Source organism: Scardinius erythrophthalmus, assembly GCF_964197995.2.
Source record: "Scardinius erythrophthalmus genome assembly, chromosome: 20".
Taxonomy (NCBI): domain Eukaryota; kingdom Metazoa; phylum Chordata; class Actinopteri; order Cypriniformes; family Leuciscidae; genus Scardinius; species Scardinius erythrophthalmus.
Genome location: NC_138240.1, coordinates 26,919,046 through 27,063,224, shown reverse-complemented (window position 1 = coordinate 27,063,224; position 144,179 = coordinate 26,919,046). Strand labels below are relative to the sequence as shown.

The 144,179-nt window shown below is 37.6% G+C and overlaps 7 protein-coding genes across 9 annotated transcripts; 5 read left to right on the top strand and 2 right to left on the bottom strand.

Annotated features, from left to right (window-relative positions):
- Positions 1 to 13,642: 13,642 nt before the first annotated feature.
- On the top strand, positions 13,643 to 14,590 carry foxb2 (forkhead box B2; the record flags this gene model as incomplete). Its single annotated transcript, XM_081348774.1, has 1 exon — positions 13,643 to 14,590. The coding sequence occupies one exon, from the start codon at positions 13,643 to 13,645 to the stop codon at positions 14,588 to 14,590; it is 948 nt and encodes a 315-aa protein (XP_081204900.1).
- Positions 14,591 to 27,209: 12,619 nt separating this feature from the next.
- On the bottom strand, positions 27,210 to 38,729 carry LOC308681049 (C2 calcium-dependent domain-containing protein 4C; the record flags this gene model as incomplete). 2 transcript variants are annotated; one of them, XM_081349570.1, is made up of 2 exons in its annotated part: positions 27,210 to 28,393; positions 38,630 to 38,729. In XM_081349570.1, the coding sequence occupies 2 exons, from the start codon at positions 38,727 to 38,729 to the stop codon at positions 27,210 to 27,212; spliced, it is 1,284 nt and encodes a 427-aa protein (XP_081205696.1). The 2 variants fall into 2 exon arrangements, with proteins under 2 accessions (XP_081205696.1, XP_081205695.1); XM_081349569.1 differs by lacking the exon at positions 38,630 to 38,729 and adding an exon at positions 32,177 to 32,818.
- LOC308681050 (glycerol-3-phosphate acyltransferase 4-like) lies at positions 37,849 to 81,858 on the top strand. 2 transcript variants are annotated; one of them, XM_081349572.1, is made up of 13 exons: positions 37,849 to 37,937; positions 42,293 to 42,794; positions 50,545 to 50,617; positions 52,056 to 52,389; positions 55,200 to 55,274; positions 55,453 to 55,542; positions 57,741 to 57,834; positions 57,919 to 58,034; positions 62,009 to 62,064; positions 68,833 to 68,918; positions 72,459 to 72,587; positions 73,991 to 74,070; positions 75,592 to 81,858. In XM_081349572.1, exons 2-13 carry the CDS (start codon positions 42,627 to 42,629, stop codon positions 75,698 to 75,700), a joined length of 1,410 nt encoding a protein of 469 aa, XP_081205698.1. In that variant the 5' UTR covers positions 37,849 to 37,937; positions 42,293 to 42,626; the 3' UTR covers positions 75,701 to 81,858. The 2 variants fall into 2 exon arrangements, with proteins under 2 accessions (XP_081205698.1, XP_081205697.1); XM_081349571.1 differs by having other exon boundaries at positions 37,885 to 39,107.
- A 2,986-nt stretch (positions 81,859 to 84,844) lies between these two features.
- inpp5l (inositol polyphosphate-5-phosphatase L) lies at positions 84,845 to 115,927 on the top strand. The gene is made up of 16 exons (XM_081349568.1): positions 84,845 to 85,284; positions 98,566 to 98,607; positions 99,425 to 99,525; positions 99,834 to 99,921; positions 102,930 to 102,993; positions 104,177 to 104,280; positions 104,860 to 104,912; positions 105,222 to 105,341; positions 107,302 to 107,386; positions 107,480 to 107,575; positions 108,732 to 108,806; positions 108,891 to 108,964; positions 110,476 to 110,587; positions 110,792 to 110,860; positions 110,969 to 111,028; positions 113,776 to 115,927. The coding sequence occupies exons 1-15, from the start codon at positions 85,225 to 85,227 to the stop codon at positions 111,008 to 111,010; spliced, it is 1,185 nt and encodes a 394-aa protein (XP_081205694.1). The 5' UTR covers positions 84,845 to 85,224; the 3' UTR covers positions 111,011 to 111,028; positions 113,776 to 115,927.
- Positions 115,928 to 120,583: 4,656 nt separating this feature from the next.
- Positions 120,584 to 123,128, bottom strand: nkx6.3 (NK6 homeobox 3; the record flags this gene model as incomplete). The annotated part of the gene is made up of 3 exons (XM_081348360.1): positions 120,584 to 120,814; positions 121,571 to 121,740; positions 122,711 to 123,128. 3 exons carry the CDS (start codon positions 123,126 to 123,128, stop codon positions 120,584 to 120,586), a joined length of 819 nt encoding a protein of 272 aa, XP_081204486.1.
- An 8,942-nt stretch (positions 123,129 to 132,070) lies between these two features.
- Positions 132,071 to 136,559, top strand: LOC308681020 (uncharacterized protein; the record flags this gene model as incomplete). Its single annotated transcript, XM_081349541.1, has 10 exons — positions 132,071 to 132,530; positions 132,613 to 132,732; positions 132,831 to 132,953; positions 133,349 to 133,599; positions 133,783 to 133,926; positions 134,028 to 134,242; positions 134,392 to 134,659; positions 134,735 to 134,895; positions 135,642 to 135,880; positions 135,990 to 136,559. 10 exons carry the CDS (start codon positions 132,071 to 132,073, stop codon positions 136,247 to 136,249), a joined length of 2,241 nt encoding a protein of 746 aa, XP_081205667.1. The 3' UTR covers positions 136,250 to 136,559.
- Positions 136,560 to 142,173: 5,614 nt separating this feature from the next.
- On the top strand, positions 142,174 to 144,025 carry LOC308681203 (putative E3 ubiquitin-protein ligase MGRN1). The gene is made up of 3 exons (XM_081349869.1): positions 142,174 to 142,813; positions 143,299 to 143,454; positions 143,541 to 144,025. Exons 1-3 carry the CDS (start codon positions 142,771 to 142,773, stop codon positions 143,714 to 143,716), a joined length of 375 nt encoding a protein of 124 aa, XP_081205995.1. The 5' UTR covers positions 142,174 to 142,770; the 3' UTR covers positions 143,717 to 144,025.
- The last annotated feature ends 154 nt before the right edge of the window (positions 144,026 to 144,179 follow it).

The window sequence follows — 144,179 nt, the reverse complement described above, 5'->3', positions numbered from 1 at the left end:
GGCAGGGAGTGAGGAAGAGAGTAAGGGGGGAAAAGTAAAGCTGACAGGAAAACTGTGTGCAGCCATTGCATTATTACCATCTCTAGGACAGGATCGTTTTTCACCACAGATACCCTGATGAGAGCTCTGACAATATCTGGTCTTGATACCCGTCTTAGTAACACTCTTCCAAACACGCACACACATTTATGTTATGTAGCCTAAATCTCGCTGCCAGTTCTAGTAATGGCGATACCTAAACACAGGGCCTTTGTCAAGGACAGTCAGTAATGTTAGAACCCTGTGGTATCACCTATATATCTGGCCTGAGGGTCAAGACGACCACCCATTAAACAATATGAGTGATAAATCTTTATTATCCGACAAAAAATGATTTTTGCCAGGAACAACATTTTTATTCTGCCTTATAACCTTTCTAAATATGTAATGTTTTGTTTTGTTGCGGTTGTACATTCTCTCTCTGCGGGCCCTCCACAGGTAACGGCTGTTAAACAGTGAATTTCGGCTTCTCCGACCTGCCATCATTATGTAGAATCGCCTAAGGTCCAAACTCCTGCTCGATAACTCATGCCCCGTGCAAATTCCCATGCAAACACAGTCAATGCAAAACACATTTCCTGCTGTCAACAACATCGCTGGCGAGAATCAATCAACCGTTCATCCATTTACACTCTTTGCATACCCTTATGTCAAAGAAAAAAGCGCTCCGAGACTCCGCAGCTCTTCTGAGGCGATCGTTCCATCGTTCTGAAGAATCCATCAAGCCGCGTTTGATTGATAAGTCTGTCTGCGCGCACAGCAGTACAGCTACAGCAAATGGGGTGGCAAAGCGCGAGCTGACATAATGCAAGTCTGCGCAAGTTTGGGAGACAGACTGAGCACGTCCGTGGGGGGTAAAAGTTTGATGCGACATGCTACAAGACACACAGCACTCGTGATGGCACACACACAAGCTTGCCCCCCTGTCCAACCCCTCCGCGAACACGGAGTTCAGCGTGTCTCTGGAAAAGTATTTTAGCGCTTGGCACCATTGTGGATTTTACGTCGGGATTTATTTTCAGATTTTACACAGTATGTTTTTGTGGCGCAGTTGTTTTTGGAATAAACTTTTGATGCATCCAGCTGTCAAATACTTAAAACGTGGGCAACTGTAAAAAAAAAAAAAAAAAAAAAAAAAAAAGTGGTTACTGCAGTGAAAAACAAACCAGTAGAAAGGTCTGTTTTACAGTATAGACTACGCCAAGGACGACTGACATTTTAATAATCGTTCTAATTCTATGAGTGCATAAAACGGAACTAAATGTGCTTTTCATTACTCCAGTGTGATTGATTGCAGAAAAAAATGTATTGAAGATTGAGGGAGCTATAGATTTAAAAAATCTTATAAATGTATGAAGTGGCAAGGTGGGCACACATTATTTATACAAATACTTTAGGTAAAATAATATTTAAATATATTTTTTAAAATGTCTAAGTTAATATTTGTTCAAAACAATCACTTTAGCAAAGTTTGTACAATTTTCTGTTTATTTTGATAAATAAAATAATTAATTGTTGTTCAATAAATATACTGTCATTAAAATATAGTAATATAAAAAATATATTTTAAAAATACAGAAACAAAATTATTTAAAAAAAAGATTCTGAAAGCATTGGAGATCTCATAATAGTTTAATAGGCTATAGATTTACAGTAGCAGGCTAACAATAAATTATATTTTATTATATGATATGATTAATATATATGGTTTCATTATAAATATGGTGATTATCTCTAAGGTGCATCTTGAAAAGCGGATATTTTGGAAAGGTTTTGTGCAATCTTGTGGTTTAGAGGAAAATAAAATCAAAGGCGTCTTTGGTGTCCTTTTAGCCCCCTTGTAATAAGCTTGTTTTCGCCACTGAATAAAATATAAAAAAGGTAATTGCGACTTTATATCTCACAATTCTGACTTGTTTTCTCACGATTGCGAGTCACATCTTATGTTATAAAGTTGAATTGCGAGACATAAACTCGTAATTGCGAGTTATAAAGTCAGAGTTGCAAGATATAAATTGTGAGTTTATATCACAGTTGTGAGATAAAAAGTCGCAATGACCTTTATTATTTTTTATTCAGTGGCAGAAACAAGCTTACATAGAATAATGATATCGTTGAACTCACTTTCAGAATTTTTTTCAGAACAACTTATGAATGATTACGACATTGACAGCCAATCAGAGTTGAGCTTGAGCATTAAAAGTGGCAAGCGACAGAACTGTACGCACAAACAAACAAACATCCCATCATTCACATTTTAACCATTTTAATCAAAATGTCATAACTGGATATGATGACATATGCAGGACTTCTCCAATCATTCAGACGTTAAACTCCGCCCTTAAAGCGCACATTCTTGACAGACACAGATAAATGGAGAGGTTCGCTTAGTTGGGGACACACAATATTCAACAATATTATTGATTTGACTGCACTGACTCTTTTTGATGAGAACTGAACTGAGCTGAACGATGACATCACTGTTTTTCTGCAGAACTGCTTTATAGATGAAATTAACTAATTTGATAATTGATGATCTTTAAAACGGAACAACGGAATCAACACTAACTGACTTCAGCTGAACAATGAAAGTTTTCTTTTAGAGCTGTTAGACCTAAATGAACTCTGTTTGCATCATTGAATCATTTTCCTGTTGTCACTGTAAAGCTGCTTTGAAACAATCTTTAAATAAAGGTGACTTGACTAGACATTGATCTGCCTCCATTTTTTAATGGAACACTCATTTCTCATAGGCGAGAATTCATCAACTCCAAAGGCGACCTTTGCAATTTGGAAGCACGTTTCAAAGAAACAATGTTAAGTCATATTTCACTCTTAACAGTATATTTATATACCACTATCCACACATCACAATGTGTAATTTCGATTTTGACGTTTAGAACTTGCAAAAGCTCTGACAAGTTTATCATTATTTTCCAGAGATCTCATAACATCGTGTTCAATTGACGTCTGGGCAAGTGCGGCCAGTCTTTCTTGCAACATGGTGGACCGCAGGTATGATTTTATTAGCCACAGGCATGAGATAGAAATATAGAAAAATGAAATTATGGGATAAAAATTCTAATGAAACTTAAACTGCCAGTGGCCCAGCAAGCAAAAGTCGTAATTTCACCGTCTACAGACCCGATATAGTCCGGCTATGAGTAACCCACTTCTGGTTACATGTCGTTTTTGCCAAAATCACTTGCAAGATGTATGATATTCCATCATGTAGGCAAAGTAAACAGTGATTACAAGGTGTTTGGTTTAATTTCTTCACTCATTTCATTTCTTTATCTAATGACTAGTCTATTCTTGGGCTATGGTTTAGACGTCTATTCAATTTTCACTGACAGCCCAAATTTTGCCTTGTTTTAGCCTTGACGTCTGGGCTGTGTTGGACGGCTATCAGACGCCTTTTAAACACAAAATTGCTTGCTGGGTGGGTGCTGGCAAATTATTGTCTTTAAATTAATTTAATTTGTTTAAAACGGCTGATTCTTTCAGGGACAAAGCAACTAACTGTCTTTATAAATGAGTGGTTGAGTCATTCATTCACAAAACCGATTGATTCAGTAACGAAACAGCACTCTATATCTCTATATTTATAAATAATAAAAACAAGAACTCATACAGAATTTTTTTTGCCCTATATATCTTAAATTTTGGGGGCATTTTTATGAATTTTGTTGCCGTTTTTGCCCTGAGCCCCCGTTCATTTTCTGACCCTGGTGTGTGAGGCGGGGCTCTTTACTGTCAAAATCCAATCAACAGTTGATAGCCTACATAAAACCAAGTTCCCACCACCCTACTTTTATTTCTGTTGCTACTTCTGGTTCATCACGACTTTAATTGGAAGACTTCTTGGTGGGAATGGGCCAAACCTGATTACGGAAAATAAAATGACTCATAAAGTTGGCATTAAACGGAAGTTGCGATAGTCCTTTCTTTCCCTATTGTAATGTATGACTAAGTAAAATTGCTTCTCGAACAAGAAGAAATGTAGGGTAGGACTTGATTTAATCCATTGGCAATTGATTAGATCATTGTCGTTTGCTATTGCTGCGATCTCATGTGAGAAACAGGTTTTCCCGCCCTCGCACCAGTAAACAGAAGAAAAGAGATGTCACTGCAAATCGAAGGGGAAGTTATTTTAATTAAAGATTATGAGGGCACATGATTTTTTTTAGATAATGATGTGCACAGATAAAGCACAGTATAATAAATACTACAATATTCCTTAAAAAATGGTAAATTTTGATTTTACTGTGACTGAAGAGCCTGTTATATGTTTAATTTACAGCATTAGCAGAGAGAGAATTCATTTCTGTAAGCAGAATGGTAATTTTAAGTGAAGCACACCCAAATGAATCATAATCTGAATCTAACCAGTCTGAATTACATTGGAATCAAATTTAATCAAATCTATTCACCCTCCACAGAAGTTACTATTAAAATGTCAAATAATAAAAAATCATACAAAATTAATAATAAAACAATAACTGGCTGTCAGGTTCAGTTGCATGATTCCCCTGATTATCACCACAAGAACTTTGGATTAGATGACATTTTTCCAGTGAATTTCACCACTTCATTTTGATTTCTATCAGCAAGACACATCTTAATGACAAAGGTCCTTAAAAACAAGGCGATCTTAAGGCCAGCGTAATGGATCTCACACTAGGGGCAAGCTGCACACAATGTTACGCCCCCTGTGTGGAGAACCGCCCCCCTGCGTAAAACACATTATTCTTCGGGGGGTATGTGGAAGCGACACGACCCATTCGCCTGTGGGACCCGAGGGAGGAATATGGGCCCCCTCTTCAATCTGAGTCCCTAGGAGGGCCACCCAGCACCTGCTAACCCAGGGCAGTACTCATCAGAAAAGCATTTAGCGCTTGCTAACTCCAGGCCATAATTAGGGTGGGTAATTATTTACAGGCAGCACTGGGCAGAACTGGCCTAGCATAAACAAACAGGCGGCTTGGAGACACATGACAAACATCGTTAGCTCTTCGCTCATTTTCGCCCAAACGGCAAAAACACTAGCAGCATGTAGACTCACTCCCGGGGAAAAGAATACCCAAAAACTTCTGGTCTGAAAAGCAATCGTTTCCCAAATAGCTAGCACATTTGAGACACACAAGTAGGCTTATTGTAACATCTGTAATGTGCTACGCACACACACAAACACACAGATACACACTCAGACTCACACGCTCATGAATATGATAACGTGTGAAATGACAGATTTATTTGTGTGTGGCTCCAGGGTTTTATCTCTAGCACAGTTCATCAACTCCTCAGCACGAGGACTGCTAACCAACGCAGCGCCTGCACATGCTAATTACTGGACCATGGTTAGCTTCAAACCTCAGATCTGCTCCCATCATAATATGTGCCCTGCTTTTTTGCTTTTATGAGATTTTTATCTATCTGTAAGAATGTGGGAAAAAGAGTAAAGGTTTAAAAGTTTCAATTACTGAGAGTTTCTGTAGCCTGGAGTTTATGCTAAAATGCTAATGAGCTAATCACATTGCCACCAATCTGAATTTGCTCTTTTTACACACAAACTTGTACTATTGTTCATGTTTAATTGCAATTACCAGATGAAAATGAGCTTGAATTTTCATAAAGGTAAATGTTTATTTCATTATAATCATTAATAATTAATCTAGTGATTCAGGCTAAGGCCAATATGTTGTGAACATTTTCCTCAGACAGGAAGGATGACTGTATACAGGAAAAAAAAACAAATCGTTGGTTAATCAGCCCCGTTACACACTGACGCAATAATCGTTTCAAGGACTGTATAGTTATCAATTACACAGTGTGTGCTGTGTACATAGTGATAGTTTGACTGTAACTAATCAAAGGGTTTCATTGAGTGTTTTAGTAGGCCTGGTTGTTTCAAAATCGCTGGTTAATTCTATTTGAAAGTGCAACACTATTCACTAAGCTGTTTCTCTTGTGCATATTTAATTTCACATAAGATGGAGAGAAACGAGAGGGGCTGCGAGAGCTCCAGATGGCTCCAAAGCTCCGCAGAGAACTAGGCCTCATTGTTTGATTTTTTTTCTTAAGTTTTAATTAGCTGCAAGAACAAGAAAGGAAAAACTTGTATGTTTTCTATAAAGAGTGGGATGACTGACTGTTGTCAAGTAGAATTTGTGTTCTCATTACCAAGTAAAAAAGTTAATAGACGGTGAAGATTTGTCTTATGGATGCGCAATATTGGTTATGGGCGTTCAGTTTTGGTTGATTGATACTGGATATTGTTTATGCTTATTTATCCTTTTTTACTTTTAGATTGCTTTTATATTCATGTAATGCTAACTTAAATTTAAAGGGATAGTTCACCACAAAAAAAAAAAAAAAGTCCTCTATTACTCACCCTCATATACCCTTAAAACATTTGGGTAACACTTTATTTGGTGACGTGACGTAGTTACACGTTACTACATATACTTACTATAGTAATAACTGTAAATTATGCATAATTACAAGTAACTAACCCTTAAACCAAACCCTAACCGTAACTCTAAAGGGATTTGTATTTAAAGGGATAGTTCACCCAAAAATGAACATTTTGTTCTTATTTACTCACCCTAAACTTGTCCCAAACCTGTTTCTTTTTTCTGTTGAACAAAAAAGAAGATATTTTGAAGAATGTTGACCAGACAGTTGATGGTATAGCATTGACTTCCATAGTAGAAAAAAATACTATGGAAGTCAATGAGATCAACTGCCTGGTTACCAACATTCTTCAAAGTATCTTCTTTTGTGTTCAGCTGAAGAAAGAAACTCATACAGGTTTCGAACAACTTGAGGGTGATTAAATTCGTTTTTGGGTGAACAATCCCTTTAATTAATATTACTCAGTACTTATTTGAGTAAGTACAATGTAACTATGTCACCTTAAAATGACGTGTAACCTTTTGTTCATCTTCAAAACACAAATGAAGATATTTTTATTATTCTCTCATCATTTTATGTATTCATTCCATTGAAAATCAACAGACATCACATGCACTTTTGAGCTTCCATTTACCATATCTGATGTGCGTTAAATCCGTTCATCATATAAAGCGATTGGTTCTTCATATAGATTACTTTTACAATATCTTTATGAATTTTATGATTGCATGAATAGATTCAATGGATAGAGAAAAAAGATGAGCGAATATCAAAAAGATCCTCATTTGTGTTCCAAAGATTAACAAAAGTTGAATGGGTTTGGAACGACATGAGGGTGACTAAATGATGACAGATTTATTTGTTTAATTTTTTGCATGAACTAACCCTTTAATCTTTACAAACACTAATAATTTCACACTGTTAAAGCGTCTTTAGCAGATCTCAATTTGATTTTCCATTTGCATACAGATATTTCAATGTTGTGGTGCCTAAATGTACTTGTTAAGAAATATTTATTTTATATTTGAGTTTATTTTTTTATGTATTTAGACAAAATACTATCATCAATTTGCCAGTTATCAACATGAAAATATATATCAGCTTACCGGTATCAGTGAATCCTACTAAGAAACAAAATACTGTCTCAGCTTAGCGTGTTTTATGGCCTTCTAAAGTACTGCGATCTTGAGTCAGACTTCCATGGTTATTGTCACACTTGACTGAGCAAGTATCATTCTGCACAAACACACATGGACACACACATGGACACACACACACACACACACATTCATGCACTAATCAAAGCAAGCTTATTTAGTCCTTTGTAAAGCATTTACGGCCTGATCCTAAATGCTGCGCTCGTGGCTTTGTTCTCTTCTCAAACACAATTAGAAGATAATATATAAATATATACATACTGCAAATGACATGCATATGACGGCTTCATTTGAAGCCCGCTCAGGTCATTAGTAACCCAACAGGGCGCTACAGAGCCGCCGGTCCCTTTCTGCCAGTCGACCAGTGGAGATTTATTTGATATTAACTCCCTAATGGCCTAGCTCCTTTTCTGGTAAAATATGCACAAAAAGTCCAACACGAACACTGCCATTCAGTTGAATGCTTATTTATTCACTAAACGAGGATCTAATGTTCAATGTTCCCTGGACGCTAAGGTAGTTCTGGGGGAGGAAGGCTTCCCCCTACAGCTATATACATCATTTATTTTACACATATCCCGGTATCACACACTGGGCAGCTTAGAGGAGAAGAACGACTTTATGAAAATCAGAACAGTGAGTGTTACGGGGGACATTAGGAGTTGGAGGGGGAGAGCTGTGAATGGAAGCGGAAGAGGGGCGAGCGAGAACATCGTCGCTGGAGAGAGACGATGTCTCTCGCCCGCCACCCACAAGCATAGCGGGGCCGTGCTCGACACCCCTCGGATAGGAAGCGGGCTTTCGCTTACCGTCTCTCTTGAACTCTGAGGCCCTCGCAGCCCCGACAAATGGTCGTTATCGCACAGTTCTGTTTCCACATGAACTTCTTTCACGCATTAAGAAGGACGTCTATCTTTCGCGTTGTTAAACACATTGTTAATTTAGTTGTGGCGCTCATGGCCGTGAGGCTGGGGGGAGATTGTGTTAAGTTGTTTTCTTGTGTTTACCCAAGTCTTGTTGGATTCAACATGTATGATAAGATACTGACCTAGTAAGGTGGTCACTGAAATTAAAAACTCTCATCGGCTCTCGTTTGTTTCTCACAACCTGCTAATGCAACCCTTTCCATCAATGAATTGGATAAAATTCATATCAAATATAGCCTCTACAAAAATATATAGCCATTTTTTTTTCTCAAACAATAACCATATCGCCTATTGAAGCTCCACAAGCTTTGAATACTATAGTATTACTACTGATATTAATTTTGATTATATTATCCCAGACAGCAACATAGTGTCAGCCCAGATCCGGCCCACACATGTGTACCAGATGTGGGCCGGATCTGGGCCAGCACTGTGTTGCTCTCTGGGATATTTAGTGTCCTTGCTACACGTTACATGTAGTTGCTACAATTACTATAAATTGTGCATAATCACATTGCAACTAACCTTAACCACAGCCTACTCCTAACCCTACAGTAAGTACATTGTTAATTATTATTAATCAGTAGTTTAATGTATAATTGCACTGTAACATGACACCGGATAAAGTGTAACCTAATATAATATTAAATAATGCATTATTATTATTATTAAAAAAGTTTTATTTTTATTAAGGGGTTACACATAATTTTAAGGTGCCATTGTTAATTATACATTTAAGTACAGAGTAACATTAAGTAACTACATGTACTTACCATAGGGTTAGGTTACTTACATAGGATTTGGTTGAGGGTTAGTTGCATGTGCATAATTTACTGTTATTACAATGGTAAGTACATGTAACATAAGTAACAAGGACACTGTAAAATAAAATGTGACATATTAATATATTATTACTATTATTATTATCATTATTAAATATATATATATATATATATATATATATATATATATATATATATATATATATATATATATATATATATATATATTTTTTTTTTTTTTTTTAACAAGGTTTGATTCACTACATCACATGCAACTTATACATATAACAACCAACATTTTTTGATGCAAATCCTGCCAAAGACATTTTGAGCTGGAGAAGGGTCTGACAGATTTTACTTTGGGTCTGGACGCCAAAGTTTCACTACGGTGTGTTTAGCTCATAAAGAATCAACTAGATTTTTGAAGGTCTGTTGGGAATGAATTACAGCAAGTATGAAAATAGCAGGATTATGTTGATGCAGGTACGAAATAAGCATAGTTAATGAATTGTGGAAGGTAAGGAATGGATTGCTAAAGGGAAAGGGTTGTGGTAGGTAAGGGCCACTGACTGTGGGCCCCTGTGTCTCTGTGTGTGCGTGCGTGTGTGTGTGTGTGTCTGTGTGTGTGGCGGGTGAGACAGACTCTGCCAACTGCACGATTCACTAAGCTCTCACCAGGGGAGAGAGATAGATAGTTTTAATGTGTATGTGTGAGTGAGAGAGAAGCGAGCGAAAGAGAGAAAAAAATACAAATACAGAAAACCAAAATGTATATTCCATATTAAGTATGTGAATGGGTTTTATACTCAATTGTGTATGTCGGCCTGATCTGCAGGTAGGAAGATGAATGAGTTTGTCTGTTATAAATATATAGACCAGAGGCGATGGAAAGGAAGGACAATTATCTAAATCTACTTCAAGTGCGGGAAGATATCGTGAGTTTATGGACAGATAAGGCATATTAAAACTTTGCTTTAGGGTTGATTCTTGAAATATCTCTTATAGCATTTCACATGTAACTTTTACTTTGAGAACTCGGCATATGCCCTGATGCAACTGATCTAGAATCTATCAAGTTTAAAATGCAGCACCATCTTAAAATGAAGACATTAAACAGATCACCTTAACTTATGGGAGGACTTCCTCGTCACACTTAAAGCGATCATATGTTAATCGGCATCAGTAAATCATTTGGTGGCCATGAAGTCCTCTTGCTGGTGCCAAAGTCTCATTTCCCAATAGGACCACTCTAATTGATTTAAATGCTTCGTCCTTGCGGCAACGCTATACGCTCACTTAGTAAGGGGTCTTTAACATTATTATTATTACTACCGTGATTGCGGGTTTCTCCATTTCCTATTGTACGACGAGAGTCAGAGTCTCTCGCCCAAAGCTGAAAAAATAATTATTAGCATCTTGGAACAAACAGACGAAACACCCCCCTCGACCCCCCACCCTCGCCTCGCGGCCCTTAGCCGACCCCCTCCTCGCGCGCTCATCTCCCCGTCTCCGTTTTTGCCACGTTCAGCCCTTAATTTATGCAAAATTAATTGATATATCTTTTATAATTGATGTGCTGTAAAATTAATGAGTAATTTATGTAATTAGTCAATTAAGGCTAATTCCAGCATATGTTCAACATGCCCAGAAGGTGCACTTTACAAGTTGTTATTTGTCCAGGAGTTGAATGCAGCGAAAACCCGTCTAATTAATTTCTTATGCATATCAGCGTGTTGTCTACTTAACACCGCGCTTTGTGGGAGCAGGTTTAATATTGATCTAAACAACACGGTGAGGAGGAACGCGCGCGCTCCCGCTGCAGCCTCGCGCAGGGGCCTTCCGGTGCCAAGCGCTCCGCATGATTCGCGTCGTGTCAAAGGCGCGTATAAACACACGTTATTCGTCAGCGGTCCGGAGCTCAAGTTGCATTTCAAAAGACATTAAGCCTGGGGGATAATGGCGCCGGGTGTGAAATATGCATGCGCCTCGCTCGCCGGTGACCCTTTAAACTAGAGAAACACCGGAGCTCTTCAGGAACAAAATGAGAAAGATCTGTTGGCTAATTAATTGACACGGTTTTGAATATTCATCGCTAATATAACCACTACGCCTTTAATTATATTGTTGGACATCTCTCTCAGGAAGGTAAATCACTGAAGGCTTAATTAATGTAATGTATTCGCGACCCGCCGGGAACCCGAGGAAGAAGGCGCCTGGTGGGATCGTGCCGTGACACCTGGCCGCACAAGAGCGCCGGAGCTTTTGTTATTCTGTTTACCGGAGTACCTGTTCTCGGGGGTTGTGGGGAAGTGTTTATCCTAGTGAAATACGAGCAAAGAGCAAACAGCTTGACAGGTTGATTCTGACTCCGCTCAGCTCGGTGAAAAACTGGCGCGCGCCTTCAGCTTTTGAACGATTTGTCAGAAATGTTTTACCTGAAATTACTCAAGAGAAAGGAGTTAAATAGTATATAATTATGTTAGCAACGTTTTTGTGCTGGTGTCAAGTTATGACAAGGTTACAGATAATGCAGCTTATGATGGATCATATTCAGGGAAGCAAAATTATGGATTTTTTTTTTTATATATATAGCCTTTATTATTTTTTGGGTAGGCCTATGTGGTTGTCTTGTTGTTTCCCCTTTCTCTCTCTGCCATCTCTCTCCACATTTCACAGTACTGGACTAATCTTGATTGATCCTGGTTGAATTATGTTATGACAAATATTTTAATTTTTATTTTTAAAACCGTTTATTTGTAGCTTCAGGGGTGAGAAAAGGCCAGCAAAAAAAAAAAAAAAAAAAAAAGGAAAATAGCTTTATTTGATAAGCTATGTGTAGCAGTCAAGAGCTATAGATATACAGAACTGTGTCAGTTGAAAGACTTTAAAAGTTGCCTGTAATATTAACAAATTACCATTTAATGAACAAAAATGCTCATCTCTTTCTGAAGCTACTCATCTGTATTAATATTATGAATTTCATAAGAATAATGTTATTTCAACTTACAATTAATATTAGGTTGCATGAACGAATTAAAATAGATTAAACTTAACAAACTGAAGTTTGTGCAATCGTAAGATATGCTGGAAAAAGTGTGTGAGGAAAAATGTAAAAAAAAAAAATAATCTAAATGAGCATAATTCTTCTTGCCTGGTTCATTTTTATGTTAAAACATCTTTAGAACAAATAATAATGAGAAACCCTCACTGTAAATGTTTGTCTTATCTATTACAGAAAAAAAATATTAAATGGAATTTATGTGACTTTACATTTCATAATCCTACTGTAATAACACAGGTGGTATAATAAAAGTTTATCAGCATCTCTTCTGCAACTGTGTTACAATGAAACAGAGCACAGTGTTACTCACAAAAACACAGATCCCCATCAGGGTTCAAATACATTCAAATAATGCTGTACAATAACCAAACAGTGTTATATGCAAAATAAAACACTTCAATGTACGATAAAGAAGAAACGATTTAAAAAAAAAATGGTATAAATAATGTGGTTTGCACTGGAAATAGAATGTCCCTTTGTTCATAATATTTGTACTTTACACACTTTTTTACTTGTTTTTTGTACGTTGGAATTAGCTCAATATTTTAAGGTGAATTGAAAACAGTTTGACATTGCATTGACAGCGAACAACACACGATAAATATTAAAGGCTATTCTTAAGTAAACTTCCAAAAAGTTCCGGGACGTTTAAAACAATTCTAATAACTCTCCATAAACAGTATATGGATATTTCACATTCACATCATTAGTCTTGCAGTGTGTGTTATCATTATCAGACTCATTAGTGCGCGCGCTGCTCTTTGCCTCTGATTGGTACAGATGAATAGGACTAAACGCATATGAAGTCAGACCCTCCCCCTATTTACCCCTTATTCGTCCTAAAGTCAGTGTCATCATAATAAAACGCAACTAGCGGGGGGTCTGGACCTCTGCCATTCTTACAAAAGCGCCGCGGATCTTCTGCGCGTCAAAGCCGAGTGCGCGCATCCTCCGGGAGAACTTCTCGCGCTCTGAGAGGACGCAGGTGTCGCGCGCGCGTGTGCGGAGTATCATTTAGAGAGGTAACTTTCAAAACGGTCCCGTTTTCTTTGACATACTTTGGCTTTGCCTTAATCCTGTGGATTTTGACTTTTAAGCTGTTTCCACGACTTTCGTGTTATAAAGCAGATGTAAACGTTCAAAACAAACAGATGAAGTAAATCAAAGCAATAGCACGTTGAATGATTTTCTTTTTTAATTGAAATGGACGATACGCTGGCTTGCTTCTGAGTGTTATAGCACATCATTTTTTAAAAAGCCATGCCTCGGCCAGGCAAAAACTCCTACAGTGACCAGAAACCTCCGTACTCGTACATCTCTCTGACTGCCATGGCCATCCAGAGCTCCTCGGAGAAGATGCTCCCCCTCAGCGACATCTACAAATTCATCATGGACCGCTTCCCGTATTACCGTGAGAACACTCAACGCTGGCAGAACTCACTCCGGCACAACCTTTCCTTCAACGACTGCTTCATCAAGATCCCCCGGCGCCCCGACCAACCGGGCAAGGGCAGCTTCTGGGCCTTGCACCCAGACTGCGGAGACATGTTCGAGAACGGCAGCTTCCTCCGCCGCCGCAAGCGGTTCAAGCTCCTGCGGGTGGAGCATTCGGCTTGCAAGAGTGGCCCCGTGCTGCACTCCTACCACTCTCACCATTCCCAGCACCCCTTGCATCAATCCCACCACCATTCCAGCAAGCTGGGCGTGGGACATCCGGAGTACCTGGGCACCATGGGCCGCCTCTCTCACTTCCAGAGCTACACGCTTGGCGGCGGGCAGAGCGGCGGCTTCAAGCACCCGTTCGCCATCGAGAGCCTGATTGGCAGAGACTATAAAGGAGTGATGGCCAGTGGTTTGCCCATTGCGTCGGTCATGCATCACCTCGGCTATCCCGTGCCCGTGGGCGGCATGGTCAACTCCGTGTGGCCGCACGTTGGCATGCTGTCCGAGCCGGTGTCGTCAGACTACCCGCCGTTCAGTGTGGCGGTGAAGGGGCTGTACCATCACCACCCGGGAACCCAGAGCATGCCCGCCGTGCCAGTGCCCATCAAACCCACGCCGACCCTGGGCTCGGTCCCCTCCTTGACTGGCATGACGCCGGGAGTAACGCAGCTGTGCCCGAGAAGCGCATCACTGATGGAGAGAGACGCAACAACTCTCGTTGAGGAAAAAAGCGGGTCTCTCCATCATGCTCTCCTGCAGTCCTGAGCCAAAAAAAAAGGAGCGGTGGGTACGCAGAGCATGCTTTTGGGGACGGCTGTGGACTGATTCGAGATGCCGAGCCTTTTCCAGAAGATCTGCCACTGTCCTTTTAAAAAGTGTTAAATAAGCTTTTACGGCTGTGTATTTCAGACTCTAGTTTATGTTATGCAGAATGCAGAATTCGGCTCTGCGCTTTTCTGCTTTGATGAATGATGAGGTATGTGTACATGTTTGAACTTCTTTTAAAAACTGTGTGCTGTACAAAGGACTGTATAAACTGGTATAAGGAAAAACATGTAAAAATGAAGCTTTATACGACATTAAAGATACACAGACTGTAAAAATTTTTCAAAATGAAAAAAGACTATGGCTTGCATGCTTGAATGACACTGGTAAAACAGTGAAGAGTATTTCTGTCTGAGAGAGAGTCGTGAAAAAACCCAAAGTGAATTTTCCTAAATTATTGTATTTGTGTAAAAGAGAAAATACATTTATGTTCAAATGTTCTTATATATTACCATAAATGTTATACATGTAAATATGTGTAGAATATAATCAATTTCAGCTTTTGAATTGCACTCGTGGTATTTACTAACACAACATCTAAATATTTTATGAAAATGAAACAATCAAATGGACAATTATAGTGACCAAAAGCAGGCCTGGTTTAAGTGTGCTGTTGTGAGTTTCGAAAAAGATTTGTAAATGAAGTATTTTTAGAGTAAAATCACACTTCAATCCAGTTTCTGTGCAGTGGAATGTCTTTTTTTCTATGTGACTTTTTCTCATTTGTCAGTTCTCCAAGCTGTGTTTACTCTTATATACTGTATACAGTATATTTATATGTACTCTTATATATGTAAAATTACATGCGACGCATATTTGTAAGGTAGTAGCTAATAGATAACATTCTTTAAAATATTCTTAAATTAATGTATCTGTAAATTCATTTTGTTTAATACAAAATAGATTTTTTTATGAATAGGAAATATTTTTTAGATTATTTAGTTCAATATGCGCTTTCACAGAATATTTACACTATTGTGTTCCACTTTGTGAATTCTTTCACCAAATCCACATTTTGAACGGTGAATCCTGACAGACCACAAGCATAAAGAGCTTAATAGTAATGGATTCGCCTCCTCACCATTTTGGAACATTAAGACAATTGTTGCTCCAAGGCACAGAGACGAAAGAGTCTGTTTGCCAAACTACAGAAAACATGGTGCCGTCCAGCAGAGGAGCATTTTCCTCATAATCCAATCTGATGTTGAGTGTTGCTTTATACGTTTAGTCCTGTGTCTGATCTTCTTTTAGAGTCAATTCATTCTCTGAGATCAGTTTTTTTTTAATGCAACTTTCTAATTTGGCCAAGTATATATTTTAGGAGCTCCACTGTAAAAAATGATATGATCAATAAGTTATGACAACATGTGTTTTAACATTGCTTTAACTCATCAAAATAATTCAAGCAATTTTCAACTTTTTTTATAAGTTATACAGTCAATTTAATATAATTTAAGTTGAAATGACTTAAACATCCAAGTTGATTGTACTTAAAAATTGAAGGCAGCAATTTTTGTACAGTAAAGAAGACCTAATCTGATATTAAAAAGTAAAGCATATGCAGAATTTTTTTTTCCTGCATAAAAACGTTCAGCGCAATATTTCCTGCATTTAAAGTATTAAACATTTATCTAAAATGAATATGTGCTGGAGATTTTTAGAGAACAAAAAGTTAAATTAAGTCAAATTATATGAACTTTAAAGAAGCAAACATTGGTTTTGTGCACAAGCAAAATTCAATTTAGGTTTGTTCATGTAACCGTGGCTTGTTTTTTGATTGCCTGATAGAAGTGACACTTCCTTAATATTTTGATAATGTTATATTTCATGAAAATAACACTGACCACGAATTGGGATGACCATAGATTTCTTTACCGAAAGGTTATTCTATGTGTGTGTGTGTGTGTGTCTGTGCTTCACATAAAGCGCCGGAGGAGACGGCCGCACGACTTCAAAAGCAGCCGTTTGATAAAGTTGTTTTTGTCCTGCTCGTCTTGACATAAATTTCACCTTTGAAGTTGAGAAGCTGGTCCTCTTCACAACACAAAAGCTGCCAGTTGGGAGGCCATTTAGAGTGTCACTGTTTAGCATGGCAAAGGCTCTTTTATACGTCTTCATACGCGCGCTGCAGCACACACTCGCACCAGGAGTGAGCTGAACCTGCCCTCTGAACAAATAAGATGCACAAGTGGCAGCCTGATGTGAAAACTACACCCACATCATATCTAGTCAATGAAAATGATCCGTCTCTCTTTCTTGCACTTGCTTTCCTCTCTCTTCATTACTCTCAGGATTCATTACAGTCTGACGGTTGACATCTGAATTTCTTGGCATCTTAAAAGACATCAGATTCATCTTTTACCATAAGCAGCAGTGTAAATTTCAAACAAAATGGGACATTTGGCATATCAAAAATCTAACACGCCAAGTGATTCAGTGCACAAGAAAATCCTCCCGTTTAAAGCAAATATGTGACCATTTCTTATCGCGATTATGACTGTGCCATGACTTTTCGATGAGAAAGATATGCAGATTTTTTTCCAACTCTTGAGTCTTTAATATGGATTATGTGGAAAGTATGATGAATAGGAATGAGGTCATCGTGAAGTTGCTGGTCTGCGGCTTGTTGAGGAGCAGAATTTGATATGAGGTATTATTGTTAATTACTCTGACTTCGACAGGGGTGGAGGTGACACATTCATGCCCATCTTAATGACTGCAAAGACCTAGCCTTCATAATGAACCGTTTAATTCATGAAGCTACTCGCCACCATGAGCCCCGGCAACCGCACAGCAACTTAGCACAACTGTATAATTCTTTATAAATGATAGAATTCTGGCCACAAATCAAGTGTGGATTGATAATATTATAATTGATATATTTTCTTAATTCTTCATTCATTCAGTGTTTAATCTGTCTGTCTCTAGAAATCTCTGTATCAGGGGATTTCTTTTTTTTTTACTGTTAAGTTGCTTTAGTGTGAAGGCTGTTTTAGACATAGTGATGCTCAACAACAGATAACACACACCATTAAATTTACACTGTTAGGAAGATTAAAAATAAATCAGCAAAAAAAATATCAAAAGGGACAGTAAGGACCAGTGTTGAGGGTAATGTATTACAAGTTACGTAATCAGATTACGTTTTTGAAGTAACAAGTAAAAGTAACATGTTACTTTTATGTTTTCAACAAAATATCTGAGTCACTTTTTCATATAAGTTACGCAAGATTTTTTTCTCCTAGTTTTTATTGACTGACAGCTCTCCTGTCTTCTTGTTGAGAGAAATTGTGCAGAGGCGTTGTGTGTAAACATGATGGTTATTGTAGTTCTGCTAATGTGAACATTACTCTTCTCACTTGCACAAACACTGATTCAGTATTCCTCAAAATGAATAAAAGCAGTGAAATGCAAACTCAGAATATTACGCGAAGCTGCAATTTATAAATATGTTCAATACACAAATATACTTTATGTATTTAATCTCACTTTATTAATAATTGTCTTTGCCGCTGACCTTCGATAATCCAATTCAACCATACTAACAAGCAAAATTATTTTTTATCCTTTTTATTGCTGAAGTCCAGCCCAGGTGAGAAAAGGTTACTCAAAAGTAACTTAATTACTTTCCATGAAAAGTAACTAAGTATTGCAATTAGTTACTTTTTCAGGGAGTAACCCAATATTGTAACGCATTACTTTTAAAAGTAACTTTCCTCAACATTGGTAAAGACGTTTATAATGTTACAAAATATCTGAACTTTATTCATCAAAGAATCTTGCATCTTTCATATAAAAATATATCATGGTTTCCACAAAAATATTAAGCGGCACAACTGTTTTCAATGCATAATAAGAAATGTATCTTGCACCAAATCAGCATAAGGATCCTGTGACACTGAAGACTGGAGTGACAGGAAACGTTCTCAGAACTTTGGCTAATAAAACATTATTACGCATGCATACAAGGTTCTCTCAAAGTTATGAAAATATGTTCTTCTAGTGAAATTAATAGAATGTTTGTACACAGTCTTTAATAACATTATCAAAATGATATTTATACATAGTTCACGACAAGTTTTGTGGCACGTTTGTCCAACGTTTTTTACTTACTACTCGTTTTAAAAATGTTCAGCATTAAAAAAGCTACGATCCCACAATGTTTGTAAAAAGTTAAAATGGAACGTTCCCTTATATTTTGTTGACCTTCGCATAAAAACGGAAAAATATTTTTAAATGTAAAAAAAAAAAAAATGAAATTTTTTACATTCTGAGAACATTTAAAAATAATGTTTTAATGGAAATGTTATCATAGAACATATTTGTCATGGCTGCTAAAAATTCAATTTGACATCACATGAATACTCAGACAGTAACATAGTGTGGCCCAGATCCGGCCCACATCTGGTACACGTGGATTGCACACATACCACATGTGGACCGGATCTGGGCCGACACTATGTTGCTGTCAGGGTAAATTACTTTTTAAAATATATTTTTTCAAATTGTTTTTACTGTTTTTTTTTTTTTTTTCATCAAATAAATGCAGCCTTGTTGAGCATAAGTGACCTTTCAAAAACATAATAAATTCTTACCAATCCCACACTTTTGAATAGTACTTGTTTTAACATTTTTATGCATTTTCCAAGGGGGTAATTTTTGCTAAATCTTACAAATTTCAACATGTTTACTTTTATTATGTTGACCGTCTTTTTACTATGCCTTCATCCTTTATTTTTGGTAATTTTCAGATACCTTTATGTATAGATTTACTTGCTTAAAAAAAAAAAATATTTTCATTTTTAGAATTATTATTTTTAATTTTTAAACTAAAAAACAGTGAGCGTAATAAATGATTAAAAAGTATTTCTAAAAAAGATTTTAAACGAGCCGTTCATTCATAAATACACAAGATCACTGTGAAAATACAGACTGGAAGACAAAAGACAACGAGCGCAGCGCTGAAAAGGGGAGGGGCATAAGATCTATAGCGTACATCAATTACCCGTAGCAGATCTATACAGGTGGAGCTGGGGAAGGGGGAGGGTTTCTGAATGCGCGCTGCACTGCTAAGGCAAATGCTACTGATGTATTTGAAGGTTGAGCACGCAAGTTCATTGGCTACTGATACAGCAGGAACCAATCAGCTGTGCCCTATAGATAATGATGTGATTATGAGCATAAAGGTTGAGGACCTATTACCTGCGCCATCTAGAGTTTCATGACAGAACTTTGTATTTATTGTGTTTTTTCCCCTCAAATTTCAACCATCCCATAGTTTGAGACATCATTATACTGCAATCAACAATATTACTACTAATTCAGCTTTAAAGGGGTCATTGGATGCAAAATGCACTTTTATATGGTGTTTGCATATAAATGTGTCTTTGCAGTGTGTGGACACAACCACCATACAATAAAAAAAATCCATGTCTTGTGTGACATGTCCCATGGAAGAGTCTCAAATTTATTTATTAGGATAAACCCCTTGAGATGCATCATCTCGTTTTCAAGGGGGTCCTAAAATACATCACGACCATCACAAAAGAACAATAATAAAATAAACAAAAGTACAATTATACATATTGGACAAACAAATACATACAGAACCACAAACACAAAAAAATAAATAAAAAATAATAATAATAATATTAACCGAAATATACCGAACTTTACAACCATTAAATCAAATTGGCAGAAATACATTTGAAATTGAATAATAAAGTATATATATATGTATTTGGATCACAAAATAATAATACAATTAATTTAAATAATAATAAAAAAAAAATTCACATTGTGTCAGCATCATACATTACAAGAGCAGTCAATCACAAAGTAAGAAGACAAGGTATGCTTAAACATCCCAAATGAAGTGATAGATCTATCGGAAGGTAAGTTATTCCAATCTAAAGTGGCTTTGAACATAAAAGCTCTTTTGCCAACTGTCTTCTTGGCTCGGGGGAGAGGGGTGGGGTGAGCAGCTCATTATCATTTAAGGAGACGGGTCGCTGTGAAAAGAGCTGTTTTTGAGGAGGTAAAAAGGGTGATGTTTTACACAACCATTGAGGAATTTTAACCAAAGTATGTTACAAACTTTACATGAATACCCTAAAGACTCATACCAACTTGTGGAAAATGGGCATCCGATGACCCCTGTAACACAAGAGCTTGTATGCAAACATCAAACTGACACGCTGACTACGATGAAATAGTAAAAATGACAGGTATTCAGATTTAGAAACTATATTGGTAGAGTTCTTCAAGTATCTGGAAGTGATCTTAAAGACATTATACAGTAGTTTCTTGTTCTGTAGCCTTTAATTCATGGCAGCTCTCAGGTGCTGGAGCTCAGTGAAATCACATTGATTTGTTCTTTCGGGGCTGAGCTTCATTACTTGGCATGTGCCTTCTGCCTTTCCCCTTCAACACACCTCGAGCCATAAGTCACCGACTCATAATAAAAAGCTCATCTGCCAAGCATTAACAAAAGATGAGTAGAGGTCACCAGAGCTGTAGTGCTGATCACTAAATCTCTCTCGTTCTTAGTGATTCACGAATAAAAGACAGCCACGTTCGGACTGCCCTCTGGGCTAATTGAAATGGTTGGAGGTTGTCCTTTTAACAAGGATTGTTAGATGCAGCCAAGTCCCGTGTTAATGGTGCTCAATAAAGCAGATTGTCTGGTGCTTGACTACTTCCTCTGATTACTTCCATGAATTCTGAAGCCATAGTGTCAGTGTTTTTAAAGGGTTAGTTCACCCAAAAATGAAAATTCTGTCAGTAATTACTCACCCTCATGTTGTTCCAACCCCGTAAGACTTTCGTTCATCTTCGGAACACAAATTAAGATATTTTTGATGAAATCTGAGTGCTGGATCACTCCTCCTGCAGGCTTATGGACACTATAACTTGCTGGCCCAGAAAATAAAGACATTGTTAATATAGTCCAAGTGACTCCAGTAGCTCAATCTTAAGTTTATAAAGCGACGAGAATACTTTTTGTGCGCAAAAACAAACAAAAATAATGACTTTATTCCACTTTTCATTTCCTTCTCTCTGGACCTCGAGTCTTTTTACGTAGTGTTTAAGCGCAGCGCGTCTGTGTTGCACGTCACCACGTAGGCTCACTATTGGGCGACTCTGGTCATGTGTGATACGTGGTGACGTGAAACACAGACGCGCTACGCTATTACACTACGTAAAAAAACCTCGTGTTTACCATTTGTAATAAGTAAGTTAAACCTGAAAAAACTCCTTTTGGGAAGACAACAAAGTAAATATTTTTCCTTTATTTGTGAAAGGACAATTTATTTGTTGCAGTACTTAAATATATAACTAGCTACCAGTAGAAGTCTATGTAATGTCCCCGTTTATATAGCTAAGCGAACGTGCTTATGTGTGTGTTTGAGTGTGTGTGTCCATGCGTGCAGTCTCATTTTTTAAGCCAGTGTCTGATGAGTGTTCAGAGATGCACACACTGCTCATTTAGAGTTAATTGGCTGTTGACAGCAGTTAAAGGAAAGGTCCTGTGCTGCCTCCCTGCACATTTATCTTTCTATTAGAGCAGGCACTTGGGTTTTTATTGGACTAATTAGGACTCTCTTTCTATCTGCTTAACACTGGCCCTACAACATGTGCACTCCTGCAACGTGTGTGTTTGTGTGTGTGAGAGGAAAAGAAAGTTCATACACTGTACACCTTTGTAATAATCATCTCAATTAGTCAAACACTTTGTAAAGATCACAGTCAGAGTGCTTGAGGAAGTCAAAGCTGAGATGTGACACAGAAACTCACACTCGCCCTCTTGTGTTCAGAGATTGTATTCAGTTAATGAACAAGGGCAAATTGTCACATTGATATTGGGGCAGTTTGTCACATCTTATTTCCACATTTGTTTTACTGTGTAGTTTTACCTGAAAAGCCATGAAATAAAAAAATGTTCTCCCAGTTTACATATTAAATATATATGTTTGTCTGTAATAAAAGTCTGTAATGTAGTATTTGTCTGACAAAGTAGTACAAATAAAAAGTTATCTAGTATTTTTCTGACACTCAAATCGGTGTCAAACAGGTTCTTAGTGTGACAACATGCCCCACCAAGGTAGACTTTTCGTTTGTCATGAACTAACAATATTATCCAATAAGAATGGAGTAGCCTATGAAAGAAATGATTGGAATCCATTCATCGGTGAGTGAATCTTTGAATGTGACAGACATCTAATGAATAAACCAGTGTTGTTATTGTTAACTAAAATGTTTACAAATCTTTAAATTATTAAAACAAAAATGAAACTGAAAGCTGAGAATATATTTTAAAAAAGATAGTAAATACTGTACTATACTTCTTACGGAACAGAGACTAGACAGAGATAAATCAAGAGTTGTTTCTTTATTTAATAAAGATGAGCCACAGGTAATGCAGGTGAGTATTTGCGGACAGATATGGTAGTTTGGTGTTGAATAATTGAAAGACAATGACAGTCTTGGTATTGCAGGTGGATTGGAGATTGTGGATGGATGAACGAATGGATGACTGAGAAGACACCTCGACGAGATGTAAAGTAAGTAACACTGCAATAACACTGCAACGAGACCAAACAATGAGACTGTGTGGGGTGTGTGCTTAAATGCAGAGGGAGATGATGAGGGAATGTGAAGCAGGTGCGGGTGATCAGTACTCTGATAATTGTGACCTCTGTGATTGGCTGATGGTGGAGCCTGACAGTCCCCCCCCCCAACCCCCAACTCCTGAGAGCCATGGACCTATACGTCTCGGTGTCCAGTCTCTTCCTCAAGGTGCTAGACGATCTGGGTGAGTCTCACGGAAGGTGGTAAGGAGGGCTGGATCTAGGATGTCATCCCTGGAGACCCATGAATGTTCTTCTGGCCCCTAGCACTCCCAGTCCTTCAGATACTCTAAACGGCCACCACGGCGTCGGGAGTCCAAGATCCTATAGACTGTGTAAACTGCTCCATCCTCCAGAATCAATGGAATCCGCTGTGGAGGAAACAGACACAGGTGAGTGGTAGGGTTTCAACAGGGAGACATGAAATGAAGGGTGAATTCTGTAGTGCAAAGGTAACTTTAACTGGTAGGAGACTGGGAGGTGATCTGACAGGTGATAGTGAAAGGGCCAACGTATCTGGGACTCAATTTCTTGCAGGGCAGGTGCATTTTGATGTCACAGGTAGAGAGCCAAACCTACTGTCCCTGTTGGAATGTTGGTGTTTCGCCTCCCCAGACTTCTGCTTAGGTCCTTTGTAACGGAAAGCAGATGATCAGGTCTGCCTTTTTGTTGATTAATCAAATCTAATCAACAAACAAAAGGTACTGATTAACCCCTCAAAACAAAACAACAGTGTTAGCAGATGCTCGGTCAGGTCCCCTGAGTTAATCTCATCAACTCAAGAAGATATTCACACTGAAAAGGAAGGACAAAGTTCGCCACGCGGTTACACGTGGGCACGACTCTGCATACACACACACAAAACACAGACTCCTTATCATGCCCGACCACTTGTGGTCAAAAGTACCTTTTTAAAATGTTTAAAATGTATTTCTTGCTGTGCTTATGATCCTTATACCCGAAATACGATATCTATAAGCTTTATTGATATGTAATCAATTTAATATGCATGTAATCACGAGAAATCCTGTTTCTTTGTGTTGTTGACTAACAGAATTGTCGTTCGCGGTATTGTTTTGTTCAGAAGAACACAACGGTGTTGAATATTTAGCACAGAATATTAGAGGATGCATTATTTGATTAATACCAGTTTTATAAATGTTTATGAACGAAGTTCATTCCGCCAGCATTAGTTAGAAGAGGCGTGTACCTTTCCAAATGAAAGGACATGACCACAATACGTCCTCCCAGGCGATTGGGTCACGCACGCAAGGGGGCGTGACTTTAGCTCCTTCAAAACACAGCGGGCTCTCTCACCTCACTCTCTCACCTCGCTCTCATCCTTCCTCCTTTTCTCCCGGCGCGACGCTTCCCCGAGGAACATCCCGGAAGGCCTCGGACAAACACATGTTCGAGTCGTAGCTGCCGTTCTTTGCAACTAAGTTATATTTGCCTCTTCCTTCACGGAAGATGAAGACGAACTTTCTCGGTAACGTTACATTTCAGTGAGCCTTTTCAAGCTTCCCGCGACACCGGAAGACGCAGTCGAAACAGGACCTCGTCCGCGCTTTCAGCATCAACCAAACAGAGAACAGACTTGCAAGACTTGCAGACTTCCTCTTTCTTTCTGTCATTTCATTTTATTCTTATCACGTATGTTATTATTGTTTAAATGTTTGTTTGTGTTTATTGTTTGCATTTTTACGTACGTTTCTATCCGTAGCTCATATAATCTTTAGTCACATTTATTAAAATCCATTTATACTTTTCACTGTCTCTGTGTTTGAAAACCCACCATTCTAAAGTCAATGAAACAAAAGATCCAGCTACAAGCTCGATATTAGACTACATTCAGTAGTTTTAATTAATAAACTCATAAAGTTTACTGTTCGTGGCCAGAACCTAAACTTTATTGGAGTTTGTAAATACCCCTTCTGGACGAATAACTGATGATTAGACCAGTTATAGACCAAGGTAATCTCGAAAATTGATAAAATAAATGTACATGCGACTTATGAATTATGACCATGAGTTATGATTATTAATATTTCCAAAATTCCCTATCCTTGAGCTAATTCACATTTACCCAGAGTCGTATACGCTACACCTTTGTCTGCACACTGCTCTCTGCAGATGGTGATGTGCAGCGTCCCAGACCCTCTCACTCTCTCGGAACCAATGATCGACTGATGGGACATCAGGTGGTTCCCCGGACCATGGGATCAGTGGAGGCTGGTAGCTGAGTATGCACTTGAAGGGATTGAGTCCAGTGATGGTGGCAGGCTGACAAATAGAGTTCTGCGTGTATTAGGCCAAGCCTAGGAATTGGTTCCATGAGTTCTGGAGGTCATGGCAAAAGGTTCTCAGGAAGTGCCCAATCTCCTGGATCTTCCTCTCATCTTGCCCATCCAACTGAGGATGGTAACCTGACGAGAGACTTACGGTCACACCGAGGAGTTTAAAAAGGCCTTCCATACCTGGGAGATGAACTGTGGACCTCTGTCTGATACAATGTCTTCTGGGATTCGATAGTACCGGAACACATGGATAAACAAGAGTTCAGCTGTGACCTGAATTTGACGATCATCTTGTTGAGAGCTCTGTAGTTAATACAAGGCTGCAAGCCTCCATCCTTTTTTGCCACAAAGAAGAAGCCTCTTCTATGTACTCCTCCATCTGTTCTGAAGTGATATAGGGAAGACTTTGCCATGGGGCACTGGCTCACCCAGATAAATGTCGATGGTACAGTCCCATGGCCAGTGTGGAGGCAACAGCTATGCTTTTTTGGGACAGAACACGTCACTGAAAGGGGTATAGAAGGGTGGAATATCCACAGATTGCTGTTCCACAGGGCTGTCAATGGACGTCGAGTTCCCCGGAAGTGGCTGTACTGGTCGAGGAAGATGACGGAAACATCCTGGGACTCATTTCAGGACTGGTCCAGGATAGGTCTGGGTCGTGTTGCACTAGCCACGGGTGCCTTGATATAATACCAGTGGTGGAATTCTCCAAAACCATAAAGGGGATTGACTTTTCACTAGTTTTCTCACTAGTTTTCAACTTTTGAGTTGCAACTTTTGCAAATTGCAACTAGAGGGGTCCAACTGTCTATCTCTACATGGGTTCTGCAGATGGGTTTTCCAGTTATCGACTGAACTTGGTAATGGGTTTCGGTGTGCCTCTTCTTGAGGTCAATGTGGCAGCAGAGGCTCCCAGAGATGAAGTTTCCGGCTGACCCAGGATCATGTGTGCCTTGATAACCAATCACATTTCAACCTTGACATCACTGAATTTCATTCAGAGATGTTTTACAGCCAATCACTGTTTGCGGATACCATAGAAATGAATGAGAAGTGCCGTAAACTGAATCAATTGTCTGTGACTTCTCTTATAAAACAGCACTTTTTTTTTAGTGTAAACTCTAAAAATAGATAAATCCAAAAGTAATTATTAAGCGCAAACATGTTGAAGATTAGCCGATGGGCAGATGATTCATTAAATGATAAGCCGTTTCCCCCAAAAAACTAGTGAAGACTCTCCTCCATTGACATCCATTCAAAAAAATAATAATTCTTCTCTGTGTACCGCAGCATCAGCAGGCATTAGCTTTTTATGCTAACCCTGTAGGCTTGCCTTTAAGTGGCTTTGGGGACATGGTGATGTGAGGAAAAAATATGTTTCAATGCTTTTGTGTTCTCTCACAGAAGTCTCTCGGGTTAATGCAAACACTTAAAGTTTCTTAGGGGAATGCAACATGTTTGCGATATCAATAAACCAGATCATTTTTGATCATGCTGTCAGTACATCATAGAATTTCTTAATGGCTCAAACACTAATACTTGCTAATTTAGAACTACAAACTGGGATCTATTACAGTCAAAATGACACTTTTTTGGGGGAAAACTGCAAATATGGAGCATGTTTGTGTCTCACAGTGGCAGTAGCTGACAGAGAGGTTTGATGACAATTCCCAGCACCACTCCTCTGCCCAATCCTGAGGCCTTATCCAGCACCTTCAGTCTGAGAGCCAGATCTCCCAGAATGCCCTGCTGCTCCTCTGGTTCCTGAAAGAAGAAGTCTTCATTGAACACAGGGTTGCGGCAGTTCCTGATGTTGGCGCTGTGTTGCCTCTGCAGTTTGCCTGGGGTGAGGCTTAGGGTCAAGCTGCAGGTCAAAGGTCGAGGGTCACCAGGATCTCTCAAGCCTTCCACCGAGACTACGCGGATGCGAATTGTCATAGAGCACCTGGCCGCACTGGACCTGAAGGCGGAAATGCGCACTCGGCCTCTCTGAGGAAGAGGAAGCACGTGTTCCTGATGGAAGCGTTCCTGGCAGTGCAGCATGTCCAATGGGAACTGGATGGGCGGGGCTAGTTTGGTGCAACGGGACGTTTGAATAACTTTAGCATGGTGATGCACTTTTGACATGGACTTTTTGTCAGGAGTGGAGTGGACTTTATTTTTCTCATTTTTAGAGGCTTGAATATCTTCCTGAACTGGATCTTCAGACAATGACTGTTCGCTGGTGAAATCCTCTCTTCTGATTGGTGGGGGAGTGGAATAAGGGGAGGAGTCAGCAGAGGGCGTGTCACTCTCAGTGCTGGCCGCTTTCAGCACTGCTCGACAGGAAAATTTGGGTGTTTTGATGGTCATTCGTTCTAGTGTGTAACTGGTAAGTGTCGAATGGAACAAAGACTCTTTGCGACGCGTGTTCGGACTCTCGAATAAACCGTACTCGTAGCATTTCAGCGAATATGGAATGGGTTTGAGTTTGTTCAAGGCTGCTGTAGATTTGTTTAGACTCGCTCTCAGTGGCTGGACGGGACCAGGTCTTGACAATGATGTTTTTGCTGAGCTGAGAAGTTTTTTTTCTTCGTTCAGACATTGCACAATTTTTTCAGCATCTGCCACGAGGCAGTGCTTGGTCAGCTTGGGCGGAAGAAAAAAGTCAGGAATTTTATCAGGTGTGAGGACGTTGCAGTGCAGTTTATTGAGGATGCTGGTCTTGGCTGAAATCTCCTCTTTATGTTTGCTGATGAGATGATTAATCTGCATCGGAAGACTTTCTGCTCCCGCCTGTAATTTCTGAAGGATCCACATTGTCATTGATAATGCTGAAAAAAAAAAAAAAAGTTTTAATACTATTTTAATAACGTTTAATGCTATTTAATGTGTATTAACTAACGCACTACACTATACACTTATACTAAGTTTATTTGGTAACACTTTGGAATACAGTTCTGTCATTAATGAATAACTACACAGGAAGAAATGAGTAACACACTATTAACATTCTCGTAACTACTATTAACTAACAAGAAACTCTGATTAACGAATTAGTAAGTAATAGCGCTCAGTTGAATGCGGTAGTTCACTATTACAGTAGCAAACCAATAACTTCTAAACCTCTCAGAGAAAGAACTACTACAGGTTCATAATTAACATGAATAATGCATAATGTAATTAATTCTAAAGTGAAGGTAATGGTTATCCTCTAGTATGACTCAAGTATTACCAAATCCTTCAGAAGGAATTACTAATGATTTGGATCAGTATTCTAAAGTTAAAAGCATGATTACTCTCTAATATTGACTGAAGTCATTGTATACTTTTTGAGGTTTTTGTAAGGTTTTAAATAGTAATGACTTGTGTTACTACATCTTTCAGAAGGAACTACTATTATTTTGATCAGTATTCTAAAGTGAAGGTCATTGTAACTCATTAATTATGGTAACCTATTCATTTTCAGACACACTACTGGCACTATTTGTACTACAAAATGTTACAAAATAGTTCATAAATACATGAATAAGGATGCACCTATTATAAAAAATATAAATAAACAATATTGTCATCACATTTTACACCAACATGACCATTTCTATAATCCTCATTTGAACAAATATCTTTTCTCTTGAGCAAATTATTAGCTTAATTTATAAAATTGAGTTAATAATAATAATAATAATAATAATACATTTTATTTAGAGGCGCCTTTCATGGCACTCAAGGACACCTTACAAAATTCATAAAAAAGACATTAAACAATCAAACCAGTACAGCAAAAACATTAAATCACATAAAAGCCTGCCTAAACAGATACGTTTTAAGACGAGATTTAAAAACTGAGAGACTAGAACTGTTGCGAACTTCTACTGGAAGAGAGTTCCATAAATGGGGAGCAGCATAGCCAAAAGCTCGTGAACCCATAGAAGTTGTCCGAGTGCGTGGCAGAACAAGTGAAAGTGCAGAAGCAGATCTTAGAGTGCGGGAAGGAGTATGTATATGAAGAAGATCTTGAAGATATGAAGGAGCCAAGTTATTAAGTGCTTTGTAAGTTAAAAGTAAAATTTTAAAATTCACACGGAATTTAACTGGAAGCCAATGCAACATCTGTAAAACAGGAGAAATGTGTTCAAAGGTGGAAGTTTTGGTAATGACTCGAGCTGCAGCGTTTTGTACCAACTGTAATTTATGAAGAGATTTGGAGGGAAGCCCATAAAACAAAGCATTACAATAGTCTATTCTTGATGTTACAAGAGCATGCACAAGCGTAGCAGTACTCTTGAGTGAAAGGACCGGGCGCAGACGATTTATATTGCGAATATGGAAGAATGCAGAACGGGTAACTCTATTAATGTGAGATTCAAAAGACAGAGTTGTGTCAAAAATGACACCCAAACTTTTGACCTGATTCGACAGAGGAACAGAACAGTTATCTATTTCCACAGAAGAGATATTCGACTTACTTAATGTATTTTTTGAACCAACAAGAAGAATTTCTGTTTTACTGCTGTTCAATTTTAGAAAATTACTTGAAAACCAATTTTTTAATTCACTTAAGCACTCACCAAGAGCAGAAGAGGGAAACTTTGAAGAAGGTTTAGAAGACAGGTAAAGTTGGGTGTCGTCGGCATAACAATGAAAATGGATATCATATTTCCTAAAAATGCTGCCAATAGGTAAAAGATAAATAATAAACAGAAGAGGTCCTAAAACAGAGCCCTGGGGAACACCAGTGACAACATAAGTGGGTTTTGATTTAAACTGTTTAAGTTGTACAAATTGAATGCGATCTGTGAGATAAGAACGAAACCAGCTTAAAGCCATACCAGTAATTCCAATAGATTCCAGCCTGCTCAGAAGTATGGGATGTGAAATGGTGTCAAACGCTGCACTAAGGTCAAGTAGTACAAGTATTGATAGAAGACCAGCATCAGCCGCTAGTAATAGATCATTAGAAATCTTTACAAGTGCAGTTTCAACACTGTGGAAAGCACGAAACCCTGATTGTAACTGCTCATATAAACTATTGCAAGAGAGATGTTCGCGAAGCTGAAGAGCAACAATTTTTTCCAGAATTTTTGACAAAAACGGCAGATTTGAAATAGGTCGAAAATTAGCAAAATTCTTTGTGTCAGTCCCAGGTTTCTTAAGAATAGGTGTTATAACAGCAGTTTTAAGTGCAGTAGGGACAGTACCAGTAAGAAGTGATGTATGCATAATATCAGTGATTAAAGAGGAAAGAAATGATAAACCAGCTTGAACCAAGTGAGTCGGTAATGGATCCAGTTGACATGTGACAGATTTAGATTTTTGTACAATGGAACAAATGTCCCCAACTGTTGGAATTTTAAAAGCAGAAAATGAAAATAAGGGAGATGGCGCAAAGCTAGAATGAGTTTTGTTCCGATCAGGGTTTGGTGAAACCAATTGCTGGTGGATGTGTTCAATTTTCTTATTAAAAAAGAGCATAAATGCTTCACACAATTCTGTGGAGTTTATATGCCAGTTAGAACATTCAGGTGGCTTTAAAATAGTGTTAACCACAGAGAATAGAGATTTTTGGTTTCCTACACCAGATCCAATTAAACCTGCATAATAATCTGATTTCGCTGTGGAAAGTGCAGTCTTATAAACTTGCATGTGATCAGCATACAAATCTTTATGAACTACAAGTCCAGTCTTGGAATACAATCGTTCTAAACGACGCCCCTTGACTTTTAGCAGGCGAAGATCCGATGTAAACCAGGGTGCAGAGTTGACAAACGAAACATTCCTGGTTTTCAGTGGGGCACAAGTGTCAAGGATCATTTGAAGATTGTCATTGTATTGCTTGATTAAATCATCAAGATTCCCAGAATGGTCTTTGTAGGGAAGTGTGGACAAACATTCCCCAAGAATTGAGGGATCAATGTTCTTAATATTACGAAATGTGATTGTACGACTCAGATTAGGCTTAAACACAGATAAAGAGACATTGAAAGACACCAGCAAGTGGTCTGACAATGATAAGTCAGAAGTAGTGCAATTTCCAGGAAACACCCCTGAACAGCAGACCAAATCAAGAGTATGACCTTTTGAATGAGTTGGGACATTGATAAATTGCTGTAGTCCAAAACTATCTAGGCATGATAAAAACTCTCTAGAACATGAATTTTCAGTATTATCCACATGGATATTAAAATCACCAACCAAAACCACGTTTGGAGACAATGAACAAAGAGAAGTTAAAAATGTTGAAAATTCCTGTTGGAATACAGAATTGGCCTTCGGAGGCCTGTATACAATAGCTATGATAGTTGGTATGAATCCATTGATTTGCAAAGCAACAGATTCAAAGGAAGTATAATCAGTTTCAGGAAGAGTTGTAACTTTCCATTTTTCCTTATATAGTACTGCAAGCCCCCCGCCCCGACCAACAGTGCGTGATTTACAGATAAAAGTATATCCAGGAGGAACAGAATGATTCAAATGGTAAAAGTCATTACTTTTTTGCCAAGTCTCAGTAAGACAAAGAAAGTCGAACTTACGATCAAGCAGCAGATCATTCACGAAAGGACCTTTATTAGAGATTGATCGAATATTCCATAGTCCAAATGAAAGATCGTTCTTACCGTTGATAGAGGTGATCGTCTTTGTTGGCTTGACTAAGACACTGTGATCGATAGTCCGAACATGTTTCCTTGGAGGACGAGGTTTCTTAGACCAAATGGAAGAAATTCCACTTGGAGAGACAACCTTAAAACTCCGGCGAGATCCACGATGAACATATTTACGGCGTGGTGTAAAAGCAATATCCTGATGTAGGTTTAAAGCAGACGGAGGCTCGCCAAAGTGCACGCGTAGCTGCAACAATTCCGCTGCCGAGTAGTGATAAAGCGGATACACAGGATGGAAGATTGAGCAGAGGACAATCCACACAATTGAAATCCAGATAGACAGTTTGACGATCATCATTGCCGCAGCTGAAGGAGGATAGAAGAGAAGTCCGGCAGCCTCGAACCAAATTGACAGGTGAGCAGGAATCCAGCAGTGCCGGCAACAGTCTCAGGTAGCAGGTGAATCTCACTGAATCTCGGTGAATCCAAAATCGTGTACAGACGTACAAAAAAATTGTATGCAGTCCAGGCAGGTGAATAAAACACAGTGAACTAAAAAGGTAATCTAAAAACTAGAAACGTTAAAAACGTTCAATCGTTCAAAGTTCCTCAGAGCAGCGGCTGCTAACAGCGCCAGCGTTCGCTCCACCGGAAGTCACAGTTAAGTTTTGCATTTTCCTTTATAAGTCATATACTAAAACAAATCAACAATCAAGAAACATATGTGCCAACAGTAATATTAATGTATTTATGTTGAGAAAGACCGGATCATTATTTTGAATTTAATACAATAAGTATTGTTACAGTTGCCCCCATTAAAAGAGTTGAAGGCAATTAAAAAAAAAAAAAAAAAAGAATTCTATTAAGTCACGGTATCTCAAATAAGAAAGCCTGAAATGATTGAAAAGTAGTGATATAATAGTTTTAATACATGTTATTTTTACTGAATATTTTTATGGTACCAATTCTTTTTAACCACTCATTAATTCTTTTGATTGTTCTTGACTTATCAGTTGATAAATACAGTCTTTATATTATAGTATTTACAGTATTTTAGTGAAAATGTATTATTCAAATAATGAATGCTTAATTTGCTTTAAAATTAAGCATACATTATTTGAATGATACATTTTTACTAAAATACTGTATTTATCAACATAAGTCAAGAACAATCTTCAACTAGACACTTCAATTAAATAATGTTCATCACTTATTTAAAAAAATCAAAACACAATTCTTATTTCATATTATAATCATAATTTACTGTTGCGGTTCTCCTAACCTCACAGTCAAGATAAAATCTTGAGCAAGTGACAGCTTGTTGTCTGTTGTTCATACATTTTCTATAAACAACTCAGCAATAAAATGCATATATTTAAGTATAGAAGTAAAAATGTAAACCTATTACAGTACTTATTAATCTACCATTCAAAAAAAATTATGAATATTTTTTTATATTTTACATTTTTAAAATTAATAATATATATATATATATATATATATATATATATATATATATATATATATATATATATATATATATATATTAATAAATAAATATATTAATAAATATATTTTCAGCAAGGATTCATTAAATTGATCAAAACTGTGAGTAAAGGCATTTATGTTACAAAAGATTTCTATTTCTAAATAAATAAATGCAGTTTCTTCAACATTGATAATAAGAAATGTTTCTTGTCAAATCTGAAGGATCATGTGACACTGAAGACTGGAGTAATGATGCTGAAAAGTCAGCTTTGCCATCACAGACATAGCCTATATTACATTGTAAAATATATTTAAATAGAAAACCATTATTATAAACTGTAATGATATTTCAAATAAATGCAGCCTTGGTGACATAAGAGACTTTTTTTCAAAAATAGACTATTTTTTGTTAATAATATTATTTTTCATTGTTAATTCATGTTTGTTCATAATACATTTGTGTTAATTTATACACATGTAGAAATTCATATCAACCTTTATTAATAAAAGTATTAATGAAAGTATTGTTGATCTCTAATGCATTAATAATAATTAATGTTAACAAATTATAGTGAACTGTTACCAAACTGTATTATGATGATTTTTTGCCCTTACCTGTTTGGATGATCTGTGGTGGAGTTGCTCATCTGTGATTAACTGAATGTGTAAGTTTTCAGTTTGGTCTGTTCATCATTTCTTTCAATGCACAGTGGCCAATCACAGCACATTTAATGTGCTATAAGCCACCTCTCTCTCTCCTCTGTGTGTAGCGTAATAAGAATGGTTTCCTTTTGATCTAAAATCCCCACAACTGGTTTCAGACAAGCTGTCACACCCACTATACCCCAAAACAGTTATATCACAGAGGTCCACACTGTTCTCAGGTCAGATGGATGTGGATAATGATTTCCCCCCTAACATTTAAAGGTCAACAGTGGCATCATTTGTGTCACTTCAAAGATGAACCTTTCCTTAGAAAACAGTGTGGCGAGGCTCTGTTCTCCGGTTTAGCTTTCATGTAGAGGTCAGAAGTCCCGCTTCCCAGCTGACCAGTCTAGTGTCCTGATTAAAGGTTGACGTCAGGATTTGGGTGGGTGGAATTATCCACAAAATTTGCTTTCTTGTATGCCAGTCTGTCTGTAATGAAAATTTCAATACGATTTTTTTTTTTTTTTACAACCAATCAAAGTTTTAAATGAAATTAATACTTTTTTCAGCAAGGACACATCATACAGTTTCCACAAAAATATTAAGCAGCAAACTGTTTTCAACATTGATAATAATAAGAAATATTTCTAGAGCACCAAACCAGCATTTTAAAATGATCATGTGACACTTAAGACTGGAATAATTGCAGTTGAAAATTCAACTTTCCCATCACAGGAATACATATTTTAATATTAAAATAGAAAACAGTTTTTTACTACATTTTTATATTGTAATAATATTTCACAATTACTGTTTTTACTGTAATTTCGAAAACATTTAAAAAATGGACAGTAGTGTATATTATTTCTGCAACACTTTTGTGCAGAAATACAAAGTTCTGTCATGAAACAGATGGCACAGACTGAGAGGTCCTTAACTCAATCCGCTGATTGGTTCCTGCTGTATCAGTACAGCCAATGAACTCGCTGCTCAACCTTCAAATACAGCATTTGCTGTAGCAGTTGCATTGCACTTTCAGAAACCCTCCACCTTCCCCAGCTCCACCTGTATAGATCTGCTACAGGTAATTAATATATTGTACAGCTGCAGCATGTCTTGCTCACAGCAGCGTGTCTTGTATGCTTATAGGAGGGCAAAAAAAGGCTTTCCTCTGCTGCCTGCCAGTCATTTTAACCAGGTTTGTAGTAAGTAGGCTACTATGTAGTAAGATAAAATATTATATTCAATATTCACCTTATTGATGATGCATAGGCTACTTTGTACAGGCAAGCAGATTAACACTGAATAAAAATGCAACACAAGGTTTCTCGTTAAGCGTTTTTTTCCCCCATCAAAAAACATTATAAAGAAAACGCGCTGCCTTCATTTTCCGGGCTCATCTTCTCGCCTGTATATATGCATCATCAAAAAGGTGTAAACTGAATTTGATCTTTTAATATCACTGGACATTAAGGCACTTTAAAGGTGGATTGCACCAATATTTAAGCACCTCCTTAGCCATTGGTTCACCCTCTGCCTATGCTGCTTGATCAGCCCTTTAAAGTCCCCCTGTGGGGAAAATCCCCACCCTGTGGTCTGTGTGGGACCTGTGTGGGACCTAACACCGCAGTGTAGTGATCGGGACACTATACTGTCAAAGAGCAAAGGCTTTCGGATGAGACTAGGTTAAACCGAGGTCCTGACTCTCTGTGGTCATTAAAAATCCCAAATTTGCCCCTTGGCCTCTGTCCATCATGGCCTCCTAATCATCCCCATATACTGATTGGCTTCATCACTGTCTCCTCTCCACCAGTAAGCTGGTGTGTGGTGGGCGTTCTGGCGCAATATGGCTGCCGTCGCATCATCCAGGTGGATGCTGCACATTGGTGGTGGTTGAGGAGATTCCCCCTCCCATGTAAAGCGCTTTGAGTACCCAGAAAAGTGCTATATAAATGTAACAAATTATTATTATTATTTTGGTGTTCAAAGGTGAGTTTTAAGGGATACAATGATTGACTGCAGGGAAACGATACGTTTTAGAACGCTGTTTTTAGTGATTGAAATACTGCAGCCGCAGCAGTTGCTGCATGGATCACAAGTGCCCAAAAACTTTTTTGCATTTTGTTCACATATTTTTGTTTTTAAGATGGCAAAATTGGCATGCTTGTGCTGCAAGTTTTATGGCTATTTTGCCCTCCAGGACTCCACGACAGTCATGTGACTGTACACTATGAATAACAGCAGCAGCAGATCTGTTCCAAAAATACATTAACATTGCCATATCCATTACCACACCAAACACGAGAGTTGTCATGAGTTGCCAAGAGTTGTCATGACAGAAATTATGTTTATTATTAGTGTTTTTCACTGGTTCGTATTATATGGCACATTGGTTTACCTTACACATATGTGTTTAGCTATGATAATCACATGCATTAGGCCTATTGTAGTTCATTTGGAGGTTGTTTCATTTCTATCATTGTGAAACTGGATATTAATTCACAATAAACTGACGTCAAGTCAAAACACATACACATATCACACAACAAACATTTGGTTTATATGATTTGAGTATTTTTTCTTTCTTTTTACTGATGAGTTGAAATTAAGTTTCAGTGAATCGTGGAGTGTTATCAAAAGGTATTATGTTATTTAGCTATGATAATTAGGACATAATCATGTCTGTGGGGCAATTATAATGGCAATTGTACTGCAATTGGCATCGAATACAGTCCTGCAGCACCACCAGGTGGATTTCTCAACTGAACTGTGTTCAAATAAATAATAAGACTATCTTTCCCTATTAGGGGGTGAGGCTTGGAATTTGCCTGTAATTGGTAAGAAAACAAATAATAAATAATAATGAATCCATTTAATTTATTCAATGTTCATTTTACATGAAATACTATTGGAGTTTCTCGGTGTCATTGTTCAGATGTGAATTAGTTTCCAACCTGTAGTGGAAGCAGCACCGAGACAGCGTGATCACATAAAACCTATTACTTATTATATATAAATATACACACATAGATACCTCATTATTAGAGGTTGTTTTATCCGCCATATCGAAACGGCCGGTTCGTGAATACTCGAGAGCAAGTTGACTGAGCGTCTGAAAACGTAATTAGACGCATGTATGCATATCAGATGACTTTGCTAAATTAACAAGATGAAGACGTCAGGTAACACAACATTAAAAAGTTACCATAGTAAAAGTAAAACCTTAAAAAGTACCATAGTAAAAACCTGTAATATTGAGTTAATACATATAAAAACACAAAACAACACACTCTCTCTCCGGTGAAAGGTTATCCCTCGGCGGTTTCACAACCTGACGACACACTGACCGTTCCAACATGGCGGACTCGCCGACGTGTGGTCTTGAGCGGTCGAATGTTGAATTCTACATATACATGTCTATGCTTTAATCGCCCCCTGGTGGAAAGTATCCGTCTGCCGCATGTAAATCCGTTACTCCTTACTGGTGTGGTCACGGACACGCGTCAGTTTGTACGTCACTCACGACATGCGGATCTTCTGTTTTGCATCCTTTCCGTGACAGTCTGTTCTGCCGGTGTCGGGTGAGCACGATAAATACGCGGCTTCAGCTTGAGAACGAAGCAGCTCCTTAAAGCGCAGAGTAAAGGCCCTTTCACACTGGACGCGATTTTGACGCACGAATAATTCGCGCGATGGTTTTATTTTTCGATCAGCTGTTTGTGTAATGAGTGCTTCCACACCGAACGCGAATGTGCTGCGGCGAAAAAACGACTTTTATTTTATTCGCTTCGATGTCGATTTTTTTTTACTTTTGCGGCGACAGAATAGGCTTCAGCCAATCATATACTACAAGGACAACGATTTGAAAGACAATGTGTGGCGTAGCATTGCCAACCAACACGGTTATCAGACTGTGAGTGTGTTGTGTGATAGTTTTAGTCGTTGTATAGTCCTGTGCTGTGTAGGCAAGCAGGCTAAACTACATTTGGGATAGAAAGCTAACACTATTATCATCAAAGATAGAGACAGAGACCGTTTTTACTTTGAACATGTAACAAAATGTAGTGAGACTATGCTGCTTTTAGTATACTATACATTCTTTGTGTGATATCTACAGTTTCTAGTCGAATGATTTTAACTTGTTACACACACACACACACTCGCTCACTTCGTGTGTTACATGTAATGTGTAGTGACATTACAAAACGCACTATGTGAAGACGCAAAAAACTGCACATAAGCATACTCCCCTTCAGACTCTGTTCTTTAAGATTGGTTGCACCCAAAACCTTCTTTTCTGTCTTTTAAAATGAAAAGCTCGTCTTCACCTACAGTCTATGGTCTTCACTGGATGATGATGATGATGAAGTGTCCATGTTTTCTCAGCTGTCGGCGCGAAAGTTTTGGAATGTTGAAGCTCTCTGAACGTCATAGACGTCGCAAATTCGCGTCGCGGCTGATGTGAATGGTTTTGACGCGAACTATTCGCACACGAACTATTCGCTTTTTCGTTTCGCTTTTTCGTTACGCATCCGATGTGAAAGGGCCTTAAGTGTTACTATAGATAACAGCACACGTGATGCTAGGATGAGCGGCATGTCTGTGTAAAATGATAGGCAAAAAAAAAAAAAAAAATATATATATATATATATATATCAGACCATCCGCCTCTGTTCATCAACCAACTAGCTGAACCATCAACCAACAACTTTAGCTGGCAGAGATTACCTGATCATAAAGTCATCTAGTCAAGTGGATCAAGTATTTCTATTTTTTTTTAACAGCGACACAACAGATTATAACATGATGCGTAAGTACTTGTCTTGAGTAATTGTACTTCATTACTAGGCTAACGTCCTGCTGCTAGTCGAGTACTGTTGAAACTGATCAGTTTTACTCTACGTTTCTAAGAATTGTTTTTAACTAATGAAAATGATATTTGAGGTTTATAATATGGATAGTTTCGTCTGTCATATTTAGCTGACAAGTCAAATTAATTTCCCCCATTCATTTTAACATTTTTTTTTAAACAGCCAGTGAAATTATTTTTTTGAAATTCATTTATATATAAAAAAGAATTTCTTTTAACCTAAAGCAATGCATTTTAACATGTAATTTAATCAAATTAACTGCATGCATTTTCTAAAAAATGAAATGAAAAATAAGTCAAGACTTAAAAAAAGTGATTAATCAGGTTACTTTGCATAGTTTAGAAGTGCTTCAAATTTACTTCAGTGAAAATCTTCATTGTATCTCAGTTTTCTTCAGACAGTGTTAGTGTTATTTACATACTAGTATAGTATTTATTTTATTTATTAGTAATAGTATAATATTTTAATTTATCTTTTATATTTTCGTTTGTTTAATTTTGTTATGTGCTTTTGTCGTTTTTAATATACAGTGAGGAAAATAAGTATTTGAACACCCTGCTATTTTGCAAGTTCTCCCACTTGGAAATCATGGAGGGGTCTGAAATTGTCATCGTAGGTGCATGTCCACTGTGAGAGACATAATCTAAAAAAAAAAAATCCAGAAATCACAATATATGATTTTTTAACTATTTATTTGTATGATACAGCTGCAAATAAGTATTTGAACACCTGTCTATCAGCTAGAATTCTGACCCTCAAAGACCTGTTAGTCTGCCTTTAAAATGTCCACCTCCACTCCATTTATTATCCTAAATTAGATGCACCTGTTTGAGGTCGTTAGCTGCATAAAGACACCTGTCCACCCCATACAATCAGTAAGAATCCAACTACTAACATGGCCAAGACCAAAGAGCTGTCCAAAGACACTAGAGACAAAATTGTACACCTCCACAAGGCTGGAAAGGGCTACAGGGAAATTGCCAAGCAGCTTGGTGAAAAAAGGTCCACTGTTGGAGCAATCATTAGAAAATGGAAGAAGCTAAACATGACTGTCAATCTCCCTCGGACTGGGGCTCCATGCAAGATCTCACCTCGTGGGGTCTCAATGATCCTAAGAAAGGTGAGAAATCAGCCCAGAACTACACGGGAGGAGCTGGTCAATGACCTGAAAAGAGCTGGGACCACCGTTTCCAAGGTTACTGTTGGTAATACACTAATACGTCATGGTTTGAAATCATGCATGGCACGGAAGGTTCCCCTGCTTAAACCAGCACATGCCAAGGCCCGTCTTAAGTTTGCCAATGACCATTTGGATGATCATGGGAGAAAGTCATGTGGTCAGATGAGACCAAAATAGAACTTTTTGGTCATAATTCCACTAAACGTGTTTGGAGGAAGAAGAATGATGAGTACCATCCCAAGAACACCATCCCTACTGTGAAGCATGGGGGTGGTAGCATCATGCTTTGGGGGTGTTTTTCTGCACATGGGACAGGGCGACTGCACTGTATTAAGGAGAGGATGACCGGGGCCATATATTGCGAGATTTTGGGGAACAACCTCCTTCCCTCAGTTAGAGCATTGAAGATGGGTCGAGGCTGGGTCTTTATGACCCGAAGCACACAGCCAGGATAACCAAGGAGTGGCTCTGTAAGAAGCATATCAAGGTTCTGGCGTGGCCTAGCCAGTCTCCAGACCTAAACCCAATAGAGAATCTTTGGAGGGAGCTCAAACTCCGTGTTTCTCAGCGACAGCCCAGAAACCTGACTGATCTAGAGAAGATCTGTGTGGAGGAGTGGGCCAAAATCCCTCCTGCAGTGTGTGCAAACCTGGTGAAAAACTACAGGAAACGTTTGACCTCTGTAATTGCAAACAAAGGCTACTGTACCAAATATTAACATTGATTTTCTCAGGTGTTCAAATACTTTGCAGCTGTATCACACAAATAAATAGTTAAAAAATCATACATTGTGATTTCTGGATTTTTTTTTTTAGATTATGTCTCTCACAGTGGACATGCACCTACGATGACAATTTCAGACCCCTCCATGATTTCTAAGTGGGAGAACGTGCAAAATAGCAGGGTGTTCAAATACTTATTTTCCTCACTGTATATATTTTGAAATGTTTCTATATAGCTACTTTAATGAAGTTTATTTCCATTTTATTAAGTCATTAAAGTTATTTATTTCAGTCAGTTGCCAAGGCAGCATTTCTAAGTTTTGTTCAAGTTTTAAGCAACATTTAAAAAATTTTCATCTAATATTTCTTTCATCCATATATTTAATTTAATAATTTATTTTGATTACCAAAAATAAATAAATTGTTTTAGGGTACATTAATGTTTACACAACGATGATGTACTAAACACGTAGGCCTACAAGTTTTTCCTTCGCGTTTTCTTTTTTTTTTTTGCGTACAGGCGACAACTTGTTAAAATGAACCAGATTCACATGGATCTGTGAAAACAACTGAAAACGATGTATGCTGTATGTCACTTTGTAAAGAAACACTACGTGCCTATTATATAGACTGAACACGCATACGCATGATGTCACTGTTCACAAATGCACGTTTTTGTAGTTTACACGGAGACAATAATAAAAGTATCGTTTTAAAAAACTTGCACTTTGAATCTCATTTTCAAAAGTTTGCGATTACTTGTATATTTTTGGCTGGATATGTTCACCTATTAGAGTAAAATTTTGACATTAGTTGCATTAGTCTCTTCTCTTCTCTTCTCTTCTCTTCTCTTCTCTTCTCTTCTCTTCTCTTCTCTTCTCTTCTCTTCTCTTCTCTTCTCTTCTCTTCTCTTCTCTTCTCTTCTCTTCTCTTCTCTTCTCTTCTCTTCTCTTCTCTTCTCTTCTCTTCTCTTCTCTTCTCTTCTCTGTTATGTAAGTGTGTCTCCCACCACTGTACTCGTGGGAGCTCTATGAGCTCAAATATCTCCTTGTTTGAGATCCTAGTGTAGCTTTTACTGAATGCAGGCCACTTTGTTTGGCTTTGTGATCAACCAGTTGCGTTTACTTTGGTGGGTGTGTCACTATCTGTTTGATTTGAATAAGGTTGTACTTGAGTGAACTGTAATCCTTTACCTGTATGTGTTTTCTTTCACATTCTCCAGGTTTCTTCATTTCAGAGCTCTGAGGGAAGAGCTGTCATGTTCTGTGAGTCTACAGGGATCTGAAGTTGCGAAGTTGCCAATGTATAATTCATTAAAAGCGAAGTAAATCGCCTCTGGGCAGTGCCACACATCGAAAGATGTGTTTGCGTCATCCAGTTGTACACCAATGGATATAAAAGACTTGTCACCAGTCTTCTTTATGGACTCATTCCACATCATGCTCTGGAGACTTTGACCCTAAAAGTGCTTGAGAAAGTTGGCTTGTGGGAAGTCCACTTCCCTTTCCAAATTTATTTATTTTCTTCCTGAAAGAAACTTAAAAAAATAATAAAAAATGGGCCCTTTTATTTCTCCTTTTAGTAATCTGCTATGCATGCTCTTGGGCATTTCTTTCACTTTGTGGGTCACACTGCTTTTGGTCTTCATCATTGTTCCTGCCATTTTTGGTCTGTCTTTTGGCATCCGTGGACTCTACATGAAGACACTGCTCAAGGTTTTTAAGGTGAGTTGGAAGATCATCTTGTTCCATTTCAGGATGGTTAAAGGGATAGTTCACCCAAAAATGACAAGTCTGTCATTAATTACATTGACAGCTCCGCAACTACCACTTTGACGCTTCAAAAAGTTCATAAAGAGATTGTAAAACTAATCCATATAAATTGAGCGGTTTTGCCCACATTTTCTGAAGAGACTCTATTGCTGATATGATGAACAGATTTAATTTAGCCTTCTATTCACATATAAACATTGATCAGCAAACATAAACTGAAGCTCAACCAAACATGAGCACTAGAACAAACCTCATTGGTTCTTACAGAAGCTCAAACGTGATGCGTAACACGAGAATGAACCTCATTGGTTCTTACAGAAGCTCAAATATGATGCGTAACACGAGAATGAACCTCATTGGTTCTTATAAAGCTCAAACGTGTTGCGTAACACGAGAATTAACCTCATTAGTTCTCGCACATCAAGCGAACATACTTGAGCTTCCGTTTAACTCTACTGATTAGTGAGCTGATTAATGTTTATGTGAATAAAAGCCTAAATTCAATCTGTTTATCATATAAAGCGATCAAGTCTCTTTAGAAAAATTGGAATAAACCGCTTATTTCACATGGATCAGCTCTACAATCTCTTTATGAACTTTTTGAAGTGTCAAAGTGGTAATTGCGTAGCTGTCAATAGAGGAACATAAAGCTCTCAGATTTCATCAAAAGATCTTCATTTGTGTTCCGAAGATGAGAGTAATAGGTTTGGAGCGACATGATGAGGGTGAGTAATTAATGACTCACTCAATGAATCAATGAAATTTCATTGTTGGGTGAACTATCCCTTTAAGAAAATTGTTCTTCAGACTGATTTATTTGTGTTTTTTTTTTTTTTGCATTTGTTTACCGGATACTATAGAGTTGACAGTAAAGTTGGGCTGAGAGATCTTTTGTGATATTTGCTAAAGATTACATATAAAAGTGTTATTAAATTATGCAAGTTTTTAAATATCAACTTTTGTCTGATAACCGATATGATATTACACCTCAATTTGATAAAACACTGCTAAATTATCCCGCTTATGCTACTTATGGCTACTTGCCACATAAGTAAATAATTCAACACAAAGTATTAATTTGGCATATTTTATTACCTCAAGATGACTCTCAGTACCTACTTGAGCGCACTGCTATCAGTTGTAGCAGTTTTTCTCATGCAAAAACAGACCACAAAATTGAGTATTGCATAGAATTGTGTAAAAATATAAATGAATGATGAAGGGTTCCAAAGCATGGACAAGTTTGTTAAAAAGGACTGCCAGTGCCAAGTAGACGTAAGCAGACGATGAATCTACTTCACAACTACTGAAACAACATGTCTACACCCGACTCGAGTGGCGGGACCTGAAAAAAGCAAATAGAACCCATTATAATCAGTGATGCGGTCTACACTGGATGCGACAAACCAAGTTGGTGGGGGGGGCTTGAAAATATTTTACTCTACAAAAGGGGGGCCTGGCAGAAAAAGTTTGGGAACCACTGCTCTAAGGTATATAAATTATAAGGTATATAAAATGATATTATTATGGTACTATCATGATACATGTCCAAAAAACTATGGTACTAACATGATCTTTTTTGAAACTCTTTTATTTATGGAGTGCATTTGGTAGTGTGAACTTCTCATGTGCTTCCAGAACACAATGATATTTACATTTAGTCATTTAGCAGACACATTTATCCACAGTGGCTTACAAATGAGGATAGCAATATAAGCAATCAAACTAACTATAGGGCTGCAATATGCAAACGCTGTGACCAGTCCCAGTAAGTGTAGCACAATACACTTAGCAATGTTTGTGTGTGTGTGTTTTTTTTAAATAGATATACTGTAGAATAGTAAGTGTTAGTATTAATGGGTCAAGTGTTTCTTGAAAATGGCTAAAGACTCAGCAGGATGGTTTCAGTTAGGCATTCCACCAGCTTGGAACAGTCAAGGTAAATGTCCGTGAAAGTGATTTTGTGCCTCTTTGAGATGGCACCACAAGGCACCGTTCACTTGCAGAACACAAGCTTCAGAAGGGAACATAGGTCTGAAGTAGTGAGTTTAAGTATAGGGGTGCAGAGCCAGTGGTTGTTTTGTAGGCAAACATCAGTGCCTTGAATTTGATGCAAACAGCAATTGGCAACCAGTGCAAGTTTATGAGGTGAGGTGTGACATGAGCTCTCTTCAGCTCATTAAAGACCACTCTTGCTGCAGCATTCTGGATAAGTTTGCAGAGGTTTAACAGTTCATGCTGGAAGTCATGCGAAGAGAGCATTACAATAGTCCAGTCTGGATAGTACAAGAGCTTGGACAAGGAGTTGTATAGCATGCTCTGATACAGGAAGGGCCTGGTTCTCTTAATGTTGTATAAGGCAAATCTGCAGGACCAGGCAATTCAAGCAATGTGGTCTGTGAAGTTCAACTGATCATCAATCACAACTCCAAGGTTCCTGGCTGTCCTGGATGGAGTTATGGTTGATGAACTGAATGGAGAAGTTGTGATGTAGTAGAGTTGGGTTGGCTGGGACCACAATCAGCTCTGTCTTTGCGGGGTTTAGTTGAAGGGTGTTGTCCTTCATCCAGCAAGAAATGTGAGGCAGGCTAAGATGCGAGCAGCTACCGTCGAATACTGTGTCATCAGCATAGCAGTGATAGAAAAAAATATGTTTCTGAATGACAGATCCTAGTGATGACATGTAAATGGAGAAAATAAGTGGTCCGAGCACTGAGCCCTGAGGCACCCCAGTAGCTAGATGTTGCGACTTAGACACCTCACTTCTCCACGACACCCTGAAGGACCTACCTGAGAGGTAAGACTTGAACCATTAGGGTGCGGTTCCTGAGATGCCCTTTGTCTTGAGGCTTGACAGGAGGATCTGGTGGCTAATTGTGTCAAAAGAAGTAGACAGATCCAGCAAGTTGATTACTGAGGATTTGGAAGCTGCTCTTGCCAGTCTCAGAGCTTTAATAACTGAGAGCAGGCCAGGGCAGTCTCAGTTGAGTGTTCGCTTTTGAAACCAGACTGGTTGTTGTCCAGGAGGTTGTTCTGTGCAAGAACGGTAGAGACTTGGTTGAAGTGTTTTAGCAATGAATGGAGGAAGGGATATCAGACTGTTATTTAAAGGGATACTTCACCTCTGGAAAGATGAATGTGTATTTAAAATTGGTCATTTATGTAGAAGAAATGTGAAATTATTTTTTAATTTGGAGCTTTCTAAACTGAGAAAAGCCAGAAAATGTATTTTTGGCTTATGTGGATGAAAGACAACAACTCCCAGAATGCATTTGCTTCGCTGCCCTAAGAGGCCACTCCCAAGCTATGCCAACCGGTAAGAGAGCGCAGTTTAAAACAACAAGGCTAGGCTCCTAGTGAGTCTCCGTGATAAGTCTGATTTCGAGATCGTCCAAAATGTCCGGGATTAGGCTTTTGCGTTCTACAGTCGCCATTCATTATGTTTAATAATGGCCGGTGGCTTGATTACTGAGACGCACCGGTCTCGTATCTCTCACGGAGGAGCGGGAATTTTCTTAGCAATGTTAAAGCGCACATCAACCGATCACTTGTTTAGTGTTCATGTAAACACTACATTCAGATTCACCAATCGGAATGAATTCAGTTAGATTGAAACAAAAGGTGTCCATGTAAACAATGAATGGCAACTGCAGAAAGCAAAAGCCGAATCCCGGACATTTTGGGCGATCTCGACGGCCGGACATGTCCGGGAAAAAGAGGATGGTAACTCCTACTACTCAGCTTTCTCCTACTACTCAGTTTCTCCACAGAACAAGAGCCTGCTAGCTTTGCTTCCAAAAAAATCTGTGAGTGAGATCCCACCCTCTATGGGCGGGTTGAAAACATGCGGGACAGCCCCTACTACTGGCTGTAGTCTTTAGCCTCTGGCCAAAAAATCCTCTGATGATGCAAAATGACGATTTTTGCGTCATCTGAGGATTTTTTCCAGACAAAAAATACATAAATCTCTCATCTCAGGGGGATGTGAGGATGGAAAGCACGGTAATTCGAAAATACTACAGGTTTTCTACTAATACAAAGCTTAATGCTGAATCCTTAAGTATCCCTTTAGTAGATGTGCTGGATTTAGAGTGGTTTTAGTTGAGGTAGTAAGTCTTTTTAGCAGTAGAGACATTAGCAGAGAAGGAAGAGAGGAGGAATTTATAGGCTATGTTTTGCATATTCATAGTCTTATTCTATTCTAGCCATCTTGATAATGGAGTTGGGAGTTCACAGAATTTTTTTTTATTGGTCCTGAACCTACAGGAAGTATGAACACCATTTCTGTGTAAGTTAGAGACCAGGTACAAGAAATGAGATCTGGATGATGATGACATGTTGCTCAAGTGCACATCTGGTTAATGTTTCTAAAAAATGTCTGATTTGTTTTTCTTTTGCTGACACTTATCATAATCATAAAGAAGTTTAGAGACAGACGTGGAGGTGAAGTGAAGAGCTGAGGGGCTGCTTCACTCCAGCTGTGGTTGATTTATTTCAAAATTACCTCACATCCGTCTGAAGCTGTTATGTAACTGGTGTGCAATCTTACTGCGTGTGGCTTCCTTTTTTCTGCCTGCCACTATTGCTCTTCTGCAAACGAGTGACTTCCCACAATCCTTCAATAAACGAGTTCAGTGATGCAGAGACATTCTTGAAATAATTGCGAAATTCTAGTCAAATTTCATGTTAATTGGGTATTAAAGGGGACCTATTATGCCCCTTTTCACAAGATGTAAAATAAGTCTCTGATGTCCCCAGAGTGTGTATGTGAAAGTTGTAGCTCAAAATACCCCAAATCATTTTTTACAGCATGTTTAAATTGTCACTTTTTGAGGCTCAGAAAAACACACCGTTTTAGGATGTATCCCTTTAAATGCAAATGAGCTGCTGCTGCCGGCACAGGGGGCGGAGCCTCACGAGCTTGTGCTCAGTGTCAGGACAATCTCATCTCACGCAATAATAATATCAAAACAGAAACTCCCAGTAGCGGTGTTCATTTCGACCCGGAGTCGGACAATAATGCCCACAGAGGCAGAGAATAAATGTTGTATGGAGATAGAACAGGTATAGTTTAGTTTAATTACGGTTATAACTTATTTTTCATCTTGCTTTTATCCACTATTAGTACAAGCCTGTTGTAGCGGACCGCGTCCGAATGATGGTCAAAAATGTACTGATGATTTTTATGAAGTTTATTGTACATCTCACAAAAGATGAAGCGTCAGTTCTACTCCAGAAAATCACTGCAAGGGCGGAATAAACACAGTATAAGAAGTGCGCATTAAAGTCTTATCCATAAACTCTCTCTCTCCCTTTCATTATCATCAACATACACAGCGAATTAAACAGAAACACTCATTACAACTAACAGTAAACAAATATATACACAGCTTTTCAGTGGGTGCTTAATAAACTGGTAAACTTTATATCCTTAAAACGACTCGATGAACTGTAATAAAGTGTGCACTCTCCATTCCATTACTGCCGTGTCCAGTAACGTTAGGCCTATCGCTCCAGAGACTATAAGCTGGATCACGAACAGTTGGTACAGATCCATCCTCGAGTAACAACGAGAGTATATAAAGACTGCTATGTTCATTCTTACATCCAACAACAAAACACCTCAATCGCATAGGAGACATTCTTGTCTTCAGCTGCTCCAGCATCGAAACAATGGCGGCCTATGTGTGTACTCACTCAGGGCGGGTCTATGCTAAAACTGCAGTGTCAGTCAACAGTCATAGGAGTGGCTTGTGCAAAAGTACGTCACACTGCCCTGAACTTTCATTTAAAAAAAAAAAAGCACTGGGTGGATTTTTATCATTATAGGGTGGTTGTGTACACACACTGCGAACACACAATTATGTTCAAATGTGTACAAGTGAATTTTGCATAATAGGTGCCCTTTAAACAGCATTCAGCTATTAAAAGCTATTAAATTTGCCACATTTACATGTCAGTGATGCAACTTGGCCAACCTAGTAACGGTGAAGTACGATAGATACTATTGTTGGACGCCAGATACAAATGAATAATAATTAATCGTAGCGTCAGTTCTGGCAGGTCACATTAGTCAAGCTCGCATCAGCTGACTCTCAGCTGATACACGTCTACTTAAAGGAATACAACGCCTATCACCAATGATCCCTCTAATTTTTTTTCTTGCTGAGCAAAACTTTTGGGCGGACGTTTTTTGCCCCCTGAGCAAAAATATTCTTTATACCTGACCTGTACAGCATACGTAGAAACACAATGGTTTCAACTTGCAGTTGTAACTTTTAACTTGAATGTTCCATTTCTATTATTCAATTATTTCTCACTTAAACTACAATCAAATGGATTTCCCCACACATTTCTTATCCATGCTAGGCTGCATGGATGCGCAGGGAGTTCTTGCCCAGAACAGAACCATAACCGCCAATCCAATTTTATGCTAATTGTCAATCGTATTTGACGATAGTGGTCCTGACAGAAAGAGTAATATTTAATTTAAATGGTTAAAAAGTGCTATTCTTTGCTGTGTGTAGCACCTATGGCTCTGCAGGATCTGAAGCATCCCAGCTATAGAAACAAACATCTAAACAGTTTGAGCTGCACATTTAGGGGCCGTTTACACAACACCATTTTCAACTTAAAAATTTGGATGCTATTTGGCCGTTCATTTACAGGGGGCTTGAAAATGCAAACTTTTGAAAAAGGGTTTCAAAGTGCAAGTTTTTGAAATTGATACCGTTATCGTCTCTGTATAAACTACAAAAACTTGTATAACATGTGTATAACTATTCAGTCTATAGGCGTGTGTTTCTTTACAAAGGGACATCGCCAACTACTGGCCTGGCATGCATAAAGCGTTTTTTAGTCATTTTCACGGATCTGTGTGATCGGGGATTATTTTGACAATATTGTCGTCTGTATGCAAAAAAACACTAAAGAAAACCTTTCTGTTTTTAGTACATCGTTGTTGAAACAAACGTACCCTTAGGATTGCGCAGTTTTACTGTCCCTTGAGACTAGGAACAACATTATGACACTTGTGACGTGTACATTCTGTCCTTAACCTCAAAGTATTACATATTAGAAGAATATGACATTGAAGCATTGAAGTTCAAGCTAAACCTGTGGTAAATTTGGCAATATATCAATACCAGCCCCTCAGTGTTTACTGATTCACAGTGCAAGTCAGTTGTGTGTATTGTGTGCTCCACATGCCTGAATTAACATGCTGACATTATTCCTCCTCCCACAGCTTTTCAATAAAGTGCTTGTTGTTCCTTGGGGGAACATTCAGTGTGTATTTGTGTGTGTGAGTGTGTGAGTGTGTCTGTGCTGCAGTCCACCTCAATGTGTTTTCAAATCACGAAATAGGCAGTTTTATTTTAAGGGCCATAATGATGTAATCCACAGAGGAAGTATAACTGATTTATTTTTGCGGTTTATTATTTATTAATAACTGGCTGACTGCACGTTATCTGCTATATTACATGCTAGATATTTTCCCCCATAATTAGATTTTTCATGCATGATCAGAGAGTTAAAAATGAATATAAATATTTTAAATAATAGCTGTATTTGTATACAATTAAATATTTAGATCACCCCTAATTCTTTACTAATTCTTAAATAATTAAGATAATTCTTAACTAAATAGTATGTTGCAGTGATAACATTAAATTGTATTTGTTTTTCTTTCTTTGTTTTCCAGTGGGCCACAGTGAGGATGGAAAGAGGAGCCAAGGAGAAAAACCATCTTCTGTACAAGCCTTACAGTCTTAATAGTAAGTATGTCAGTGTCTGTGTAAGCACTGTGTACAATTACACCTATGGGAAAATGATCTATCGCTCCTGTGTGCTCATCTGCTTATTAATGTGAGTGACATTGCTTGTTTTGGTGTGTCTCCTGTGCTTGGTTGATCTCACAGGACTTGTACCCTGGTTGTTTTTGTCAGTTAATAATTGTAATTGCGGTCACACTTCATTTGTGTCTCATTTGCTTGTGTTTGCATTTGCTTGAGTTGTTGCACGTCATTATATAAAGTTTTAACTTTTTTTTTTTTTGATTCAAAGAATTTATTCATTTACAAATTGTTCAGGAATTTACAGTTAAAGACCCAAGGACCAGATATGATTAATTAAGGCCAGGAGTTAGAAGTGCAGTCAATTTAAGACAAGAGTCAGAATTATAATAAATGAAAGAAAAAGTTTGACTGAAGATAGTTTGCAGTTTCATCAGGCAGAAGTCAGCTTCAAGACTTACAAGGAGTTCATAGGCCGCCCTGTTACAGTTACTAAGATCACAGCAGTTATACCCTTCACCAAGGTCTAAGCTACGTCATTGCTTCAGGTTGAATGATTCTGATTGGCTAAGAAATAGATCAACATAGTAAATTTCCACACATGGACTGATGGGTAGTAGCACATCTCCATAGTCTGTACGGCTGCCACCAGGACCCTATGTTAGGTATGAATGGCCCTCCGAGGTCACAAGACTGTGTCTAGGCGTCAGCATGTCGAAGAAAACAAGTCAGTCAATATCCAATATTGCCACTTGTTCCTTGGCCTGTAACCAAGAATACTAACACACACATAGACACACAGCTTCTTCAAGGTTGGATTTGGTTGGGCTCTAACTATAAACAGGAGATTCTTCCCAAAACATTAAGAAAACATGTTCTTTCTCTCAATGAGAGGACAATTTAATATAGAACAGGAAAATAAATGCTAAGAAATGGTCTCTTAAACTATTGGTTCCAATGACCCTTGTGACCTATAGTCGTCATGGTGAGCTAGAAGAACAAATATATGTTTTAACACATGTTGAAGACCTTTCTCAAACAAAACGAATCCATATTTCATTTCTGGAAGCCGGGCTAAATGAGCGAACACTGTTACTGCGTTCCTAGCATGGGCTCAGATATTTAATACAGACATTAAAGAATACACGAAAAGGACATTTCAGTAATCACACTGGTAACTTCTATAACGAAGTAAAATCTCATAAGCTTAGAGAAGTCATTCAACTCATTTGATATTTAGAAGGAAAAATATTGATTAATACCTTGATTATAATCACTCATTAGGTATTCATTGAAGCAGCAGTGGATTCAAGAATCCAAAATGTATTTATTTACGCCCTAGACTGTGACTCTGTTATATAATGTCCTGAATTTTGCTCTTCACAAAGACACTGTATGTTTGCATTATCATTTATCTCAGGCATTATCGCTAAAGAACCCACGTCACTGGAAGATGAGCTCAAAGAGATTCGGCGAAACGGGAGCAGTCGAGAGTTGGATGGCTCCGCTTCCGCCGCCACAGGCCCCTCCCTTTCCTCATCAGAGTTTGAAATGTCAGACACCTTCTACTTTTGCCGCCGCGGCATTGAAAGCATCGTAGATGACGAGGTTACCAAATGTTTCTCGGCAGAAGAACTTGAGTCGTGGAACCTGCTGACCAGGAGCAACTATAACTTCCAGCACATTAGCACCAGACTGACCGTGCTGTGGGGTTTTGGCGTCATCATCCGTTATGGGTTCCTGTTGCCCCTCAGGTGAGCAAGAAGAAAAATGGGGTTCGATAAAAGTCAGAGATATTAAAATTCTGGCTGATGCTAATTATTATTTTTCGTTTATGGCCAATAACCCATAAATGGCTGATATTATAATTCTGTGGTGTTTTGTCTAACTAAATTAAAAATAAAATACTAAAATTAAAGTAATCAAGTAATCACAAATTTTTGCATCACTTCATTTTAATGTACAGTATGAAAAATGGATTTTCATTTTTGAGGCTTACCAAAGATTACAATGTTATGAAATTACATTTAGTGTGTCCAGTCTCTCATTTTGATAATACTAGTGGATGTGATACCAATATATTGTGCATCCCTAGTAAAATAATACATATAAACCCTTATTTATGGAATAATCAAATGTGAAGATTAGTGAGAAGAATTCTAAAATAATAAATAATAAAACGAGGCCAATGCTAACAACAAACAAAACAAAAAATTACCATTGTTTTTTGACACGTGTACCATGCTAATATTATGTATTTCTGTACATGCACCATGGTAGTGCCTTTGGTTATCTTTGAAGTACCTTGGCGTGCAAAGTAACACCATGGTATGCAACAAATTATTATGTTATTGCCCTGACTGAGCGCTAACTGCCACAGTATGTTTACACAGTATGAATACCAAAGAAAAGTATTCAAATTAGAAACGGCTGCTTCATGAAGAAAGGAGCAGAGGGCACTGCTGTTACTCTCATTTACATGTCTATGAAAAATACATAAAAGATATGGTATTGTTGGGTACATTAATTGCTTTTTGAGGTCCAGTGTATGCAATATAGCATAAAATAAAAGAAAAAATTCTGCAGCACTTGTAAACTGTTAATGGCTTTGTAAAGTGCTGTCAGAATAAATATTAAATATTAGTTTTGGTTGACTGATGTTATATTTTTGACATCATTCTAATTGGTCCATTCTGAGACGTTTGCTCTGCTTTGGCACGCAAGTCTGAATTTAGTGTCTTAAAATACAGGCTAATTCTGCTGCCCCTCAGGGCCATATGGAGCTTCTGTAGGATTAATGTCAGTCAGGGCAATGGCCTTAACCCACATCCCTTAATAGAAACACTTCACCATCCTGTGCGCACATTTGAGATGAGGAAGAGTGCCTGATATCTGAGCTCTGTTTAATCAGATGTGCCCACCCGGGTATTGTGCGATTAATTGCACAACTGCATCCATTAGGTCAAAGTTATGGTGGAGTGGGTAGTGCATGTGCTCCTGGAGTTATGATCATATAACTAATGTAGGATGTAGGTTTGAATTCGACCTGCGACAAATGGGTATTGTTCGAAAATGAATCAATTCCGATTCTACTTAACGATTCCAATTTTAATACCGGTAGACGTGATTAACTGGTAGAAATGTGTCAACCGGAAGAGATTGTATCATATGAATGTGTTTTTAAGCCTTGCGGTTTTAAAACTAGTAATTTTAAACCGTTTAAGCGCAGTAAGCAGCAAAAGAGGACTGTATGCTATCGGTATATGCGCGCGCTTGTCTGAGCACACACCTGAAACAGGCGCACATGAAGCCCCTGCTCATACAGCGCTGAGTACTGAACTCTTTGGGCTTAAACGGTCCAATACACACACACTTGTGTTTCAAAATGCTCCTGTTTGCAAGTGTCCTCATAAACACAGTCTTTATGCATTAAGTGAACAATTGCCAAAGAATGCGCATATCAGTATATTAGATCTGCGCATTCAGCCTTAAAGTGGCAGCAGTCACTGTGCCGTTAATGTTAATAAAAAATTACTCGGATCTTTACTGAATGACTTTTGTTACTTTAATAAGAATATATAATATAATGTATGTTTAATTTACACTGTGAAGACAGTGCAGTGTAATTTTGATTACTTTATACAATTTATGTAGTAGCCTTTTTGATAGTCCTATCTAGTGCTTGTAGTTTTTCAGGTAGGTCTGTTTAATTTGTGTCAGTTCTATTGTAGTTTTTTTTGTCATATTTCTTGTAATTAGTTTTTTTGTGAAATTGAAATTAGTGATGAGACTTATGAGATTTCAGTGGCTTCAAAAAGTGTGATATCATAACTTTATTTAAAGCAAAAATAATTATATTGTGATATTTATTGTTATCGTGAAAATAAAATGACTCATATTGTGATATAAGATTTTGGTTTAAACATTTTTTTTATGGTTTTGAATACCACATAAAAAACAACTGGACTAACTAATATAAAGTTCAAACATTATTAAAGATTAGTAAACAGTAATAAAATAAGAACAAATAAACATTAACAATAGCACAACTGGTACTGAAATTGTAATTAAATGTAAAATAACACTACATACTTTTCTTTTTTTAAATAAAATATAGATGAATCCTTATTAAAGATACAAAAGTTATTCATTCAAGATCAGTGGGTGATTTTCTTTTTCTTTTTTTCTATAATTAACGTTAATGACAGCTTGCAGCAGGTATATTAGGCTGCTGTCACTTTAAGACCTCATGCTGGATCCAATACTCTGACGCACATGCGTTTTCTTTCTCAAGTGTTTACATTTACAATTACTGAAGAGAACTTGCTGTGTTTGCGATAATATTTGGCATTATTTTGTGTGCATTCAAGCGCGAGAAGATGTGTACGAGAACTCAATTCAGTATTGCGCACTATACAAGAGGCTTTTTATTCTACATGGAGCATGTCATACCTTCTTACGTTTCACAAATCCAGAGAAATGCAAACAAAAAGGTTTAAAGGGTACATTTTGTAATGATTGTTCCAATGTTTGAGTTGAAATGTCTTGTTTTTTGGTTTATCAGGCTAACATTAGCAATCACAGGAATAAGCCTATTGGTTGTCTTCACCACCATTATTGGTCTTCTGCCCAATGGGAGGTAAGAAACTTGATTTTATATTAAAAAAGCCTTTTTTGTCATTTGTTTTGCTTTCTTATACTAGTGCTGGAGCAATCTGTGAGACTAATAAATTGTTAGATATTTTGAAGTTAGTTCTAAGTTTGTTCAGGAGTGTGATTTAATATGGATGTTAACACGTCTCTGTGTGTGTTTGCAGGTTGAAAAGTTTTCTCAGTGAAACAGTGCACCTGATGTGTTACCGTATCTGTGTGAGAGCGCTGACTGCTATCATCACATACCATCACAGGTAAAACGCCACAGATCATACGCATGCTTTCTGTAAATCTCCGACCATCAGGAGCCTTGGCATTATGGGTCAATGTGCAATCTGACAGTCGCTTGTTTGCAATCACACACAATCATGTACAATCAAACAAACACTCACAAACATGCACAATAACACACCCACAATCAATCTCGCAATCAGACACTAACTATAGCTTTTCCACCAACGGGCCAAACCGTTCGCGTTGCTTAACCATTCCACTCCGTGCCAACCCAGCCTAGCCGATACGGATATGTTTTCATTTTTCACTGTGGGGCTGATAACAGCGCTCTTTTGGAATGTACTGTAATACAAATGCGTCAGTCACTGCCTTGGTAATGCAAAAGTTTACAGACGTATGATATGTAAATAGCAACTGCGTTATGGAGGATGATCAGATATTTCACAAAAATATAACACACACACACACACACACACACACACACACACACACACACACACACACACACACACACACACACACACACACACACACACACACACACACACACACACACACACACAATTGACCCTTTCAGAACTTCTTTCTCAAATACACATAAATACAAACTCTCTCCATTGCATAGCATCTGTCAATCACACACACATGCTCACAATCAGACACCCATAATCAAACACTCTCATACATCACACTCATAGTATCACAATCACATAGACGCTCGCAAACACTCAGAGGGTCGCAATAAGGGGATGTTTACATGACACCGTTTCAAATAAAGGCAACTTTTTATCCATTTTGGGTGCCTGAAAATGCACGTTTTTGAAAACGGTCTCCATGTAAATCACAAAAACGCGAATGTCTGAAGGCGATGACGTCATGCGTATTACGTTTTCAGTCTGTAGTGTTTCATCGCCATCTAATGCCCTGGCAGCAGAATACAGCGTTTTGAAGCTATTTTGCGGATACGTGTGTCGTTTTGACAATGGTGTCGTCTGTATGCGGAAAACTCAAAGGAAAAACTTCTCTGTTTTAAGCATATCGTTGTCGTGTAAACATACCCTGAAACACACAGAAAATACACTCCTAATCTCACGAATACTCAAAATAACATTCACAATTATCACAATTATTCTTGCAGTCAGACACTATCGATCAGCCCATAACACACACACACACACACACACGCGCAGACACAATTAACCCTTTCAGAACTTCTTTCTCAAATACATACATAGTGTCCATCAATCACACACACATCTTCAAAATCAGTAAACTTGCATTCAAACATATACTTGCACAAACACACACACACACACACACTCACTATCAGGCATTAACAATCAATCAAATACACCCATATTCACAATCATACAAACACTCACAATCACACAGATGCACACTCAAAATCAAATGCTCACAATCAGACGCTCACAATCACAAACACTCTCACACACTGTCACAATCAAACACTCAAAATCACTTCCACAGTCAGACACATGCATCCCACTTATACCCTCTCAACCAGGCACTCACAATCACACAAACACATACCGTATATGCTCACAATCATTCACTCTAACAGTCACTCAATCACACACGTTTACAATGCTACAACACTCTCACAATCATGCACTCAAATGACACTCCCAATCGCACACCCAGTCATGCATTCTAAATAACACGCTCCCAGTTATCTCTGTTCTTCAAACCTGTCTGACTATCCTACTTGGGACACAAAAGGAAACATTTTAGAGGATGTTCTATTCACTCTTTTCCATGCTATTACAGTGAATGAGAACTGGTTCTTGAGAATGTTAACTCCTCTAGCATGTTCTGGATAGATGGTTCAGATTTTGATGTTATCTGACACACAAACAGCGTGGGGTCAGAGTTCATGACACCAGAAGGTAACAGTGAGTTAACAGGGGCTTTGTGTTTTAGTTACAGGTCAGGTAAACTTGATTCACCAGATTTTAAACTTCTCCAGTGCTCTCTTTGTCATTATCTCAGCCTGTCATTCCTGTCATGCTTTCTCTCGGGACCTCTCCCTTGACCAGTCAAACTGGTTCCTTTAATATGAAGATGCTCCTAAACTATTGGTTGCCAATACAAACTCGTAACCTGTTTACCTTACCATAAACATTGCTCTCCATGTTTCTCCTGTAACTATTTACACTCTCTGCCCACAATCTCCTGTCTGTGTCTTTCTCTGGAACAGTGAAAATAAACCCAAGAATGGAGGCATCTGTGTTGCCAACCACACTTCACCCATTGATGTCATTATACTGGCCAGTGATGGATGCTATGCAATGGTGAGTGTGTGAGTGTGTATTCATGTGTATTTGAGAAAGAAGGTCAGAGTGTAAATAAATTGTGTCTATGTGTGTGTGTTAAAGGTGGGTCAGATCCATGGGGGCCTGATGGGGCTCATTCAGAGGTCTATGGTGAAAGCTTGTCCACACATTTGGTTTGAGCGATTAGAAGTCAAAGATCGCCATCTAGTGGCTAAAAGGTAACTCAGCATCAACACTTGTCTCATTTCTTTGGATTTTGAACAAAAGTGCTGTGGCCAGTTGCATAAACTGCTTAGTCAAGTCTTATTTTTTTCTTCATAACTTTTTAAAGTCAGTTACATAAAAAGGTAGATCAGTATCATTTGAATTGGAAAAGTAAGACTGATTTAACCCCTTGGTTAAAGAATTCATTAATTCATGAGAAATCAAATTTACTTTAATCTTTTGAAAAATGGTCATTGTACTATACAAATATCCTGTAAGTTTCTGAACACAAAACTTCCTTGTTAGTCCAAAAGTAGCTTTTATTGAAGCCAAGCTCAGAAAACGACTCGTTTCGTATTTTGTCACATTATTACGCCATAGTGCAACGAAAGACCGCCTATGTAGAAGAAGATCTACATCACTGCCTCTTTAGCCCCTCCCACTGAGAGACGCAAACACAGGATTACTCCAGCTACAATACGATAGAGATCCCTGTGAGGATTACAAGACGTTTTAAAGCAACACCAAAAATTATTTTGTACCTTAAAATAATGTTTCCAAAATCGTTTCAGTGGTTCATCAACTCGTAACAGGGTGAACGGCACTTCTGCATTCGCTTTGCGGCCCTCTATCGGCTATAACCGCACTATGCAAGTTTGCCAGATCGGGTAGTGGATCTGTAGTTCGAATGAGACATAAGAAACTACAAATTTGACTTGCTTAACGGCAAGCGTTACAATAGCCGATAGGTGGAGCAAGGCTCTGGGTGGAGTGTACTCGACAGGTAGCCTACATATAAATGGAAGATACCTAGCTATAAAAGTCTGCGAATAAAAGGAAGGGTATGATGTCAGAGGAGGGGAAGAAAAGACAAAAAAATGGGAACATGATAGAGAAAGAGCTCGAACTAGAGTGAACATTGAACTAAAAACGGTGTAACCTGTCTCTGCAACTTTTTTCCAATAAAATGCTCAAGATTTTCACAGCAATGCAAATGGCTATCACATGCTAAACTGTTAGGCAATACGTTTTTCTTTTTCGTCCTTGTGAAAACCTATATTGCTATTGCTAGACCGTTTCAAATGTACCGTTTCACACAATAAAAAAAAAATAGCAAGCAATGTTTATTATTATTTAGTTTTTCTTCGTTTCTGATGTCGCAATACTAGTGATGTAGTACTCGAGTCCGGTCTCGAGACCGATTTCTGCTTTTTCGGACTCGACTCGGACTTGTTCCTTCAAAGACTCGGTCTTGACTCGGACTCGACCCTTCAAAGACTCGGTCTTGACTCGGACTCGACCCTTCAAAGACTCGGTCTTGACTCGGACTCGACCCTTCAAAGACTCGGTCTTGACTCGGACTCGGCATAGGCGGTCTCGTCCCCATCACTAGTCCACTAGAATACGTACCACTAGAAAATTTTTATTTGCTCTGCATGTCCTAACTATGATTAAAAAAGTCAGGGTGGGCTTATGTTGATGACAGAGCAGCACTGTTGAAGCAGTTTAGAAAAATAGGCAGAAGATGATGCATGTGGTAGGGATTTTTTTTAATGATAGTAAAAGCATAGTCCATATTAAGACGTTAAGACTGATCCTCTAAACAATTCCCAATCTAGCTTAGTCAGTAGGCCTAACTGTTGATTATTAACTGGGGTGATATTAAATCATGAATATGAAAACTGACATGTTTTTATGGTCTTGGTCTCGACTCCTAAAGACTCGGTCTCGACTCGGACTTGCTTCCTCAAAGACTCGGTCTTAACTCGGACTCGACTGAATTTTAAAACCAACGGACTCGGACCCGACCCTTCAAAGACTCGGTCTTGACTCGAACTCGGCATAGGCGGTCTCGTCCCCATCACTACGCAATACATCATACTTTCATAAAATCATGCAACATACTCTACCTTGTCTGTGGACATCGTTATTTCTAAAGCCGGTGCTGGATAAACAAATAGTGTGCGTGCGACGGTAGGCTAAATTATTTACGACAGCGGTAATGGACAATTCCGCTTCCAACATGTAGGGCGACCGCAGAGGAAAAGTGCTTTGGTGTTGCTTTAATGCTTTAATGTGCCAAGTTATGGAAAAACACCATCTTGTAATCCTAACAAAAAGGAAAGCTTGGATAAACTTTATTTCTTTATTGAACTTTATTATAAAATTTTGTTTTAAGTTCCAGTCAGATTGCGTCAGTAAGACACTGTTCGTTTATTCACTTCATTTTACTGCAGATTCCTTTTTAAACAAGACACGGTTAGACGCAGGCTTTTCAGAGAGATTGAAATTAAAAGATGATGCAGCGCCAACTACATTGGATATGACAGTAATGTCGCAATACTCAAGTGTAACAGTGTTTTCACCATGTGTCACTATTGCTTTGTCTGATACAGATCATTTGATGTATCGAGTATTTATACTGTAGCGCCGAGTCAAACTGAACAGTTGTGATTCGCTATTCTTTCCTTTGCTATGGCATTAATGAGGTTAGTGCGTTGGTTTATAGGACACGGAAGAAAGCACGTTAGAGAACGCTTTTGTTATTGTTCTGATCTAAGCCATTCACTGTAATTCTGAATAAAAGTGACGGTAAGCAACATCTGTTTTGTCATCAGTAAGACATTACAACACAGTTCATTTTATTTAAAACACAACGCTTCAAAATATGACAATATAAGTTTTTCACTTTATCGAGAAGGATGAACTATGAATAGCCTTTAATAATGACAATGTGACAAACACTGGTACATTCATTCATAATTCTATTTACCCGAAACACAGAAAGTCATCCTTTTAACTCCAAATACTTATGCTTTATAAGTCTTGGTTGTGGCAAATAAAGTTTATGTAATAATATGCATAATTGTTTCACATGGTTGGCAGATGTTTCAACTATGTAACAATGTATTTTTCAAAATCTGAAGTTTGCAAAACAATTCCACACATGTAATGACAGGGACGTTTAAAATATTTTAATATGCAAAACTGCTACCCACTCATAGCAGTGGGTGTTTACTTCCAAGTCTTGAATGCGGCACGCCTATCACAACTGAGTGTTCGAAAGAGAGGGTCGAAACAGGATAGAAAAAAACTAAATTAGGATGTTTTTTGATGACCTCTTTAAATGACCCAGAGCCTAAAAAATTACACTACTTTTTTTTTCTTTCAAAAATCATATATCAGTCTATTATGATAAAATGTTATCTTTAAATGTATGCTTTTTCTATTTACAAATGTTTTGGTGATTTATTTTATTTGCCTCTAGATTCTTGAATTGTACTATTTTAATTGAAAATAAGCATTTTTTCACAATAAATACCTCATTCCAGTCCAGTTCTAGTGAAAACATCAATAATAAATCATGCATTCATTCATTGAGTGTATCGCGGACCTCTTGTGGAAAATATTTACATTAATCTGCATTATATAAAGCAAATACACTGGAAAATGGGAGCAAAACTCCAATTTGAAACTTAAATTTGCTTTTTATGCATTTATAGATATATTTAGACATTTAAAAATAAATCTTTTTGAAAAAAAAGACTATTTTTTAAGTGTGAGTGGTGTACATCTGTGTGTTTGTGTTTGTGAGTGTGTTCTGCATTGGGGATGTTCTATAGTCTCATCCCTTTATTTGAGTGTGTGTGTAAGCGGTATTGGGGTCAAATTGACCCATGAGGAAAGGGTATGTTACTATTTTTATTACAACCACAAAAACTCTTAGAACCCAGTCAATTATTTTTGTGTATTCCCATTTCAAATGTGAAAGTTTAAAGCAAACTCTTAGACCACTTAGATCGTCTAAAAATCGTCAAAAATCGGAGAGGAGTAGGGTTAATATAGTGGTTAAGTTTCTGCAACTGGTCCCTCGATTCTTCTTCTAAAAAATGCAAATTAACGTAGTTCATATATCACACTGAAACTGGTTCTTTTATAACACTCTCACTTATCGTTGTTGTCATTAATCAAATGTGTTTTATTTCAGGTTGAGTGATCATGTAAAAGACAAAAGCAAACTGCCTATCCTCATATTCCCTGAAGGTAAGCTGAACTCATTCTCAGAAAGGATTATTGATGTGAAAGGGAAACTAGGGGAGACTACACTTTTTTTTTTTTTTTTACATACACTACCATTCAAAACTTTTTGGGTTGGTAAGATCTTATGCTTAAGATAAAAAATACTGTAAGATAGTTATTATATCATATATAATATATAATATTATTGCAATTCAAAATAATAGTTTTTTTTGTTTGAATATATGTAAAAAAAAATATATATACTGTATATATATATATATATATATTTTTTTTTAAATATACATATTTGTTTAACTTTACTAACCCCAAACTTTTGAATGGTTGTGTATATAATGTAAAAAAAGGCGTCATAACTTGACGGCAAGAAACAAATACTGGACATCCAAACATCCAAAACTCAAAATTATTGTTTGTTGAACATTTCTTACAAAGTGAACTGGGGCCAGTTGCATAAACACAGCCACTATGTTAAGACTGTGTCTTAAGAACTAGTTGGACCAACTAGAAATTAGTTAGGGCTAATCAGTCTACCTTTTTGTGTAAGACATTTATGCAACCGGCATTGATCACTCTTGATAGATCAGAGAAAGAATGTGATGGAAAAACATTACAATTGCCCCATTACAGTTTCTCTTCTAATAAGTGTTTTACATTATGTAAGCTTATAGTGACTGCCATCACAAGTGACCTGGGTAGGGTTGCACCAGCCGTTAGTAAGTTTAGCTTTCTTAAATTGATACTTAAAGTCCACACTAGAGGCTCAGTAACTACTAGCTAGTTTGTAACTAACTTTGTACTTTATTCCATTGCACCATTTGTTCGTAAGGCAGAACGTTGTTAGTAGGTCGTAAGCTCTCCGTAAAGTAATGCGTAATCGCATAACATGACGTTTAGCCTCGATGATCCAATAGCAGCCTTCAAATACGTGAGCAGAAGTTGTGTTGAAAATCCTTAATTCTAACTTCTTTTGCCTCACGTTACAACGGTAAAAATAAGTTATCTTACGAGAGGTTCTCTCGTATTGCGTAAGCTTGCTTACGCTGCGGGAAAAGTCTTCTTTTCTCGAGATACTGAAGCCAAAAATTATCCTTAATTTCATATTTTGTCAACGCAGTGCAGCTGCGGGCAGCTGAGCTAGAGCGGCATACTGCACGCTCATTGGCTGCCGCGTGGCAACTGCTTAAGCCTACCAGCGAGCCTGGCGTGACGTCACGCCCAATGAGGGCGCGCGCGCCCTCGCGCGTCACAGCCCGCCAGAATGGGCGGCGTCAGAGCGTATATAAGGAAGGCTCGTAGGCTATATTCTCTGATTTCTGTCTTTTCAGCGAAGCACTCGCATCGCTGAATTCTGAGAGGAAGCCGTCGCCGTTGTCCTGCAAGGAACAGCTAACGAGCCAGCTTAGGATAGCCTGAGGAAGCCGGTCGAGTCTTCGCCGCCTTCAGCTCGACGAGGGAGAACTGGATAAGTCTGCCTTGACCGACCTGCGCAGTGCGACGGATCTCTCCCTTCGCACGACGAAGACAGCGGCCCAAGCTATCGGACGTTCCATGGCTTCGCTGACCGTCTTAGAGCGCCACCTATGGCTAACGCTAGCCGACATGGGGGAATAGGAGCGGTCCGTGTTTCTCAACGCCCCGCTCTCACCCACCGGTTTCTTCGGCCCTGCGGTGAGTGGCCTCGTGGACCGCTTCTCTGAAGTACAGAAGGCGTCACAGGCCATGAACCTCTTTCTGCCCCGCCGCTCGAGCTCCGCTGCAGGCCGCTCTAACACTCAGCCTCCTGCACGCAGCTCCACGCAGCGCCCGTCTCGACCTCCAGCTTCGCAGCAGCGCCAGCGCGGCCGACCCAGGTCCCGCTCCACCAGCCAGCACAGGCCGCCACCCCCGCGGGGTCCCCGGCCTAGAGTTTCGCTGAAACCCGAGCCTGCGAAGTCCTCCTAGCACTCGTCGGGAGGAAAAGACGGTTGAGTCCCGCCGCGGCCGGACCGCCGTCAAAGCTAACTTGTATCCCTCTGCCAGTCCCCTTGATAAAGGCTACTGTAGTAGTGTCCACCGCAGCCAACGAGCCAGTTTCTCAACTCTCTCGCCTGCCCACAAACGCCGTTTTTACGGCGACCCAGATAAATCAAATAAAGAGTGTAAAATCTGGTCATTCGGCTCACGCCGTCAGTGTTATGAGTGTAGTAAACATGCCCACGTCCCAGTGTTCATTGCTACACACAAGCACAATCTCCCCTGTGTACCCCACAGAGTGCACTCACATAAAGCGCGCTACGGCCGCTCGAGTGTTAGTTGTAGGTCACGTGCCCACGCCCCAGTGCTCACACCTACACAGTGCCCGCTCTGTCTCACACATTCGGGGACCAGAACACTCCGCCACCGGCTGTGTGTTAATAAAGAGCCCTGTGCCCGCTACACAGCACGCACACTCTCATGTAAACACTCACGAGCCCGCCCCGCTTCCGCGCCGCGAGCCGTCACACACAGCGCTCTATCACAGCGTCACTCAGCCGGCTGCCGCTATCAGCGAGCCCCCGTCTCCCCTCACTGCCACTGCGCGACTCGCGCACATACCGCCACAGGCTCCCTGTCCCGCGCTGTGCGGCGGGCGGGACCCGGAGGCGATTCGACCCCTAGCTATGAGTGCGAATGCATGGAAAGCTATTCCGGGAGTGTCGAAGTGGGTACTAAACACAGTGATAAAGGGCTATTCGCTTCAATTCGCTCGCCGCCCCCCGCGCTTTCGCGCCCGGGTCGAGACTCAAGTGAAGGCGGATGCAGCTCATCTGCTTCACGCAGAAATAGCGAATTTGCTGCACAAAGGGGCGATAGAACGAGTTCACCCTCCGGTTACCGAGGCAGGCTTATACAGCCGTTATTTCCTCGTACCCAAGAAGGGCGGAGCGCTCAGACCTATATTAGATCTGAGATATTTGAACAAAGCGCTCGTGAAACAGCCGTTCAAAATGCTCACGACCAGTCAAATCCTCGCGCAGATTCGCCCGGGGGACTGGTTCATCTCTCTCGATCTGAAAGACGCGTATTTTCAGATTCAGATTATACCCCGTCACAGGCCATTCTTGAGATTCGCCTTCGACGGTCAGGTATATCAGTACACCGTCCTGCCGTTCGGTCTGTCCCTGGCACCCCGTACATTTACGAAGTGCATGGATGCGGCTCTCGCACCCCTGAGATTAAAGGGAATGCGAATTCTGAACTATCTGGACGATTGGCTCATTATAGCGCACTCAACAGAGGAACTAGTTTCTCACAGGGAAGCGCTTCTCGGTCATTTGGAAAGCCTGGGTCTTTCCGTGAACTGGGACAAGAGCTCTCTAACCCCCAGCCAGTCTATCACTTTTCTGGGTATAGATCTGGATTCGGCAGCGATGACGGCCAGATTGTCAACACAGCGCGCACGCTGTGTTCGACACCTCGCCGCTTCCATTCAAGTGGGAAAAGTTTTTCCCCTGAAAACCTTTCAGAGGCTTTTGGGCCATATGGCGTCAGCCGCAGCGGTCCTGCAGCTGGGTTTACTTCGAATGCGCCCGCTTCAATGCTGGCTAAAGTCAGAAGTGCCCCGCAAAGCATGGATTTCGGGCCGTGCACCAGTCAGAGTGACTCAGCGCTGTGTCTCAGCCCTGCAGCCCTGGCTGGCGGCCGAATGGTATCAGCGGGGAGTGACGATGGGGGTCATCGCACACCGCAAAGTGGTCTCGAAAGACGCGTCCAACATGGGTTGGGGAGCAACTCACGAGGGCAGTCCGATTTGCGGCCCATGGTCGAATACGTAGAGAAGCCTTCACATAAACTGTCTAGAGATGCTGGCGGTCGAGAAAGCGCTGAAGCACTTTCTACCGCTTCTACGGGGACACCATGTGCTAGTTCGCTCGGACAACATTTCAGTGGTGTCTTACGTGAACCGCCAGGGCGGAATCAGATCCAGATCCCTGCGCGCTCTCACAGAGCGCCTCCTATCCTGGGCTCAGGGCCCGCTGCGCTCCCTAAGGGCAGCTCATGTACCCGGTCGTCTGAACGACGGCCCGGACAGACTGTCCAGGGACAACGTTCCCCCAGGGGAATGGTCTCTACACCGCCAGACGGTCCAAACACTTTGGTGTCGTTTCGGCGAAGCGCAGACCGACCTCTTCGCTGCGAGCGAGAACGCTCAGTGCCAGAGGTTTTTCTCAAAACACGAGGACGCGCTGGCCCAGACCTGGCCCAGCGTTCCGCTGTATGCGTTCCCCCCGATCTCGATGCTGCCTCAAGTGCTAGCGAGGATCAGGGAGGCGGACTGCGCAGTGCTCCTCATAGCTCCGCGCTGGGAAAACCAACCGTGGTTCCCCGAGCTGATGAGACTGGTAGACACAGCCCCATGGCCGATTCCGGTGAGGAGAGATCTTCTCTCTCAAGCCCTAGGATCGATTCTGCATCCACATCCAGAGCACTGGTCTCTGCATGCGTGGGAAATCAACGGATATTCGTTGATCTGCCAGAAGGGGTAATTAACACGATCACGCAGTCCAGAGCCCCCTCGACGAGGCGGCTCTATGCGTCTAAATGGTCGGTGTTTAGCAAATGGTGTGTGGAAAAGGGTTCTAATGCTCAGTCCTGTGGAGTCCCACAGGTATTAAACTTTCTCCAAGAGATGTTGGACGCGGGCAGGTCCCCCTCCACGCTCAAGGTTTACGTCGCGGCCATAGCAGCGTTCGCCGATTCGGCGCGCGGCCGCTCACTGGGAAGGAACGAACTCATTACCTCATGAACCCTCCTCGGCCCCCGTCAGTCCCTATTTGGGACCTGTCTCTGGTCCTAGAGTCCCTAAAAGTGCATCCCTTCGAGCCTTTGGACTCTGTGGAGTTGAAATACTTGACGCTTAAAACCGTTTTTCTGCTAGCTCTGGCTTCAGTCAAACGAGTGGGTGATTTGCACGCGCTGTCCGTCAGCGCGTCGTGCCTCGAGTTTGGACCTAACGACTCGTTAGCCATTCTCAAACCGAAGCACGGTTATGTCCCCAAAGTGTTAGGTACTCCCTTTAGGGCTCAAGTCATTACCCTATCAGCCCTGCCGTCATCCGGCAGTGAGGAGGGTGTTAACCGCCTTTGCCCGGTCAGGGGGTTAAGGTGTTATGTCACGCGCTCTGCAGCCTTCAGGCTCTCAGAGCAGCTTTTCGTTTCGTTTGGAGGGCGCGCTAAGGGTCGCGCCGCCTCGAAACAGACGCTATCCAGATGGATAGTGGATGCTATTGCAGCAGCATATGCGTCAAAAGACCTGCAATGTCCGTTGGGCATACGGGCTCATTCCACCAGAGGCATGGCCTCATCGTGGGCATGGTCCAGCGGGATTTCCATTCATGACATTTGTATGGCGGCGGGCTGGGCGTCCCCCTCTACATTTGTTAGGTTTTATAACCTGGAAGTTCCCGCCCTGCAGGCTAAACTTTTGTCAGTCTAGTCGTGTTCATGTCCTGCTCATGTGCGCAGGCTGTACTATCGATTAGCTTGTCTGTTGAGCTGCACGCTCAGGGTATCAGTATGCATGGACCGGCCGTGCCGTTCTTGTGTTCCCTAGGTGTGCTTATGAACGTGTTGGCCCGCACCGCTGGCCACCTGTCATTTCACCTCTATGCTTTTCATAAAGTGTCATATGTGATCGTTAGGCGTGCACGGCGTGGACAAGGGGTTCCCGCAGCGTAAGCAAGCTTACGCAATACGAGAGAACCTCTCGTAAGAGAACGATACTTGGTTACTCACGTAACCTCGGTTCTCTCTAGAGAGGGAACGAGTATTGCGTTCCCTGCCGTGCTTAAAGCCTATAGCTCGTGTCGCTTCATTCGACAGAAAACAGAGAATATAGCCTACGAGCCTTCCTTATATACGCTATGACGCCGCCCATTCTGGCGGGCTGTGACGCGCGAGGGCGCGCGCGCCCTCATTGGGCGTGACGTCACGCCAGGCTCACTGGTATTCTTAAGCAGTTGCCGCGCGGCAGCCAATGAGCGTGCAGTATGCCGCTCTAGCTCAGCTGCCCGCAGCTGCACTGCGTTGACAAAATATGAAATTAAGGATAATTTTTGGCTTCAGTATCTCGAGAAAAGAAGACTTTTCCCGCAGCGTAAGCAAGCTTACGCAATACTCGTTCCCTCTCTAGAGAGAACTGAGGTTACGTGAGTAACCAAGTATCGTTTCCATTAAATATGATAGCCTCGTGATCATGACATAAGTGTTTTTATATGTAAATAACATTCAGAAACTGTATTTGAAATGTAATTATTAAGGATCAATAAATAAAAATTGATACAAAACACATAAGAAATTACGTTTATTGATTATGTCTGATATTTGACATGCACAGCATGGACCGATGCACACAGCGGCGTGCTGTTTAGGACGGGTTTGTGTTTAAGTAATCTTTTCACATAATGTTCTCTCTCTTAAAATGTAAGCGAGGGTAAATGTCAGCATTATCATATGTCTAAAGAATTGAAGTCTGTCAGGTGAAAGAAGAGCTAATTGATGCAGTTCAGTCTGTCTGCTATTTTATTCCAACCGTTACTCCTGATCGGAGACTGCCGTAAATATTTAGTTTATACGTAGAGTTACGCTTCAACTAAGTTTAATGGTGCAACGCAAAAAATTTAGAAGTGCGTAAGTCGTAACTTAGTGTCCATTTACGTCAAAACCAGGCTAAGTTGTAACTTAAGCACAGCTGGTGCAACCAGACCCTGATCTTCTGTTTGTTTCATGTGTTCATCATATATTTTGTGTCCAGGTACCTGCATTAATAACACATCAGTAATGATGTTCAAGAAAGGAAGCTTTGAAATTGGCTCGACTGTCTACCCCGTCGCCATAAAGGTCAGAAAATATCACTTCCCTAATGAAGATTTCGGGTTTGGGATGTGAACAGACCTTGATCCTTAAATATTAAACTTTGGTGCATAGCTCGTCCTGTGTTTGTGCAGGGTTTTACTGCATTGATAGTATTTTGGCGGCCGCCAAAATGAAACTTTGTTTTGCCAAAAATGTATTTGATAATTTAATGTGAAGATGATTTAAACTGCTCCCTTGAGTGTTTGTGTAAGCACTGTGTGAAAGGTTTCTATTTACTAGGAGTGGGAATCACAGGGTACTTCATGATACGATACAATACCATACACAATACATGTCTCACGATACCGATAATATCACGATACAGCAATTCTGCGATAATCGATGTATTCCTAGATAATCATATACATCACAATATCTGTCTAACCATGAAAACAAAATTCCCGTGAAAAGGTTAAGTGCAGGTTTTCTCTCTTTATTCAAGTCCAAACTGTTAGAAACAAAAACAGCACAAAAAGTTTTTCAGTCTGTAAATTAAATTTAACATTTCAAAGTAAGTTAAACATTTTATGCTTATACTTTTTTAAAAGCTTAAACTGTTCTTTGTGTAAACTGACACATTTACCTACTTATCAACTTATTTTATAAACATGGTACATTTCAAATTTCACAAGTTTACTCTTCCTTAAAATAAACTGAATAGTCAATAGTGTTGTCAAAGGTACCGACTTGGGTATTTTAAAATGTAGAAAATGTGACGATACCAGCATTTCCGCCTAGCATTTTGAGTGCTGTTGAACGGATTCTTAAACATTTCTGATTGGCCGAGCCGTTGTGTTCTGGCTCGCAACATATATGTCTGTGATTGGCTTCAATGATCAACGCTTACAAAACATGTTGTAAATAGGCATAGACATACAAAGTACCCATGTGAACTGAGAGTGTTTCCGCCACCACTGAAAACCATTTTTGACCCAGGAAAAACCCTGTTGTGCATGTGCAATGATCATAAACGATATCTGAATTATACACACGGTAGTCTGAGACCACTAATAGATAGATAGAAAGATAGATAGATAGAGAGATACTTTATTAATCTTTCTCAGGAAATTAGATTTGTTACAATAGCAGCAACCACATTCAGTCCTCGCACACAAACAACATCAATCTATCTACTTAACTACATTCATAAAACAAAACTTTCACTAAAGCATTCTATACCCTATAATATATTAACTAAAACATGCTATACCCTATACTGATAATACTAAAAACAAATACGCAAACAAAATGAACTAAATCATACAAGCCCTATTTTAATAATACCAAGAACTTCAAATATTACAAACAAATGAATAAATATAAATTAGACATCAGACTCAGTTATTAGTTATTTTTCATGCTACATTAGTTAACAGTTTGACAAGTTTAACAAGTTGAACTGAAAAATGACCACAAGTTTTTGATAGCAGCAGTCACACAAGTTTGTGTGAAACCTGATGATCATGTATTAAAATGAACCAAAGAACATCTTGTGGAAATGTGACCTTTTGAATAAAGGAGTTCACGTGATTCATGTCACTAATTTGCTTATCAAATCCGTGACCTAGAAATACAGCATAATCTTGTTTCTTCTCAAAATCTTTAAAAGAAGAAATATTCATTATTGTGGAGTTTTAAGTCACGTCTTTTAATTTACATTTTGCCCATTCATGTGCCTTTTACACTTGAAGCATAATGGATATATTTATTAATCCAAGCGTAAAGATTTTTTTCAACTAGGAGTAATGTTCTAGAGAAATGCCTGAACTGACCAGAATGAATGAATTTGTGTTTTTAATGCTGCAGCTGGTAGACTGTAAGATTTCACTCTCTTGTTTTGATCTGTGAAGCTACTTTCAAAGGTTCCTCCTCGTTTACATCCTCTCGTACTTTATGAGCTTTTATGGTAAGAAAAATTATGAAGAGGGATGTTGATGTCCTAATCAGTATTTGTTAATAATAACTGTACTAAAGCAAGATAACCCTAACCATAACCCCAAAAGAGGGTTTGGATGGAGCAAGCAAGCATGTTTTCAGAGAAAAGTTTTTTTTTTTTTTTATGTGTGTGTGCGCGCGCGCGTGTTTTGTTGTTTTACCTTATTGGTGTTTTTTAAGCATAAACATCACTTAATTTCCCCATTAAAACAGTTTAAAAGTTCCCGTGGCCAGTTAGTAGAGCATGGCACTAGCAACAGCAAGGAGTTTGATTTGTATACAAATGTAAATGAAATATTGTATATAAAAATTATATTTATACTACGGGGCTGTTGAATGCTTGAATCGGATTGGTTGACAAATGTTCTAAGGTGTGCAGTTATTTTCATGGAAACGCACGGCTAAAGTAGTTCCAGGCAGATCTTGAACGCATTACATGTCCATATCACTTTGCCAAATAATTACAGTTATTTTAAAGGGATACTCCACTCTAAAATGAAAATTCTGTCATCATATACTCACCCTCATGTTGTTTCAAACCTGTATGAATTTCTTTCTTCTGCTGAACAGAAAGGAAGATATTTAGAAGAATGTCAGTAACCAGACACTTTTTGGTACCATTGACTTCCATAGTATATTTTTTTCCTTTAAAGTTATATTTGCAGCCTACAACAGCAAAAGAACCAAAACCCACAACGACACAGACCAAGCAAATAAATATAGTAAACAATAGGATAAAAACATTAAATTATTTCCATGTTTTTTGCCACAAAATTACATTTTATAATGTACGGAAACACATACAGTCTTTCTCCCGCACTCTCTCCACTCAAACGCACACACACATACAGTGCGGACACACACACAGAAACGTGTTGTCAACGTTGCTCTGACGATTTTATCAATAAAATAGTTTAGCAACTTAAAAGCTACATGAGATTTCTCTCTAACGAGGTAAATAAGAATGCTGTTCTTGAAGCAGATATACTTACAGTTTCACTATTAGTAGAGACGCTGCTGCCGGACACTGTTGAGAGATGCACAGACTCAGGTAACTGTATTAGTTCGCTATCAATGGCTTAAGCCTTTGTTACTAGCTCTAAAATCACGTCTTGGAATTAGCAACGGAGGCATGGGATGAGATGCGTAAGAAATTAGTCCACACAAGAACGTTTTTAATACAAAAACCTGACAAATGTCTTGAAATACATCATTTGAACAATGTCTTGCGGTGTGGTAACCATAGTATAAGCAGAATAATTGACTCCTATCTGTTGAATTATTAGAAAATAATGCACATCCGAGGTTTAACGTCCACACATAATTCATCGGCCCTTCGTCAATTATTCCTTACATAAAACATATATTTGTAACAAGCAAAAACAATTCACAATGAAAGCAAAATTTAATTGAGGAAATATAATGTGAAAACAAGTGCTATTGTCTACAGTTTGTTGTCTTTTTTATCTTGTTTTATGAATGTTTAGATATGTTTGCCAAAAAAATCATTAGGAAATTATGTTTTTATCTTTCATCAGCATTGTGATGGGGATTGCACTGTATTTTATTTGTGTCTTTGTGCTTCTGCAGTATGACCCTCGGTTTGGGGACGCCTTCTGGAACAGCAGTAAGTTTGGGATGGTGAATTATCTGCTCAGAATGATGAGTAGCTGGGCCATCGTCTGCAGTGTGTGGTACCTGCCTCCGATGAGCCGCCAGGTAAGGCCCGGCATGCACGCAAACTCACCATCTCTTTGAATGCAGTAAAATCTCTGTGGTATGAATGACCTATTTTTGCGTTGGTCCATTTAATACACAAATCAAACACAAATGAGCCTGAGTGGGTTTGGACAGCCTGTCTGAAGTTTTGTCCGCCCACCACAGATTGGAAATAGACATCTGTTTTTGCATGTGGGCATGCAAATAAACAAATAGACCATTGTTTTTGATGCATGTGTAGGCTCTCGGCTCTCCAAAATACCGGAAATGGTCACCATAGGTAAATCATTGTGCTAATGTGTTCTGCCCCACCTTGAATGTTATAGAAGTTCTCTGGAAAATCACTGGAATAATGTTGAAGCCCTTCCTTGGCATACTTATTGCTTGTGTTCTTTGTGCTAAATCATTGTGCTAATGTGTTCTGCCCCACCTTGAATGTTACAGAAGTTCTCTGGAAAATCACTGGAATAATGTTGAAGCCCTTCCTGGCATACTTATTGCTTGTTTTAAAGTGCACCTATAATGCGTTTTCGAATATTACCTTTCATGCAGTGTGTAATATATAGCTGTTTGCAAATGCAAAAGGTCTGCAAGTCCCCCTGTAGTCATTAATTTGAACCCTTAGTCTCATCTTTCATCACCAAAATGACATATTGAATTTTTTTTCCTTGAAAAAACCTTGCCTCATTTAGTATATGTGGTTCTATGAATATGCAAATTAGCCCCGCCTCCAGTCACTCACACCAGCTCGTTGATCCACTCGTTGACCTGAATGGTTACAAGGTAGTTTGTGACGTCAGGAACACCAGTGATTTTTGAGACTGTCTTTGGTTCACTGCAGTTTTAAGGAGAAAATACTCAGCAATGGTGTTGACTTATGAATTGCACATGGTTTGTCTTAAAGCATTTCTGACATGTGCTGTAAGCGGTAGACCAATCAGAACAGACTGGACCGTTTCAGCAATCAGAGCAGAGAATAGAGAGACTGAATCTTTACACAAACTGTTTTCAGACTCTTTAAGAAATATGGTTATGTGCCATGTGTATAATGAGAACATTTAAGTGTGTTTTGACCTTGGATGTATGTAAACCTATTGTAAGAGACTTTAATATTTAAGCAACGTTACTGCTGTTTTAGATAAACCTGCTATTAAAGGGATAGTTCCCCAAATATGAAAATTTACAACGCACTTACATCAACTTTTTGTTTGTGTCTGTTTGTTTATGAAAGTCATACACATCAGGGATGACATGAGGGTGAGTAAATGATGAGAGAATTTTGGGTGAACTATCCCTTTAATAGAATGTGCTGAAAATAATTGTAACAAGTATGAAAAAATAAATTTCAAACTCTTAAAGCACAAGATCAAGGTTTTTGTCAAGGTCTGTTTTGTCTCCCTCAGGAAGATGAGGATGCCGTGCAGTTTGCTAACAGAGTAAAGGCAGCCATTGCCAGACAGGGTGGTCTGGTGGACCTGCTGTGGTAAGTCGGACTTAGCTATGTTAAGGCCAAAGAGAAGTAATACAAATACTAATATAAGCCGTAGATGGAGAGATATGTGACAGCTGGCTGTCTTAAACCAGAAAATGTCTGGTCTTGGCTGGTTTAAGCTGGTCTCGTAGCCTGACAAAGCCATTCTACAGACTAAAACACAAAGCACACTTCTTCTGTCCATGTGAGGTGATGTGGCAAAAACAATGATTAAACAATCATCATCACTGCATAAGAGACACCAAGAATCAAATTGTATTTTAAAAGATATTTATTCTCTTGCAAGAGGCTTAGTCACAAAATCACAGCAGCTACCCCGTGACGTGAGCAAGACCTGACACCCAGCCCAGGAAATTCCCTTCTTATACTCCTCCTTCAAGGTCTTTCCTCTGTAGTTTTCCACTCACCTGATTTAGAATAGAACGACCCCTCTAACCCCCCCTTGCCTAAATTATCTTCCATACCTAAAGAGTTAAAAGTTCTTAACCATTTGTCTTACTGTGTGTGTCTTGCTTACGCCAGGCGCACAAACATACTTAAATTCCAGAAGAGAAACTAATGCTTAAAACTACACAATGTCTAAGAAAGTTAATGAAAAAAAGTAAAATATACATTTTTCTACAACAGAGGTGATTTTCATCACTTTTCGTCATCAGAAGCGTCCGCAGACGTCCACGCCAAAGTCCCTTTAATACAAGTCATTTCACTCGGCGGCCATCTTTGAAACGCCTCTCGGGCAATGCGAGTGCAGCTCCAATTTCTCTAAATAAAATGGGGAAACATAAACTTCTCCAAAAATGTTTGCCAAGCTTACGATTAAATTTCATATTTGAAATCACCAATGAAATCAATGTCTCATAAATTTTGTTTCTAAACGCTCGAATAATGACAGAAAATGACATATTTCAGGCTGGATCAAGCTAATGCGCACGCATCTGACTGTTTCTATAGGAGCCGGAGATTCTAACGGCAGCTTCAGTGACCCGATGACTTTACCAATCAGCGTTTGGCTCAAATTTTGAGCATTGCACTTTTCCCCATTCAAATCAATACGGGTGACTCATCTTGTGTTATTCTATAGTGTTTGTCCACGCACACCATCCGCATGCAGCCCAATTTTTGTGTCCACACGGACAACAGCACATGTGCGAGTGACTGCGTGATAACAAAGTCATCTAGATAAATCCACTAGATAGTGCACATGCGCCGAACGTGTCTTTCCACACTTGAGGCCAAAGGAGTATACTTTGAAAGGCTTGCACTCTCAACTTTGCACAAGACAAAGTGGAACGCGGAAAATAAAGTAAACCCGGGGCCTGAGAGACCAAAAAACCAGCTTAGCCATATTCAATTCAATTCAATTCACATTTGTATAGCGTTTTTCACAATACACATTGTTCGCACATTGAAAAATGTAGCATTGGTGTATGTTGATTCAGACATTAGATATTAAAGCTGTTTTTCTCAGATAAATGTCCTTTTAGTTGAAACTGGGTTTGTGTTTTTCTTTAGGGATGGTGGTTTGAAACGAGGGAAAGTGAAAGACGCTTTTAAAGAGGAGCAACAAAAAATCTACAGCAAGATTTTGGTTGGAACGCAAGCGGACCGCAGTCGTTCTTGAGGAGAGGATGATGATTCAGGTGAGGACCTGGAGGGCAAGAGACGGTTCACAGACCCGGACAACGGCGTTATGGATTTGTTTCACTTCAAATCACAAGAGCTGTCCTTGTTTAATTATTCTTCTTTGTGAAAAGGATCAAAGCTTGTCGAGTATTAGGTCAGGTCGTGATCAAAACAGTCCACGAGATGCGTTTTGATGCGTAATGTTCCTTTGACCGAAGCCAGTGTAGCGTGTGAGTCAGTCAATAGTGGCCTGGTGGCTCACGAGGAGTCACAAGGATGGAATGTGATAGTTTAATGGTTTCTTTCTCTTTTTTTGTTTATTACTTGGTTATTTTTTTTTTATTTTTTTTACTAACTTTTTTTTTCTTTTTTTTTTCTCTTATTATCATTTACTCTTAACGTCTCATTAGGATGTAATAAACTATTAAATCTGATGGCCCTGAATGGTTCAAGGAAACGCCTCATCAGGCTGCACGTAGGTGTCGGAGAGTTTTCCGTTATGCACTTCCATCTCTCTGCTATACTTCTGCTGCGCAAGTCACTTTAATCCTGGATTTTAACTGGAGAAAACTGCAGAAATATGCATGGCAAACCTGCAATTTAATTTGAAGATGACCTTTGCAGACATGTAATCTGCATTGACCTTTCAAAATACGTCCATGTAAACAATCAAGCCTGTGTGAAGGGTTTGAGAAGAATTGGTTATATATTGTTAGATTTTTTTTTCTTTCTCGTACTTGTGTGCCAGATCCGGAAGTCTTTGCCATTTCCATTCACATATGGAAGTCAAACCGTAAGAGTCTTAATGATATTGGCCAAGTTACAGCCAATTGAAAACTCAATGAACTTTTCATGTTCTTCAGGTACTGCATAAATTCAGATTAAAAACATTATTTGTGATGTTTAAACAACACTATGCTGCATGTACTGTATACATGTTTCCTAAAGGATTTTTTTTTTTTTAGGGTGCTTTCACATCTGTAGTTCAGTTCATTTGGTCTGGACCAAGGGTGAAAAATGATACTTTGTAGCATTTTTCAGGCGTTTTGGTTCCTTTTCACACCAGACTGATCGCTCTGGTCCGAATCAGTTTATGAGTTGATAAAACGAACCAAAATGCAGTCATGTGACTATATCCACATTTGGCCAGATATGTCTGGCATTTCCATAACTGCACTTCGTTTGGTCAGAATTAACATGCGGGAAAATCCGGCAGATAACACGCCGCTGTTTACTATGGAGAGACGACTGCGTGGGCTGATTGTATCCTTCGTCATATTTTATTATATAGTGTGTCTATTACACCACTTTAGACAAACAAGATTATTTGAGAATGAAGCGAGGATGCGGCTGTTAATTTCTATCAGGCTCTGTTTGCACCTCCTCACAACTTAAAGTTTGTCCGTGAGTGCAAACTGTCAACAAACATTTCTCCTCATCCCATAATTACAGCGAAAATGCGCAGTTCTTTGGCAGTTGGTTCTGTTCAAGGTCGGATCACGTTCTCACCTCAAACGAACCGCTCCAGAGTTCGCTTCAAAACGTATCGAGACCACCTCTTCGAGCAGGTCTCGGTACGCTTGTTTGGTCCGCTTTTGATTGCCGCATTCACACCTGCCCAAACGAACCACACCAGTGGGGAAAACGAACACTAGTGCGATTCAACCGAACTAAATGAGGCAGGTGTTAAAGCACCCTTAGATCAACCAACCCTAAAATTGGGACAACTTGTTAAACAATAGTCTTTATTTTTTAAACAATCTAAACATTTTTTTTATTAAAGGCATAGTTCACTTTGAAATAAAATGTTGGTATGTTTTAGCTTACCTCAAGGGCATCCAAGATGTAGGTGTCTTTGTTTCCGCAGTAGTTTCAATTTTGATATTTTTAAGGTCAAACCGGTCTTGTCTGTCAGTCATATAATGCAGGTCTATGGTCACTGTCTCAAAGAGCATGCACAGTGAAGTCCAAATTAAACAACTCCCCATCGTAAGTACACATTGATGGCCTAAGACACGAAACGAGCGGTTTGTGTGAGAAAACGAACAGTATTTATATTGTTTTTACCTCTTGTACACTTTCCGGCGCTTGGCAGACTTAGCCAGAACACGCGCACACGTCGCACACCAGGAAGCGCGGGCGCCCTCAGATCACTTGACGTGGTTGTGTAGAGGTAAAAACGATATAAATACTGTTCGGCCATCAATGTGTACTTACGATGGGGAGTTGTTTAATGTGGACTTCTCTGTGCATGCTCTTTGAGGTGGTGACCATAGACCTGCATTAAATGACTGACAGACAAGAACGGTTTGACCTAAAAATATCAAAATTGAAACTACTGTGGAATCAAAGACACCTACATCTTGGATGGCCTTGAGGTAAGCTAAAACATACCAAAATTTAATTTCAAAGTGAACTATCCCTTTAAAATACATTTTAGCACAACAAAACTCAGAAACGCTGTTGCAAGTTTGGATCTATAACATTGCTTTTAAAAAGTGCACACAACACAGTTATTGGATCTCTTCTCATTTTAAATAATCTGATCTGGTTCAGTAAGTTATCTGACTGATTCAGGCGATAACTGATGACTCATCAGATGATGACTGTTTGTCGGTAACTAAAAACAATGTTACACTGTTGACCACAATTTTATCAGATTTTCGTGTGATAATTTTTTTTCGTTTTCTGTTTAGACCAATGTGTAAAAAAGGCAGACAGGCTGAATTAACATGTAAAGTGATGGGAAGGAACAGTATTTACATGTTTTCACCAAATACAAGTGTTCAGAGACGAGACCTATGCTGCATCCCAATTTGCCTACTTATACTACGCCCTAAATGTATGTACTCTTTTTGTGAAGAGAAAGTTCATACTTTTGACTGTGTCGCAGAAGAGTAGACAAGCTTTGGGATATACTATCACCTCATTAAATTGCGTCTTTTAACAATGTCAATGTCACTTTATTCATAAAGCACTATTTAAAACAACTACTGTTGACCAATGTGATGTACATAGCATAAACATTAACACAATTAAATAAAATGGATAACATGACACTTTATCATCAATTAAAAGCTATTTCAAACAAATAAGTTTAACAGTCGCATAGTTACGCGCATCTTATCACTGCGAACTTGCCTGCCAATCATCTTGTCACAGTTAACACATTTCATTTCATTTCCTTCTGTATCGGAGAGAAAAGAAGTAGCACGTTGATCTGTGGGCCTTTCATGTGGAGAAACGAATATTTTTGCACATTGATGCATTTAAAAGTTATTAGCCAAATGGATCTTTATAAAAGTTTAGTGTTGTTGAAAGATAACACGGATACCATTTAAATCATATTTTTTATCGGGTTAAATGTTTATTAGTCTCTCAAACCCCTTCATCTAAACCTCTCTGCTTAACGCACATCCACCATGTTAGTAGTTTTTTACCACTTTATTTGTGTTTGTAGTTCTGAACTGAATTCTCCTCCAAAGCGCAATGGGTTGCGGGCAATATTGGCCGTTAAGAGTGTGCGTGGATCCACACTTCGAAAATATACCAGAAATAGTAGATCATCTGGGGACTTGTGGCATACTCTTTTCAATAGACTTTACTTTGGGACACACTTATTCTAATCTCACATACTATTTAGGATTGATTTGGGAGGCAGAGCCACTTCCGGTTTCCTCTTCGGTCTCTTAGCAAAACAATCTTTTTGTGAACGCCACCAAGTCATAGTTTTATGAAACAGCAGCGGCTTTGGGCATGTGACCAAAGATGCAAATCTTATTGGTTGGCCAATTATATTTTCAGTGTGATGGAAAAGAGATTAGAAAAGTGCTGGATTTACGGCATGCTAATGTTTGTGTTGTTCAAATTAAAATATTTATCGTGCCGAATTTTCGCACAGAACATTAAGGCCTTAACTCAGCTAAGAAATTGCCGTGTCGTTACAAAAAAACATTGGCGTAACAGCTAAATACTGTGCTGGAGAAAACACTGTATGCAACTACTATCTAGCTCTAAAACTAAAGCACTTAAGGGCTCATAATGAACGCTAGTAGTTTCACAACGAGAACCCTTTTTGCTCTCTAAAAAGAAAATGTACCACAGGTCTTGTTTCAGGACTATGTTTGGTTACAACCACTAACAAACAAGATGTTGCTTGTTTAGCTTATCGTGTTAAAGCTTGAGTGGCATGAGCCACATGTGTAAAGCGGTTTCTCAGACACTTTTTGGCTTCTAGTGAATATGATAAGTTTGTATTAAATGATATCTCATTCTAAAAAAAACACTCAAGCTGTGAAGTTCTGAATATTAACCTTCATATGTGTGTGTGCAGCCATCTTGCACCAACCTAGATGGTTATTATTAGGATTTCTCATTCAACCATCATCATAATCATGTCATTAGTCGTTTGTAAGAGCAGCGTGTCTCGCAGAGCCTGGATATTAGCTCAAGGAGGCATGTACAGTACAATGGAGTTTTGATTCAAGAAAGTGTGACAAGTATTTAAATATAATTATCCCTCATCTACAAGCTTGAAAGTGGAATTGAATTGGCCCCATGTTGTGTTACTCCACAAAATTACATCTTTAAAGACAAGTCTGCCTGTAATAAAGTTTGATTGAGTAATTAAAGCTTTAGATCTCTACTGTGATCTGAAATGGTACGACCGCATACCAGCGTGTGAAGCAGTTCGGCTGCTGGGCTCAATATGTGGGAATGACTCTTTTCTCTACGCTTTTAAACCAGTTACTGAGCGCATATAAATGGCTCTGTCAGTTTGTATAAACATGTCAAGGATTGTACCATATACAGCTGCTCATGTTTTCAAGTACTCTGGTTCTCAGCTTTACATGGAGGTTCAACTGGAGATTTCATTGAAGCTCAGCGTTGTGGGAGCCATTGATAATATAGGACTTATTCCAATTCACTGACATTGTGCTTTTTTTCTCATACATGTTTAGCAATTCATCAGTTCAGTATCCTTCTGGGATCCAGCAATTCAGTCCTCTCTTTAAAACTTAAAATTAACAGGCTTTTCTGAGATACAAAATTGAATGACAACTTCCTTTTATTGTTTTTAGAAATTTCTGACATTTATAAAACCATCTGCTTCTGCAAAACAATGATTGTATTGAAATATTACTGTATTTCAAAAAACTATTGAAAAAGCACAGTATTTTATTTTGTAATTCACTAGCATTCAAAGGTTTTTGAAACAAGTCTGTTATGCCACATTTATTATTATATATAAACATACAGTAAAACAGTAATATTGTGAAATATAATATATTTTTTAAGTAACTATCCTATTTTATTGTATTTTAAAAAGTTATTTTTTAGCAGCCATTACTCCAGTGATCGTTAAGAAATGTTTCTTGAGCAACAAATCAGCATATTACAATGATTTTTGATTATTATAAATGTTGAAAACAGTTGTGCTGCTTAATATATTTGTGAAAACCATGATCCATGATGATTATTTTGTAACATTATAATTTTAGGTTTAATCAATTGAATGCATCCTCATATCATCCTTGAGTGATACGTGTATTATTATATAGTTTAGTGATTTATTAATTTTGTAAGTTGTCAAAACCTGTGGGGAGACATTACAGGTCAATAGGGTAAAAAAAAAACACACATTCTCATTGGTTTAGACATTCTCACAGCTTTTTCTGTATTAAAAGTTCTAAACCATTTATTAATATAAACTTGCCTTTATTTTTTAATAAATAGATCCTGATGTCCAGTATGAAAGAACAATAATGTTTGGATCATTGTAGGATTTAAAACATTACCTTTTTTTTTAAACAAACACACCCACAAACTCGTTTTGCTGGCTCTCATGAGGATTTGTATCATTTACTGTGTCTTTGACATTTTCTTTGATACTGTAGTAAACAAATCATAATATCCTTTAGATTAGTCCATCCTACAATAAAAAAGTGTGAGATTTGTACATTGTCATTAAATTGGAATAATGTCACCATCCACATTAGGTGAGTGGGTGTTGCCAGTGATTTGACTGCTGCCACGCTCTAAACCAGCACCTGCCAATCATCCACCTGTTTGTCACTGTTCGTTAAAAATGTTCTAATGTGATACAGTCATGTACAACTATATATAATATGTCATACAAGAAAATAAAAGAACTTCAACACAACATTCTGTCAGTTTCAAGTCTATGATGAGAAGCGTTTCTAGTATCCTTTGCTTTTTGTGGCTCACCCATAAAAAGGGATCAATCATGAACGGTTCGTTCATTTTGAACGAGTCTTTAATATGTCTCGGGAACAACGAGTTGTCTCACTGATTTGTTCATTTTGCGAACATCCCAAAGGTTCTGTACAGGAAACAGAAATGATTCGTTCATCATCGATCATTCGTTCTTTGTGACAGCCGTATTGGATTTGGAAATTAGTTGATAATTCCCAACCTTCCTTACAAGCAAGCGCGTAGTTAGTTTTTTTTTTTTTTACTCTTACTCTTACGTGATGCGTCTCTGGTCTCAAATTTCTTACACTTTATAATTTTTTGAATTTCTGTCATGATGGTCGTTTTCCATAGCTCATGATAAAACGAAGGGCTCGGACCTGAAGATTCGAGAGGTGAACTAATCATTTCTGTTTCCTGTACAGACTGCACAGCTTCAGCCTGTGGGACTGCGACGTGACAAAAGAACGAATGACGTGCATAGGGAGGTGAGGTGAACTAACAAGACTGCATAGCCTGAAGAATGAATCATTTTCTTTTCCTAAGTAAAGAATGAATCATTGCTGTTTCTCATCATTTGGCTATGGCTGCATAATAGTTTTTTCTTATTCCAAATGTGATCAACTTTACAGTAAGTAAGTTAATGTGTTAGGGGATTTGGCTATAACCATGTGTCATTTAAATGATATTCTGCTGAAATGAACAAAATGACTTCAAAAAAAGGTTCATTAATTTTTCTGACCGAGACTCAAAGATCCGAGTCAGTAAAATTATCCGAACGTCCCATCGCTAGTGCGGAGGTGGAGCAGGCTGTAAAAACAAACGGAGAACTTGACATTGGTTTTAGGCTCTATATTGACGTATTTCTGGAGAACTGTGTCAAACACTGAACCAGAGGGACAAGTTGTTCTGCCAGAGTCCTTTCACTTAACATGAATTATAAACATCCATTCAGCCTGCTGTTGCTGGGCTGGAGTCTGACCTGAGAAACAGAGAATTTCCTTCATGGTGACATTTCACTTGAAGAGTGCCAACTCTTAGGTAACACCCTGTAGACCAAGAGGGGATACAATGACTTCACCCAGCCAAAGAGCTGATGGATAGATCACAACACACACACAAAAAAAAACTGCAGTAAACCGCATGCTTATTGTTTTCACATGTTCGGCACAGAGGATTAGATTTAGATGTTAACAGAGCTTTAAAATAGCCAATAGTTTTCATCTGGTGAATGTCACTTTTGCATAACCATGTGATAAGTTCCAGATCTCCAAATCAGTTTTGATGGAACATTCAAAATGACAAACTGACTCCAATTAAGTGTCTGCCAGGGCACATCGAGCAAGTGACCATGTGCGTCAGTTTCTGCACAATTACTTTACCTTTACCATCAAACTAACTAGATTATGAACTGATGTCTTTATCTAATTTGTTGTTCTGCAACAGCACAGATGCAGAACAGAAACTACTGACATCCGTTTTTGTTGCTGGTGGGACTTTTTACATAATATATATGCCATGATGCAATAAATATTGCATGAGATGCTATAAATACCATGAATATTGCATATGGCATCGTTATTAAACAATAACACGTATTGTAGTTTAAGCTGAGACGCAGAAATTAGCTTTCAATTGCTTTCTGTTGTTTGCACTCCACATAAGTTTTTGTAAAACCTGATTATCGTGTTCTCCAGCCTGATGCGAGAACGATCCGAATAGCATCTTTTGCTTCAATGGAAGGAAATCTGACCTTTTGAACAAAAGAGTTCACATGATTCATGTTACAAAATTACTTATTGGATTAGTGACCTAAAATCTCCAAACTCCAAAAACAGATTTAAATGTGGTTGCAGACATTTTACTTTAATGCTCTTACTCTCCCTCTCTCTCGAAATATATATATGTATATGTATGTATTTATCAGGGGTGTTTCGAGGAGGCAAGGAAGGCAGTGCCTCTTCAAAAAAATTGTGGTTAAATATGATTGGTTTGTGCGATAAATCCCACCCCTTGTTTTCATGTGCTTTCGTTTCGTGAATGAACAAAATGATGCCATTTAATGGGAAGACTAATTAAAAACGAAGTAAACAACTCAGCCATTTAAATATCATCGCTTTTTCACGTCATAATCTAATTTGAAATGGACTAAAAACATGATGACTGTATGGATTTTTTAGTGAGCAATGGTGAGATTAAAGGTACATCTTCGTCTGTGATCAGTGTTTCCGAGCTTGATAACTGATGAAAATAAGTCGACTATTAAAAAGAACAGCTGAACATCAGTTCACAAATAAAATATATTGTTTAAATTTGTTCCTTTAGTTATTCTTTTGGAATAAATGTAAAAACGGTTAAAAAACTTGATGGGATTTATACTTGGTTTTAATGAATTAATTAGTTCATATAAAAATACAAAATATAATTTTGGTTTCTCTTTTTTATGAACCTGTGACATGAAATTAAATATATATATATATTATAGGGTTATTATACATTATGGGGACAGAATGTATGTTATACTTTATGGGGACAAAATGTCCACACAAAGATGGCAATATCTGAAATCCTTGTCCTTGTGGGGGAACAAGGAAAACAGCTTATAAAAGGTTTATTTTTATTTATTAAAAAACGTTTTGAAAATGTAAAAATGCAGAAAGTTTTCTGTGATGGGTAGGTTTACAGTATAAAAATCATTGTCTGTGGAAAGTCCCCATAAAACATGAAAACATAACGTGTGTGTGTGTATTTGTGTATAATACAAATTATATGCAACACTTTTGTGTGTGTACGTGACCTGACATGAATTCAGTAAGTACAGAAGGCCTAGATACCTCGCTTCAGTCAGGTCTGAATGACACACGGAAACTTTGACGCTTCTCATTTGTACAGTAGCTCACAGTACTACATGTGTAGGGCGGAGCTTCGCATGCAACATAACATTGACAGCGCAACTAGTTTGGTTAAGTCTGAAACGGCAGGAACTCCGAGGCTACAGATGCTTCGACGCTTGGTTAATTCAGCTTAAAATAAGAACCTAGTCCGATTACCATGAAGACAGGAGGAGAAATCCCTCCGTGTCAACCGCTGAGCAACTGAAGAAGAGAAACGCCGTGAATGTGAATGTTTCCTCATGACAGCAGGAGTAACGTTAGAGATGCGAGCGTTGCTCTCGTGGGCTCTGTCTTCAGGGCGAGATAGCTAGACTTTTATAATCTTATCTTTAAGCCGTTTGTTATTCCTCGAATAAAGACCTGCGAGTAGGATTTCCGTCGTAAGATTAGACTTGTCTCCAGCTTGCTTCTTATCATGGAGATGTACACGGACGTCTTACTAGTCACTGCAAACGTTGGATCACTGTTTGACAATGTAAGTCGCCTCTTGTTTACATTCCTTATTATTTTCCAGGTGGAATATTGCTCAACATCATAAATGAGTTACGCAACAAATTGTTTTTACTTTTGTTATTTAAACGGGTCCCTTTGCAACTGCACGCATTTGACTAACGTTAGTAACCTGCTGTTCAACGCTATCTGCGTTTGCTTAGGTAATCTTAAAAACAGTCGTTATATAAATATCGGTAGGCCAAATCACCCTCCTAGATAGCTTCGTTTTAAACGGCTCTGAAATGCGCTATATTTAAGTCTGTATAATTTTATAACTCAACCGTTGTAATATTAAGGGGCCGTTCACAAGGGACGCCGCCATGCGTCATTCTGCGCTGTTTATTTTTATTTTTTCATGTAAACACTTTGTAAACACTGCATCTTTGACCGTTTCATTTTCAGCTTTGTGCGTCTCGTTTTAAGTCGCCGTATCTAGTTAAAAGAAGTTGAACTTTTAAATCGCTTCTCGAGACGCCAGCGTTTTGTAGCGCTGCGTCTCGCTGTTTTTGAACGCAAGAACGCGTCCTGCGCGAGTGGCTCCGACGCCTCTCTCTCGTCAGTGACAGAGCTGGACGTTCTCATGCGGCTCCTCCATATCGCAGGGTCTGCTGTGAACCCACTTCAGGTTTCCTTCGCTCCACTGGGCCTTTAGCGCACGAGTCCCCAGTCTAGAGTGATATCCTCTCCCATTCACTGTGTGCTGTCTGACAGCACCTCCCCACAGGTCTAACGACCTATCACACACCGCGCGACCGGCCCTTGTGTGTATTCAAATAAAACAGGAAACTGACAGCGAGTTGTGAGAATTCAAAGCGCTACCGCGAAACTGGGGGGTTGAGCAGTTGCAACATTAGACTACTACTACAAACTCTGGCCTGCAGTTATGAACTAGAATAAGACGGGATAATGTCAGTCTATACTGAAGAAAAAAATAATATATAGAGAGAGAAGAGAAGAGATTTCTTTGGAAGTTACTTTGAATAAAGTCCCACTGCAGTCAATAATGTTATGTTGCATTACTGCGTGTGCGTGTGAATACAAATGCAGTAGTTTATTGCAAAAAAAAAAAAAATTGACATTTTTTTTTAAATGGCAGACCCTTCCATTTTTATTACTAGTTTTACTAGTACTTGTTTTCAGTTTCACTAGTACTTGTTTACTAGTCCTTATTCAAGTGATTTGTATGTGATGATTTAAAGTCACCATGGAATCAAAATTTGCAAATCTTTTGTGTGTGTGTGTGTGTGTGTGTGTGTGTAGAATGTTGCAGTATTTATTATAAATGATTGATCCGTGGTGCACATCATATTTTTTTTTAAGTAATGTGTTCTTGTAATATTTAAAGACCCACCGTGGTGAAAATCACGTTTTTAATGTTGTATATGTGGTGTTTTAATATACTTTAAGACAAACCATATGCAAATTCATCTGTCAACTATCCAAAGACAGTTTCAAAAACGCAGTTTGAAATCAAGTATAGGTCTCTGCAGGAGAGTAGGAGTTACCAGATCAGTAGATGAGGCCATAAATGGAGGGGCGTTTTGATTTGTCACCTGATTTGCCCACATCACAGTGAGGGTATAGGTTTAGGGGTGGGGTTGGGTCGGATGAAGGGCATCATTTTCATTGGATGATTTATAAACACCCACCAGTTGGGAAACAACCACAAATTTAAAAACGCCCAATTTTGTTCTGCGAAATCGCCCTTGTTCTCTACGTCACAAATATGTTGTAACCAATCCCATCAAGATGTGGCCGGGCTTTAGCATATAATTTACTATGCTGTGAAGCAGGGGTTTGTCAAGAGAAGTCATGTCCTGGTACATTTTCTGTTGATATGAAACATTTTGTACGTTTGCCAATATGCCGGGTGAATTATGTATAGGATGTATATTACAATGTTATGATGAACTATATGCCTTTCTCCACTGACGTTCTAAGTTGTCAAAGCGTCTCTAAGGATACTGATTGTTAGAAGGCAGACTGAAATGGTGAACGGGAACATGGTTTGTTTAACATTAGCAAAACATTAGCTGTTTGATAACATAGTCGAGCAAAAAGCTAATCATATTAATTACCATTATGTGTCCGTCGTTGAAGAGAGCAATAACACATTACATATGTTCAAACATATATGGCTGAATAAACCAGTATTTCCACTTGTCATTGTGTAGCATTTATTACAGTAAAGTTGACTGAGTGTTGACAGGTATTCTGGGCTCGTGTGATTGAGCGGAGGCGGGGGTAATTTGCAAATTCATGGGTCTGCATGTTAAATGAAGCAAGGGTGTAGAGTTACATTGAAGGTATTTTAATGCATGAAGAAATTATTTTCACAGGAAAAAAAAAAACATTTAAGTATGTCATTGTAGTGATCAAAGATGAGTTTTGAGGGATAACATTATTGACTGCAGTGGGACTTTAATCAAAGTAACTTCCAAAGAAATCTCTTCTCTTCTCTGATGAGGTTTTTTAATGCGAGGAAGAACCGGTCTCTCATGAGATCAGAGCAGTAGTAAACCACAACGATCCAATCAATTCCCGAAAGACAAAAACAAGTCCCAACCTACAGTTTTTCTTGCTCACAATGTCACAATAGTGAAGAAAAGACTATGACAACTTCCAAATCATTCCGATTTCTCTTCTCCCCAATCACTGTCTTGCCTCTAATAACTCTAACACTTGCCTCAACTGTCCTCTCTAATAAAGTTCAAAAATGTTGCCTGATAATATTAGTATAAAAATGGATTCTAGATAGTTTTAAAGAATAAAGGTTGAAGCCTGACACAGTGTGCTCAGTCGACTTTTAGGGAAACCATGATACCTTAAAACATGAAAATGTCCATACATTATGGTACAGAATATTTTGTTGTACGCATATCTGAACAAAGAACAGAGCCTCCGCTCTGAAGAAAATATATTATATCTACATGCATTCTTTTTTTTAATCAACACTATAAAAAACAACATTTTAAACAAAATACTGAGAAAATCATGTTTTTGTCAAAGACCACGTCTGGGTCAGATTCAGAACGATGATCAAAACATATAGATTGAGTCAATGAATAGAGTGCTACACCTCATCCTGGGTCGACATTTCATTCAGCAATTTTGATTTATATGCTTTTTAATGTTTTATGGTTGTGTTAGCTTACATGTGCGTAAGCAATGCTTCTTTCGAAGATACTGTACTATTTCAGAAGATTTGTAATAGCATCCCCCCACCATATAACAGTAAAAATAATTATTGCTGTAAAATTCTGTCAAGTATGGTAAAAGAGTTAAACTGGACAGAACTTTTAGCTCAATTGCTTCATCAAGTTTTTAACGTAAGTAGTTTGTCCACTGTTTGCGCTAAAGGCGTGATTTATACCATGTCAAATCATGAGGCTTGATGAGGTGAATAATTATCTAAATAATTTGATAAAACTGGATAGTAAACTACACACTTACACTTAAGGAGGGCCCAAGCATTGCCTGAAAGCCAGGCAATGCCCACGGACCGTTGGCTAAACGTCTGATGCATATGGCACACTTATCTGGAAACACTTCAGGAGTTTCAAAGTCGTCATCTGATTGGTTGAATTCTACTGGATGTCCAGGAGACGTGTGTGTTGTGTTTATTTAACGGTCCGCCTGGAAACAAATGCCGTGACGCCAAACTCCCTCGTGGAGGAAGAACGCCGTTGTGTTTACAATTGTGTCAATGAGCGCTTACAGGATCAACTAAACACTGGATTTTCAAAAGTATGTGAAATTTGCGGCTCCATTGTTGCGGTAAATTTGCACAACGTTCTGGAATGAATAATGTATAGATGCACGCCGGTCTGTTATTGAAGGGATCACGACTTTACATTTTCACGCACCTAAACCTTTTGCGGATGAAAACGAACTGTGATTGGTTGCGTTACATGTCAATCAAACGTCCTCTTGGGCGGTCCTAGGCCAGTGAAAACTGCGATTGAGTCCAGGCCTTCTGCTGTCAGTCTGAATGTCCAACAACCCCCTATAGCAGTGTTGCTTTATTTTTGTTGTTTAGAAAATGTTAAAATCTTGTTATAGAGATCATTTTGCCTCAAACTATGTACGTTCAGCCCAGTCTTTCCGGAGTTGTGTTTTAGTTGTATTTGTTAGAGCATTGGCTTCATTGTGTGTATGGAGGACTGAGGCTACAAGTGGAAATTTGGCCCGGTACCCAGTTTCCTCCGGCCATGTTTGGCTGAGAAAAAGCACATGTCACAGCCCATTGTGACTGTAAACAGATGAATATCTTTTCCCAAAGTACTTCAACCCTTCGTCGCTTCTTTTTTGAATAGGTCAGTATAAATGTTGTAGCAGACTTCCAAAAATGGTTACATTTTTCTTATCCACAAGAAGGGTTTACCAGGCCTTTTAAGTTTTGCAAGATCCTTGAGTTTGGTGTATTTAGCTGCGATTCATCATGTCTAATGAGGTGATAACATTTAGTGAAAGGTCGAATCTCACAGAAAATGCTTAATGTCAGCATTTTCTAAAGGCTTTGAGCCTACAGTAGATACTTGGTGCTAATGGTTTCCAGGATTCACTTAGACTTACAATGCTTTTGATAAAATCAGCCCTGGTGGTTCACCTCAAAGTCTAAATAAATACGAAAATATAAAAGTAATAAGTGATTAAGATTTTCATGACAATGACCACATTTTTTTCAGCATAAATAAAATTTTGGTCAGCAAATATCACCATGATGTCTACTAAAAATTTTACTTTATACAATATGAATTAACTACATGTACTTAGGGTTAGGGTTTGGTTTAGGGTTAGTTACTTGTAATTATGCATCATTTACAGTCATTACTATAGTAAGTACATGTTGTTATGTGTAAGTACGTCACCTTAAAATTAAGTGTTACCAAATGTTGAAATATTTACAAATTTGATCTGCATTACCGTAAAATGATAATGTCACAGTGCTAAACAAACCCTTCATGTTCCTAAAAATAAACCTCATGTCGTATATTCTCATACAGAATATAAATTCTTATTTAATACATAATTTTTTTTCTAATCTATTTTTTCTGTCTATTAGTTGTTCCAACACTATATCAGATCTCATAACCAGTTATCACATTTGTCAAAAATGTATCAGATCTCATAACCAGTTATCACTTTTGTCAAAAATGTATCAGATCTCATAACCAGTTATCACTTTTGTCAAAAATGTATCAGAAAATGTATGACCGCAAGGCACATTAAGGATTCTAGCGTGTTTTCATAAACTATCTATCTTCTTGTATTTCTTGTGCTGTCATTGCAGAGCAACAGTTTGCAGAGAATTTTGCTAAACAAGTTAAAGTAAATACATTTATGGCAACTTACTTACTTGAATAACAACAATTTAGTTTTTGCATACTTGCGTGAAGTATGCTTCTGGCTGAAGACTCTTTTGTCAATGCCCTTTTGTTACGCAATGAGCGTTTCAGCAATGAGTGATCGCTTTTTGAAAACTGATGGCTTCTTTTGGAGAGTTGAACATGTACGTATATCAGATAAAATCATACAGTCATGATGGAATAACCGAACGCATAGTTGCAACTATATCTGATGAACTCTTTATCAACACTTCATCAAGAGCTGTTTAAAGCTTTCTTGTCCCTCTGCTAGTGTCCCCTATAGATACTGCAGTGTTTACCTGACATTTAAAAGTACGCTAACTCAATGAAATTAGTTCTATGCTATTTTAAGTCAACTGTAAGGAGCAGGCAACAGGAAATGATGCATTGCAAATTTGGGAAATCCTCTTGAGAGTTGAAATGAAGGAAGTTTCCATTGGCCTCCCCACCCTTTCAAATTCAGTGGAACTAAGAAAACAAAGATAGTGAACGACAGCCCATAAAAGGTCTTTATAAGATCAAAGTAACATTGTAAATTGCATCAGATGCAATTCTATTCTGAGCCCTGTCAAATTCACTACAGTCAGGGTTTGCTGTTTCCATCCATTCTTTCACGGCTGTGCAGTCAAATTCTCGTGACCTGGTTTCACTGCATGCTTGACAAGTCTGAGGAAGGGAGTGGTCTGTGTTTTCACTGTTTTTAGTGGTCATTGCGTCAAAGAGACGCAAAAGCAAATGAAACTGCAAAATGTTAAGCAGACACCTGTGTTTTAGACATAGGTCTACATAGGTCTCCTGTATCTTACTATTCTGCGTTGAGTTAACATGAATTTCACACTTGTGGTTATATAGCAGACCACGGGGGGCACATATCTGTGACACTGATAAAACTGGTCTGTTTTGTAGCAGCCAGTGTTATTAGGAAGTAGATACAGATATTTTTGAATATGTTGCGTATCATTCAGTCATCTGTGGCTGTGTTTTTTTTTAAACTACTTATTTTACTAAATCCATGAGCAGGGGTGTGAAGTAACGAATTAACGAAATTGTACTTTTTAGGTAGAAAATGGTTCAAGCCCAAAATGGCTAAACACTAAACTTTTAATTGTCTTAACCACAAATTATTGGTCAGGAAATGAGCAAAATTTTTATGCACTTCTTAAAAAGCCATTGCTGTCTCAGGAAAACATCGAAGACAAAATGAAGTTTTTGGCTGAATATGGGAAGTTTGATTCAGAGTGGTTCTAAAGAGTTGTGTGGAGTGATGAATCGCAATGAAACTCGAGTTTATGTCGGTTTACTAACCTGGAGACATTTTTCAACGACTCATGAACTGTTTGAAGCCATCAACATTGGGTGGAACAACACTGATTGTTCTTATAAATAGCTGTCTGCAAGTTTACCCACATGGCTTAAACAGAAAACAGAGGGGAAGGCACTATGTTAAGTTATTTTATCTACAGTATAGATAAATTGATAGTTACTTTATCTACAGTATTTGTGTAATTCTTGCTAATTTCCTGGTTGGTTAAAATGGTTAAGACCATTAAAAGACCACTAAATATTTTGCCATTTTTGGCCCATTTTGGCTTGACCCATTTCTTGTTTTAATTTTATTTTTATCCATCAACGTGATAATCGGTCTTGTGACTTCAATCGAGATCAGCTTCTTCCTCTAATTTGAAGGATCATGTTTCAGATTTCTGCTTAATAAACTAAGTATATGGCTATCCTTTTGGTGCGAGGTTTCGGGTATTCCATAAATGTCCCGCAAGTGCCATGTTCAAAATTTGGGAAATTCCCACACCCATTTATTAACTTCAGCATATCCACCTTTTTCCTATGCCCCCTTATACTTTGCGTGAATTATGGGAGTAACTTCTGTTAAACTGTAAACAATCAGTGAAAGTTTCGCTCTATAATACGCTTAAAAAATGTGTACATTATACAATGAAGTGACATTATTCTACTCACCCTTCAACCATCAAACATTAAAGGGGAAATTTAATTGTGTAAAAGCATTAACAAAAGTGTGATATTTCTGCAGCTTTATTACGGACGTGTTAAATATCACTTTAGTAATATTTGTCTATATTATGTAACTTATGTTGCCTTAATCAAAAATGTTCATTGAGTGATAATATTTCAAAGTGTTTTCTGTCATCTTGACATAACAAATACTGTAGTTACCTGTTTTAGAAATGTCCTGCTAATAGGGATTAGAGGTACAAATTGGAGAGAATTACATTTTAAAGCATCTGTGTGAAAACGAACTTGGAAAATGACGTGAGGATTTGGAGAGAAAACGAGAGATTCTTAGTGCATTCCTGTGAATCATTCATGGGATGTATCGTACAGTAAACCAGGAGAGCAGACCACAAATGCAACATATGTTGTCATTCTGTTACAGTGAAATACAAAGCAAAAGAGAAAATAATAATGAGGAAAAGAATGCAGAAGACTGAAAAGAGCTCTTACCACAGATATGCTTGTGATACCATATCACATTTAAATACCAAGCATTACATTCTTCTGACATTTAAAATAAAATACATTTGAACTACAGATCACTTTTCTGAAGGCCAAACAAAGGGGTTTTGCTTTCACATCAAATTCACAGTGTCTCCTTGACATGAAGACAAAACTACAATTTACTGAAGGCTCATCTTTTATTCTTTGCATATGCCTTTGGCCGGACATTATGCTAATATATCACATAATATTTAATATCTGGACTTCAATCGAGGCGTTTTAGGCAGGTCAGGATCAGTTTTCTCTGTTAGATAGAATACATACTTTTGTGGGAGACGAATATGCAGATATTATACATGCACATATTACGCACTAAAGGAAAAGTAAGACTTTGAAAAGCATCATATGACCCCTTTAAAACGAGTGCACTCTCATGATTGTTTCTTAACACTTAAGTAAACGTTTAAAAGTATACTTTGAAATGATGTCAAATTAAAAGTTTTACGTTTAAGTGTTTTAAACTTTTTCTTTAAATGTTTGAAAAAGATGCAGGCCTACACTTTCTTGTTGACTAAAATACTTTTAAAGTTTAAAGTACTTGGTTATTATTTTTACTGTAGTGTGTTATTCAATATTGCATTTATAATCATAGCAAATAGGTCAAAAAAGCAAGTTCAGCTAATTAGATTTCATATAAATTTAAACTATAATAAATCATTTTTCATTTACACAATTAACATGTAAATGAGTGTCCAAAAACATGACATTCCCAATTTTTAACCGTATGTTAAAGTGTACTTCTTTTTCACAAGGGTGTGCTTGAAATGCCTGAAGTGCTTACAAATATCACACGTTTGAAGTATGTCATTGAACCTAGTTACCTCAATATCAACCTTGATGACTGAAATATCTAAGCTTCTTCCTGAAACCATTTCATGTTTTAGAGCTATATGGCTGCTGGCTTTATCAAGTCGATCCTAATTCCTTTGCCTACTCTCAAATACAAGGTATTTCTGCTATGCATGACCTGCCGTGGCAGGTCACAGATCTTCAGATTCAAGTATACGCACATTGAATGCACTGCTTCATTCCCTAGAGACTGCCTCAAGCTGTATAGTCTTGCACTATCAGACTTTTGCATATTGCAGAAAGCTTGGCCTAAGAAGTATCTGGCCAAGAACCACCCTTTTAAATGTCTTTATGAAAACTCATTTATCTAATTTCTTCTGAAAGACAATATCTAATAATTATTTTGAAATAGACCACAGTCTGGATAAATAAAATAAGTAAAACCACAACTAATTATTATCAGTGCAGTTAAGTGTTTCTTTGTTATTTGATGTTAAAATACTTTCTCCTGTCTCAAGACTGTAAGGCCCGCTCAATCAACCCAACAACATTTTCCAGTAGAGCGGGCGAAGGTTTCTGCACGTTGTTTTTTTTTTTTTTTTTTTCACTGGCAAAGTAATTTAACTCCATTTTATTACGAGCACGAATTTACACAGCAAAATCCCCAGAGTTAAATTAACTCTGCTCAGAGAACATTTGGTCCCTCTCTACAGAGAGTTAAAATTAAAAAAATGAATCAGAGTTAAAGTTAATGAGATACTTGCGTCACTAATCACTAATTAAAGTGATTAATTAAGTGATGATTGGGCATTAATGATGAACACCTGCTGTCAACAAGTAGAATCACTGAATAAAAGAGAAACAACAAGAACAGAGAAAAAGAGAAACCCAAGAACTGCAACTGACTTCCAGCCACAGCCTTAGATGAAATCAACTGAAGACAAAGGAAGATGTTAAATCTCAAGATCTCCGCAGAGGAGGATTAAACAACTCCACAAACAGCATTACCAGCTTCACTTATTACTAACCAGACTGACTTTATTTCTGTCAGACGTCTACAGAAGTTTTTATTGAGAATTAACAGAGGTTTAGATGTTGATGATTTATTGAAAATGTTTGGTTACCGTTGTAGTGACCAGTGTTTCCTTTAGTTGGGCAGTTTGACACTTAGTTTTTTTTTGTTGAGTTTGTAACAGTTTTTACCATAACAAGTAATTTGTTGCAAAGAAAATGAAGAAGAAAAATGATCAGGTGATATAGTTTTCAACAACAAAAAATTATATCATTACTGTCCAAAAGTGGTTATTTGATGTTAATAGATTATATTCACCAACAATACTCTCTTGCCACAGATTGGACATTACATTTTTATTTTTAAAATACATAATGGGGAATTTTTTTTTTTTTAAGACACAGACGTCAAGAATCAGCATATGAATCTCAACAATGGTGACATGTTTCATGCCGCAATGCATCCTGGGAGCCATGAGTTTTATACTATTGTGTACTATTATACTATTACAAAATAAAAATTCCCCATAATGTTTTTTAAAAACCAAAATCAGAAAGTCCGATCTGTGGCAAGAGATAATTGTTAGTGAATATAATCTATTAACATCAAATAACCACTTTTGGAAAGTGATGAGATAAGTGCCTTATTCTACTTTTTGTTGTTGAAAACTGTATCACCTGCTTATCTTTGTTTCTGGCTTTCTTTGTAACAAATTACGTGTTTTGGTAAAAAACAAAAACCACAAACTCGCAAAAAAAGCCAAGAATCAAACTGCCCAACTAAAGGAAACACCGATCACCATAATGGTGATCAGTGGTCAATGGTGAACATTTTCAATAAATCGTCAACATCTAAACCTCTGTTAATTCTTAATAAGACCTTCTGAAGACGTATGACACCAATTAAGTCAATCTGGTTAGTAATAGGTGAAGCTGGTAATGCTGTTTGTGAAATTGTTTAATCCTCCTCTGCTGAAAACTTAAGAGATTTAATGTATTTTGTCTTCATTTGATTTCATCTAAGGCTGTGGCTATTTAGTCAGTTTTAGTTCTTGTGTTTCTCTTTTTTCTGTTCTTGTTGTTTCTCTTTCCTTCAGTGATTCTGCTTGTTGACAGCAGGTGTTCATCATTAATGCCCAATCATCACTTAATTAATCACTTAAGTATCTCATTAACTTTAACTCTGATTCAGAGTTAGTTTAACTCTTTGTAGAGAGGGACCAAATGTTCTCTGAGCAGAGTTAATTTTGGTTATAATCCCAATTGATTATTGGTCATTTGTATAATAGTTTAGCTACGTATTCGATTATTCTATTTAACTCTTTAACACTATTGAAATCACAATCGTTCATCCGGATTCCTATAATACTTTGAGTCTCGCACCGGCCGGGTATATGACCTCATAATCACAAACTCGTCAGTATTGGCCATTAACAGAGGTGATTTACTACTACTTTTTAGATAACTGCACCATGCTTGTTAATTACCAAAAGTATATTATGGAGTCCCCATAGGTCTGTACACACTAAATTAAGGCAAGACTATATTTAACCATTACCATAGAACCAAGCTGACCAACTTAACTTTATCTAATGGTAACGTATAATCATGCCGTGGTTTCCCACATACACTTAGTTAGAATAACACTATACAATAATCAGAGGTTGATGCTCCTCCCTATTTAGATTGATCTAACAACACTGTTGTTCTAAATGGAAAACCTCATTATTAGCCTCTACATTTTAAATATACATGACTAATGCCAATGTGTTAGTCGGAGCTCTAAAACTTCAGCTGAGCTGTATTTTAGTCCATTATTAACCTGAGTGTAGACTTGTGGTGTTATGGACTTAACATAATCTACTTGAGTCAATAATTTCAGAGTAAGTCAGAATAAATCCAAATGTAAAAATATTTTATTAGTCAGGTAAATGTATCATGTCAATTGCATAATCAATTAAAAGATAATGCTCTGGAATAATGAGTAAAAGATGCATACCTGACAAAAATAGTATACATAATGCAGAGTGTCTGAAAGACTTTTTCAGCATTTCTTTAAATACCTAAAGACAAAACATCCCCCCAATGTAGTGCATGAACTTAAAACAGGAATTTGCATTGACTAGGGTTATAGACCTTGAGGGGTTTGCACCTTGTCAGGGAACAGGAGTTAGTTTGGATGAAGGACTCTGGGAAAGGGGCACACCCACCACAGTAAGCAACGTATCTCTAAACTCTTGAAATCTTTATTACCTTTTGGTTTACTTCTGTGGAGACGAGATCATTGAACCAGTCGCACTGAGACATTTTAAATGATACCAAACGTGACTGTTAATTCACTTGCATTGACATAGAACATTATAATAATTTATATAATCTTTCTAAGTGAAGTGAGTGAAGAGAAGAATGTGTAAAGGGAAGGAAGTGGGGGAGAAGTAACAAATGTGAAGGGAGGATAGAAGGGAAAGAATATTTCTCACAACTTCACTCAAAGGGGTGTGGAGACAAATGACTGTATGTGTTTGTGTTGTCCATATCTCAGAAGATTAAAGTATCTGAGGTTCTGTTTGTCTTACAAGGCCATTCATAGGTTTATTTTTCTGAAAGGTTTAACACTTATCTAAACATTTGCTGTTTGTTTGTGCATCTCAGCCAGGTCCATATGTGTTTATAATTCAAGCTAATCTCTTGCACTTTATAATTACATGCTAAGTTATTGTTTTAAAATTGAGCGTGCGACATATTGTTTATGATATTGAAACAGTACCTTTACTTTTCATATATTTATGTCTAAAGTATCAGACTTAACCGTATTTGAAACCTGCTTCTCAAAGGTCATAACGGTTTAACATTTTTTAAACAAAATTTTCCGCCAGTACACACGCACACACTCACTTTTAAATGTCTTTTGCTTTCAGTTCTTAAATTATTCATGCAGTTTTTTTTTTTATGTTAATGTTTTTTTTTGTTCAAAATCTTTGTGTTTCCTTTCTAACACACAATAGCTTCATTCTTCGAGTTTTAGACCTGTTCTGTCAGCAGCATATGCTGCATATACGATCATCTTTGTAATATTATATTTGTTATTATATGCATTTATTCTTGTCCAGTTTGGTAAAGAGGTTAGAATAACTCGATAATCTCATGGGAGGGATGTACTGTACTTTCACCCCATGGATGGGTGACAACATTCAGACTCCTCATGATATATATCGCTTCACAGCTGCTTTATTGTTTTATTATCATTTAAAATTCAGCTGTGAAATACAAAGTAAATGTGCAAAGTGCATAACACACCTCAAGTCTATCTGTCTGTCTGTCTAGAGAACTAAAATAGCACTTGATATTACTGGACTGGTTTGATAAAGAACTTCAGTGGCACATTTACCTGTAATGACACAATCAAAGCACTCAAACTTAATATCTCTGAATTGAAATGAGATCCATTTCCCAGTAAATGTAATCCACAATGCAGTTCAAAGCTTAAAGCAGTGGTTATAACCTGACCATGTTATTAGTATTATTAAAGTGCCCTAACAGGGAAATCTGGTTCTTTTTCTCAGGTGGGTGAAATTGAGGGAGACTGGCTGCGAGAGTTCTTCACGGTGAGTTTGATGTCTTTAACGTTTCTCCCATTCAAACGCTCACATCTGATGTTGCTCTATGTAGCATAGTAGAAAAACTAAAAGCTTCTACTTTTTTTTTATATACTCTTTACTGTTCTAATATTCACACGTACATTTCTTTGTCTAAGCTCTCTCCATCTGTTCAAACCTGCTGTAAACACACACCTTTGCAGAGTGAACTTTACTCGGCCACTGTAAACCTAAAGGTGTTTTTCTCATTTATACAACCTGCCTTTGGAACACCATTAAATCATGTTATATTATCTGCTGTTGTCACGTTGTGAGCAAAACGAAGCTGAATCACAGATTTAATGATTTTCCTGCTGGGAAATCTCTGCATCTAATGCATACAAAATCTGTTACCTTGTATTTGAATAGTCTGTGGTTGTCTTTTTGCCTGGTAACATTATTTGTGCAACTTTATCAAAGATAGCAATAAAGGTTTTTTGGAAGTTGTATTTTTCTATAAAAATGTAAAAAAAAAAAAAAAAATCCATGTTGAAATGTGCCACACAAACTATTAAGATCAGACTGACATGAACACAGCAATTTTGACTTTCCCCAAATCTTACTCTACTAATGGTTAGTTTTTCTGGGGTTAGGAATTATATTATCCCTTCTACATCTATGTGACTGGAGAAGTTACAGTACAGTACTAGCTACAGTATGTTTGTTTATAAAAAATAAAAATATATTATTCTCATGATTTGATCCCTTTAATGAATTCTGTGACTCAACAGCTGATAAACACAATAGTGAATTAATTGTATGTCTAATGTAAATCTTATCATTTTAGACGGTCCACATTTACAAGCCACGCTTCATCGCCCTGCACTTTCAGGAAGTTGGTGGAAAGGACTATATGTTAAACATGGGCCACGCAGAGAACTTTTTCTGGTGAGGATATGACAGATTGTGTGATATAAATGAGTCACCTTATTAAAAAGTACTGTGGCAGTATCGTCAGAATCAGATAGTACCAGACCACTGATTACCGTGTTTATATACCATGGTATTTACATGGTATTCTGATGTATGGTTGCATGTCCAGAAATATTCAAATAATGTGATAATACGTTATTATTTTTCAGTCATTTTTGAATGATGTGATAGCAGTGTATTAAACAGATTACAAAGGATTTATTGTTTCTATTTTGATATATAGAATTATATAATTTTCATCCTTTCCTTTCTTCTGATTATAGGACCATAGAGTCCAGCTCTGAGATGGCAGACTTTGACAGAGTCTGTGTCTATGTAGACAGTTATTTCAAGGCTGTGGACAGTTTCACGGTAAGTGTTACAGTTGTTGCAATATCTGATATCTTCACTATCATAGTTTCCATAGTGATTCAGTTCAAGGGAAACTTACTTAATGTGTTGTCTTTTGCAACATCAGTGCTGTGGTTGGTTTGTATGTCCACTAGATAGAGCCCTACAACCATTTTTAGATTGTTCTTCCAATACTCACCTTACTGTGATTCTAGTGCTATTCTTACCTACACTTACAGCAGTGCTTCAAAGTCAAAGTGATAGTCCACTTAAAATATAAATTCTGTCATCATTTATTAATGCCATTATAAACCAATTCATATATATATATATATATATATATATATATATATATATATATATATATATATATATATATATATATATATATACATACACACAAGTAAATAGTGGATGTGTATCCTGGCCACTATTCACTCTAATGAAAGTGTATGAGGACAGGGGGCTTTTTTTAAGGTGCAAAATTAAATTAAATAAAACAACATTAATAGTAATCTATCCACCTTATGTTTAATGTAACAGCAGCTTTGGCCTTTGTAAGTTGATTGTGCGAAGCTTGCATTGTCATTCGCTTCCATTATGCTGCTGGATATTGCAAGATTGTATTTGTTATCATATAATTTTTATGTATTATGGCAAACATAAAAACGCATAGTGCAAGTAGTTTTCCTGTTTACTGCACTGTTTTTCTTCTAGATATTTATCTGTAGTGGCTAATGAATTGGGAGTCTTGCACATTCACAGAAAATATCTTACTTACATGTTGCAAAATAATTAATATATAGTATTCTGAAGCCATCCAATTGTTTTTTATGAAAAACAGACTGATATTTTATTTTGTTTTTAACTGATAATTGTTCAGTTTGCTGTTAGCGACTGCGACCAGATCATTGAGTCAGTGAATTGAACTCAAAAACAAGATCAGTCCGATTTCTGGAAAAAATCTGATTAATAATTTCAACACCCTTGAATTTATTGTAACTGTTCAAAGTGCAACAACAGATTTTAAAATTTTAAGTTATTCAAAATGGGAGACCATATTAAAATATAAAATTACAAAGACCACTTAAGTAAATTATTGGCCAGCTACTATCTAAAAACAGTGATGGACCAAATATAGAGCCCAGGGGCACCCCTTTCATTACTCAAAGTAACTTAGTAAAATCTGTGAATAGAGATAAGTTGCTGGTGTTTGGCAGGGTATTAACCTTCAGCCCACCCAGGTGAGAGGTGCTGTCTGTGTGTTTGTACACAATGTGTATGGTCTGTACCTTGATGGACTGGGTTAATGTGCGGGAGTGGCCAGGCAGCAGACCGAGTCAATACGTTTAACTCCAGATTAAAACTATTGATTAGGCCCCTCTCATCTGAACATGATAAATAAACTGAATGTCTACGTGTGTGAGTGAGTCAGTGAGTCATTGAGTGAGTGAGTGTGTATTTGTTTTGTTGATGCAGGAGGGTTAGGGAGGGAGAGTTTTTCTGTACGTGGGCCCTTTACCACACCTGCCTCAGTTTTTTGTTCCCAAATTATAAATTTATGTCAAATATAGAAATGTCATAGATGCACACAAATCATCTCTGTCAAAAAATTGGCTCATCACATCATGAGCCTGTTTCAACAGGACCCACAGCCCCACACACACATTCACACTTAAAGAGAGAGCAGCACACTTGCAGCTTTACACCTATCTTCATCAATCAGGCAAGTGCAGGGTTTAATAAAAATGTATTGACTTAAAAGTGATTTTTTTATCTAAACACCATTTGTACGATGTGTGCCAGACGCTCTCTGCATTTACACACACACTCTCTTCCCAGTCAAGCGATGATTCACAACCCTCAGAAAACTAATTACAAATCAATACAGATGATGTGAGACAAATGAGAATGAAGGTGGGTGTTAACACAGCCGATGGCTGTGTGTGTGAGTTCATGCACTGCAATGAGGACCTTCATTATAAAGAGCTGGAAAATTTTAGCAAGATTTAATTATTTTTTGCCAACACACAATTATTTGTTTATCAAACAGACCCAAATTTTCCCCATGGCCCAGTGGTATTTCAAATACAGTCGATCCTTGTCAACAGCATTTAATGACACTTTACAGCAATACAATATAATTTTTAATGTTTTCAAAAGAAATCTCTTATAATATAGCATTCTCAACAGACAAACCCAAAAAAGGTTAATCCAGTCTGTGTCATTTCCCAGTCCAATTTCCCATCTCTCTCTCCCCAATCATTTCTGGTCCCTGCCGGAGCTGTTGTGCTTGAGTTGCACATGTGCCTGTTGTAATGTCCAGTCTCTCAAGACTGGTCATCTAGAAAGCACTATCATATTAAAAAAGTATAATTTCTCTCACAAGATTTCTTTCTTTCTCCTGGGATGGATATTTTGAAGAAAACCTGACTCTGTGTGTGTGTTTACGGTGTGGTGTGCTTCATGTCAAAACATCCCTCAATGGCAGGTCATTTTTCTCTGCCATCCATGCGGCTCGTGTTAGGCCAACAGGAGGGCCCTGTGTTTAATCCCTGTGTGATTGTTTTAATTTTCTGTCCGTATTGATCTCTGCGGAGCTGGATTGATGTGCGCTCACCAGAGCAAGCAGCTAGTACATTAAATTCATTCAGCGTGCTGTCAGAAAACGCAGGGAGTGTGCGTGTGTGAGGTTTGTGAGTAGAGTATTGCATGGGCATGTCTAGGTGTTTTTTGGGGTACCAAAACTATGGGCAAGTTTATGATTGGATAAGGAAATCGACTGTAACAGAGTCTTGAAAGTCAGGGTTTAATGATTATGATGCGAGTACATCATCAACATCATCTAAAATCAAAGCAGCTCTTCAGACATTGGAGATCTCCATTAACCCCTTTTTGTGCATGACTTTAAGCTGTCAGGTCATTAGCCCTGTATCCACTCGGGATATTATTAGGGCTTCGATTAGAAGATCACACAAAATAATGTATGATTGTTTGCTTGACTGATTGATTTATTTATTTGATTTTAGGCTCTGGGAAGCATGTATTTCATCCACAAGTCACTGAAAAATATCCAACAATATGACTTCAATGGTAAGAGTATTATTTCGATAAATGTACTATAAAATATGGTTGAATTTCACAAAACCTTTCAAGAACAAGTCCTGGTCATATTACAAAATCCCGATCACCACGTCGGGGGTTATTTTGCAAGAATGACTAGCTGATTGTGCATCATCCTGCTTATAACATGGCTTTTTAGCAAATAAATCAATAAATAAACAAAATATTTTAGCAGTTATGGAGTGGTCAGTTGGTCATACATTGTTACCTGTGGATGAGCTGCGATTTATTCAGAAATATTTGACAATTCAGCATTCTGGAGAGCTGTATAATAGGAAATTATATTTTTCTTTTTTAGGACCATTAAGATTTTTGCATTGTGACATTATTTTCATGACAATTAAGTACATCCCAAAAATTTTAATTGTTGTAATATAATATAAAGGACAAATATGGTATAACATAAAGAAAAATTATGTTTGTATCTATATCTAAATTGTATCTATATAGTATGTATACATAATTTGAACTGGCTTTAATTTATGCTTATAAAAAAACATTGTATTAACTGACATAACTGCAGTCATGAAAAACAAATGAGAATCAATCTCCATTGGAAAAAAACATAAAGATGCTTTAGATTAAAAAGAATTCAAAAGTTAAAAATTCAGGTGAATACATAGAATTCAGTTGAGGAACAGTGTTGCTTCTCAGAATGTTTTATTCAATATTAAAGATTAAGATCAAGATTAAATATTTCGTGGAAATTGTGTAATTAAGTGGGTTAAATGGTACAAGGATTTTCCCAATTCATACAAAAAAAAAAATAATTCTTACTGGCCGAAACACAAGATATTTACTGCTATTAGCAGAGAGATGAATTTCCAACCAACACAACATAAACAAATGTTCTCCTTTGACTCATTTGGTTAGTGTCTCTGATAGAACAGGATTTAACCTCATAAGCTTTTTCTCTCGAGCCTTCATCTGTTCTAGTCACAGCATCTCATGAATAAGCTCTCAAGAAGAGGACTAATAGAAGAGCCATTTAGATCAGTGGACCAATGAATTTGGTGCCCTATCAAATCAGTGTCTCATAGATCCTGCTCTCACAGGCTACAGCTGCACGACAACTCCAACATTACTATATTGATTTTGCATTTGCATGTTTTTCTTACAATATGTCTTGTTTGTTTATTCCTCCTCCTTGTAGTGAAGGAGTTTAAAGCTGTCTCAGGCCATAACAAGTACGTGGGCTCCCTGGAAGGAGTGACTACCATGGAAAAAGAGAAATTCCCCAAGAACTTTTGGCCTGATGTAAGTGTGTGTGAAGTAGTGTTCTTCTTTTTTTTTTTAAACAATTGTAGTGAATTTCTCTTTGCTGTTTCACTTCTGTTTTGACTACATTTTTAGGGATGCACCAGATTAATTTACTTATACTGGTTAAATGCTCTCATATAGAGCATTTGTTACATAAACCTTGAAACACAAAGAAACTGGAATCAGAACAAACTATCAACGATTAGTTCAAGAATTGATTTCATTAATTCATTAAACATATTCATGTCTGTAATATTGTGGAATATTTTTACCTATCTTCCCATCATGCTGTACAAGTTGTCCAAATTATGTTATTTTTTTAGTTGTCACAATTTTAATGAATGCTACATATTTTATAATGAGGGGAAAATCATACAGTAACAAAGTTGTATCCAAAATCTAAATGTTTGGTCATTTAAATTAAAGTTAAATAGTAAACATGCAGTTATTACTAAAATATACTTTAATTTTTTAATACTGTCATTAACTTCATTGATTACTCGAACTCTGTCTATAAAATGATATGGATGCCTCCTTAATTTTATTATGCATATGTGTGTGTGCATTTCATTACAGTTCAAGTGGTCCAGAAAAGGCTACATGAGGACACGGTGGATCATTCACAACCAGTATGTTTTCACTCACACTCTTCTTCACCTTTTGAGATGTCCCCCTTAATTTTCTTTACAGTCTATCGTGTAAGTGTTTTTTGGCTTCAGCTCAAAGAAAACACTTTGTGTTAGCTGTGTGTTAGTGGAATAGTATGTCATCAGAAGTGCATTAATAGCAGACACATGGCAGCAGTATAATAGAGCAGTACAGGAACCTGAAGACTGAGTGATAAATGAACTCCATCCTATCAGCTAATGTCCCACATCAGTCACAGAGACCACCATATATAATATATCTTGTGTTTATCTGTGTGTGTGTGTGTGCAGGGGTTTAGACCTGGTGAACGTTCACCTGTTTCACGACGCCTCCAACCTCATAGCCTGCAACGCTAGCCCATCAGTGTATTCCGCAAACCGCAAGAAAGCTCTCCGATATGTCATCAACAGGTTTGTGCTTCTGAATTATTTGTGTAAATACTTTCAAGTAATACAAATGTGACCCTGGATCACAAAACCAGTCATAAGTGGCACGGGTATATTTGTGGCAATAGCCAACAATACATTTTATGGGTCAAAATTTTCAATTTTTCTTTTATGCCAAAAATCATTTGGCTATTAAGTAAAGATCATGTTCCATGAAGATATTTAGTAAATTTTGTGAGTGATTGCAGCATAATTGTGACCATAAATGGACAACTTTAAAAGGCGATTTTCTCAATGTTTTGATTTTTTTTGCACCCTCAGATTCCAGATCTTCAAATAGTTGTATATTGGCCACATATTGTCCTATCCTAACAAACCATACATCAATTGAAAGCTTATTTATTCAGATTTCATGTGATGTATAAATCTCTATTTCATAAAATTGCTCCATGTGACTGGTTTTGTGGTCCAGGGTCAAAAATGACAGTGGATGCAAAGACAACATGAAATTAGAATTAAATAACATGCATTAGTGCACGTTATCCCTACATTCATTAAAGGGTTAGTTCACCCACAAATTTATCTCATATATTTATATAAAATATCCCATACTTTACTCACCGTCAAGCCATCCTAGGTGTATATGACTTTCTTCTTTCAGCCAAACACAATTGTCCAAAAATATCCTGGCTCTTCCCAGCTTTGTAATAAGAGAGTGAATGGTACCCTAGATTTTGAAGCCCAAAAAAGCACATTCATTCATCATAAAAGTAATCCATACAGCTCCAGGGGGCTAAAGGGATGGTTCGGAGTAATTTCAACCTAGGGTCCTTTGCACCATGACCTCGAGCCAAACCTTTTTTTTTTACCTTTGTCGAACATTATTAAAGTTAGAGTTTATTTACAGATATGAGCCGAATGGCTTAGTGGAGGTGGTAACGGATCCAAGGATGTATCTCGTAAATTACCCCACTAATAATGCCCAGAATGGTACCAAACTTCTACAGTAGTACAAATAGGTTCTGTACTCATAAAACGAGGTATTGGAAAGTTTGTAAGTACATCAGGAGTTTATTTAAATAACACTTGCCTGATGGCTCATGCTACTGCTAACCCGGATGTCGAGGTCACTGTGATTTGGGAAAAGCCCATAAAAGTCCTTTGCAAAACTCACAAGTGTAAGGGGAAAGTGGAAAACTTTTCTGAAGTGTTGACAACTTAGTGTTAACTAATAATTGTTGCAAACTGGTACTACCAACAAAATATTAGTGCATTCCTGTAACTGGGCGTCATTACACTACATCCTAAAGGCCCTTGCACACTGAGTCCGAAATTTGCATCAGAAATTTTCGTACGTTAAAAATTAAATACGACCTCACTTTATGTGAATCACGCTTGCACACTACCTCAGAAACTTTCGTCCGTCAAAAAAAAATTCGGATCAGGTTCGATTTTCTGCGTTTTTCGCATCCGTAGTAAGCATTTTAAATGGTGTTTTGACAATTTAGAGCCACCGAATCACGAATATTCACGAATACGGAAAACCGCATGCGAAAATTTCGGACTCTGTGCAAGGACCTTTATTCATCGCTTTCTGACAGGACTTTTACAGGGGGGTTTGGCTCGAGGTCATGGTGCAAAGTACCCTTGGTTGAAATTACTCCAAACCATCCCTTTAATAAAGGCCTTCTGAAGTGAAGCTATGCGTAATTGTAAGAAAAATATCCATATTTATAACTTTATAAAGTATAATCACTGGCTTCCGATAATAACGGCCATACGCGAGTCTAGTTCCGGTGGAAGAGTGACCTCTGAACTGACGTATAATAATAATAATATTATTAATTAATATTTCCAGTTGAATTTTCTCCTACACACAGAAATGCATCAGTTAAATGCTGTGTTATGTTGCCTTTGAGCAGAAAAGACATTGACTTGTAATGTGGTTTGTGGTCCATATCAAATTCTTTCTCTTGTCTTGCAGGATGGATGATAACAGCTACAGTTCTCTTCCCTTCTTTCTGTTTGGGGATTTCAATTTCCGCCTTGACACACTCAGTCTAGTACAGGTAAATCTGATTGATATACTCCACACACACACCAAAGAGACCATACACACATAAATGATATAAAGATTAATATGTGTATTTGTTTGTGTTCAGAACCTCTCCATGTCGGCTGATATCCAGACGGTAAAAAAAGACAGTAGCAACGAGGTAGAAAAAATCATTTGTGAAGGGAAAGACAATGACCACCAGGTGATTATTTATTTTTAAAGCTGTTTTGATGAAAAGAGATATTGAATTAGTTATATTATATGCTGATTTCTTAATCAAATTAACCACTAACATTTGCATATATCAATTATTTCTGAGAAAAGCCTACAAATTAAGATCCAGTCATTCAGTAGACATTGCAAAAGTTAACCTGAGGTAAATTTACGGACTATTTACACATTCCATTAATTGTTGGTTTTTGTACATACATAAAAACTTAGGAGTCAGTAAGATTATTTTTTTTAATTCACCAAGGACGCATTAAATCGAGCGAAATTGTCAGAAATCCTCTGTAAAAATTTAAATGTCTTTTCTGTTTCAAATAAATGCTGACACAGATCAATTAAATAAGACACTTTCACAATGCTGATGCTGAAAATTCAGTCATTTCAAATTACGCTTTTTTTGATCAAATAAATTCAGCCTTCGTGAGCATATGAAAATTGTTTGTTTTTATAAACATAAAAAAATCTTACCGACCAAAAACTTTTGAATGGTTGTGTATAATGTACTTAATATATTATATATATATATATATATATATATATATATATATATATATATATATATATATATATATATATTAAAAATACTAAGTAAATTAATAATGGTCACATGTATGTATATGTATGTGTAAATATTTATTTATTTATTTATATATATATATATATATATATATATATATAGAGCCACCACCAAATCTGCAGAGACACTTGCTTTCCTGAGGTTTTGTAAACATAGATGTTAAAGGCTCTGACTTAGCATCCAGGAGATGATTAATTTTTTCTTTTTGTGTGCGCTCAGACATATCCAGTACACTGTCCAGCCAGATTTATGGTTCTTGGACGGTTAATATTGACTTCTTGCCAGTCCTGGAAATGCGAGCTTGCATTTAGATCACTCCTGCAGACCTGTGCTTCATTTTTTTTTTTTTTTTGCCAGCAAAGTTGGAGTTACTCTCCGTTCTTTGCTAGTTTTTTATGCCCTGCATTAACCTCTGTCCTTCTCTTTTCACCTTTGTCTTTACTCTTTGTCTTTCCTTGTGTTTATTTTTTCTTTACTCATTTTTTGTTCCTTTGCTTTCTTTTCAATACTTCATTCTTTTTTTTTGTCCTTCTTTTTATCACTCCATCACTAGGTTCTCCTTCATATAGAGACCAAGTTATTTGCTTACTTGAACCAGGCCGTGTTCAGAGAAAACAACGGAAAAGAGGTCTGAACTTTGTTTTCAGAAATAAGACATTGATTATAATTGAATCAAAAGAGTGTATCACTAGAAATGAGTTCTGTCTTTCAGCTGCTGAAGTATGATAAGGAGATCTCCGAGTTTCACGACGTCATCACAGAGGAGGATATCCGCTTTCCTCCTAGGTGAGCAACTTTAAAAAGTCTCGTTAAACACCTGAGAATGTAAAGTGCACAATATTAAATAGTGCACAATATTTCAACTGTAAAAATCAAAGTAATATCAGACTCTGGCCTTGCAGAAAAGAAACGTCTTTCAGAAGCAGAACAAAGTATATCATTTAAAAATATACATATTATAATAATATTAGCTGTACTTTTCATGGACCAATCAAATCTGTATGGACACTGTAAAATCAGGTCCTACATCACATAATTTCCTGATTAATATTTTATCATTATTAATTTACAGAAATACATTACTTTTGAAAACTATCATTCAAAAGTTTAAGCCGGCAAGATTTTAAATTTTTTTTTGGAAGAAATTAATACTTTTATTCAACAAGGACACATTAAATTGATCAAAAGTGGCATTTATAATGTTAGAAAATATTCAAATTTCTTATTCATCAAATAACTTTCTTATTCATCAAATAATCCTGAAAAAAATAATGGTTTCCACAGAAATATTAAGCAGCACAACTGTTTTCAAAATTGATAAAAATAAGTAATGTTTCCTGTGAACCAAATCACCATATTATAATAATTTCTGAAGGATCATGAGACTCTGAAGACCAGTATTTTGGAAAGTTAGTTTTAAAAATATTGCATTACAATATTGCGTTACTCCCTAAAAAAGTAACTAATTGTGTTGCTTAGTTGCTTTTTAAGGAAAATAATGCATTACATTACTTTTTCTCGCCTGGGCTGGACTAAACAACTAACTGAACAAAAGTTCTATTTTTGGCAAATGCAAAGGCCCTTTCACACCAAATGTGAGATGACCCACGAGAAGAAAGTTCAACACTCTCACTTCAGCAAAAAAAAAAAAAAGAAACACAAATGTGTTGTTTAACTAAAGTCATGTTTGCTTATTTGTATGGTTGAATTCCATTGAAAGTCAACAGCAAAGACACTGGTTAATAAAGTGAAATTAAATACATAAATAGTATATTATTCAACATTTTAATTATTGCAGGTTTGCTTAATGGTTAGCATTTCACTGCTTTTATTCATTTTGAGGAATGCTGAATCAGTGTTTGTCCAAGTGAGAAGAGTAAATGCATGTTCACATTAGCAGAACTACAATAACCATCATGTTCACACACAACGCCTCTGCACTTACTCCTGATTTCTCTCAACATGAGGACAGGAGAGCTGTCAATCAATAAATGGGAAAACAAAGTATCTTGTGTTCCTTATTTGAAAAAGTAATTCAGATATTTTGGTGTAAATTTAAAAGTAATTTGTTACTTTACTTGTTACTTAGTAAAAGTAATCTGATTACGTAACTCATGTTGCTTGTAATACGTTACCCCCAACACTGCTGAAGACTGGAGTCGTGGTTGCTAAAAATTCAGCTTTGACATTTCAGGAATTCATTATTTTTCATTGTTAAATAATGAATTGTAATTTTCAGTCCAAAAACAGTGTAATGTTCATGTCTGAGTTCTGCTTGTATCGTTTTAATGTTTCAGTTACCCATACAGTGAAGACTACACTAAACCTACACAGTACATGAACACACGATGCCCGGCATGGTGTGACCGCATCCTAATGTCCCACAGCGCGGCAGACATCATTCACCGGGTAGGTTCACATTTATAATGTTTATTGTGATCTTAATGAAGTTTTTTCTTCTTCTTTTCTTACATATTCTTTTACACCATAGCTAAATATGTTCATCTGTATTACACATCCATGTGTTAAATCTGGTACCAAAGGATATGCAATATGCTTGTTTGAGATGAATGAACAGCGACTTGTTGTTGATTTATTGTTTATTGTCTGCAGAGGGAAGAGGGTGAGAGTGGTGTTTTTTATGACACACTGGGCTCCAACATCTGCATGGGAGACCACAAGGTGATCAGATCTCTCAAACATCCCATCCAAATCAAAATGTTTCAACGAATGCTAATGGGTGATTCAATCAATGACTATTTTATTGGTTATTTTTTATCTTTTCTCCAGCCTGTTTTCCTGTTTTTTCCACTGAAGACAATTGCACATTGACACTAGGAGAGTCAAAGGGTGAGGCATTTCATTTGTTTGTGTTTTGTTTGCTGCTTTTGTAGCTTGACCTGAAACAGCAAAGATTTTGTTTATAAGTATAAAATCTGATTTTCAGGGTTTTTTCCCTCCAATATATTCTTAGAATATGGACAATGCCTTATACTGGTTAAATGTATAGAAATACAATAAAACTATATTGGCATTTAATTCAGTTCTATTTTTTATATATAATTTCTTGAATTACCTCAAATTGTAAAAATGTCACCAATAAAATTAATTTTATTTGTTATGTTGAAGATTAAAGGTGGAATCAGTGATTTCAGGCCCAAAAATATTTTTATCACATTCATCTAATCTTTCCTAACGATCCGCTAGCTGCCCGCCCCATAAGCATGCCGTCAAAAAACGCGTATCTGTAGGCAGCCTAGGCTCTGAGATCTGCACACAAAAACAAATGGTTTAGCCAAACACTCAAAACCAAAACAAATAGTGTTCCAACCAATCACCGACAGGGGGAGGGTGTTGTGAGGTTTTGTGCTCGTGCACGGCTGCACGCGAAGTCAGAGCTGAAGAAAAAGCTGTCTCAAAACCTCACAACACCCTCCCCCTGTCGGTGATTGGTTGGAACACTATTTGTTTTGGTTTTGAGTGTTTGGCTAAACCATTTGTTTTTGTGTGCAGATCTCAGAGCCTAGGCTGCCTACAGAGACGCGTTTTTTTGATGGCATGCTTATGGGGCGGGCAGCTAGCGGATCGTTAGGAAAGATTAGATAAATGTGATAAAAATATTTTTGGGCCTGAAATCACTGATACCACCTTTAACTGCAGTGTGACACGAACTTCAACTAAAACTATATTAAATTACATAGTTGTAATTTTTAATAATTATGATGCATCTCATTTTATATTAAGCATGTCTTTATTCATTGAGTAAACATGGAATGTTTGTACTTTTACACATATATTCGTCACACAAGTGAAATAACAAAGACAAAAAAGGTGATTTTGGTTTTGGTTGGTACATGTAACAAAAGCTACAATATTCCTAATTTAAATAATTCCCACCCAAGGCATACGCAAAAAAGGGGGGTGAGGCCTGGTTGAGTTGTGTTAGTAGTGTTTTGAACCTCGCAGTTATGGTAAGGGCGTGACATTTCCAAAACACGTTCGAAGCGGTTGCCCAATCACAACACACTGGTCCAATCAGAGCACATTGTGTTTTTTAGAAGAAGGGGCTTTATAGAAACCAGAACTAAACAGAGCGTTGCTGGCAGTCCGGGAAAAGAGGTGCTGCAACAATGTAAAATATGTGAAAAATAACTGTTTTTTGTACATTCAAACATGAAATCCTACTAGACCCCAAAAACATAATCAAGACTTTGAAAAAGGGCATAACATCTTGATGTTGAAAAAAGGTTTATGTCCACGTTATTTGTCAACCACCCAAGTACACCTCTCCCATTTCCAGTTTGAGTCGCAGAATGTCCGTCAGTCCACTTAAGCGCTCTGTTCTGATCTTCCCCGAGGAGCCGTTAGCCGCCCCTCGGCCCTCATTTACTGTGACGCTGAGCCGAGATGATGGAAGACGGGTCCCGCTGCTCGTCTCCTGATCTATGTCTGTTGGATTCCCTGGCTCTCAAGCCTACGCAAGCAGTTCCACCGCTCTGGACCATAAACGCACCAGTGTTCATTAATTACAGATACACAGAACACAGATCTATCCTGCATTGTTGTCCCATATTGGCATTTTTAGGGCAGTGATTTTGTTTTGCTGCCAGTTTTATGTGTGTTCTATAGGTTACGCTTGTCTAGTGTTTAGATGGGTTTACTACTGAAGCTGGTAATAGCCTTAAATTATGGACATTAGTATTCTTTGGTGCTTAAATTGAGGAATTGGGGTCTAAAGTGGATTCTGCAGGTTTAATTTTTTTGTTTGTTTGTTGTGCAAGACAATGCAATGTGCATTGTGAAACATTTCAGTCTACGAAAAACGTTAAATGGCTGGAAACAAAGATGTTGATATAAACATTTTTTGTACATTCAGTACAGTACTGTACAAAAGCAATGTCAATACCAGACAATACCAAGAAATACAAAACTCTGCACAAATTGTGCCACCGTACAGACAGATTATAGAAGAGCATATATGTATATACTTAACAGTCATTGGTAATCCAAAGTGCTTGACATTGGTATAATAAGGAGAGAGAATAAAAAAAAAATGCAAACATTATAAAAGGCCATTTTAAATTATTTAAAAACAAATGAATAAGAAAGATAAAAGAACAGTTTTATTTCAAATGGACAAAACTAAAATGGAATGAAATACAGTAAAATAACATTTTTCAAAAGACACAATGACACATTCCCATTTAAAACAAACTTCTCAGCAATATTATACATTTCAATATACATTTTCTGTTTTATTCTTATGCGTTCATAAACCCACTTTAATTCTTTCTATTTGCACCGTTTACATTTTTTCTACAATTACTAAAAATAATAACAACACATTTCCACTAGATGAACAAAACCATTGAATGGTTTTATCAAGATTTCGGGTTAAAATTATTTCATAAGTGTATGTCTTAGGACAAATAACTGGTCACATGCCATTTTTTAATCACCCTTTAAAAAAATGTTTATGTGAAATACCCATAAACCAAACAAATATTAATTTACAAAGTTGTCATGTGCAAGATTAATATGTTTTCATAAATACGTTTTCTTTTCAAGTTGATTAACACTCCTTCTCTCTTTATCAGGACTTCCTGTGTTGTTGACGTGTTCCTAGAGGTTATTCTGTGGTCATCTCTTCCGATCATACCAGGGCTCTACAACAAGTACACACTCACTCTCACACACCGAGACAATGAGAAAACCCCTACAGGACCCCCTGAAATCTCCTGGCAAACTCAAGTGGGACAAGGACAAGAACTGTTCATTTTCCGATATGTTCTCTTAGTTTTACTTTCATCATAATGCACATTTAACAAAGACTTCAGGTATGTTCAGTCAGCGTGACTTCAGAAATGTCTGAACAAAGAAAAATAGGACAAAATCAAAAAAGGACCAAGAGAAAGAACACAAAGACTTCTCAAAGCTCTCAACTCCCGACTTTTCACAGACAACTAAGCTTAAGACTTTGCATAGAGTGGGTATTACAACTCCATTCGTTTGCTTTTTACTCATTGCATGCGAATGCAAGTACAAGTATGCTGAAAATAGCACACCGTATCCAAACGCGAGCTGCTGCGACACGCACAAGCTTTGTTTGCTGTTTCACTCCGGAATCTCTTTGCATCGACGTTCATCATTCATGTGCATGCGCATCGAGTAAAGTGCGGCCCGACACTTTTGCTTTTATCTAGTTGTTTTTCAGTTCTTATGCATGTGAGTATGGATTCATAACCGTATGTTTTTGCATTTACACTCGCCTCAGCACTTATGGCTGTCAGCGTGTTCTTCAGCTTCAGTCATTGTCTCTGCGGGGTTGTTAGTCAAGACTCTCGGATCAATAGAATATGTACAGGACACCAAGGGACAAGTTATAAAGCCATTAGCACTTGTGAATTATGGAAATCCCACCCAGAGTGCCCTGGCCTGGAAGCCCCCAGACTTTTAATTAGAGCACTAGTGCAATGTGGAATGCTAATGTGGAGCATAGCGTTCGCAGATCTGTTTGTTGTTTTATTTGCGTTGGATCTTGGGTATTTCATATTGTTTAGTAAAGTTTAACCACTCTATAAAGGGTTTCATTGGTGTTGGTCCAGCGTTAAATGTGTTTAAAGCTAGTTTTAACTACCACGTTTCATATAGTAGGATTCTTTGTGGTAAATTACCTTATGTGTTGCTTTATGTAATGACTTTAAATTGTAAATACGTAGGGCTACGTAACTGTTATTGAATCACTTTGTTAGTCACTGATGCTCAGAAATGTATTAATAATCAAACCCGACAATATTCAAGATTTAAGTTGACACACTTTTACAGTAAAATATCCCTTTAAATGTCCTCAGCAACATGTTTCTCATTTCAAAACCCAAATCAAACAAATGATCTCTACAAGGGATTATATCCAGATATGATAGGGCCGTGATTTCTTAACCAAACCGGAATTTATTGATTAAATCAGTATAATCTGAACACCCCCCACGCATAATTTACGCGTGAGGGTTAAATCGTACAGCCCACCTGTCAATAATGGACTTGTTGAAGTTGATTCATGGTATGGTCAACATAATTTACTGTTCTCTGGGGCATCGCTTCAAACCGTGGTTCAATAGGAGGCCACGGAGTCGCTGTAGGAACGTTTAGCATTTGAGATTTTACAGATAAACACAAACACTACAGTCTCTTGAGATTTATGTGCACTGTTATTAGCATGCTAAGTTACACGTGTATGTAGCCATTCATGTTTGCACTGGTTTTGGGGAAGTATTTTACTTAGCAGTGATGTGAGCATTCATAGTCCGTAATAAAAGGGATCTTTCTTTCATAGTAATTGTGAAATCAGTCACATTGCTTATTGTATGTTAACCTTTAAGTTATTTCTACTTTCTGTGACTCTGACTTTTCTTCTTCTTCTTCATAAAAAAAGAAAAAAAAAAAAAGAACTCCTGGGTGTTCCAAAACATATTTTGTTGATCCTGGAACAACATTTCTAACCATATCCCTACCCCTAACCGAACTCTATCTATAAGTTATCTCTAAAATCAGTGGGAAATAATCTGTGAATTACACTGATGAAGAAACACCTAACCATGGTTGCAAGCCTAAACTTGACATACACTTGTCCCTCAAATCTTACTGGTTAGAATGTGGTTCGAGGATCAACAAAGATGTTGATCCAGGATTCAGGAACATTTTGTACTTGGTGAAATCAGGTTCTGCCATGGAGCCACCCTAGAAACATTGAAAAATATATTGTTATATAGTGTCTATCAAGAAAATGGGCAGTGGTATTGGGAAAAGTTTAAAATAAATGGTGACTGCTGGGCCAGGAGGAAACTTGTCGATAAGATCAGAACATTTGCCATTATGAAATTATAGATTGTTCAGAGTAAACAAAGGGAAAGTTCACCCTCAAATTTTAATTCTGTCATTGTTTACTCACCCTCGAGTTGTTCTAAACTTGTGTTTCTTTCTTCTGTTGAACACAAAAGCAGATTTTTTTTTCACACTATGGAAGTCATTGGGGACCAGCAACTGTTTGGTTACCCACATTCTTCAAAATATCTTCTTGTATGTTCAACAGAACAAAAAAAAACTAAACTCATACAACTTGAGGGTGAATAAACGATGACAGAATGTTTATTTTTGGGCAAGCTATCCCTTTAAACAGTCATATTCATATGGAAGCTTGTTTCCGCCACAAAATAAAAAAAAATAAAAGATAATTGCGACTTTTTATCTCACAATTGCGAGTTTACATCTCGCAATTCTGACTTTATTTCTCAGAATTGCGAGATATAAAGTCAGAATTGCGTGTTTTAAAGTCGCAATTGCGTGTTATAAAGTCAGAATTCTGACTTTTTTTCTCGCAATTGCGACTTTATATCACGCAATTCTGACTTTATATCTCAGCATTCTGACTTTATATCTCAGAATTCTGACTTTATATCACGCAATTCTGACTTTATATCTCAGCATTCTGACTTTATATCTCAGAATTCTGACTTTATATCACGCAATTGGGAGATATAAAGTCAGAATTGCATGATATAAAGTCGCAATTGCGTGTTATAAAGTCAGAATTCTGAGATATAAAGTCAGAATTGCGTGTTATAAAGTCAGAATTCAGACTTTTTTTCTCGCAATTGCGACTTTATATCTCAGAATTCTGACTTTATATCACGCAATTGGGAGATATAAAGTCAGAATTGCATGATATAAAGTCGCAATTGCGTGTTATAAAGTCAGAATTGTGAGATAAACTATTCTGAGGTAAAAAAAAAAAAAAAAAGTCCGTCTTTTTTTCCCCCTTAGAATTGGACTTTATATCTCACAATTCTGAGAAAAGATGTCAGAATTGCGAGATATAAACTCGCAATTATGTGTTATAAAGTCAGAATTGCGTGATATAAAGTCAGAATTCTGAGATATAAAGTCAGAATTGCGTGATATAGTCGCAATTGCGAGAAAAAAAGTCAGAATTCTGACTTTATAAGACGCAATTGCGACTTTATATCTCAGAATTCTGACTTTATTTCACGCAATTCTGACTTTATATCTCGCAATTCTGAGAAATAAAGTCAAAATTGCGAGATGTAAACTCGCAATTGTGAGATAAAAAGTCGCAATTATCTTTCATTTTTTTTTTATTTTGTGGTGGAAACAAGCTTCCATATATTCATACCTAAAAACTGCAGGAGATAAAACTTTCTTGTGATTGAAGATGTACATGATGCTTGATAATGTGCCAAATATAGTTTTTTTCCTCTTTTTTTCTCCATTTTATGATTTTTGACAGACCTTGTGTTTGGCAGATCGGTTGTAACAGACATAAGATGCAGTAAAACAGTAGCAGTGCATCTAGTGTACCTAATGTGCTGTCGAATGTTAGACTGGCCTGAAACGGTCTAAAGACCCTCTTACTGTACTATACCTTCTGCAGCACCAATGAATGTTTTTCTCAAATATGTTATGTCTTATTTCCTAATAAAATGTATATATTCATCAACTGATCAGTCAAATTGTGTTTTTTTTTTTAGCCTAATAGATACATATAACAGAATATTGAAATAGGGTAAATAGATAGATAGAAAAATGTAAATTGTTTTGAATATATGAACACATACACTAATGTTCAAAAGTTGGGGGTCGGGAAGATTTTTTTGTGTTTTTGAACGAAGTCTCTAATGCTCACCAAGGCATTTATTTGTTAAAAGCTACTTAAATCTCCTAATTGAACCAAGTCCTAAACCTGGCTTAATCTAAGCCTTGTCTGTGGAACCAGGACAATAAATGTTTTTCTTTTCTTTTAGAAACAAAAAAAACCTTACTGACCAACTAGGGTCAGGAAAATTGAATGCGGGATTAGAATTTAGCCTTTTTTATTATTCAAAAACATTGATGATAATGAATCCAGCTGACTTGCCTCACTGCCTTGACTTTGTAGGCAGTGTTTGCGCATGGCAACTTGGTGACAACTAAGTGAATATTTATTTACTACAATAGTAATTACTCGCTAGAAATCAAAAGTGCGGAAAAGTAAATATACATTTACGCACAAACTGACCACCAACTGCAATTTTCAGACGCCATTTTTGTTTTTATCAAAGGCTGCGAAGGATACATCTAGGATACAAAAATCCATTAGATAGAGATAGAGACAGGATGCGACACGATCATTGGTTTCGGATGTGCCTTGTTAACTTTCTATGCTGCCTGCGGAGGCAGCATTGTTCAGCTTTCAGACGCAGCCGTCAAGTTTCTCCGTATTTTAAATATTGCTAAAATTAGCATCACTGAGAAGATCCATTGATGCCTGTTTGGTCAATTGTTTCACATTGACCCCATTCACATTAATTGATCAATCCAGAGTCATTATCATTATAAGATCCTTTAATTGAGGTGTGCAGTTAAGGCGTCCATAACAAGCAGATGCCAAACAAGACACACAGACACACACACATACACTCTCCCACCATCTGCTCTCTCATTTAGATTAAAGGATCTGAGATCTGACTAATGCTTCCCTGTAGACAACTGGTCTCAAAGGAGCCATTAGTTAAATGACATTCATCAAACTGACAATGACCACTTTATATCCAGTGCCTGCTGATTTGCTGTAGAATTATCAGAGTAAGTTTTACATTTATTGACAGTTCAAACTGTCTTTTTTTTCCCAACAGGTTAAACTCAGGCATTAACTTAAAACGTAACTTAATATTATCAAGGTTTCATCCCTTTCATAATGTTCACTTATCTAGTATGCTGAAAAGTTTTGATTTACCTCTTTAAAACGTTAAAAGATTGAACAGATTCTCAAAATAACAGGACAAACTCAACATTCAAAACAGCAATTTATTGTTCTAATTAATAATTAATTTACAGATCATATACATTAGATTATATGCATTTTAGATGTTAAACGTTTGAGTGTTATTTATGGTTTCATTTATTTATTATTGGGGGAATATCTATCAACCCTGTCTTCAAGAGTTTTTAAAAATCAATAAATAATAGTATCTCTACAGTGCTTGTATGGCATTATTGAAAACATGCTGTCTTATTACTAAACATCCCTGTCTGAACTTGACCTGATTTATGGACTGAGAGGGTTGCAGTTGCAGGTTAGTTCAACTTCACTGGCACAACATGAAATGCTTGTAACTTTTGGAAGAAAGGGAAGAATGTACATCTACAGTGACGTAATGATATAAAGAGAGTGAGAATACAGTTCATTCGGTATTGATTTATGTATCTGATTGCATATGACCATATCTCCTTGTTATCCCTGTTTCATGAGCATTTATAATGCATTTTATCTCTGAATAAGTTTGAGCAATATTTAATACAGAATTCAACGACAACTGGGTACACTGTAAAAAGTGATCAGTTGACTTAACTTAAAAAAGTGAAGAAACCCGTTGCCATAAAATTAAGTAGATAAGCTTAATGCGTAATTGAAAAAATTAAGTTATGGGAACTTGACATTTTTAATTACAAGCATGAAATTTAATTTTATGGCAACAGGTTTCCTCACTTTTAAAGTTAAGTTAACTGATCACTTTTTACATCGTAACACTTTCTTTGAAGCTTTTATAATGCAACATAAATGTATTCTCAATGCCTTAAAATTGATTCCCAAGGCCTTGTAAATTTTGTCAATTGTATGTTCTCGTAAATAATTGTCATCAGTTACAATAGCCTATAATAAATTATAGCGGTTTATTCATGGATATATTTAGAGAATACATTGTATAACACAATAATCAATAACAATGGCATGTATAAAATGTTATAATGCATAATCAAATGAATAGCCATGAATAGTTCAATATTAAAATTATTAAAATAATTTGTTATAGCCTACTTATACAGAGTGTTAGGCCTAGATGTCACACAAGAAAGATCAATATCCCAATAACTATAGCCTAATTTTTTTATTAAAAATTCTAGTCCACAAATGTTTTTTTTTTCGTTACAATACATTTATACAATGAATTAATTAGGTTACACACTGCCCAAAACATTTTGTCGTCTTTTACATTTTATTTTGCCATTTCTTTAATAGTTTTATAGGCATATCATAATTGTTTTACTGTTTAAACTTGTAACGCTGAAAAGCCTGTTTAATAGCAAGTTCCATTTTGATCACCCCATATCATTTCTGTATCTTTTTTTTTTCCCTTGGCAAAACAAATGGTGGTCATTTTCATAGAAAGTGTCACAGAGAACGGTTATATATTACCGTGTATTAGTATAATTTGAGACCCCTTGTTGTTGTTGTTGTTGTTGTTGTTGTTGTTGTTGTTGTTGTTTTAGTGTATGAAAATGCGTGTTTGTTTGTATGTTGGTGTAGGCCTAATGGTAGGCTACAGCGGCCTGTTGAACGCGCGTTCGCCTTCAGAGGTGATGCGGTCCCAGGCGAAGTACTGAGAAAGCTCTGCGGTGTTTTCGCAGCAGCTGTCGGATCTTCTCGTCGTCCGTGTCGGGGTCCAGCGGTTTGTTGTACTCCTCGTCCTCCACTTCGTTCTCTGAGCAGTCTCCTCCACTCTCCACCCGCGAGGCCTGTGTGGAGCTGGGCTCCGTCGCGCTCTTCTTCCGCCATTTAGTGCGCCGGTTCTGGAACCACACCTGAGAGGAATCACATTATCGTGTCAGATTCACGTAGCAGGTGCTGTTAAAACTATAAACTATAAAAATTTTTTACAAATAAACAAACTCACAACAAACCTTTAAGAATGTCAGTTAGACAGAACGTACTTATAGCTGTTTGCTTCTCAACAACTTTACCAACTTTAACGTTAATCCACAACCAATTTAGGCGATTTTATATCGAATAACGCACGAATGCAGACCTATTAAACTATAATTGTAGGTTTAACTTAAAAAAAAAAAAACTGGTTGTTTTTTTGAAATGACAAATGTGAGAATGAAGGAGATTGGTTTAATCAACAGAAACTCAAAATATGTTATCTATTCTGAACCTCATTAAAGGGATATTCACCCAAAGAATGATAAGACTGCTATCATTTGCTTACCCTCATGTTGTTCCAAACCTGAATGAGTTTCTCTCTTCGGTTGAACACAAAAGAATATATTTTGAAGAATGCGGGTCACCACTGTCTGTACCCACTGACTTTTATAGTGGCCTATGTTTTTCCTACTATGGAAGTCAACCATCAACTGTTTGATTACCAACATTCTTTAAAATATCTTCTTTTGTGTTCAACAGAAGAAACAAACTCATACAGGTTTGGAACAACATGAGGGTGAGTAAATGATGACAGATTTTTGTGGCTTTAATTATCGAAGTTGATTTGACCAAAGAAACAAAGTTGATAACAAATCATGAAAATATTTTTTCAGTGTAGTATTATGTTATCTTACTTTAACTTGTGACTCAGTCATGCCTAGTGAGTATGCCAGTCTGGCTCTCTCTGGTCCTGCCAGGTACTTGGTCTGCTCAAAGGTTTTCTCCAGAGCGAAGATCTGGTGCCCGCTGAAAGTGGGTCTTGTGTGCTTCTTTTTCCCCGCCGTCTCAGTGTGATGCCCACCGTCTGCAGAGAAAACACGAGATTGTGTATCCCAACCAAATCTGCATGTGCTGACTTAATTTTTCCTTCTACTTAACCTCCGTGACTTCAAAGCAGGAAAAGGTGAAATGAAAACAATTTTGTATTTTATGTTAGAAACATTCATAGTTACATCTGAAACTTAAGAGATCTTGGAATGAATAGAATAACCTTAAATAAAAATAAATAAAATAAACATCTGGTATTATAGAAGACTTTTTATATTTTATAGACAACAAATGTCTATTAAAATGTCAGATGTTTGATAGAATTATGTTATAATGTTTATTATATTGTACAAATAATTATTTTAATATAATATTAATATAATAATATTTTGATATTTTATATTTCACTTTTTTTTTACATTTCCACTTAAAAGATTAAAATAATGAACAGTTTAAAATGATTGGCCTACAGTTATTCAAAGTAAACAATTATTATTGATATCTTGTTTACTGAAAAAAGTCATTTTATATAATTTCCACAACCTTTCATTTAAATTGAATTTACATCATACAGTCAATATTATAAACACGGATAATATCACGCTGATTAGTTAAATCTTGTAACTTTTCACTTTAATCTTAAAATAATTAACTGTTTAATAAGTTGAAATATTTTTCATTAAAAACTTTTATTTTATCGTTTACTGAAAAAAGTCATTTAAAATATTGTCCACAACCTTTCATTTAAATATAATGTACATCATATACAGTAGTCAATTTTATAAACACTGATTTGTTACATTTTGTAACATTTCCACTGAAGTTTAAAAATATTGCACTAACTGGACTCCTTAAATACAGTCTAATTGGGATTTTTCTTTAATCTTCTGTATGATTTCCAAACAATTTACAAAACTGTACTAAATAGTAAATAAGGTAAATTAGTATTAGTAAATGTCACATCGTTGGTCTGACATCACACACACTACTCTTTTCAGATGACTTACTGTTGGCACACTGCTGTCTCGCTCCTCTCCACTCGTAGCCTCCGTCCACCCAGCAGCTGCTGCCTTTGCCCTTCATACCCGAAGACTCAACGCCGGCTTTAGGGAAAGCGCTCAGTCCCGATGGGGCGTAATCCCGATTATAATACACCCCTGGACTGGGCACAGCTGTCCCAAAGCCACCCATGGTGGGGTACCCGGACAATAGCGCGGGGGTTCCCGGGCCGCCCATCAAGGATCGACTCAGGATGTCACTGATGCCATGCGGAGTGCCAGCCTGGAGCTGAGCGTTGATATTGGCGGGGCTGAGCTTGTAGAAGGAGTTGGGAATGGAGTACTGGCACACCGGGGCCTTGATGTCTGAGGGGAACTGGTTCAAGCTGTTGTTGAAGAGGAAAGACCCTGAAATATTGGACTCCATGGAAACTAGTGTGCGCTCTTCTTCTGTTTCCAATGACGAGGATGAGGATGATGATTACCAAGGTCCTGACATCCAGTACTCCGAAGGGTCTAGTCCAGTTCTAATCTGAGTTCTGATTTAATAATCTGGAGTATTTCCAGCGCTCAGTGTGGTCTTCACATCACACCAGGTTCAAAATGTCTGAAAGTTCAGGTAAGAGTCTGCTTTTATTTCCTCTTCTCAACTCTTTTAACTAGTCCATAATGGATGCTGGAACTCCAAAGTGAACACTCGCTCAGTTGCACAGACAAATGTCCCGCTGGCTCTCTGGTTGCAGGTCATAAATAAGATGCACCTTACACAGTCCAACATAATGATGGACAGAATTAGAATGCCCCTGTCTTGATTGGTTAAGCGCTCAACGTGCCTGATCTCTTCATTGGTCTGTTTTCGCAGTGGGACAGCCTTTGATTGGTTGTCAACAGATTAATAGTTTTTTAAAAAGTCCGGGTGAGAATGAGTAGCTTTTTAATGGGGCGTCTGCCGTGGCTGTGGAGGAGCAGCTTGGAAGCGTAACGCAAGGAAATGGGATTTTTGTCGTCTTCAATGGTCATTGGGAATATATTTGACATAGTCATTTTCTTCATAATGATTGTGGCATTGTGGAAGATGAATAAGATGTTTGGTGACTATGTCTGACAGATTTTTTTTTCTTACTAATATCAGCTGCAAAATCTTCCCCTCTCTGAGTGCGTAATTTCTCAAAATAATGCATTTGCATCTAAATTGTATTTCTGGGATTGTAGAGCAATTTACAACTTTAATCAAAAGTATCAAAGTACTTTTGATTCATATGTAGTCAACAAATGGAAAAAGTCAAATGTTTAATGTGTTTATTCAAAGATGTAATGCAATTGCAAGATGCAATTGTTTGTAAGCAGTTGTTTATATGTACACTTGAATGTAACAAGCGCACAAAGGTAATGACAAATAACAATATGATGTTATATAATGAAATAAGTGTAAAGAATCTACAGCAACATACACCCATTTTCTGAGAGCAAAAGTTAAATCGTCAGTCTGACCTTTAACTAGGCATTGTCCTTGACTTTCTGGTCTTAGACTGTTTGATATTCTGTCCAGCTCAAGAAGGGTTTTACAATTACAGTTTGTACTGAGATATTGATTGTGTAAGTTCATGCAGAAATTCTTAAATTTCTTGACACAAGCATTCACAAGTGGTGTAGTGTCAGTGGCAGTTTTTGAGGTGTAAAAAAGGTGCGTGTGTGTGTGTGTGTGTGTGTGTGTATGTGTGTGTGTGTGTGTGTGTGTGTGTGTGTGTGTGTGTGTGTGTGTGTGTGTGTGTGTGTAATAAAAAAAAAAAATAATAATAATAATATATATATATATATATATATATATATATATATATATATATATATATATATATATATATATATATATATATATATATATATATATATACCTTAGATATAATAACAGTAATTAAAGAAAATAATTAAAGATAGAAAAGAAGGAAGGAAGAAAGCAAGAATGGAAATAAGAAAGGAGAAAGAAAGAAAGAAAGAATATAAAGAAGGAAGAAAGAAAGGAAATAAGGAAGGAGAAAGAAAAAAGGAAGGAAGGAAGAAAATAAGGAAGGAAGAAAGACAAAGAAAGGACATAAGGAAGGAAGGAGAAAGAAAGGAAGGAAATAAGGAAGGAAGGAACATAAGGAAGGAGAAAGAAAGAAAAAAGGAAGGAAGAAAGAAAGAAACAAAGAAAGGACTTAAGGAAGGAACGAGAAAGAAAGAAAGGAAATAAGGAAGGAAGAAAGAAAGAAAATAAGGAAGGAAAAAATAAAGAAAAGCAATATGGAAGGAAGAAATAATGGAAATAAGGAGAGAGAAGTGAAGGAAGAAAAAATGGAAATAAGTAAGAAAGAAGAAAGAAAGGAAATAAGGAAGGAAGAATGGAAATAAGGAAGGAAGAAAGAATGGAAATAAGGACGAAAGGAAATAAGGAAGGAAAAAGAAAGAAAATAAGGAAGGGAGGAAGGAAGAAAGGAAGGAAGAAAGAAAGAAAATAAGGAAGGAAGAAAGCAAAAAAAAGAAAAAGGAAGGAATAAAGAAAGAAAATAAGGAAGGAAAAATTAAAGAAAGTCAATAAGGAAGGAAGAAATAATGGAAATAAGGAGAGAGAAAGGAAGGAAGAAAGAATGGAAATAAGGAAGGAGAAAGAACGAATAAAAAAGGAAGGAAGAAAGAAAAAATAAGGAAGAATGAAATAAAGAAAGGACATAAGGAGAAAGAAAGGAATGAAATAAGGAAGGAAGGAACATAAGGAAGGAGAAAGAAAGGAAATAAGGAAGGAGAAAGAAAGAAAAAAGGAAGGAAGAAAGAAAGAAAATAAGGAAGGAAGAAAGAAACAAAGAAAGGACATAAGGAAGGAAGGAGAAAGAAAGAAAGGAAAAAGGAAGGAAGAAAGAAAGAAAATAAGAAAGGAAAAAATAAAGAAAGGCAATAAGGAAGGAAGAAATAATGGAAATGAGAGAGAAAGGAAGGAAGAAAAATGGAAATAAGTAAGGAAGAAGAAAGAAAGAAAGGAAATAAGGAAGGAAGAAAGAAAGGAAATAAGGAAGGAAGAAAGAATGGAAATAAGAACGAAAGGAAATAAGGAAGGAAAAAGAAAGAAAATAAGGAAGGAAGGAAGGAAGGAAGGAAGAAAGAAAGAAAGAAAGGAAATAAGGAGGGGAGGAAGAAAGAAAGGAAGGAAGGAAGGAATGAGGAAGAAAGAAAGAAAGAACTCACCAATGCTTTATGCTCACAGTTTGGTCACCATATTTTTTTTTTTTTTTTTTTTTTTTATGCAGGGATTCCCAGACATTTATTAAAAAACCTCTTCCACTGACGTTTAGGTTTTATAATGAAAAATTCCCTATCTGTATTTAATTGTGTGGGCTGCTTTAACTAGTTTTCCTCTGTAGAGGGCGATAGATGTCAGACATTAACTATCTCCATATAGAGACCTTTGACAATCCCTCAGTCAGTGCATGAAGACAAGAGGAACACACACTAGTGCTGGAAGCTTATAATCATCCAATCAGTACATTTATAAAGTAATGTGTCCTCATACCAACACGGCCAATATGTGCATACATACTTTAATACTGTACTGTTTCATCACTGGAAAATACAATATATAAAGCTATCTCTAGCACAGGGTTGTCAATACTTTAAAAACAACTTGCAATCTGTGATCAGTGGGAGAATTAAGCTGATGAACTTGTCTCAACTTGAACTTGGCTTTGTATTAAGACATTTAGTACAAAGAGATTTAATAGAAAACTTTAGTTAATGCTCTGAGAACTGACATGAACAAACAATGGACGACTGTGTTTTTATTAACTAACAAAGATTAATAAATACTGTAACAAATGTATTACTCATTGTTAGTTAATTCATCAACTAATGTTAACAAATGAGACCTCATTGTAAAGTGTTTTCATTATATGATGTATTACATTAACTTTAGAGAAAAGGGATGTTTTAGGACAAACAATTACATGGAATTTTTGTTTACACGTGACACTATATCTTGTTTAATCTGATCAGGGCTTCTTCATCTGGTCATCTAGGCTCTCTAAGGGTATTTATAGTTTTGGAAAGGTCTGGATTTTTTTTTCTTTTTTTTTCTTCAACACACACTAGTCAAGTCAAGTCAAGTATATTTGTATAGCGCTTTTCACAATACAGATTGTATCAAAGCAGCTTCACAGTATTAAATTAAAATAATACAACAAGGTTTGTTTCTAGTGGAATTTATTGATTGATAAAATAAAATTAAATATCCCCAAAATATCCCCAACTGAGCAAGCCAAAGGCAACAGTGGCAAGGAACCGAAAAACTCCATCAAGTGACCTAATGGTGTCCTGGCTAAAACTCCATCAAGTGACCTAATGGTGTCCTAAAACTCCATCAAGTGACCTAATGGTGTCCTAAAACTCCATCAGGTGACCTAATGGTGTCCTAAAACTCCATCAAGTGACCTAATGGTGTCCTAAAACTCCATCAAGTGACCTAATGGAGAAAAAAAAAAACCTTGGGAGAACCCAGGCTCAGTCGGGGGCCAGTTCTCCTTTGGCGTTTATGAACTAGAGGCCGGATTGTAGTTTGAACTGTAAGATTAAGAATATTATATGAATGCCTGGCCGAAAAGATGCGTCTTTAATCTAGTTTTAAACTGGGAGAGCGAGTCTGAGCAACGAACAGTATCAGGAAGGCTATTCCAGAGTTTTGGAGCTAAATGTGAAAATGCTCTCCCTCCTTTGGTGGACCTAGATATCCTAGGTATGACCAAAAGCCTCGAATTTAGTGACCTTAAAGAGCGCGATGGATTATAGGGCGATAGAAGATCCGTTAAATAGACTGGAGCTAAGCCGTTTAGGGCTTTATAAGTCAGTAGCAATACCTTGTAAATAATACGGAACTTTATAGGTAACCAATGTCGTGATGATAAAATCGGTGTTATATGATCATATTTTCTTGATCTAGTAAGAACTGTAGCGGCGGCATTTTGGACTAACTGTAGCTTGTTTATTGAGGATGCAGGACAACCAGCTAATAAAGCATTACAGTAATCTAGTCTCGAGGTCATGAACGCATGAACTAACTTTTCTGCGTCAGAAACTGATAGCATGTTACGTAGCTTAGCAATGTTTCTAACGTGGAAAAAGGCTGTTCTTGTAACATATGAAATATGATTATCAAAAGACAGGTTGCAGTCTAATATAACACCCAGGTCTTTTACTGTAGATGATAAAGTAACAGGACATCCTACTATGTTAAAGTTGTATTGTGAGAGGTTTTGTGGGTGGTTTTTTGAACCGATGATTAGTACCTCTGTCTTGTCTGGATTTAATAAAAGAAAATTACGCGTCATCCAATCTTTTATATCTTTAACACACTCTGTCAATTTGGATAATTTAGCGTTTTCATCCGGCCGTGATGAAATATAGATTTGAGTGTCATCAGCATAACAATGGAAACTAATTCCATGTTTCCTTATAATATTTCCAAGTGGCAGCATATATATTGAGAATAACAGAGGGCCTAACACAGATCCCTGCGGCACTCCATAGTTTACTGGAGTTATGATCGATTTTTCTCCATTTAAATAGACAAAATGGTAGCGGTCAGATAAGTATGATCTGAACCAGCTTAATGCTTGTCGTTGAACACCAGTGTAATTTTGTAGTCAATCTAAGAGTATTGTATGATCTATAGTATCGAACGCAGCACTAAGATCAAGTAAAACTAGTATTGAGATACAACCTTGGTCAGAAGCTAAAAGTATAAATCATTTGTGATTTTAACGAGCGCAGTTTCAGTGCTATAGTGCGGTCTGAATCCAGACTGAAACTTTTCATAGATGTCATTTTCATGCAAGAAAGTACGGAAGCCCTAAGAGGCCATGGATAATATTTTTTTTCTCTGTTGTTTTCTCGTGATAATGACTTAATTTTCTCGTTATCTCGAGATAACAAAAGTTAGCTACCCTGAACGTGTAGTCAGTTTCATTGCCAGCCAACTTCAGGTCCTGGACGTCTGCATGTCTACCAGAATTATGTTTGAAAGATGCAGATTAATGTTTTTTTGCGGCTGACCCGAGAAATGGTCAGAGATCAGTTAAGTCTGGCCAGGTTCTCCTCTGGGACACCTCTCTCTCTCTCAAAGCAATTATAAAATCCATCTCTTCTGCGGGCTTTTTATGAAGTAGATTTCAAAATCAAAGAAGCCAGCTCGCACGTAGGCTACATCATGATATACACAACATTCAGAAGGAGCGAGATTTTCTCGCGAATCGCGATACACATGACGGCGTGAGAAAACGGTTTTATGTCGAGATCATATATTAGAAATTAAGTCGTGATCACGAGAAAACAACTTTTGTTATCTCGAGATCACGAGAAAATTAAGTCGTGATCACGAGAAAACAACTTTTGTTATCTCGAGATCACGAGAAAACAAGATAGAAAAAAATAACAATCCATGGCCTCTTAGGGCTTCCGTAAGAAAGAGCCCAGTTGAGCGGACACAACTTTTTCTAGTATTTTAGACATAAATGGAAGATTTGAAATGGGTCTATAATTTGCTAGATTGTTATGACGCACTACCAAATGTTTGCAGAAAGCTCTAATAATTGTAAGTAACATGCAGGTAAAATCTGGACTTGGACAGTGTGTGAAAAATTCCATTATTCTCCAGAATGGATTGAAATAAATACAGTATGTTAAACAGAGCTAATAATTATACACTTTTTGACAACTGATATCATTGGCAAATTGTGGATGTGCAGTTTTCTGCAGCCAGTCACTGCGACAAGTGACTTCTGCATACAACAACAACAACAAGATGTTAAAGATTATGACTGATAAACGCGACACATCCGTCAAGCTAGAAATGAAAGGTCAGACGCTCACTGCACATGTAGTTGTGTATAATATTTAAACAAATGTAGTAGGTCGTCTGTGTATAGGGTAAGGGTCAAATCTGAAATCTCCTAAAGTCCACAGCAATTATTTATTCATTATAAATAAACTCCTGAAGTCATTTGCTGCGTTTACAGATCTCTAACCCTCATGTCAGGCAGGTTTCATCATTATTTACTTGTTATGTTTCCGCGTGTTTTTACAAACCACTGCATTGCTTCAAAGAATGATGAAAGATAAAAAATGATATGATGAAAGAAAGATATGATGTGATTAAAATGAAAACATTCTACAGAACTGGACAATTCTACTAAACATGGTTTAGTATTTCAGATTTTATTTTATTTATGAATTATTTGATTCGAGTTTTTATTGTTTCTATTTTCATTATTGTTTCTGGCAATTGATATTATTGTGTTAAAAACCAAACCCATGCCAAAACAAACAGATATTTTTAGAAGTCGTGTGGTCAGGAGTCATTCTTTCGCTTTCGTTATGACGGCATCTTGCCACATACATGTTTATGCAGAAAAGGAAAGTGGGATGGTCCTAATCCCTGGATTTTCCAGGTATGTTTTGATTTCAGAGAAATGTCCTGCTGTAAAAGGTTTTACCTCAATCAATAATTGATTTTACATGAATATTCAAACCCATCTGAACTATTTACTGTACGATACATGAATATAATTAGGTAAGTCATACTAAAAAACAAAAAACAAAAAAAAAACATTTTGCGTTGGTAGTCTACATTAAAATTACATGCAGGGCCCTCCTCACTTTGTCGATTTCAAATAACGTGAAATCCCTGCATTAATCTCAGCATCAGATTCATATTTCTTGTTTGAAACCCTAAACATAGTTAAGAATAATACAGTGTGTTATGTGTTTGTTTTCTTAAAAACCTGTCATGAAACTATCCGCCACGTCTTGTTTCACCAGTATTTCAAATGACAACTTAAACGTTCTAATCTAGCTTGGATTATATGTATTCAAAACAGAAATAAACTCACTGGTCAAGTTTGTTGTTCTCTGGATTTTTCTTATTCACCAAAGAACTCTAAGAGGCAGTGTGGAGAAAAAATTCTATGATAGCCGAGGCACTCCTTAATTAAAATGGCCCCACGCCGCGCGTAGTGGCATGGGGCCTTCTTCAGGGCATTGAAGAAGGCCCTGAAGAAGGCCCCATGCCGCTACGCGTGGGCATTTTAAAGTTGTCCAGTTAGGACATGTCATTTTTGCAATAAAGACATTTTAATTAAGGAGTGCCTCGGCTATCAGAGAATTTTTTTTCCACACTGCCTCTTAGATGTTCTACCTTGGCCCGAAGAGCACCCAAATCAAACTCAAAAGGAATTGAGCACGCCCTCCATCTTGAATCACCAAAGAACTCATCTGAAATATTTGTGATTCCATATGTGAAAGTTTAAACTGTCACACTTTACGATAAGGTTCCATTTGTTAATATTAGTTAACTACATTTCACATTATTTATTCGCCAAAGTGAGGAGGGCCCTGCATGTAATTTTAATGCACCAACGCAAAATATGTTTTTTTTTGTTTTTTGTTTTTTTGTATGACTTACCTAATTATATTCATGTATCATACAGTAAACAGTTCAGATGGGTTTGAATGAACTAACAATGAAAAATGCTGGTAAATGATTTATTAATCTTAGTTAGTGTTAATTTCCACAGTTCCTAATACATTATTAGATCAATTAGATATTACATTATTAAATGAAAAGTTGTCTCTGAATATTATTTAATTGACCTGAGCTAATATGAACTAACAATGAACAGTAGATAATGTTAACAAAGATTAATAAATACTGTTGCAAACATATTGCTTATTGTTAGTTTAGCTAATGCATTAAATTGATGAGATTCTCATCTATGCTATTGTTAAATGACATGATATATACAGTATATTCAGGAGTAAACTGTGATCTCAACATGTTTTTATGAGATTCACCTTTCAGCTCCACCTAATTTCTCAAACATTCCTAAGGAAATGAAACAGACAAAATGACATACTTTATTTGAATCAGGAGTTGCCTAACAACCAATTTAAAAAGATATTTTGTGATTACAATGTAATTGCAAAACCAAATTACAAACTGTAAGCTAGTAATTTCCCTCACTGTGCGTCACCTGCATATACTGTAAGCCCGTCCCCTTCTTCTTTTCATTTCTTTTCTTCATTCAGCCAGCGTAACTAGTAAAACAGGCTCTGTGCTCATGGGACTCGCAACGACTTGGACAGTAAAAGCAGTCACAAATAGTTGTTTGATTGAGTTAACCATCTTGAACATCAGGAGCTTTTCATGAGGCAAAGACAAACCAACAATGAGTGAGTATAACTGGTCAAAATACATAAAGTGATGCTAGGTTCATTGGTTTGTCAGTCTGACTGTAAGATTCATCTATTATTTTAGGGCACGATCGCATGTGTGGAAGTCGATGTCTGGGTCCCATGACTTTCAATGTGGACCAGACAGGTCAATATGTGTCCCTCAGCCAAGGAGGCAGACTCGCATCCAGAGACGCCTCCACCTTTATGAACGGTTTGGCGTTTCTTAGCCGCACTGTAAAGGTGGACGAAAAGCTGTGCATATGTATTGAGGACTGCACTTCATCGTGGGATGGAGCTCTCCGTGTGGGTTTCACCAACATCTGCCCACAAAGAAACAATATACCACCTGCCTCTATACCAGACCTCAGGGACGCACAGGGATACTGCGTAGTGCCGGTGCCAGAGGACTTGTGTAGGAGAGGTGTAGAGCTTCAGTTTTGGATGAACTATGCAGGCATAGTTATTCTCCAAGAGAAAGGTGGGGAGAAATATTACCTCAAAACTAAAGGACTGAACTTGAAAAATCCACTGTGGGTTTTCATTGATTTGTACGGGAGCACAAGTGCCGTCCGCCTTTTGGGTGAGTACCGAATGCGAAAAAGTATTTTCTTTGCAGTTCAGTCAGAATTGATGATAAAATCTTTTGTAATAATGTGCTGTAGGCTCAAGGAGGGGGAGTCGAACATCTTGCCCGGTTTGTCCCGTTGACGGTGGCATCAACTGGTTGACGAGACAGTTTGAGAGACAAATGTCAGAGGAAGAGCATAGTTATCATAAAACAGGTGAAAAGATTTTCTTAATGAAATATTTGCCAAGCATATTTGTTTTGTTGTAGAACCCAGTGTACTGATTCCATTGACTTTTTTTTAATCCTGCTTAGACACCAGAACGGTCCAGAAAACATCATCATACTGGAAACCAAGTCTCTTCCTTGTACAGTTTGCCAACCAGACGACATCCCCAAGCCCCAAAGAACGTTCAGATCTCACAAGAGCTGGTTTAGGTACATTATATGGCTACTTTCAGCATAAAGGGATAGTTCACCCAAAAATGAAAATTTTGTCATTACTTACCTCAAGTTGTTCATAAACCTGTATTAGTTTTTTCTTCTGTTGAACTCACAAGAAGATATTTTGAAGAATGTTGGCCTCTGTCAACTGTCTGGTGGTTACATTCTTTAAAATATTTTCTTTTGTGTTCCACAGAAGCAAGAAACTCATACAGGTTTGGAACAACATGAGGGTGAGTAAATGATGACAGAACTTACATTTTTGGGTGAACTATCCTTTTAAAAACATCACCAGCATCGACAGTTCTCATAGTGCGCATAACGTTTACAATTAACACCAGTTTGAAGCATTAAGAATCTTACAATATGTCCTATGTTATGCTTTCTAGGCATACCTGTCCAGAGGAGGAGTCAGGAGTCAAGAGGAGTAGATCTAAACTGGACTTGGAGAGAGCTGAATTGCTTCATTTGCTCCAGATATCCATTGGTCAATCTGGATTTGATTGGTTTTCATTTAGCAAAGGCTGATAAGCGTGGAAGACTTTGCAGGTTACATGCAGCCACTCTGAAGAAAATGAAAAAGGAGCTTGGTGATAGTGAACTTTATATAATTCCTGAGACGGACATTGTTTTAAATGAGGTATAGTAGGAAATTGTTATTTATTTTTTTCATTTAATCAGTTCTGAAATACTGTAATAAGTGCCACAGTACTAAGGTAAATGTTTAAGCTCATTTTAAGTTCTTTGAAGGCACTTTTTTTTTGCACCTCAACCTGCTAGTTAACAATTACTTGACAATACTATACAACTACTTTTTCCACAGATGACTGCGCGAACACTATCGTCAGTCATGAATGCAAATGCTTTCTCACCATCACGCTCTCCTCCACCTGTTCCTGCACAACAGAGGAACCGGCTGGCTTCTTCCAACAGTTACCTTTCAGATTCAAGCCGAAACTCTTCAGTGGTAATTATCTTTATTATGACACACACACACACCTCACATACACCTTTGTCATTGACATTGCAGAAAGGCAGCATAAGGCAGTGTACACATCTCTTCAACAGGAGGACATGGACGTTAGCTCTTTGCTCAGAGAGTTTCAGCACATGCATCTCAGTGCCAGTGAACAAGTTTCAGTATTGGTTTCTCGTAAGAAGTTACTGCAGAGTGCTAAAGATGCACTTTCCAACTGCAATTTCCCTTGGACCAAAATACCCCTCGTGACATTTGTTGGTGAGCAAGCACTCGACTGTGGAGGTCCACGGCGAGAGTTTTTTAGGTATGTCACTTACAATAATTATTTTTTTATTTGGATTCATTAAAGAGTAGAAAACTCATTCTTACACAGGAACCATGCACTAGTGAGATTACAGTTTTGTTTGACTTTGACATGAATGGCATCTCGTATCATCTTTACCCTGGCCTCAGAATCCTGATGATGGAGGTGCAAAGCTCACTGGGGATCTTTGAGGGACCGTCTGGACACTTGTTCTTCACCTATGACCAGATGGCCTTGGAGGAACACAAGTATGAGTTGGCAGGGAAGCTGATTGCATGGTCTGTGGCTCATGGCGGACCAGGACTCAAAGCTTTTGACCCTTGCCTGTACCAGCTGATGTGCACCCAAGAATGTCAACTGGAAGACTTTGACTGGCACCTGATACCAGATGCTGACATTCAGGACAAACTGAAAAAGGTTTCTATCCCTTTCTCCATCAATCTGTTCCCTTCTTTAGCTACAAGATCTCTAACCATTTCATCTTGCGTTCAGATTTTGTCATGTAAAACGACGAAAGACCTCTATAGGCTTCAGAGAGAGCATGGCGACTGGATCTGTGACTGTGGATTCCCTGGAATATACAGACCTGGAATTTCCATCCAAGATGTACCAAAGATTTACTCCTATGCAGTTCGACATTACATATATCTTAGGTATGTATCTATATTAAAATTTGATCTCTCATATAATAAACATTATTTACTCTTGCTTTTATCAAATTAAAGGGCTTTTTACACTGAGCGCGATTAAGTGACGCGAATGTATGTCGCGATGACGCTCTTGAATCGAAACTATAGATCCCTATGGAGTTATTCACACCTTGCGTGATCAATCGCAACGTGACAAAGCGAGATTTTTTATGGCTAGTGTGATAACAATGAAACGAGCCGTCCAATTAGATTTGAGCTTACCTGAGCCACAGTGGTGGCGCTGTTTTGAAAACCTGCGTAAACACTGAAGAAAAGTATTCCAGAAGAGAATGGAATGGATGTTGAGTTCTTGTATCATTGGTGTCTGAGAACAGATTTATTCTTACTTGTTCTTTATACAGATTTGTATTCATTTCCCACTGAATTATGCGATCTGAAGAGCTTGAAAAAGCATACAAAATTCTCAGTCAGCGTCACCTATCGTTCAGGTGTGAATTAGCTGAAGGCAATCAATCGTTTCACATTCAGTAGGCAATTTGCTTAACTTTATCGCGACGCATTCAATGTGAAAGAGCCTTAACACTCATTTATACGGCAGTTAGTTCCGGTCCTCTAATTTGACTAGTCGTTACTTCCAAGAGCACTGTTTAGTATATTTATACAAATAATTATCTGCTTAGTAATATTTGTGGTTTGATACTGCTTAAATCTAAGAATAGTCATTTAACAGTCTCTGCTAATTTTCACAGAACATCAAATATGATTCACCAGTTCACAAGGGGACTGAATGCTTATGGACAGTTCTGGGATATGGTAAGAACTCACTGGGTTGAGTTTCTGCCCATCTTTACCAACATGAATGAGCCCTTTTCCAGAAGCACATTCACAGCCCTGTTCCAAATCCACTGGAGTAAAGCAGGGACCAAGAAGAGAGCGGCTGAAGAGGACACTTTACATTACTGGGAACTGGTGCTTCAGATGATTGAGGGTGAGTTTCCTAGTCAGCAAGTGAACTGTGAAATAAACTGTGTAATTGCATACTTGTGCTTGTAATTGGCAATTTTTTAAGACTTGAGCTTGTAATTTTCCCTCAACAGATAAAAAAGCTCCACAAAATGAGTTGCGTTTTGAGGAGATTTTGGCCTTCATAACTGGAGCGGATGAAGTCCCACCGCTTGGGTTCTCCCAGAAGCCCAGCATTCATTTCTACCAGCCAGAGGAGCGTGGATGCCGTCTGCCATATGTAAACACATGCGTGATGGGATTGTTCCTGCCCAGGGTGGTAAAAGATGAAGTGGAACTTTACAGAATGCTTCTGAGAGCAATCCGAGACTCGGCTGAATTTGGGAGAACATAAACGTGTATATAGTTCAATATTCTAATGGAAACATTCACATCTTAAATATATAATTACTATATACAAACTACTATTTCATTACTTCAAAAGAAAGCGCTTATGTAGTTATTTGTAAATGCTGTATATTTTTGATATGTGTACATTTATTTTACAGCCCTGTTCCCCCTGTACTGTAATTACAAAAACTGGGTAATAACTAGGTATTACCTTAACCCCTGTAGTACCTTATATATGTATATATATATTTATATGTATTCACTTAAGTAGGCTAAATACATGTAAGTATATGCACTTTTAAATAAAGTGCAACTCAAATATCCGTCATGCCTCTATAAACTGTTATAAAAGAAAATGTTTCAAAAAATAAAAATATTTCAAGTAAACAATGAATACCTGCACACATCAAAACATGTTCTTCTTTAATGTTTATTTTAATCTTCTATAGCTTTCTTTTAATTCACTGCATACTTAAACTGTTTGCAGATTAAAGAGAATTAGACCTGCCAATCATCATTCTGTAAACCAGTTTTAGATGCCAAACCTGTGTAGTAACACTGTCTACCAGGAGGGCGTTTCACAAAAGCATCGTTACCCAACTATGGTTACAAGTTCGGTTGAGTTGTGTTGATATCGATGGAACTTGCGATCATATTTGGCTTCAGGAAAAGCCCCCCATGCGGTCTTTGAGGATTCAATACGCTAAATCAGGGGCGGATACCGGGGTGGCAACTGCCTCACCCCAGAATTATTATAAAATATAAAGGTAGCCTATGTATTGTTTCCGCTTCAATGTGAGGGCTTCAAAGAATGGCAACTGGCAAGAATATAATTTAGGCTACAGTGTATTCTCCCCCAGTTATAACAATCCCCATTTGATCCAAAACAACGGCAATACATTCACTACTGTAGTATCCGCGTACAGTGATTTACTGTCAAAGCTATAATGTGGTTGGTTTACGAGGCACACGTGAACCTAGTTGTCGATTGCAGACTCTCCTCCTCCAGGCCACGACCACTCCAGCTCCTCAGAAGCGCCAAACTGGCCAAACCCACTGTAGCTCACGCTGTAGGAAAAATACTGGATACGTTGGATTTCCTCCCAGAGGACCGCTTCCGCTCTTTCACTCTGCTCACATGATAAAAGTCTAACAAATAAGATAACTGCCATGTGATTTCCCTGAAATGCCTAGTTACATCATCTTTTGAGCTCGTTGTAAACTTGTTCCTCGGTTAAACCCGTGGAAATAAAATACTTAGTGACTTGTCATTAAAGAATTGAATCAGATTCAAACGGGCGGTTGATAATAAATAAGTAAAGTTTAATAAAAAATATATTGTTTAACATACTAAAACACATTCTGAAAATGTAAATATAAGAGACCCATAATATAGAATATAGATGTAGAGGGCAACTGACATGGTCAGGTGTGCGTTTCCCAAAAGCATCGTTAGCCAAATGGTCGTTATCCGTTTATCCGTTTAATTGTAGGCTATTGGTAACGACGGAACTTGCAACCATAGTTGGTTTCAGGGAACGCACCCCTGTAGCCTACAGGTGTCATTTAGCCTAGTAATTTTCCAACAGGATGAAACATAGACATGAGTCATGACCATCTTCAGAACTGCATCCTGTGAAATTCCCAGAAGGTGATAAATTCTGAATCCGTTCACTTACATGGACTCCATATAGCTACACTCTTGCATGTTTGATTATGCAATTTAAGTACAAAAACCTAGATAGGCTATTAATATTAAGATATTATGATATTGTATTTGCAGGGTAGCCTACTTACAACTTAAGAAACCATTGCAATTATACAGTAGGCTATGTCTAATAAAATAAGGTCATAAATTAAACAAATTGCACAAGGCTTAAAAGTCTATTTAAGACTTTTATAACTTGAGAAGATTGAGAATGGTTCTCTTCGACATGTATGATATTTTATTACTGGTTGAAGTTCATCTAAAACTGTTATGGCAGGAAATAAAACACATTTATTAGGAATAAACATATCACACTGGAAGGATATTGGACCTATGCAGACCTCATCTACATCAAGTGGGATAAAACAATAGCTTTTTTTCTGGCAACATATTTTAAACCAGAGCATTTATAACTGACCTCATGTCAGGCCCAGTTCTAGACTGTTTGAGAATAGGGTTACTCATATTAATATGATCACTATAAAAATGAAAATATTTCAATACTTCAATACAGCACATACTCATTCTGTATGACAATTAATTTGTAAATGAAAACAATATCCTGTCCAACTGCAGAATACAACCTGACACACACACACACACACACACACACACACTTCCCTGAGTGTCTTTTAGTAGTACACTTATTTACTTTATCTATGAAGATAAGCTCTACACCATAAGTAGAGATGAAAAGCCTGTATTTATGGACAACATCATTAAATTTATTAGGTTATTTTCACAACATCGCTCCCTTCCTCTACGAAGTGAAATGAAAACTTTATGACATTATAATGATAAACTTATCAACGCATCCATTCACACATCCACAGTATAGTTTTATTGACAGCCGTACCCTTGACCTGAAAGTAAGCTCTAAGTAAGTTCAGTTCACAATTCGCTAAATCAGAAATGTTTTAAGGGGAAAAGATGTGGCCAAAAGTACAATTTGATGTACTTTTTAGGAGTTGACTTGTATTGTAACTGTAATTATATTTTTTCACAATATCATAAAAATCATCTGACCCCCCCAAACCTGATATTTCTGTCCCTTTGGGGGGTACTAGGTCTTCATTAGGGGGTATATACCCCCCAGTACCCCCTGCAATTCGAACTATGCTCAAGCATCCCAGACAGCAACATAGTGTCAGACTTGGCCCAGATCCGGGCCACATCTGGTACATGTGGATTCAACGCGTCCCAAAAGTGGATCGGATCTGGGCCGACACTATGTTGCTGTCTGGGATATCAATGCACTATACTTTACATGTATGTTCATGTGCATAACTCTGGACGCTTGGTTAACAGTATAGGGTGAGCAATTCTTTCTCATGCCTCCTTCACTGGACTAAAGAGTAGGCCTATATATCTTGTGGTGCACGTTCCTGTTTAATAGCATATATGGTCACTGTTAATGATTAGGCTATACACTAGCTTAATTAATCATGCTTTTTAGGTTTCTTTTTGACTGTGGCTCCTTAAACATCCAACTTGCTGTGAATACACAATGAATAACATACTTACACCCTTCATGGTGTGAAACAAGACATGAAGGGAATTTTCTTTTCATTTAGTTAAGCTAAGTTTTACACATACAGAAAATACATTTCTAGATTTAATAAATCTCCACATTTACTCCTTTGAATTGTGTATAAATAAATATTCATACTTTGTGGTGTAAAACAAGACAGCAAGGGACTTTTTTCTTTTAGTTAAGCTAAGTTTCACACACACACACACACACACACACACACACACACACACACACACACACACACACACACACACACTTATAGGCCTATACAAATATATTATGTTTAAGCATGTACACACACACACACACACACACACACACACACACACACACACACACACACACACACACACACACACACACACATACATATACATATATACACATTGTGAATGTACATGCTTGAAAAGAAAATACATTTAGATTTAATTCATTTTCACATTTACCCTTTTTAAAGAATTATAAACTAAACAAATGGTTGTTGTCATGAGATGATTTATGAGATGGAGTCATAAATATAGTACCCTTGACCCAGACACTCAAAGTGAAAGTGAAAATTATACTGTGTTTTCTGAATATGTTGTTGAAGCTGTATAATTCTTCTTCTTCTTTGACCTTTTGTGGCGGTTGGCAAACCAGCTTTCGGTCCATATTCCGCCACCTACTGGGATGGAGTGTGGAGCACTGACTTTGAGGGAAAACTAATAAATAAATAAATAAATAAATAAAAACGGAACCAACAAATTACACGTACAGCTTAAATCATATCCATTAACTCTGATATTTAAATAGAATATTCAACACTCTTACATTTGTGTCTTTGTTTAACAGATTCTGCAGTAAAAGCTGATTAACTCTGATATCTCTGAAGTGCTTAAGTTGTATTCTTTCATTGCCATAACCTTTACACTTTATTAAAAAACGCTCGACTCAGGAAGATCACATCTGATAAACACCTTGCCTAGTTGATGATTTTCCACTCTTTATATTTGAAAATGCTGCAAAAGAGTCTGAAAAATATGAGCACTTCAGGTATTTTGGTCCACCCACTGAAGAGCCAGTAACATTGCAAGCGTTTCTGTTGTATTGACTGATATATAATTAGTTTCTCTTTTTGCTATTTTGTTCCTAAACCTGGGTATATACACTGCTGATGCTGTATAACATCAGGATCTTTAGATCCGTCTACATATAACTGAATTACTTATACATATTTCTGATCCAAATACTATTGTATCTTTAGGTTATTGTCTGTTTTTATCATTTATACTCACTAGAAGTTGAAAGTCAACTGCATTGGGAATAACCATGAAGGTGTTGCATAGGGCAAACAGCACAGTTACTTATTCAAATATGATGAGCCTCTTTATTTGCTTTCCATCCAAAGCTATTCAGATTTATACACTCATGTTCCCTGCAAAGCTGTATAATTTAGTAAAATTATGACTAAAAAGCCAATTTATGTTATGCATTATAGCCTACTATAAGACAAAATCAATAAACTACCCAAATACTTTCTTTTGCTTACCAGTTTATACGTACAAAAAACGAATAGATTACTAAATTTCTAAAAGTTTCCCAACAGTTTATTGCTGTCAGTCATTCTCAAAGGAAACTTTCCAGGGCTCCGCCCCTATTCCCTTCATCCAATCGCACCCTCGTGTTTAGGTGCAAACCACAACACATGCATTTAAATAGCAACAAATCCCAAATACTTAGATATAGAAACGATTTAACCTGCAGAAGATACCAAGAGCTGCTTAAGAAAACAGGATGACAGAGAAAAAGAAAGGTAATAAGATGACACTAGAGCCAAATTGTAACTTTTCAGCAATATCACTTAATGAAAATGCAATATGTCAAGCTTAAAAATAGTTCTGTTGGTAGGCTATTTAAATATTTTAATTAGCAAGTTTCTAAATGTAAATTATTTATTTTTGTTTTAAGATCGTTAACCAACCAATTAATTTACAGTAATGTATACAATAAAATTGTCAATAAATAAATATATTATATTATGCGTCAATAATATGAAATTATTATTTTTCGTGCAACATTACAGATTCTGAGTTTGATAATAATGTGCGTAAGTGATGCTTGAAACGAAACTGTCCAAAACAGTGATTCGCTATAAAGCGCTATTGCCGTCAGTGAGTTGAACAGCCGGAACGACTAAGTTCGCGAATCGGTTCTTTTGAACCGAACAAAGAACCAGTTAAATTCTTATGCAAATGACATTTATTCCGGAGTGACTTTTTTATGCTGTAGCCTAGGCTATATGTATTGCGTTTTAAGCTTCAATTAGGGTGTTTATTTTCATTTCATGTGTCCCACTTCAGGTTGTTGCAGACATGATTCATGTTAATTAGAACCTTAATATAATTTGCATTTACATTAAACAATAGGCCCAAGTTACTGAATTTAAATGTAATCTCCCTACGAAGATTAAGTCCTTATTTCAGGTGTGTGTTTGATAAAACTGTCTCGTCGTCGTAAATGTTTTGCCATTGAGATGACTGGGAAAAGTGTCCCAATCGACCTGAATTTGCCCTATATTACAAATAAATTCTCGGTTCAGTGAGAATTGACTCGAGAAACGCTCTTGTCCGATCTTTGGACGAGTCGTTCGAACCTTTTCTCAACCGGTTGATTCTTCTCAAAAGAATTGATTCGCGAATCGGACATTCTGGGAAGTCCCGAGCAAGCACAAGTTGCAAAAAAGACAGATGAATCATAAAAGAATCACAACAGAAATGTCTACAACACACCGCGTGGTCACTTAATTTCTAATGACAAACCCTTTGTTTCTTTTCCAGAGAAAGTGAAGTGCGTGTGTCACGCGCACGGGAGCCTGAGAGCGATTTGTTTCCACTCAGAAGTGAAGGGTCCTCTGATAACGCTGAGTGACGGGGGTCGTCGCGTGACCAGGGACGGTTCGACATTCTGCCACGGACTGACGTTCAGCGGGCGACAGGTGAAGAGACAGGAGAAAGTTTGCCTGAGAGTCGAGCACTGCGTGCGGGGTTGGCACGGAGCACTGCGGGTCGGATTCACGCATGTTTTACCCGAGGAGACAACTTTACCCCCTCTGGCCATCCCAGACTTGACCCACTCTCCACTGTTCGCGGCGGCGGTGGTTCCCGTGGACATTTGTCGCCCTGGCTCAGAGATTCAGTTCTGGTTGAAGAAGAATGGCTGTCTGCGCATTCGGTGTTCTGATGGCAGAACAGTGAGAACACACACAGAGCAAACCGCTCTGAACGCGAAGTGGCCCGTATGGGCGATGGTGGACGTCTATGGACAGACCACGTCAGTGATGATGCTTGGTGAGGCTTCTGATTTATCATATTTGTATTCTGAGGGCATAACAAATTTGTTTTTGGTTTGTTGTTGAAAAAAGCTGGTTATTTTTGTGCTATATTTTGATTACTTCCAAAAATATACTGTAGCACAAAAATAACCTGATTACGATCTCATGCATCATTGCACCACCATAACACTTTTCTGTTAGAAAGAGGCAAGTTTTTTTTTTTACTTTATTTTTTGATGTAAATATATATATATATATATATATATATATATATATATATATATATATATATATATATATATATATATATATCATTAGTATCTTAAGTGTTAACTTTGACCGCTCTAAAAATACATTTTGTAAAATCTTTTTTTTTATTTTTTTTTAAGATTTCACAGACCCCTTGTGGCCCTGAGGCTTAAGCAAACCAGGGACATAAATATATGCCTAGTTCTTTTCCCCTGCCTAACAGTGTATGTGATCTGTGTATCCGCGTTATAGGCTCCAAAAAGAGATGTTGCATCTTCACCAGGAGGTCCTGTCCTGCTCTCACACACATCAAACACACTGAAGATAAAGAAATGCTACAAATAAAGAAGGAAAAAATGAGCAGGCTGGAGCAGAGAAACCTGAGAAACCCTAATCTCGTCAACACAGGTAAGAATCTCATAAGTGCATGACAGTCATGGTATGGTCGAGTACATGTAGTTTCAGCATCTAATCTCTTCTCTTTCCCCCCTCAGATCATGAAACTCCTGACTGTGAGGAATGTGTAGTGTGTTACAGTGATGTGGCGAACATTCTTTTGAGCTGTGGTCATAAATGTGTTTGTACTCCGTGCGCCATGAGGGTGTTCATGACGTTTGGGACCTGTCCTCTGTGTCGTCATCCCATGGGTTCCTTACAACCATATGACTAGTTTTATCCCATTTAAATTGGTGGCCTATGGCCTGTTTGTTGAATGTATTTTGTACAATTAATTTCAGAATTGCTTTAATGTACAAGTCTATCATTGCACTGTGGAAATGTGTTTTATTTTTATTTTTATTTGTAAATTATTTTACATTCTGATTATTTATGGATATATTTGTAAAAGTATCAGATTATGTTCTTAATCTATTATGTAAATATGTATGTAATATAATTAAAATATATATGTATGCATTGTAAATATGTATGTATGTAATATAAAGAAAGTTTTTAATTTTGTATTAAATGCATTTTATGTAAACAGTTTGCAGGACTGGCTTTTTATGCTCAGATATTCGTCAGCTCTTTTACGACACTCATGTTCAACAATGTGACTTTCAGTGCTGCAGAAGAAGTCTACATTTAAAAGTGGGTGAGCTTTTTTCTTTAAAATAGTAATTGAAAATAGCCAG

What these genes read in the sequence shown, in the direction of transcription:
- LOC308681203 (XM_081349869.1), top strand. Translation starts at nt 142,771, where the DNA reads ATGGTGGACGTCTATGGACAGACCACGTCAGTGATGATGCTTG. An exon ending in CACGTCAGTGATGATGCTTG is followed by an intron (nt 142,814 to 143,298) that starts GTGAGGCTTCTG and finishes TCCGCGTTATAG; the next exon opens with GCTCCAAAAAGAGATGTTGC. An exon ending in CCCTAATCTCGTCAACACAG is followed by an intron (nt 143,455 to 143,540) that starts GTAAGAATCTCA and finishes TTCCCCCCTCAG; the next exon opens with ATCATGAAACTCCTGACTGT.
- LOC308681050 (XM_081349572.1), top strand. Translation starts at nt 42,627, where the DNA reads ATGGGCCCTTTTATTTCTCCTTTTAGTAATCTGCTATGCATGCTCTTG. An exon ending in CACTGCTCAAGGTTTTTAAG is followed by an intron (nt 42,795 to 50,544) that starts GTGAGTTGGAAG and finishes TTTGTTTTCCAG; the next exon opens with TGGGCCACAGTGAGGATGGA. An exon ending in TCTACCCCGTCGCCATAAAG is followed by an intron (nt 68,919 to 72,458) that starts GTCAGAAAATAT and finishes GTGCTTCTGCAG; the next exon opens with TATGACCCTCGGTTTGGGGA.
- inpp5l (XM_081349568.1), top strand. Translation starts at nt 85,225, where the DNA reads ATGGAGATGTACACGGACGTCTTACTAGTCACTGCAAACGTTGGATCA. An exon ending in CCAAGAACTTTTGGCCTGAT is followed by an intron (nt 104,281 to 104,859) that starts GTAAGTGTGTGT and finishes ATTTCATTACAG; the next exon opens with TTCAAGTGGTCCAGAAAAGG. An exon ending in GGAAAGACAATGACCACCAG is followed by an intron (nt 107,576 to 108,731) that starts GTGATTATTTAT and finishes CTCCATCACTAG; the next exon opens with GTTCTCCTTCATATAGAGAC.